Below are 144,179 nucleotides of genomic sequence, written 5' to 3'. Positions count from 1 at the left end.
AGGCCCCTTTTTTTACACCTTTAAAGTCCATATCAAGGTGTTTAAGTTTGTGTTCAAACCACTATTTTATTGTGATCGTGATAACAAGGGAGGGGTGTTTATGACACATGTCTTCTCTTCTCCATGGCAATTTTATGCTTGTCATTCTCTATCTCAATGACCTCAACCAAAAGTAATGCTAGAGGTTCTCATAGAACATCTCAAGACTAGGAGAATCTAGGGCATTTGCAATATTTTTTATATATTGAAAAAGTATTTGAAATGTCATTTGAATGGCAAAAGAAGGTCCTGCAAAAGACAAAAAAAGGGTAGAGGGGCCTCACAGGAGGCTGTGATATTGCGGCCTCGTGTGAAGCTCCTTTGCCCTTTTTTTTATTCTTCCACATATGCCCAAACAATCACCTTATAACCCACTTCTGCAACCTCATAGGACATACCTAAATAAAGCTCGTGTCTAAAAGCATAAAATGTTTATTTCTAATCAAAATTCTTTAGCATGTGTTTGGCCCTTTAAAGGGCAAATTGTGGGTCTCTTGAAGGCCAAAAAAACTGGGTCGAGGAGGCCATAATCATCACGGCCTCTTGGGAGCCCCCTCGGCCCATTTTGTTTAGCCTTCAAGAGACTCAAGAGTTTCCTAGATACAGTTGGGATTTTGCATCATGAGCATATTGTTACGATTAATTTCTCATCACTGAATGGCTGCTCTACTTGGTGTGCATCTTCCTTGGCTGCTCTTGATGGGAATTGTGATGTTATTAATGTTGGAATCGAGCACATCTAGGGTTCAAGGATGGAATCTCTATGAAGCTTTGTCAGGTGGTTCTCATGTAACTTGGAAATAAATCGGTGGAGACCTCAGCACACTAAAGATCACGTACACTCGTCAAGTCATTAGTCACTCAAAACACCAACTATACCGTCTATGCGCTATATGGTTATGAACTCAAATGCCGATCCATTTTAGTTATTTCTTTGCATTTTCGTAACGTAGGTGATGGCAAGGCAAATAATTATGTTTTGTTTTGTTTTGAGAGCCGGCTTTGCTATGTGAGGCACTTACACCCACCAAGCATCTCATGGAGAACTCATTCCCCCCACCTTATTTATTCAGTGCAGAGGATGGTGCCATTGAAAATGATAAAGGCAAGGCAAACATTAAAGGAAAGGCTTTGCACATAGCATCACTAGAGGAGCGCAAGCACACAGCTTCATGAGGTATAAACGTTAAGGCAAGGCAAACATTGTAGACAAGGTTATGCACACAACAACAACAATAGAGTGCATGCACATAGCTTCTACAAGTCCCTTTGCTTATAGTTTCTGCCCTTTTGAGGGATCCCTTCAATTGACACCCATAGCTTATCTATTTGCCCTTATGAGGGCTTTGAGGATGCAATCACCAAAATGTGAGTTTTTTTCATACATAGGGAATTGCAATTCCCCCAGCTCAGCAAAGTCATGCAGTCTGTATAGCTAATAGTAGGAGAATCATACAATGGAGAAAGAGTCATGGTAGTGTAGTGTAGAGTCACACTGTTGCAAACCTAGATTGTTGAGAGTGCTCTCAACGGAAGCAAGAACGGAAGAAGGAGAGAGAGAGACAGAGAGCCACACAAGTTTTGGTGGGTGCAGAACCACCCTAATCTTCTTTTTCATTCATTTATATATGTGTTTGAGTATTGTACATAACCGGGGTTAAGGCACAGTGACCTTTAACCCCCACAACCTCCCACTTAAAGGACAATGTGCCTTTAAGGGAGAACAACTAGTGAGCATACTATCCAATGCCCATCAATACACGACAATACTCAAACCACTGACTAGGTAGACTCTTCGTTAGCATATCTGCAGGGTTATCATCTGTATGAACCTTGACAAGCTCTATGTGCTTGTCCTCAAGTACCTCCTTGATGAAGTGGTACCTGACCTCAATGTGTTTGGTCTTTGCATGAAAGACCGGATTCCGTGCTAGCTGAATAGCACTCATGGAATCACTATGCAATGTCGGTACACCTGTATGAATCCCCAAATCTCCCACTAGCTAATCAAGCCATATAGCCTCCTTGCAACCCTCTGTGGCTGCAACATACTCAGCCTCTGTGGTAGACAAAGAAATGCACTTCTGTGTGCGAGACATCCACGACACTGCACCACCTGCAAAGGTGAACACATAACCAGAAGTGGATCTCCTACTATGCACATGCCCTGCATAGTCTGAATCTGTGTACCCAAGTACACGCATGTCTCCTTTACCAAAGCAAATGCACATCTCCTTGGTACCCTTCATGTACCTCATGATGCACTTAACTGCCTCCCAATGCCTCTTTCCTGGATTAGCCATATACCGGCTAACAACTCCCACTGCAAATGCAATGTCTGGTCTAGTAGCTATCATAGCATACATAAGACTCCCAACTGCTGATGCATAAGGAACCTTGGCCATCATGGCCCTATCCTCATCTGATTTGGGACTATCTGTATGACTCAGTTTCACATATGGAGGCAATGGAGTACTCACTGCCTTCCCCCCCTCCATATTGAAATGTTGCAATACTTTTGTAACATACTCTTTTTGTGAAAGCCAAAGGAGTTTCCTACTCCGATCACGTGTGATGCGCATACCAAGAATATGACTTGCAAGTCCCAAATCCTTCATATCAAAGGCCTCATGCAACTTGGCCTTTAAAGCATCTAGCTCATAAGTATTCTTGCTAGCCAATAGCATATCATCCACATATAGTGCCAAGATTATCAGGCTATTATCCTTAGCCAAGTTTAGTGTAGAGGCAGTGATCAATTTGACTCCTTCTAAAACCCTGGGACCGAATGAAAGCATCAAACTTCTGATACCATTCTCTAGGTGCTTGCTTAAGACCACAGAGACTCTTCTTCAACTTGCAAACTAAATGCTCTTTGCCCTTTTCTTCAAAGCCTTCCGGCTAAACCATGTAAATTTCCTCATGCAAATCCCCATGCAAGAAAGCTGTCTTGACATCCATCTGCATAAGCTCCATATCCTCTATTGCCACTAGTCCAAGCATGCATCTAAGTGTGGTCATCTTCACAACCGGAGAGAATATCTCATCAAAGTCCACACCCTTCTCTTGCTTGAACCCTTTAGCAACCAAACGGGCCTTGTACCTAGGCACATCATCACCTGTGACCTTCATTTTATAGACCCATTTACATGGCAATGCTTTCTTTCCATGTGGCAAAGAAACCAAGTCCCAAGTCTTATTCTTCATAAGTGAACTCATCTCTGATTGCATATAGCATACTCCCACTTGCGTTGATCCTCACGCATCATAGCCTCTCTGTAGTAAGAAGGCTCCCCGCAATCAGTAAGCATCACATAGTCTACCCCTGGAACAAACCTATCAGGCGGTCTAGACACTCTAGATGATCTTCTCAAGGGCATTTTAGCTTGCTGTCCCATTTGCATATCAACCACATTTGGCTCATCATTTCCACCAATAGATGATCCATCATCTACCCTTGATTGTATACCTAATTAAATCATGTGCTATCTACCAACCGATCAATTAGCAATGCCTCTGAACACTCTGAAGTCTGCTCATTGAACTGATGAACGTCAGGTTTCACGTAATGTGATGATGTGAAACCATATGTGAGCATAGGGACTGACTCTGAGTAGGAACTAGTTGGGAATTTTGGGCATGGCTTAGATTTTGGCAACTTGGAGAAATTCAAAGCATCTCCTCTATGGCGATCTAGTCTACTTTGATCTAGATCTATACCAACTATCAATTGATGAAAGAACAGTAAATAATTTCTTTTCTTTGGTTCTTTTTATGTGCTAGGTTAGATGCGTCAATGTAGAGGTTGATGTGTGTGTAGGAAGTGGATTTATCCATGAGGCTCAAAAGTGAGTGATAATTGCACCAAAATGTGCACGTGATGTGATGAGCACGTAGAGCACAAAAAATCAAGCGATTATTCTTTTTGGAGTGCCCTCAAATTCTTCCTAAATCAAGAGATAGATGCTGCTTTAGGTGGAGGGGCAAAAAAGGGTGCAAAGTGCTCAATGATGATGTGGTAGTCAAGGGTCACATGCAGAGGTGTGCCTACCAAGGGATTGTGCCAATGGAGCAATGATGATTAGGTGTAGATGCAGTAACTATGTGTGCCTTGTAAGAGGTAACTGTGCCTAATAGGGGACTATGCATAGACAGCTGAGGTGGATAGTCCACATTATAGATCCCGCTACTGGTGCTATGACAATAGGTGGAGTAGAGCTACTACTGGCTAAACTGGCCAATGGTCTCTATTCGATATTTCCATGTGCCGTAATTGGAGTTGTCTAGCTTAGTAGATGCCTCTAGATTGAGTTTGCTAGATGTAGACATGGTGCAAGAAATGTACTCAAACTGTCGTGAAAATCACTGTCTGAATCAACTGCAAAACACTCAGTGTGGCAAGTGAAATTTGAAATGTTGACTATGAAGGTAGAACTACAATACATAATCGGATCTGAATTATAGGGCTTGTGGCAAATGATGTCGGGAATAGCCAAGAGGCTTTACAAGGCTCGAATAAAGTGCGCATGCCGTGAAATAGCCAAATAGGCTTTACAATGATGGCATGTGTGTGTGGGATCTCCAGCTACACAAACAATTTTCACACCTATAGCAGATCTTGCAATTGCCTAAGCACAGGTAGAATGGGATAAGAAAGACAAGTATGCATATCATCTGATCAAGCAGAATGTGCAAGATGTCATGCTAGGATAGCTCAACATCGTCAAGACATCCAAAGAAGCATGGGATATGTTTGCAGCTCTCCTATACGAGTCCAAGAACACTTTCAAAATTCTCACATTGAGAAACCAAATCAACCAGAGTTTTGACAACAGCAGTGCAACTGGTCATGCTTACATACTCAGGATCAAAGACTACAACAATCAACTCGCAACAGCAAGAGAGACCATGAATCCAGCAAAAGTAGTTCAAGTCATCCTAAATGGACTAGGAGAGGAATACAAGAATCTAGTCCAGAGTATTGCCATCCAATGGCAAATTTTGACATTGGAAGAACTTCAGTCAGTCTTACTTGGTGAAGAACTCAGGACTCAGGCCATTCATGCCTAATGATCAAGCATTCACAACTTCAGATAGAGGCAGAGGCAAAGGCAGAGGTAGATCATTCTAGAGAAGTGGTCATCATCGGCAACAACAAAGTCATCAAAAAATTTAGCATTAGCATCAGCATCATCCTTAGCAACATTAGAATCAGCAAAGAGGACATCATTCCAATCGAGGAAGATTCCAAGGATGAGGAAATGCATCCACCAATGTGTCAAACATCCAGTGCAACTATTATCATAAGTTTGGACACTATGAAAGAGATTGCCACAAGAAGCAGTATGACCAAGGCAATTAATCAAGTAGCAATCGATAGAATTTCTGCAGTAAATGAATTCATTGTGGTGGACATTCTAGTCACAGTCATTATGCAAATGAACATGGGAATATGTTTCTTGCAAATGAGGAAATGCAGAAGACTGATACAGTGTATCTAGACACTAATTCCAATTCAAGTCAACCAAGCAAATCAAGATCCTTAATACATCGATAGCGGTGGATCATCTCATATGACAAATCATCAGGAATGGTTCATAGAGATGAAACCATTAGAAGGTCAAAAGAATGTCATCTACACAGCAGAATAATACACCGAATCCAATTCAAGGGATAGGCATTATCCCTATGAACAATTGCACTGGTACAAAAAGATTGTCGAAAGATGTACTCTATGTTCCAAAGCTCAACAAGAACCTCTTGTCAATATGTCAAATAACGGAACACAACTACTGAGTCATCTTCGATGGAGATAGTGAACTATTAAAGACAAATCCAGAAGATTTTAGCCAGTAGGAAAAGGAGTTAAGGAAGGATGGTTATACATAATGCTAGCTATAGTACCAAGTTTGCATGCCATCTCATCTCAACAGCAACAAATGCCACTATCCGCAAAATGGCACAAGAGATATGGTCATGTCAATTTCAAGAGCTTGATAGATCTCAGGAATTAGAATATGGCAATCGGGATTCCAAAGCTACAGTTTCTTGGAAAAGTTTGTGAAGCATGCTGCTTTGGCAAACAAAAGCAAACCAACTTTAGCAGAAGCATCTCTCAAGCAAGAGGTATTCTTGATTTGATACATACAAATGTATGGGGCTATGCCCAGACCCACAGCATCAATGGTTCACTTTACTACTTGACTTTCATCGAAGACTACAACAAATATTATTGAATCTACTTTCTGCTGAAAGAGAAATCTGAAGTGTTTTTCAAATTTTAAGAATTCCAAGCCATGGTAGAAAACCAGACAGACAGAAAGATCAAAGTCATGAGATTAGACAGAGAAGGTGAATACATGTCTTCAGTATTCATGAACCTTTGCAGAAGTCAAGACATTCGAAGACAATTCACTTGTGCAAATACTCCTCAATAGAATGCAAGAGCTAAAAGGAAGAATGGTACTTTAGCAGATAGCAATGCTTAGTGAGAAGCATCTTTCGAATCAGTATTGGGCAGAAGCGATCTGCTTAATCGGCTTCCCACCACCAAACCGATTCAGGGTATGACACCTTATGAAGCATTCACAAGCCATGCATTGGGCATCTCCGCATATTTGGTTGCATAGCATATGCCCATATATATGACAACCATCACAGAAAATTGGATGCAAAGTCATGCAAATGCATCATGGTTGGCTACAGTGAAGAAAGCAAATCATACAATTTGTATGATCCCATCAATCGCAAGGTCATTATCTCCAGAGATGTAATCTTTAATGAGGAATTAGAATGAAAAAGCTCAAACACACAAGAGATAGATGCACCAACTTTATAGTCACCTACAGAAAAGTTTGATGAAGAAGAGCAAGAATTGCCAGAAACACCCAAGCAGAGCCATAGCAGCTCAGATAGTCTACTAGGGAAAGTAGACCTCTAGCTAGATTGACATATGCTCCGAAAGGCAAAGCAATTCAGGTTGAAACCACCAACTATGCTCTAAAGACTACCAGCATGGCTACAGAAGAGCCAGTGTACTTCGAAGATGTAGTAGACAAGCCAGAATGGCAAACTGCTATGAATGAAGAAATGGATGCTTTGTACAAAAATAATACTTGGGAATTATGCGACGTTCCATAGCAAACAAATGGGTATACAAAGTGAAGTACAATCCAGATGTCAGTATTCGAAGATACAAAGCCAGACTATACATATTAATTAAAGGGACAAAAAGAAAGTCATAAGAAAAATAGAAATAAGAAAAACAAAAAGTTAGAAGAGGAACAAAGAGAAAGACCTATGTATATAAATATATATACATATATATATAACAAATGGGTATACAAAGTGAAGTACAATCCAGATGTCAATATTCAAAGATAAAAGCCAGACTATATATATTAATTAAAGGGACAAAAAGGAAGTCATAAGAAAAATAGAAATAAAAAAAACAAAAAGTTAGAAGAAGAACAAAGAGAAAGACCTATGTATATAAATATATACACACACACACACACATATATATATATATCCTAAAGAAATAACCAAAGCTTTGTGACATGTAACACGTGAAGCCACATGTGTTATTGAAGCAACCAAGAGTAAAGAATCTAGTGAGAGCTAACTAAGGTGTGAGTGTGTGTGTGTCTCACACGAGAATGGACCGTAGCAACGAAGTCGTCCAAAAGAGCACGTAGCTTAAAGTACCATGCAATTTGTTGTAAAGGTACAATGACTCTACCAAGGGCTAGCGCACATAAACAAACAACTCAAACATAGCAATCCAGAGCTTGGGTGCCAATAAGAGCAAAAGAAAGAATCCAAGCAAGGGCAGCCCCAACAGCAACACAGCAGGAAAAGGAGGGATCTTAGTAGGAAAAGGGTTGTTAAAGAGTGCAAGTCACCAAAATGGATGAGGGCTACGAGGATGCGCATGAGCTGCTACTACAAGGATGCGCAAGAGCCATGAGCTACGTAGTTTCTTGTCTAACTCTTCAATACACTGATTTGCAAGGGGAGCTAATTTGCAAAGAGTGAAAGGGGAGCCACAAACCACAACCAATCCGTAGTAGTAGGAGAAGAAGTCTTTAGTAGTTGGAGAAGAAGTCGTTAAAAAGAAGCACAAAGTGCATGATGAACGCTTCTACTAGAATAGTGGCCCGAGTCGCTATGAGAGAGAAAAGCATCTTGAACAATGTCTTCTACAATGGATGCAGCTTAACCAATGACAGAGATCACACAAGAGCTAAAAGAACCTTGCGTAGAGCCAAAGGTGACTAAGGGGCCATGAATCGTGAAGTGCAAGTGTGGAGGTCAAACAATAATTGGGGGTGCGTAACGGCTTGTGTTCATTGATGAGGAGGCATAAGAGTCTTTACAAGCTCATGAGACAATCACAAACAAGTACCTAAGCACATAACGCTACTCTCCAATGCAGCCAAAGTGTAGAAACTAGGTCGGGAAGCGAGGAATTAGTGAGCAAAAAGAGACAGAAGAGAAGCTAAAAAGTAAAAGAGGAGTTGTTATGACAAAAAGCTTCAATGAAAAGCTAAAAAGTAAAAGAGGAGTTGTTATGACAAAAAGCTCCAATGAAAAGCTGCAACTGCTATATCAACGCATAGAAAAGAGACAGCAGTACCGAGCTACAAGTGGAGAGCCCAGCTGCCTCTGCAATGAGAGCCATAATGCTGGCAGTTGCAAGAGAGGGAGGAAGGAGACGTTGCGAGTTGAGAAGACTATGGAGCGGGATGCCGAGATCTACTGGTCCAAGGGCCTTTGGAAGAGAGGTGGTTGCACACAATTCGTGACTTTGTGTAAAGAAGGTTGTTGAAGACGATTGGACGCAGAGAAAAGGGGAGACCACTCAGTCGCTCCCACACGGGCGGGACGTGAGCAGAGAGTCAGAGGTACGCGAGCCAAGGAAGGGCTGGCAGTTGTAAGAACAACATCGCCACTGGATAGTTGAGGAGCTGTTGTGGGTGCAACAGTCGAGGAGCGCAGTCCGTAGAGGCGCAGGGCTACAGAAGAAAGGCGCAGTGGTAGGGAGGAGTAGAAGCTCAAGTACAGGGGATTTAGCTATAGAAAGGTAGGGGTGTCATCTATGTTATATAGGCAGGGCTACAGTCGGTTAGTTGGGTAGTTGGAGACTATAGTCGGGTGACCTTTATAGTCCGTAGATTAAATTTTGGGGTTGAGTGTTTTTTTGGGGGAAGGCGAGTAGGCTCATCTAAAAACAAGGCCCGGTATAGAGTGCGGGTAGGGGTCCTTTTATTATAGGTAGGATTAGTCAACACTAATAGGCTTAGATAACCACAATTATTGGGTTTATTATAGATACGATTAGTCAACACTACTATAGGGTGGGTGTTTATTTGGGTTTTACTAAAAATCACAAAACAAAAAAATTAAATTAGGACAAAGTAAATGGGACTAAATTTAATACAGGAAATTTTTGAAAATCTCATTATCCTTTATGAAATATGGTTAATAAGGTTAGGGAACAAGGACTTTATTATAATATTATAGTTGATTAGTTAGAAAAGAGCATAAGAATTAGGAGTAAATATATAGAGAGAGAGTAGAATAGGACATAACCAAAATTTTAAAAAAATAGAAACAAAAAAAGGGGGGGAGAAAAAGAAGAAGGGAATGGAATAATAAATTTTTTTAAGAAAAATTAAGAGGAAAAAGTAAAAAATTAAAAGTGAATTAAAATAAAAAATACATAGAATTTAAGGAATAATAAAGAATATTGAAACTAAGAGACAAAGACAAAGAGAGAGAGAGAGAGAGAATGTGTGTGTGGGGGGGGGGGGGGGGAGTATGTGTGTCTGGAAGATTTTACAACACCCCTTTGCATAGTGAAAAGACAAAAGAGCGAAGCTAGACAAAGAAATAGGACTAATTGCATTAACAAAAAAGTTTGTACAAGTTGGTAAATCCCTGTTTATAAAGGAAACTAGCAGTGGGCCCTTTTGTGGTGGAAATGAGTTTATGGAAACTGTATAGAAATTGAGCTTTGATAAGTCCTGGTAAGCATCACTTTTATTGAAGAGGGGAGTTTGCCTACCTGCCACCATCCAACAAGAAAAACATGGTGTGAACTAGTTAACCTTAGTTGGGAAGACAGGTGTCATAAACACCCCTCCCTTGTTATCGGAGTCATAATAAAAGTAAACACTTAACCACTAACTAATAAAGCTAGTTGAAAATTTTATGAATGCAAAATTGTATGGAGTGATGGTATGATCATAGGGGCGTGTAGAATTATGTTAAGAGAATTATGGGGGTGATAAAGTGGAGGTACAGTGAAGAAATAGACATAAGCATAACCAAATAATGAAAGAGAAATTAAGTTAAATGGAAAAAAAGACAGTTATGAATATATAGAAAATAGGGAGAGAAAAGAAAAGAAATTTTTGGAGAGACCATTTAGAAGAGATTAGGCTAAAAAGAAGGCTGGTAAGGCATATGACAAATAAAAAATTTTGCAATATTGATAAAATAAAAACATGATAAGGTTTAGAAGTAATCTTTACAAATAATTAGACAAAGTTATGTTAAAGAAAAAGAAAAATTTAGTGTAAAAAATTAGAAGTATTGAAAAGAACTAATGGCCAAAAAGACTATGGGGAGGGAAAAGAAACAAAAAGAAAAAAAACAAAGCTAAACTAATTGTAGCGAGAATTAAAAGAGAAGGGAGGAAATGGAATTTAATAGTCACGGGAGGAGCTTCGGTTAGGGACTTGGTTAGGGAGTAGTTAGTGAGTAGAGGTAGGTAGAAGTGTAAAAAGGTGAGTAGAGGTATGGTTAGGGAGAGAGGTAGAAGTGTAGTTAGAGAGAGAGAGAGAGAGAGAGAGAGGGAGAGAGGGAGGGGGGGAAGAATAGAGAGAGAGGGGGGTTAAAAAGTAGAGAGAGGGGATCAGTAGAGAGGGAGCAAGAGGTGAAGACGGAGAGGTTAGGTAGAGAAAGAGGGAAATTTTGGAGAGAGATGGGAAGAAAATTTAGGACGTGTAAAAGGAAAGGGAGTCTATGTGTGAGTGTGTAGAAGTAATGAGCAATTGACCACACTAATGGAGGAAGGGATAGTAAGTGTGTGTGTGTGTGTGTGTGTGTGTGTGTGTGTGTGTGTGTGTGTGTGTGTGTGTGTGTGTGTTTCCTAACTATTACTACACTCAAAAGTTTAGGGTTTCTACTTCCCATCCATTTTACAAGAAAAAAAATGTATATCAAAGATTTGATAAAGGATAGCCAAGTTGTAAGAGTGCATAATTTCAACTAGTTTTCAGTGAAAGCCACCCCTATTTCCATTTTTCTCTTAATCACTTTTCAGCAAGGGGAACTTAATTTTTGTAGTTTCCACCTAATCCACTTTTCCTATGTCATATAACCGCAGATTTTTGCCTATAAATCCATTGTAGAATTGAATGTCATACAAGATTTCTTTTGTTAGCATCAAAATCCATAATAGCTAGGAATCTCATGGTTCATAAGTCTTGCAAATCATTTTTCTTCTACTCTATTACTCCAAAGTTTGACTTTTTGCTAGTAAAACTGTTTTTTTCAAAAAGGTACCAAAAGGTTCCCATTCTGGGATTTCCACCAAGATCAAGGTAGTATAAAATTTCTCCTCTTATCTAGATGTAAAACTAGTCCATGCTAGTGTTACGTCTCCAGAGGTGCTTTAGAGTTCTTCAAAAAATCTTGCAGAAAAGTGCAGGGACTCACCTACCACCATCCAAAAAAGAAACCGTAGTTAGTCTCAAATCTTGGGAAGGTAGGCCTCAATGCCCCTACATAGTTATTATCCACGTCCATCTATAGCATTCCTCGAAAAATTGCTAATGCACTCTTATTTCAATAAGCATGGGTTATTGATCGAGCAAAATAAAGAAATGTGGAATGTGTAACATCCCAGCATTAATCTTCAATCTAACTGTTGAGAAAGTTACTAGTGTCCCATCCTGCAAACTGTATTTTCTAGTTTAGTCATCAGAAAAGGACAAGAATGTCAATCTACTATGTTTTTACCCCTTACTCCTTCTCGTTTATGTCCATTAATCCCGAATCCCTATTAAGAGGAAGGTTGTTGTGTTATGATTTTTTCCTAGTATACATTTCTACAAGCGTAGTAAAGCTGTATTTTTTATCCCAAAACCAATCACCCATAAAATTTTGGAGTGCAGAGTAAATAATGTTACTAAACAAAATAGTAGCTCCTTTTTTGAGGTCAGAAATCAAAACAATGAGCCATCACTTTTCTTCAGAAATTTGGAATAAAACACATTGCCATTCATCATAGAACGCATTGCCATTCATTTCATCATAGAACCAAACTTCTATTCCACTATTTTCTTACTTCAACATATATCAAGCAAGTAAGACTAATCTAGGGTCATGCTAAGCATGTTCTATTGTCTATCCTTAAGCCTATGAAGGTGATACACCAGTACGACATGATTACTAGTGTTCTCTCTATCTTTTGGTGCAAACATGGTTGTGATCCTTTCAAGTATCAATTTGCATAACTATCCAACTGTATGATCACAACCCACCACTTAAACTTGATTGATCCAGTCCGTACCCGACCCTTCTTCCATAGAGCGCTATGGATGCTACTTAGCAAGGCTCATGTTTTCTCATCATGGTGCTAGAGTATGTCTATGCTACCTCTTGTTCTATAGCTTTTCCAAGCGATACTGTTGAACTGATTACCATGGTCTATCTATATCGTGCTGTGATGCAATCGAGACTATCGGTTTGTCTCACTGTTTCACGTAGAAGCGAAGCAGTTGGATGTCAACTCTTCGTATCTAAACACAATCGTCCCCTACTTTTTGGTCACTGTCATCGGCTCGGTGTTCCTTACTAGTGGTGAATGAACTACTCAGCACCTAAGGGCCAGCAAGCTCACCAGAGATTTCTGGCCATGTAGAATGTAGTGGTAGTGGAGGGATCTTGAGGTGCTCGTGCTTATAAGGGGGATGAACAAATTTGATATTTTGTGAGTGGTGATCCTCCTTTCATTGTGCGTGTACCACAAGCACTACATTCAAGGCTATATAGGCCTCCATTGTAGTGTGCTAACCATGTACACAGTAACTTGCATATACAAGGCACTTCCTCATCCCATGACCTAGGGTGTTAGTCATGGACATTCGGCTCTGAGCTACTTCAAACATATATGACCCGAGCCTCCCGTGGCTTATGCAGGAGCTACTACATGCAGCACAGGGCTGGGGCTTTCGTGTATTTTGCTCCCATGCATGGAGCTCTTTCTATTTGATGGTTTTATACAACAACGTTAACAGAGCATGAACGAAGGTGCTATAGTATTTCTATGCATACAATCAACTACACTTCTACGATTACACAAAATGCTTAAACTGATTGGCCACTAGAGAGTGAAGCTGAAACCTACGCTAAATGTGGCTCCCTTTTCACAAAGCCAAACGACGGCACAGACTCCGTCCTCTCGTCACTATGCTAAGCTCTATTTTCCTTCTCTCAACCTCAACCTATGTGTTCACTAGTCAGAACACCCAGGGCATGGAGTGTGAAAGCACTTTATTGAATTGGAATAGTAGGGCCCTTGGTTGCCTTTTTTGTTATTATGTAATTACATGCATAGGTTGTGATAATATGCTTGCGGTCCCTAGACAATGATCATATATCCCAATAATGCCAATTGGGATGTCAGGCTTAGCCTCATTTTGTTGTGGGACCTTAGCTTTTATGGGACAATCCATACAAAGCATGGCCAATGCCACGATCTTTGCAAAGTGGTTGGAAAGTAGCAGGGCTACCACAATGAGGGCATTCTGCAATCCGATGATTCTCTCCACAATTGTAGCACTTTATTGGCACTCGATATGTGTTGGTCCAAACTTGATTCTCATAGATAGGGATCAAACCTTCTACACCTTCCACATAGTACACTGAGTACTCAACTTCATAATCGAATTGTGAATCCACTTCCTCGGCTTGAAGTTGTTGTATTGGAACTGCCAGAGGAGTTGGATTTGGCCCTCTTGGATATTGTTGTGGATTTGGATTTTTTAGTAATTGTGGGACTTGGGTCCGATTGGGAACAAGATTTAGCCTCAAAGTTGATGGTGCTTGTGTAAGTGCTGGTTGCATGTACACTGGAATGGTGGTATTGTTGAGGTCGAGGTAGATTGTTGCACATGTTGAAGATGCAACTATTTTTGTCATGCCCACTGTCAATGCAGAGGTGCACCACAACCTTGGTGGTGGATTGGCTTGTACATTGATCTTGGCTCTTTGGACGGGGCATTCATTTTCTATATGCTTGGCCATGGAATGTGGACACCATACATTTTCTCACCTTCGATAAGTTAGAGGTGGTGGCTGAGACATGTGAAGCTTTTGCTCCATGGCGTGCATCATTTCTTCTCTTAGCTTCATGGTCATGGCCTCCAAGTGATCTTCATAAGACATTTCTACAGTGGACTTGGCTTTTCCCTTTTTAGAGCAATTATCTCGTGCACTTGCTCTTCCATCATCACTGCTAGTGTCAGAGTCTATCATTCTATCCTCTATGTCAATTGTTGCCGCATGAGCAGCACTGAATGTTTCATAACTACTAATCTTTTTCATGTCTTTATGGATCTTCTTCCTTAGGTCTGCAACAACGAACCAGAATGTTAGATACTTGTCATCGGGATGTGGGTCACATTTTGCAATTAGGCATTTCATTTTGCCCAGGTACGTGCGTACATCTTCCCTTCGACCTTCTTCAAGCTTGCTTAGTTGGAGAGCGCGATCATCTTAAAGTCCTTGCATTTGGAACCGCCTCTTGAATTCGGTTTACAACACGTCCCATGTGGCTTATTCTTCCACTAGGAGGTCGAGGTACCATTCGGAGGCTTCATCAGTTAAGGCCATGGGGAACCATGCAACCTTGGTTTCATTTGATTTATGATGTGAGGGATTGGCTAGCTATATAATCCTCCTCCCTGGCTATTAGCCCCTATTCTACAAATCCCTTAGGAGTAGTGAGCAGGGTCCTCTAAAAGTAGGCTGGTCTTCTTAACAGTGTATGGTGATTTTCTCAAGCATTGATAGAACTCTCCTTTCTATATTTGAAAAAAATAAAGAATTTGTTGAGACCCCTTGAAGGATCGATTGATGTCATTAACTCAAAGGAGTCGTTACACATCAAATCAAGATTCACAAGTTGATCATGCAAAATCATGATTAAGGGGGGTGCAGAACTTGGGCATATACTCTAAAGGAAAATATAGCCTTGGGAGGGACCTATCGTAGGATGGAGAGTAAGGAGGGAAATGAAAAATGACAATTAACAAGCTATTGGGAGGTCAACAAGCCCTAGAATCATGCATATATAAACCCCTCCAAGGAAAGAGAGCTCACTCTCTAGCAAGACAAGTGAGAGCTCAAAATCTTTTGTGTCCTCAGCCTCTAATCCCCACGTCCACTCTCTACCCTCTAGCCAACCATCATGACCATCAACTAGACAATGAAGCAAAAGGGTGCAAATGTTGAAGGACCTACACACTAAAGAAAGTGAAGCCCTAGGGCTCCAAGCTCAACCCACCAATAGTTTGCAAATGGCCCATTATCTCTCTAAATTGGCTACACTTCACCTTCTTAAACGAGTTCCACAGATCACCCTCGAGTGTGCCCTATGATTGAAGCCTCACCATAAAGGCCATCGATTTGTACAATAGTCAAAGAAAGAAATTCCGGACCAAGGGGCATGTAGAGACCATCGCTCAAGCTCTGAAGACAAGGGATGGCACTTTCGGCCCAATGCTAGCCGATTGTTATGCATTATTCAATGAAGATGCATGGTTGTAGGGCTAAGGGTACATCATAAGCAAAAACAAGGACATGAACAAACACTTTCTTTTGATTCTTATTGGAGAGAGCACAATTGAACCCAGTGTACCCCAAACTCTTGTGCAAAAAGCTCTAAAAGCCACAAACGGAGTATAGGTCAACTGGGAAAACCTAGTTGCTTTGCATATAAATGATCAAGTGACATGAATCCACTTGAAGAAATAAAAGGACAAGTGAGTTGGAGCCCACCTTTGCCTGCTAGCACACCCATGAACATCACATTTGTTAAATGAATTATTCAGAGTTTTGCCCAAGACTGTCAAAGAGTGACCAATGAACACGACCACCAAATCAGGATAGAGTAGCAACAAGTCCCACCAACATAGTTGCAGTAGTAGCAACAAGAGCAACCTATGCAATAGCTAGCGCAAGAACCTACCTAGATGACATGAGAAGACAAGGAGGACTGCATTTTTTTGAACCCCAAGATGAGTGACAAAATAAAGCAACAAGAGGCCAAATCTGCCATGTGCAGAGCACAAACCCCAACCAATGACACCAATGATTGAGCAGGATTGGTTCTTATATAAATTGTCCTCGACATCTCCCCCTTGACTTGACATCCCTACCTGTACACTCTACCATGTGCAAAGCACAAACCCCAACCAATGACACCAATGATTGAGTAGGATTGGTTCTTATATGAATTGTCCTTGATACCTCCCCCTTGACTTGACATCCCTACCTGAACACCAAGAAGACCTCAACCACTACTCTACAATGACTATGCATTAAAGGTTTGGTAAGCCTGCAATGTTATGTGCTACATCATGGGTAACATGGAGGTAGTCCTCCCAAGAGAGTAAACATATCATGGTGACCCCATCACCATGTGTCCAAAATGCTAGTTCAGATGCCAGTGCAACCATCTAGCTTGGTTTCTCTTCTTACTGAAGCCTAGCTATTAGTTGTCATTTGTAAATTTGTCTCAATAAAGGCATAAAGATGTGATTGGAGAAGGAATAGAGGTAGTTGCTTGAGTCTTCAATTTTGTTGTTTCTTGTGTATCTATCAACCATTTTATTTCTTGCATAGTTTGCATAGTTGATTCTCCATTACTACGTTTGTTACATAGTTTGATGGGAGACATCGACCATAATGGAGTCCAAAAACCAACAACAATAGTCCCCTTCAAGGCACATCATGATGGAATTTTTGGCTACATTGCTATCTAAGTTAGTGCAATCTAATGTTCATGTGACAAATTTAATAGTGCATTTAACTTCTTGTCAAGCCTATAATTCAAGTTATGATCCTAAGGTTTGACCAAAGCTATACATGAGAGTTGTGGAAGATAATATATACTTATGGCTTGACTATTTCTCAAATTTGACTAAACATCATTCTTGGAGTGATGCTCCAAAGTCAAATACATTAAAGCCATCTTTCCAAGGCATGGTAATTGCATGGTACCACCAATTGGATGATACATCAAGCAATCATGGCCATATTTGTAGCATGCAATGACTACAACATTCGGCAATACTGACATGGTCAAGGATCCATTGACATAGATCTCGAATCTCAAACAAGAATCAGAGATAGTGACGCAAGTCCAAGCAAACCTCACAAACTTGTTGCTATGCATAGACCCAAATATGATCAAGGATCTCAAGCTCTTGTTTCTATGGTCACATCTTTGTCTAGAGATTTCAAGATGAATAGAAGATCAAGGGCGAAAATCATTGAATGAATTTGTGCTGATTGTGCAAAGAATCGAGTTCAACTTGAGTAGATGTGGTGCAAAAGTCCCCTCTACCTCCTTTGTTGCTTCTTCCTATGTATATTGCTTGCCAATCCCAATGGAAGTAGATCATAATAAAAGTGCACAAAATTTCTAGAAGAATTTGTTTCATCCAAGGTAATGTAATACTAACAATAAGAAACTCCCAGACCGTAATTCTAGTGGAAGGCCTAGATGTTTTAATTGCAACAAGTTTGGGCATGTTTGCAAATATTGCACACTTTTCCAACCAATACAAAGCTCACACCAAGTAGATTTGTCTAGTTTCATGCTGCTAGGATATGTTTAGCCTAGAAATCACCATCGGGTATCCGCATAATGATGGAAGTCATGTAGGAGGCCAAGACTGAAACTAAAAACCAAAAACCCAAAACAAGCAAGCTAATCTAGTAAAAAGGAATCTATCCTACAATGGAAAAGAACCTAAGTTCTATCCTAACCTAAGAAAAACAACAAATAGTAAATAATGGAAATAACTCTCTCAGCTTTCTTGCTCTCATCCTCATCCCCAAACCATGCCCTACATATGAGGTTATGGACCTCTAGATGCCTCACGGTACACAAGCTTTCATGCAAGCGCTACTAACTTGTGGTAGCTTGATTGTGGATCTTACACTGGAGGATGGCTAGGTACCATGCCCATACTTGTGGTAGCTTGATTGTGGATCTTACACTAGAGGATGGCTAGGTATCATGCCCATACTCAAGTTACTCTAGAAAAGAAGAAAGGTATGCTACTCCAATCACATCCTCTAGACTACGAAAGGAGGAACCTCAACCAAACACTACAAGCATGTGCAAATCCTAAGCCTCTCACACAAAAGAAAGAGCCCAATGCTAGCATGTTCCTAGAGAGCACTGAGAAGAATACCCATCTATGTACACACTAATGCAAGTGGACACAAGTGGACTCCAAAGTAGGGCTACTGGAATGAGGACTCATCTCACCATAATCTCAATATATAGATAGAAGAGGGTAGCATCTATGCCATGTGTCATATAATGAGAGGTTGAATGGATTGCAACAACCAATAGTACTTGGAGGTGGACCTAATCCTCCTACCCTATGGTCCCAAACCATATGATATATGCACACCTAAATGTAATACAAATATAGTGCAAAATGTGCAAATATGCCCAGCTAGAAGTTGACATGGATGGCCAAGAAATCAACCTTGGAAATGGGTTACAATGACCCCACCTCTAAAGTACTTTCCATCTTCAAAATGTGAATGTGAAAAGTATATCCATGCAAGTGCAAAATACAGAGAATAGAAAAATATATGGCTCAAGGGGGAAATGCTGGGGCTGATGAGGATATGTCCATGAAGTTCACGATCCATGTCAATGATGAGTGAGGTGAGGGATGCTCCCCCACCTCTAATGTACATACCACTCCACCTGGGTCTCAAATGAAAATAGGGAAGTAAAATGGCTCCCCAAATGAGGATGCATGAAACTGAGAGGTCACTGAAGATGGCATTGATGAAGCACATGTCAATGAAGATGGTGCCAATGAAGCACAAGACAAACCTCTATGGTATATGCCTATAGCATGCATGTAGAAGATAAAAAGTGATACTCTAGTAATGGCTAACCTAGCCATCCTCAAGTGTAAGATATCGCAATCACACTACCACAAGTTAGTAGCGCTTGCATGAAAGCTTGTGTACTGGGAGGCATCTAGAGGCCTATAGCCTCACGCATAGGGCGTGGTGTAGGGATGAGGATGAGAGCAAGAGACTTGAGAGAGTTATTTCCAATATTTGCTATTTATTATTTTTCTTAGGTTAGGATAGACCTTAGACTCTTTTCCAATAGGCTATTTGTTGTTTTTCTTAGGTTAGGACAAACCTTAGCCTCACACATAGGGCGTGGTGTAGGGAGGATTAGAGCAAGAGAGTTGAGAGAGTTATTTCCAATATTTGCTATTTGTTGTTTTTCTTTAGGATAGACCTTAGGCTCTTTTCCATTGTAGGATAGATTCCTATAGTACTCTTTAAGTTATATGCGATTAGAATCATTGTTCAAGTATTATGCTGTTAAAATTGTCGATCAAGCGGGATTCTACACCGACAAAACAAAGAAACATAATAATCAATTACAGATAAGTGAGAAAGATGGACGAGCGAAGTTTTAAAGGTGCTTGGATGAGCGATGAAGAGAGGAGCCTGTTTGTGGGTAGTGCACAAACGTTCATAGCTAATGATAGCCAAAAATAAGAAATCATTGTTAACTGTAGCTGCTACAAGTAACTCATAGATTTTTTTAAATAAATAGCATGACAATCCTCATTGTTCCAAAGATGCATACTTCTTTGAAACTATTGTACATGCACTTTCAACAAATTGCACACCTTCTTTGTACTATTACCTATTGTGAGAAGCTCATGGCAACTAAGGGGAAAAAAAAACTTAATGTAGAAACGTAGAAACAACTTGGTGACCAACGACAGAGATAGATGGCTAACAAAACATGATAGAAATGGATAGCAGCATAGTTTCCATTGCCAATACACATGGAAAAAGCTTGCTACAGCACACAAGGAAGTAGTAATGAAAGTTCACTCATGAAAGAAAAACTTGCAATGTTTAAGCAAAGGCAAGCATGCATACATTGGAGCACTCTTATATAGAAATCCGCTTATGATGGAAGTGTAGAAAAGGTTGGAAAACAAATTTAGTGCAACCAATGAATATGTACTCGTCATGAAAAGAGCAAGGGTTGGCCGCAGCACTGGAGGTAAGGCAGATAGGTAGCCACCAGCCAAAACATAGAAGAACTAGCAAGTAGAGAGTAGACGACAAGCCCTAGTGGAGGATCAAGAGAGGCCAACTAACCGTTGAGAAACAAGGTTGGTGATGAGCGCAAAAAAATCGCATGAGCAACAATTGTGCATAGAGCTTGATGTTCAAGCCTTGAATAAAGGCAACGAAGGCAAAAAGGTCATGGGAGTAGTAGCCATTGATGTGATGATGTTGTGGTGAGCTTAGTCGATGGGGTGGTGTGACGGTGGAGGCTTGGGGAGGAGCAATTTGTCGATTTAGGGTTTCAACCCTTTTCTTCAGCTTACATTCCTTCTCTACCCACCACCTATCCCCCTCCACTCATTCCCTTGCGATCTCACACCATTATCTATCCACCACCTAATCCCTCCACCTCATACTCCTATCCCCTCCACTCGTTCCATCCCACCCCATCTACCCCTTAAATATCTTTTAATCCTCCCCTCTTTTTCCCTTCCCCCTTCTCTTTTAATATTTTCACCCCTTAATTAACCTGCCCATTACACCCCCTTTTCATTTTAATCCCCTTTCCTAGGTATCCCCTGTTGGAACACTGAAAGGAAAGAGTAGAGTGGACACAAACTCAGAATACTTGCATTACTTGCTTGTAGAATGAAGAAGAGTGAGGTCCTTAAGTAGGCACCTCATACATGCTCACTGACATCACTGATGACTTCAGAGCTCCACAATCATCTCCTCAATCTGCTCCTAGATTCTCTCAATCATCCTATGTGGCTCTTCCACCACCTAACTGTGCTTGTGGGCACCTAACTGTGCCTCTAGCACTCACACATAGAAACCAAGGTGTGCCTGAGGCATACACCTTGAGATATCCCAACAAACCCCCCCTCAAGGGAATGCCTCAGGCTATGTCAAGGATACATCTAGTCTCATAGTTTCTCATGCCATCTCATGGTGGTCAAGGATTAATCTATGGCTAGGTTCTCATGCTAGCAAGGGTTCCCTTGGGTGTAAGGTAAAAAAAAGGGATACAAAAAGACCTTCCAATGGTTATCTCCCTTACATGTACATGCACACAATGTCTGCAACAGGTACCATGGAACATACACATGGCCTACATCATAAGGTGACCAGAGGTGTTTACAAAACACACAAAACACAATAGTTTATTTCATTCATTTTGGAGGACTATCCAGGCTGAGTACCTTGACATAAAAAGAGAGATCTGGAGCATACATAGAGATGATTAAAATGCATAATCTTCATGGGATGCCTCATCTTGTGGAGGCTCAACTGAAAGTAGATTTGCATTTTCTTTCTTTGCTTTGGCTCTGCAAAACTTCTCATTATGGTTGTTCTTGCCACAGTGCTTGCATGGATTAATTTTGAAGCAGTCCTTTGAAAGGTGATTTGTCTTTCCACAGTGATTGCAAGGAGTATACTTGCCCTTCTGGACTTTTACAGCATAAGCAGTGTCATTGCTTTTCCTGAGCTCCATATGCCTTTCTTCTTCTTGGAGAGCAGAGATAATACCTTCAAGATTAGGATTAGGAAGATTTTTCAAAGTGGTAACTATGTGATCATAATCTTCAGGCATGCTCTTAAGTAACACTGCCATAGCATCATCTGGAGAAATAGGAGAGTTGATAGAAGCTAATTGAGTCATAAGACTCCGCATATAGTTGACATGAGCTGCTAAAGTAGTACCACTAGTCATCTTCAATATGATCCTTCGTTTCTTCCACCTAGCGAGGCACCCTATGATTTATCCTCATCATGGACGACCCCTCTAAGCCTTCATTCATCTACGAGCACCCCTTCAGTACATGATGTTGTAGAGATCTCCTCTCCTCTCATTGCCACATCATAGGAGCAGTAGTCTCTTCCTTCATCCATGAGCACTTCATTGTTAGATTTGGATGTATTAGCTCCATTTTCCCCACTTCTAGGCATTGTATTCTTTAATTGGACCAAAAAAATCCAATATCATCCATTTTGAAGCCATAAATGGTCAAGTCTGCGTTTCTTTTCGGATTCTGAACTTGGCAACCTTTTTCTCCAAATCTATTATTGATACATGAGCACTTAACAAGCAATGTCAATACTTTGAACTAGTGATTTTATCAAATCACTAGTCAGAATGTGAGCCTTCAGTCACATGCAGAAATGGTCACCTTATCTTTCACAGTTTGCAAATTGCACTATTCCATGTTTGCTATGCCCACAAAATGATTCTCTTGTCCATGTGCCCATTCTTTAGAGGAAACACACATGAAAGAGGGGGGATCAGGGAGAAAGAGAAGAGAAAGAAGGAGGGGAGAAAAACAAAACAAGGGAGGGAAGGAAGGTGGATGGAAAAGAAAGAAATGAAAGACTAAATTCAAACAAAAAAGGCTTACCTCTTATGTTATTTGGAGTATAAGGGTCCACTATTAAGAGCGTACACCTAACTTGAGTGTGCATACCCTAGAAAAGAAGAAAGATATGCCACTCCAATCGCATCTACCTCTAGACTATGAAAGGAGGAACCTCAACCAAACACTACAAGCACGTGCAAATCCCAAGCCTCTCACACACATGAAAGAGCACAATGCTAGCATGTTCCTAAACAACAATGAGAAGGAGACCCATCTATGTACACACTCCTGCAAGCGGACACAAGTGTACTCCAAACTAGCACTAGTTGAATGAGGACTCATCCCACCATGCTCTCAATATACAGATAGAAGAGGGTAACCTATATGCCATGTGTCTTACAATGAGAGGTTGAATGGATTGCAACCAATAGGATTTGGAGGTGGATCCAAGCCATATGGTATATGCACTCCTAAATGTAATACAAATATAGTGTAAAGTGTGCATGTATGCCTAGCTTGAATCTAACATGGATGGCTAAGAAATTAACCCTAGAAATGGGTTAACATGAAAAGACCAATCTAGAGTCTTGTAGATTCTAGTAGTTATCTCATGTCCTCTTATAGCCCTTTCATTCTAAATAACAACAATACCATCTATTCACTTCCTACAAATAGAGTAACCTTTGGAGACAATTTGATGAAGCAGAGTCGTCCTCAAGAATTAAGTTTTTCAGGTCAAATTTACTATCCCTACAACCATATTGCTAAATCAAATCTTTCATGGGACAATTGGTTGTAATGTTTCTTCTGCAATTGTGTAAGAAGATCTCTTCAAGCAATGAAAAAAACAAGAGACTTCTCTCTAAGCTCCCAAATGCTTTTGCTAGAAAGGCCCAAACAACAACAACAAATATTTTTCACAATATACCAAAAGGAGATTCACGATCAGTATCCCTGGCTCAACATCAATGGTCAACTAAAGAAGTCCAAGTGTTACCAGAGTATTCACAGCAATGCTCCATGACAAGATCATCAACCACTCAAAAAGACGGTAGACACATGAACCTCACTCAATTAAAAAGGATAACAACACGTATTAATTTCAAGGTGCTCAACTGAGTATCATCAAGGATGAACACCAGTTGCCGAGGCTAGATCATTTTATTTTTTTTTTCAAAAAAGAGACTTCTATTAAGTATTAAAGAAAACTGTTAGAGCAAGCTCCATACAGGAATACGGGATACACCATGCAATGCATGAAAAGCTCGAGAGCCAAAAAGAAAGGATTGGGGCTGATAGTGCCATCTCAATCCAGTAGCAACCTCCGAGAAGAGGACCCCTCCAAACTCGAAGAAATACAGTCCTCCTAGAAGAGGCTGCCCGTGAAGGGCCCTGCATGCTAGCCCATATGGCTATCAAAATGTGAACTGTGCACTCCAAATACCCGTGAACATATGTGATGGGTGTATCTGGGTGTCATCCAAGGCCTTTGTGCATCTGGCTCTCCAAACGTGCCAAGAGGAAATGCTAGCCAAAATCTTCCAAAAGGTGTCCACTAAAACATGTGAAGCTCTGAATGGAATATGTGGTACATCCTGAAGAGAGCAGGGCTCTATCTCTTGTTGGCAGATCGAGAGTGCCCAAGAAGAAGGCTCACCCTGATAAAACACCTGGGGCCTAGTAAGAGATAACCATGCGACCGAGCCCCAAGTCATGAAGAAAGGGGAAGTATGAAAAATGCTGAGTATCTGAGCAACTCCTTTCCAAACAATTCTCGCTTGATTGTAGTCCCAAAGGCAATGTCGCACTGACTCCTCTGCAAAATGACAACGAGGGCAAGTGGGATCAGCCCCAAATCGTGATCTTCACAGATTCACTGCAATCCCTCCATGAATAGAAAGCCAAAAGAAAAGAGTGATCATTCTATTTCTAAGGGATTTCCAAAGCCTCCTCTAGAAATTCCTACGCAAATCTGCGGTGATGAAGAAGCTATCCCAATGGGGGGATCTGGAGGGAATCCAACCTCTACTGCTCAGCTGAAATCTCCTGGCATTACCAACCGTGAAATGAAAGAAGGGAATTCCCCTCTCTCGGTGCCCATGATCTATCCACTCCCACTCTCTTGGGTCCCACTGCAAGCATCTAATAGTTGCACCTCCATATAACCACAACCTCCAGGATCCCAAGGCCAAGAGCAGAGGGTTAGGGTCTAAGTACCACTACAAGCCCGCTCCATGGTCCACAAAACCAGCAATCCTGACAGGCTGAAAGGCAACCTCTAGAAGAATATCATCCGTGGATCCAGAGAGTATATCTCCATCCCCAACGTCAAAGACCAAAGCATCTTCCCCGAAACCTCGAAGAGCAATCACCTGTAGAGGAACTGCTGTCCTCAAAAAAGCTCCCATCCAAGTGGTGGAAGTAAAAGGCACCTCAATTGTCCATTCCACCGGGATGGTTGCATCTATCTACTGAATCCTGCGTGCTACCCCTCTGAGGTGACTCATGGAATGTAGTCTCTGATCCTCAGGTAGCCTGATAAAAGCCTTCCAAGTGCCTATTGTGTAGGCGGGGCCTCTCTCCCATCCAGACCATTGCATATAATGGGAAGTGCCCAGAGGTCTGCCCTGCTCATCAAGTATACTATCATTCCAAATGATCGGCTGCCTATCAATCTCTTCAAGGGTAGAGGGCAGAACCCTTCGAAGAGTGTTCGTGAAGCTCCTCCAAGCTTTGAGGATGGCAGTCATGAGAGGAGAGGCAGGAGACCTGAGAGAGGCAGAAGAAAAAATCCAGTGAGGGCTGTCCACCCAATCATCTCCTAAGGTAGGTGTGCAAGCCTGAATGTGTCCAAAAAAGAAATCCTTCCAAGGTTCTTGCCCAGGCATGAGTCCCCTCACCACCACCTTACAAAGCAATGCCTTGCATTGCAAGTCCGAGTGAATGATGTTAAGTCCCCCTTCCCATGTAGGGAGAATAATGGTTTCCCAAGCCACCCTCGCTGCAACATCTGCCGTGCCATCAAGTCCACTCCATAGAAAATTCCTAACTGGTCTAATGAGCTGAGTGATGCAATCCCTAGATCAGCACCAACAAGAACACACAAACCAGGCGGTGGCCAAGAGAACCTGGTTCACTACCACAACTCTAGAGGCAAGGTGAAGTTTGGCTGAGCTCCAAAAAAGGAGCTTTTTCCTTATACTTTCTAATACTGGGGCAAACTGATGTGCTGGAGAGATGCCCAATCCTACCTGGCATCCCAAATACCTGACAGGAACACCCTTCTGAATCCAAGAAAATCCAATGTCAACTCCCCAGCCTGGAGTGTCCTTATCACTGATCCAAAAGCCAAAGGATTTATGCCAATTGATGTGTGCCCCTGCAGCTGAGCAAAAAATATCCAAGGCTGTCCGGAAAGAATCAAGTGACTGTGAAGAGGCCTCAATAAAAATAGCAGTGTCATCAGCCAACTCATACTCAAGAAGCTCTTGCTCCTGTCTCAAGGGCAATCTCAACCCATAAAGCTCAGCCTGAGATCTAAGGAAGATACTCATAGTTTCTGCCACAAAGAGAAAGAGGAAGGGGGCTAAAGGGCATCCCTGACAAAGTGATCTGGAAATCTGAAACATGTCACCCCTTACCCCTCCAATCAAAACCTAGCTGTGGGCTGATCTATAAAGAGAGGCCACCCCTCTAATCCATGCATCTGAAAATCCAAACCATAGAAGAGTGCCCTCAAGAAAACTCCAATCTACTCTATCATAGGCTTTCTCAAAGTCCAAGAGTAGAACTGCAAGCCTCTGTTCGCTCTGCATAGCCCACTCTGTGGCTTCCCAAAAGGAAAATATACTATCAAATATGCTCCTGCCATGCACAAAGCCTGTCTGAGTATCATGGATGAGGTCTGGAAGAAGGGGCTACAACCGGATGCTAATCGCCTTGGACAGGATTTTGTACAGAGTGCCAAAAAGAGTGATGGGTCTCCAATGGGATACAAAATTCTTGTTGCCACCTTTCAGGATAAGGTGTATGAGTCCTCGGTCAGTGAGTCAGGAATCTCACCCGAGTCCTAAATGCCCTGCAGGGTTGAAGTAATATGATCACCTATCATATCCCAAAAGGTTGTAAAAAAATGAGTAAGACCATCGGAACTAGGGCATTTGCCCTTATGAAGGGCAAAGAGAGCACTCTTGAATTCTGTGTTGGTAAAGCGTGCATCAAGTGAGTAAATCATCTCTAGTGTGACCAACACAGGTAAACTCTACCAAATCTCATCTCTAGCCACATCTCTAGCCTGTGTGTCAGGATCTACGGAAAGAAGGGAGGCATAGAAAGCTGTTGCATGATGGTATCCGGATGAGACTGCAAAACGCCGTCAGAGTCAATAAGCTGCATGACACTCTCTCTACTATGTCTAGGACCAAGTGTAGAGAAAAAGTGTTTACTGACTCTCCCTCCCATCTGTATCCAAAAGGACTCCCGTGCATGGAAGGCATACTCTACTCTCTAATCAAGCAATGTCTGCAAGTGAGCCCTTGCCATAGCAAGGCGCTCCTGTACCCAAGCATCACATGGTCATTTCTGCTCCTCCCTCTGCAAGGCTGCCAACTGCCGGCGGATACCAATCTCCCGCCTGAGTACCTCACCTCGCCAAGCACTAGCAACAAAGTGATAAAAGTCGCTGATACTGGCAAGTGCTGTGGCCACATGTGAAGGACCGGCCACCCCCCTGCATGTGAGAAACCCAGATCTCCAAGACTGCCTTTGTGAGGGTCTCATCTGTGTATAAGGCATCGGGAATCCTGATACTGTGAGACCGTCTTCTCAGATGGGGCTTTGAGATGGACAAAACTACCGAAAAATGGTCGGAAGTGGAAACACGAGGTGCAATGCAAACTGTCCCCCCTCTATCAAGAGCCCAATCATCCACACAGAATCTGTCAATCCCGTCATGGATAGGCATCTGCACCCTATGGTTCGACCATGAAAACAAAAGTGACTGAGACTGAACATGAAATGCATCATCTGACCAAACATCTTTGCCATTGAACCTGAACAAGAAGGCATCCCAAGATGCTCTCTCGAGGGAATGAATACCACCTTCTCTGCCTCCTTGCTTATTAGAAGGTGCCTCAACCATGTAGAAGTCACCTCCAAGAATCCACGAATTTGCAATGTCAGCCCACGAGAGCAACTCTTTCCAAAACAGAATGCGGCCCCCTCTGTTGTTCGGAGCATAGAGGTTGAGGAAACCAACCTTATGTCCGTCAATCAGAAGTGAAACCTACTGGGCCTTGGAGGGGGTTATGGTACCGGGTCCAATGATCAAAGGGAGAATAGAATCTGAAACTGATATGCATGTACCTACTCTAGTTCCCAAGGTAGGAAGCCAAAAAGTCTAGCCTGAAAGCAGCTTACCTGACTTGGAGCAATCTCTGACATCCAGTTTGTGTTCCTGAAGAAAAAGCATGTCTAGGGAACCACCTGAAACACCTGGATGGAGCTGATTCCTGATCAGCTATCTGCGACGGCAATGAGGGATGTCGCCCAATCCCTGTATACTCCAACTAGCTATCCTCATCGGCGGGAGGAAGCGGGTTGGAATATCTTACCTAACCTAGTGGTGGAAAAAGAACCCTCCACCAGAGCTGACCTCCTACCATACACACGAGGTCCAAGGGGAGGAAAGTCCACAGGTGAGAGAGAGAAAGATCGCTCAAGAGGGATGCCGATAATTGGCTCTCCGAAAGTGGATGGTACAAAATCATCATCTGGGAGGTCAGAGAAGTCCTCCAGAGTGGAAAAGGAGTTTCGCTGAGCCAGGTCCTGGGGAGGGGGTGCGAAGGATTCCTACCGAAGCAGGGATAGAATGTAAGATCCCCTTCCCTCTATCCACAGAAGGAGGCACCTGTATTGAGTCCTGATCAAGAAGTGCTGCGGATGAGGTGCCAACAACCTGGGCTGCTAAGGAAGGTACAGCCTGATCCTGGGGTGGAGTTGAACAAGGCTCCCGAACACTAGTCTCCTCCCAAGGCTCCAAGGGGTAGTCTCTGAAGCGGTGGATGTGTGATCTGAAGTAGAGGGCCTAACCGCAACCAAAACCCACTGTGAGCCAGAGGTGGTATGGGGTGCATGAGGGACTCGAGTAGCCCTAGGAGGGGGGGAGCTGTGTTTGGGGCGGTGCTTGTGGAGCGGTAGGTCCTACTCCTGCTCTCTGTCATAAGCTAGTATGAGCTAGTTGCTTTCTGGGCCTCTTTTTCTTCTTTGGGCAATCTCTGGCGAAGTGCCCCGAGGATCTGCAAATCCTGCACTGGTCGTGCCGACCTACAACCTCAAATATCTGGCGGAAGAAGGACCCATCGGGTCGCTGTAGCATGATGTGGTCATCTAAAATATTAGGGTCCTGGACAATGACCCTAACCCTGGGTACCCCATCCATCTTGACTGCCCCAACAACCAAAGAGGGCTCGCCAGGAAGAGGGGGGATCTCCGCTACCACACCAAACCTCTCTCCAATAACTAAAAGAAGCTGGCGATAAACTGAGGGGAGACCAGGGAACCTGATGAAAACAGAAACTCCCTGCTTGTCTTCTTCAACTGGGTCAAAGCCCACAGTTGAAAGGGAAACAAAAAAATCCTCTTGTAGCCTAGAAATAGAAACCCGGCCTGAGGTCTCTTGTGACGTCCAGGGAATCTAGGCACACCTAAAAGAAACCTTGTCCCAACAAACGAACATCGTTAAGGTGGGGGGCGAGCTCCTGGGGAAGTGCCGCAAGCGTCCAATCTCTAGCTTGTGACTTGGAGGGGTGGGAGCCATGAATGCGTGCGAAGAGAGTCGTGGAACACTCATGCTCCAAATCCTTTTGCAATTGCTGTAGCTTGTCTTTTGAGAAAGTGATGGTTCTCACGGCCGGTGTGGGCGGTAACGGATTGACTGAGTGGGAACCCATTCGTCAATGCTGATTCAAACATAAGGAAGAACTCCGTCCGCTTTCCTGAAGCCCAAGAGACCCCTAACGGAGAATAGGGTACTCCAGATAAGGGGAGAGGGTGAAAGGAAGGAGGGAGAGAGAGGATGAGCAGAGGAGGAATTAGCAAGGGGATAGGGGGGGCAGCAAGGAAAAGGGAGAGGAGAGGAGGGGGGGAAAGAGGAGAGGAGGAGTGGAGGAGAGAGGGGGGGGGAGGGGCGGGGGGAGCAGCAGGTAGGAGGGAGGGGAGGGAGGAGGCAATGCGCGGGGGAGGAAGCAGCGCGTAAGGGGAGGTTGCAGCAGCATGGGGGGGCTGCAGCAGCGAGGGAGGGGAGCCGAGGGGAGGCGGGGGGTAGGGGGGAGTGGAGGGAGGAGAAGCAAGGAGGGGAGGGAGGAGGCGGGGGAGCAGCAGGTAGGAGGGAGGGGAGGGGAAAGGCTACGCGCGGGGGGAGGAGGCAGCACGCAGGGGGGTTGCAACAGTGAGGGAGGGGAGTTGGGGGAGGAGGCGGGGGGGCAGCTCGTAGGAGGGAGGGGAGGGAAGAGGCTGCGCACAGGGGGGAGGAGGCAGCACATGTGAAGGACCGCCGACCACCCCCCTGCATGTGAGAAACCCAGATCTCCAAGACTACCTTTGTGAAGGTCTCATCCGTGTATAAGGCATCGGGAATCCTGATACTGTGAGACCGTCTTCTCAGATGGGGCTCTGAGATGGACAAAACTACTGAAAAATGGTCGGAAGTGGAAACACCAGGTGCAATGCAAACTGTCCCCCCTCTATCAAGAGCCCAGTCATCCACACAGAATCTGTCAATCCCGTCATGGATAGGCATCCCTATGGTTCAACCATGAAAACAAAAGTGACTGAGACTGAACATGAAATGCATCATCTGACCAAACATCTTTGCCACTGAACCTGAACAAGAAGGCATCCCAAGATGCTCTCTCGAGGGAATGAATACCACCTTCTCTGCCTCCTTGCTTATCAGAAGGTGCCTCAACCATGTTGAAGTCACCTCCAAGAATCCACGAATTTGCAATGTCAGCCCACAAGAGCAACTCTTTCCAAAACAGAACGCGGTCCCCTCTATTGTTCGGAGCATAGAGGTTGAGGAAACCAACCTTACGTCCATCAATCAGAAGTGAAACCTACTGGGCCTTGGAGGGGGTTATGGTACCATGTCCAATGATCAAAGGGAGAATAGAATCTGAAACTGATATGCATGTACCTACTCTAGTTCCCAAGGCAGGAAGCCAAAAAGTCTAGCCTGAAAGCAGCTTACCTGACTTGGAGCAATCTCTGACATCCAGTTTGTGTTCCTGAAGAAAAAGCATGTCTAGGGAACCACCTGAAACACCTGGATGGAGCTGATTCCTGATCAGCTGTCCGCGACGGCAATGAGGGATGTCGCCCAATCCCTGTATATTCCAACTAGCTATCCTCATCGGTGGGAGGAAGCGGGTTGGAATATCTTACCTGACCTGGTGGTGGAAAAAGAACCCTCCACCAGAGCTGACCTCCTACCATACACACGAGGTCCAAGGGGAGGAAAGTCCACAGGTGAGAGAGAGAAAGATCGCTCAAGAGGGATGCCGATAATTGGCTCTCCGAAAGTGGATGGTACAAAATCATCATCTGGGAGGTCAGAGAAGTCCTCCAGAGTGGAAAAGGAGTTTCGCTGAGCCAGGTCCTGGGGAGGGGGTGCGAAGGATTCCTACCGAAGCAGGGATAGAATGTAAGATCCCCTTCCCTCTATCCACAGAAGGAGGCACCTGTATTGAGTCCTGATCAAGAAGTGCTGCGGATGAGGTGCCAACAACCAGGGCTGCTAAGGAAGGTACAGCCTGATCCTGGGGTGGAGTTGAACAAGGCTCCCGAACACTAGTCTCCTCCCAAGGCTCCAAGGGGTAGTCTCTGAAGCGGTGGATGTGTGATCTGAAGTAGAGGGCCTAACCGCAACCAAAACCCACTGTGAGCCAGAGGTGGTATGGGGTGCATGAGGGACTCGAGTAGCCCTAGGAGGGGGGGAGCCCGTGTTTGGGGCGGTGCTTGTGGAGCGGTAGGTCCTACTCCTGCTCTCTGTCATAAGCTAGTATGAGCTAGTTGCTTTCTGGGCCTCTTTTTCTTCTTTGGGCAATCTCTGGCGAAGTGCCCCGAGGATCTGCAAATCCTGCACTGGTCGTGCTGACCTACAACCTCAAATATCTGGCGGAAGAAGGACCCATCGGGTCGCTGTAGCATGATGTGGTCATCTAAAATATTAGGGTCCTGGACAATGACCCTAACCCTGGGTACCCCATCCATCTTGACTGCCCCAACAACCGAAGAGGGCTCGCCAGGAAGAGGGGGGATCTCCGCTACCACACCAAACCTCTCTCCAATAACTAAAAGAAGCTGGCGATAAACTGAGGGGAGACCAGGGAACCTGATGAAAACAGAAACTCCCTGCTTGTCTTCTTCAACTGGGTCAAAGCCCACAGTTGAAAGGGAAACAAAAAAATCCTCTTGTAGCCTAGAGATAGAAACCCGGCCTGTAGCAGGTCTCTCGTGATGTCCGGGGAATCTAGGCACACCTAAAAGAAACCTTGTCCCAACAAACGAACATCCTTAAGGTGGGGGGCGAGCTCCTGGGGAAGTGCCGCAAGCATCCAATCTCTAGCTTGTGACCTGGAGGGGTGGGAGCCATGAATGCATGCGAAGAGAGTCGTAGAACACTCATGCTCCAAATCCTTTTGCAATTGCTGTAGCTCATCTTTTGAGAAAGTGATGGTTCTCGCGACCGGTGTGGGCGATAACGGATTGACTGAGTGGGAACCCATTCGTCAATGCTGATTCAAACATAAGGAAGAACTCTGTCCGCTTTCCTGAAGCCCAAGAGACCCCTAACGGAGAATAGGGTACTCTAGATGAGGGGAGAGGGTGAAAGGAAGGAGGGAGAGAGAGAATGAGCAGAGGAGGAATCAGCAGGGGCAGATTTAGAGAAAGGGGGATAGACTAGCAGAAGGGGAGAGAGATAGGGGAAGAAGGGAGGAGAAGGGGTAGGAGAGAGAGAATGAGAGGGAGTTGGGAAGAGAGAGAGAGAGAGAGAGAGAGACAGACAGAGAGAGTGAGTGAGCGTAGGCAAGAAGGAGGAAAGGAGAGTAGATAGGATTAGATGTCACACATCAAAAAGTGACTACAAAGGTGTGGAGGTGGACTTATATAGTCTCCCTCTACTATATCTCCTTTTTGCCCCCCTCTAGGCCTAAAAATCCCCTAAGCCAAATGAGGCCTAACCCTCACTTACTCAGCCTGATCTTGGCCTTCATTACAACCATCCCTGCTCAATATAATTTTGCCCTCAAAATTGCAAGTGGTGGCAGGTGGGGGGTAGGGGGGAGGGGAGGGAGGAGAAGCAAGGAGGGGAGGGAGGAGGCGGGGGAGCAGCAAGTAGGAGGGAGGGGAGGGGAGAGGCTGCGCACGGGGGGAGGAGGCAGCGCGTAGGGGGGTTGCAAGAGCGAGGGAGGGGAGTTGGGGGAGGAGGCAGGGGGCAGCACGTAGGAGGGAGGGGAGGGAAGAGGCTACGCACATGGGGGAGGAGGCAGCACGCCGGGGGGGCTGTAGCAGCGAGGGAGGGGAGTCGGGGGAGGAGGCGAGGGGAGCAGAAGGTAGAGGGGAGGGGAGGGAGGAGAAGCAAGGAGGGGAAGGAGGGGGCAGCAAGGAGGGGAGCAGGAAGGAGGGCAGCAGGAGCAGCAGGGAGCAGCAGCAGAGCCACTAGACCATATTCTGGATTCATAGTCATTCTTAATTCTTTACAACAATGGACCTTAAATCCAGGTATTGGCAAGTTGCGATCAAACTAGAAGATCATGAAAAGAATGCATTATGCATGCCCTTTGGACTCTACCAGTTCAATTCAAGAATAACTTAATGATGTTCTGATTTATACGAAGACTTGAAGAGCATTTTACAATAGGTTTTAAAGTTGCTGCAAGAACATGTGATGAAGATAAGAGTGTAGCTTTTGAAATGGCTTCTTTTATGGCATCGGTCCAATGTTGACATGTTTGTTGAAACGCAAGCACTTGCAAGGCCATGGTAGGATGGGTCCTCCTCATATAGGACTATATGTTCAAAAATTCTTATCGACTTGGCAAATACAATCTTGTCGTCGTAAATGCTCTATCTCACTCCAGCATAGTAGCAACTCAACATCAGACAACTGACTAGTTTTGTCGAGAATGTCTTTGCTCATTCCTCATTCACAAACGCCATCACCATCTTTATAAGAAGTGAAGAATGCTCAAGCAAATGACCGAGGAATCGTACAACTATTCCTCCAAATAAGGTCTTGCAAATTAATGAGCTGCTTTACAATCACAAGTCACCCTTTCAGCCTCACTTGTTTATATTGTCCTAGTTTTGGAACCAATACTTATATGCAATTCATGATGGCATATTCGGTGGCCATCTGGGTCTATCTTTCATGCATAGTTTGCATGTTCATTATGACTTTAGGCAAGAGCATTTAACTCTCCCTTAGAAAGGACTTGCAAGGGAAACAACAAGCTCTTTGTTGACAGAGTCGGTGTTGCCAATGCTTGAACCCAAGGCCTCATTGAGTATACTGATTAAACTGATAGAGCTATACAAATTGAGCATTTTCATGTCTAAGAGAAATATGTGCCCCTCAACACCTATAATCATCACCTTAGGCACATTTCCTTTGGATTGAAGGGAAGTTTCCCTACTAGTTGTGTGTGAGAGAGGAAGGTACCTCCTAGCAACCATCTGCTAGGGATGAGAGATGAAGGTAGTTTTCATAGAAAACCTGTAAACTACAACATTTTTATTTTCATATGTAGAAAATATCTTCTCAATTTTGAAAAAATTTGCAAAATTTTAGGTTATTTTAGCTAACAAATCTTCAAATTCTTGAGAAAACCTTCAAATTTTGGAAACCCCAAGTGATTTGCCGAGAAAAATGTTTTCAGTGAACATTGGACGAGGAGGCCATCATACTTTCCATGCATTCAGTTGCACCTTATATAGGAGACTGGTTATGGAAACATGACAAAAATATATACCAGATACTGACTTAAAAATCGGCTTCCCAATAGGGATTTAGTCTATGGAACATCGAAGAAGAAGCATTCTGTTGACAACAACATGCCGTTTGGGCTTGTACTACTCATCTTGAGTGATGAGAGATTAAAGGAAGAGAAGTCTCATAGAACCCATTGTGTAAATTGCTAGATACATGATACATCTTTAGAGTGCACCTCTAAATAGCATGATATAGTATGACCTGATGGAATGTTGGATGATGTGTGTTATGTGTGTAATGAAAAAATATCTAAGGAGGAGGAAAACAACAACCTAGCCTTTTTTTATTTTTTTGGTTAAAATGACAAAACTAAGCCATTCTTTCTCGCTTGATTTAGCCTTAAAATGATTATTTTTTATTTTTTTGGTTAAAATGAAAAAATTAAGCTTCAATGCGAGGAAAACCTTATCCCCTCCTAAAGCCTCATTTCCTCTGCGATATACACAGAAAGCTTCGACAGCGCTCCCTCTGCGATACACAGATTGTTTCCGTTGCCATTCGTTGCCATCGGAACGAGTTCTCGCACCACCACGAGGTTGCCAATTGCGACGGAGAGGAAAACAGAATAGGCCCCTCGGATTCATCGGAACTGTCGGATTTTAGGTGAGAAGCAAATTCGTTCTTCCATCTTTCAGAGATCATTTGCAGCTGCCCGGCACAGACAGACAGAGAGAGAGAGAGAGAGAAACGGAGGGGAAGAGATCATTTGGAGCTGCCCAGCAGAGAGAGAGAGAGAGAGAGAGAGAGAGAGAGAGAGAGAGGCAAGGGAAGGGGAAGCTCCATAAAGCTCACGAGAGGAAGGGAGAGGGCGAGAGAGGAGTAGCTCCCCGTCAAGCGCACCAAGAAACGAGGGAGAGAGGTGGAGAGGAGGGGGAGAGGAGGGGGAGAGAGCGAGAGACTGAGAGAGGCAGAGTAGCTTCCACCTCGAGCTCGCCAAGGATTCAATTGCAGAGAGAGAGAGAGAGAGAGAGAGAGAGAGGTAGAGGAGCTTCCTATCAAGCGCACGAGCCATTTCGATTGCTTTTGTCACGCAGACAGAGAGTCAGAGTAGCTTCGTGTTGAGCTCACCGCAGATTTGATCGCAGCTGCCAAGCAGAGAGCAGCACTTCCCCAGCAGAAGCTTGCCCAAGCTGGGATCAGCTTCCTCGAGATTGCTTGCAGTAGCTTGGCTTGCAATTTCGACCTGCATTTCTTGCCATGCTCGCAAGGAAGAACGAGGCGGTCATCCTGTCTTTCGACACCATGATCTCTTCCTTCTGAGGTATTTCGCCTAGCGGCGTCGTTGCCTGTCCGATGACGCTTGCTCCAGCTCGCCTTTTGCTTCCTATTCGTGCTGTCGAACCAGGCCATCCTGCTTCTGTTTCGTCGGCTTCTCTGGGCAGCGGTGCCGGTTCCTTTGCTCCGTTCTCGTTTCTCATACATCCGCCGCGTCACAAGCTGCGAAGGAGTTCGGGTTCCGTGATTGCCAGGACTGGCAGGGTCCAGGAGGATTCGCGCAGGGGACAATTGGACGAGCCTCGACAACGTTTTGGTAGAGGAAGACGTCGTCCAGGCGGCGGCGAATTCAGGGACACAAGGACCGTGCCGCCATGGAAATCGTCCGAAACAAAGTATCGCCAGTTTCAGACAGGCAGGGAAGGACAGCGAGGCGACCGTGATGGCGAGGAGAATTCCAATGCCCACGCACTATCTGCAGACGATCGAGATGGCGAGATGGGGGGACGGAGGTATGGGTCGCCAGAAGATGCTGGAACACCGAATTTCGCCAGGAATGGATGGGCGCCGCTGTACCGAAACAATCGATCAGCGCCATGGCAGCAAGAGCGGAGGGAGGGTGGCAAGGGATCGAATGGGAGAGCAACCGAAGAGGAAGAAGGTGGGATAAGGGAGGGCTACACAGAGAAGTCGGCAATGGAGCGAATTGTGGAGAAACTTCGCAGCATTGAGGAAGCAACCGAAGCATCAAAACAGATAGAGCGTGAAGGCCGCCTCCATAACCGCGCACCTGCTTCTTTACAAGCTGATCAGGAGCCTTTCTCTGTAAAGAAAATCTGGAGCAGACCTGATGCTCCATTCCCAGAACCTGGCAATGGGACTTTAGACACCAGATTTCCGTGGGAAAAAGAAGAGGATGGAGGTGAACTGGAGGCCCCCAAGGAGGTCAGGGTCAGACCCCCCACCTTGGCTGAGCTCACCATTCCTGGGCCTGAGTTGAAAAGGCTCCGTGCTCTCTCCCTGCAGCTAAAACGTCGCCTCAAGATTGGCAGGCTTGGCGTTACCAGTAACATTGCCCTCAGCATCAAAGATGCTTGGCGCACATGTGAAGTTGTGAAAGTTAAATGCGAAGGGATACCTGCATTGAATATGAAGAAAACACATGAAGATCTAGAGGTGAGCATTATCCCCCCACATAAGTTTTTACTGCTGCAAAGACCTCAGGAACTTCATAGTAGACATGATTAGGCTAGCTCATGAACTTCAGGAGTTTCGGATTAGGCTCAAGAACTTCAAGGACTTCAGATTAGGCTGGCCTGTAAGACATTTTGAATTGGTAGTATCTTCAAACGGTGTTGCTCCTTGTACTCTCAAAAGTCTAGCAGCTCAATTAAAGGCTGGCTTGTAAGACATTTTGAATTGGTAGTTTCTTCAAACGGTGTTTCTCCTTGTACTCTCAAAAGTTTATGTGCAACTTTTATATTTGTTTTCGTTTTGCAACAGCGGATGACTGGGGGCTTGGTGATCTGGAGGACGGGGAGTTCAGCCGTAGTTTACAGAGGCACCGACTATGGGCAGGCTGTGACAGCAACAGGTCTTGTGAGTAGCCTGGAGGTGAAGCTTGAGGGCATGAGCTCCACAGAACCTACAGATAATATCCAAGATCAGAGCACTCTTGATGCACCAAAGGAAGACGATAATGTTGATTGGGAGGAGAACGATGCTAGTGAGCAAAGCATTTCCGCAGAGATGACTGCACAAGCTGCATCTCACCTTCACGTTAACGACGATTATGAAAGGGAGATTGAGAGCATATTGCAAGAGTTAGGGCCCCGGTATGAGGAATGGACAGGTGTAAAGCCAATTCCTGTGGATGGGGACTTACTCGCTGCAACCATTCCCAACTATCGACCTCCCTTCAGGCTTCTACCTTATGGGGTCAAACCCACTCTAGGCAATATGGAGTTGACAAAACTTCGGAGACTTGCACGACCCTTGGCTCCTCACTTTGTGCTCGGTATTCCCTCTATGTGCAAATTCTAAGATACCTCGTATTGTTTCTGTATCCTATCTACGGACCTTATGATTGGGTGTATCGAGCTTGGATGCTGTAGACTGGTTATTCAACTATGTGTCCGTGCCCGTAGCATCATTATTTTATTGTTTTCCATTGCATCCTTATTTTATGTGGGTAATGTGATGTTTTTCTTTCGTCTGATTCGTTGGTGAAGGAAGGAACAGAGGACAACATGGTCTAGCCGCCGCTATTGTGAAGCTTTGGGAGAGAAGTGAGATTGCCAAAATTGCTGTCAAGAGGGGTGTGCAAAATACCAACAATGAAAGAATGGCCGAGGAGCTCAAGGTTTGGAAGATTGTCAATTAGGTGGTTTTGTAGGTATTTTATGATTTCCTTCTTACTCATGTATGCTCCTTTCTTGGACAGCGACTCACTGGAGGCGTTCTCCTGGCTCGAGACAAGCAGTTTATTACTTTCTATAGGGGGAAGGATTTTCTTCCTAAAAATGTGGCTGCTGCACTTATAGAGCGGGAAACTATGGTGCGGGTCCTTCAGGAAGAAGAGGAGAGAGCACGAGCAGACAGAAACATTGCCGTCCAGCGAGATGTTGGAATCCAACCAAGTGTAGCTGTCATTACAGATGAAGCACCCCAGGCAGAACCTTCATATGTGCAATTATTGGATCATGAAGAACAAATCAGACTAAGAAAAGAGGCTGCCAAGGCTAGGAGGCTTGAAAGGATGCGGTTGATTGAGAGGAAGATTGCTGTGGTAAGCTTTTTCTTGGGAGCCAGAACATATAATCTAGTCATCTCTGTTGTCACAAGCCAATTTTGTGTTTGAAATGGTTGCTGAATCTTGGATCTCTCATGTGCCTGAGCAAAAACAATATTGCCAGAGAGAAAGAGGGTATGTGTGGTTGAAAATTGTCCTTCATTTCTGTTATTCAGGGTAATCTGTGATTAAGGGCCGTAATGACAGGTTGGAGGCAGTGCCCTATATATATCTATTTGTTCTGGCTGCTGTCGCTTCTTAGTCAGAGAACAGCTATTTATTTTCGTAAGCTGACTTTGATTTATCTAACAGTGTCTCTACATATCTTGGGATTGTTCACTTTACAAGAGGTATACGTGCGTTTAGTGAGCTGTTCAGAATTAGGGTGAGGAAGCTATCTGTGTGAGCGCCATCTATTTAGTTGGTATATAATTGGATCCTATTCTCACACTGAACCTAGAGTTGGAAATTCCGTTTTCACAGCTTGGGTCTCCTATTCAGTTTTGACTGAGGTTCACTTCTTTAGTTTGTAGTTTGTACCATTTGAACAATGCGGATGACTATGTCGCACACCTATGTTTTTGTTACGTCTTGCTGTTTGATGCTATTTTATCTGCTGGACAATAACTTTCTTAATTTCAAATTAGAACTTATCTCTATTTAGCCCAACTTGCTTTATCCAACTGCCTTATCAATGCTACCATAATCCATGTGGAGACGATAGAAAATATATATCTAATGAAATTATCAGCTTTATAGCAGGAATTTTGATATTGAATGGGATCCTCATATCATTCTTTTTTCCTGGACTATTGTTGTGATGCGCTACCGGGCTCTGGCATTCCAGTATCATTTGTACCAATTGACTTGTTTATTGATCGTGGAATCTGTTTGCCATTAAGACCTGGCTGTGCTAGGGATTTTCTTTCTCCTTCCTTGGCTTGTTTCACACTTTTTTTTGGCCTTGACATATGCATATGGATATTTGTATCCGTGGTGTGTGTGAGTATCTACACTATAAATTAATACTTTTTTCTGTTCAATACATGTTTATTTTCAAACATGCACAAGGAGAAGCATGCATGCACACATTCTTATATGCACTTATATGCATGTTTTATAAGTGTGTTCATGCCCGGGCACACATGTGTTGGACGTCAATGGTGAAAGCTTATTTGATATTGTGTAGTTGTCTAATGGGTTTTCCACAATCCTGTCATTGATAGGCTCTTAAAAAGAAAGAAAAGGCACAGAGAGACCTTGAAAAGGTAGAGCAATTTTTGAAGCCAGTTGAACGGCCAGCTGATGTGGAAATGATCACAGAGGAAGAAAGGTTCATGTTTCGAAAACTTGGCTTGAAGATGAGAGCATTCCTTCTTGTAGGTGGGTTCACATTCAAAGGTTGGAAATTAATGAGATTTCAAACATGCTTCTGAGCTGTAAAATTGATGCTGATTACTAGTGGTGGTGATTTTTGTTACTTTTCAATCTCGGATGAAGTTTCCAGAAGTAAATTCTATTTACAGCTGCATGGCTTACAATTTATTCGCAATATTTGCAGGTAGACGTGGCGTTTTTGATGGGGTCGTACAGAACATGCATTTGCATTGGAAGCACAGGGAGCTGGTCAAACTTATTATCAAAGAGAAGGACCCAATGCGGCTTCACGAGACTGCTAGAATGCTAGAGTATGAAAGTGGTGGAGTATTGGTTGCAGTAGAGTCTACATCCAAAGGACAGGCAATCGTTGTCTACCGTGGTAAGAACTATCGACGCCCGGCAGATTTGAGACCAAAGAATCTTCTTACCAAGCGCAAGGCATTGCAGAGGTCCCTGGAAATCCAACGGCGTGCGGTATGTACTTATCCCTCCATATACTTTAATCAGGGGTGTGTGTGAGTATACATGTAACATACTTTTTGTGTGTGGTGAAACCACTGATCCAATTAACTAATGCAATTTACAAACGGCACCACCATCCATTGGTGCTTGATCTCTTTTTCCTTATACAGAAATCTCTCTGGACAATAGAAAATTCAACCAATCTATCTTGCATCATTTTCTCTTGTGCCATTGATTGAGGATTAGTATTATTATGCTTTATTATCTTTTTACACGTCTCTTTTTTTGGATTGATTTTCTTTGCTAGCTATTTTGGTTCGATTTTGAAAGTGTGCAGTCTATGTTCCATAATTCCAAAACCCAGGTAGAAATAAGTTATAATACAATAGTGCTCAATAATCTCTCCAGGCCTAGATGAAGTAATATGATAGTGTGCAAATGAGTTTGAAGGTTCCTTCCCTTTTCTCTAGTTTTTGTTTTTTTAGTTTCTTTTTGTGAAATACGTTTTCATACTACTGTGCCCTTTGTATTTTGGGTGTAAATGCTTTGTTGCTTTCAATATGGTCACACTAGCAGCTATGATAGGACCATATTACAAGCCTTTCCATTAACTTGGGGGAAGCTAAAGGCTGAACACATCCTCTGGATCCTCAATGGAGAGGCCTCGACTGCTGAGCTGAAAGCTGAAGACTTGATGTATAGAATGGGGCCATAAGGTGCCTTTAAGCTGGGTCCCATTGGTCCACCGGATGGCCCATGTTTTTGCTGGTGTTGCCAGGGGCTAGTACCACTGTGCTGCACTTGATTTGAAGCTGTCGAAGCTCTCCTGGCTGCTTGCTGCACGGCCGTCCACATTGCCTTGGATGCTGCTGAAACTACCTCTGATGGCGAGGCAGCTTGTATGGCAGCTTTTGTTGCCTTGTTTGATGTTGCAGATCTCTGTGCTGATGATGCGCTTGTGTGGCTGCTTGCGTGGCTTGTTTGGGTTACAAGGCAAACTTGGTGGCCGTATTGTTGTTCGGGTGACCTTACGCCCTTTCTTGACCTTGGCTGAGGGTTTGGGGTCAGGTAGATGTTTATGAATTGGTAAATGCACGTGACATCAAAATGGCAAATTTCCACGAACTGGTAATGCTCTTGATATCAAAATCCACATCAAGGAGCTCTATGAGAGAAGTCCTTCACCTCCGGAGTGCCGACAGAAACTCAGTACGAAGACTTTGTATAAATGGATGCTCAAGTATGTGTGGGTGTGTGGATTTGTATGTGTGAGAGCATACTTTTATACTATGGTCTACACCCACTGTTGGGTGCTGATGACGTCAGTGAGGATGTCATAGTAGCTAGTCCTTGCTATGTGTGATGGAGTTTATGGTTTTCAATCTTATGAGTGACTCTCGTGAGATTGAAACTGCACTATGTTGTGTTTTTAGAGGATGAGTTTGGGAATGTTCCTGGATTCATCTAGGTATATGCTTCTGCCATATTAGCGGACATGCAAATTTCACCTTGTGAAGTTTTCGTCCAAGTTGCGGCCTGCTGGTATTGCGATAATTCTTTCTATCTTAAATGGTGCGTTGCCCTATCAGCTAGATTTAGATTTAGATGCTCGTTTGGGAGAGACTAAAATGAAATCGTTTAGACTTCACAAGCAGTTGTAGCTTGAATGAAGAGATTTGGACTACTTTTTGATTAGCCTTCTCCTTTAGTGCTAGCCTTCGTCGTGGCTGAGTTTGCCCTTCACCTCCGAAGTCCCGACAGAAACTCAGTACGGAGACTTTGTATAAATGGATGCTCAAGTATGTGTGGGTGTGTGGATTTGTATGTGTGAGAGCATACTATGGTCTACACCCACTGTTGGGCGCTGATGATGTCAGTGGGGATGTCATAGTAGCTAGTCCCTGCTATGCGTGATGGAGTTTATGGTTTTCAATCTTATGAGTGACTCTCGTGAGATTGAAACTGCGCTATGTTGTGTTTTTAGAGGATGAGTTTGGGAATGTTCATGGATTCATCTAGGTATATGTTGTTTTACATAGAAGCTAGCCTTGTGTGGCAACGGCATAGTGCCTAATCAGAATGCACTAACACATAGGTATACTTGAGATATTAACACCTGATGGTAAAGTTGTGTGGCACGTGGCAAATTTATCCAAGATTGTGCAATTAGAATGGTGCCATGTGGTAGCCACCCCCATGGATGTATGTGGAGTATGCCACGGCATGTGGGCGGTGGCCCCTTAAGAATCTCTAATCACAACCAATGGCGAGGTCTTACTACCACTCTTACACTTTTAATAATCATGACTTTTAAATCTCGGCTTAGGGTGAAGCAATGAACTAATCCATATTTCCCAACAAAGAGATTTCCAAAAGCACTCATCATGACCCTACCTAGCACCTCATAGTTCCCTTCTTCTATATTAGAGACATTGCCCTATAGGGTGGCGGTGTCGAAATTTGTAGTGCTCTCTCCATCTTTTGTGTGGATGCCTTCTAGGGTAGGGTTTGGTATAGGTAGGCTATAAGATTGGGGTCATTTCCACAAGCACGAGCAAAAGTTTATCGTGATACCACGGTAAGAGAGCCTAGTAATCTAACAACTTTAAAGAGCTTAGACTCGAGAGTAAAAGGAATTGCAATGATACAAGGGAACAAAGATTTGTTATTGAATCAAATTGCTGTGCTTGAATAGGGGTGTATCCCTATGAGGGGGCATACATTACAATGCTATAAATGGAAGTTTTTTGTCCATGGAAGTGTGCATTGTTTTGGAAGAGTTATAGCTCTTGTGAAGGGTGGTGCCTCATGGGAAGTGAGTCGAGAGGGCGTACCATTTTACCCATTTAACCATTTAAAGTAGATCGATATGGATAATTCGTAGGGAAGAGGAACACAATTATATTAAACATGTTCATCAAGTTGATCATGCACAATTGACACTCATGACATAACGGGATAGTTTGTCAGATCTTACTAATCGATTGTGTGGTTTTCCTAGATACATTGTGTGGAATAGACTTCTAGTTTACAAGTATGTATGCCGTGGAGAGCTCTTTTCAACAACTTGGGTAGAGAGATTCGTTTTCTTGTAGCTTCCATCATCAAATAGATGGCTAGATAGTGGCCTACAGCCTACAAGCATTTAATGTTACTGAAGTATTATGTTAGTGGGCCACCAGTCCGGTGAGTATCTTCCATCAGTTATGGGATTCTCAATGACATGCATTCATCCAGCATTAGTAGAGCCTTGTATGAGGCCACATCTGGCAAAGAGTTCAAGTCTCTTCATCAAAGAAAGCATACAATGCCGGATCATGGAGAGGAGTGGTAGAGTTTGGAGTCTATGAAAACAAAGGTTGTTAAGGCATAGGAGGGTTGCCAAACCCATGCGAAAAAGCACCACAAGGATGTCGAATACAAAGAAGGTGATTGGGTTTCTAAAAGAATCATGAAGGAGAGACTCAAGAAGTGTCCGAAGCTTAGCAAATTAAAGTTTGTTCATCTTATCATAAGCTTGAACCATCTACCAGGTGGACCATTTATCCAATGTTCCATATTTCTTGTGGAATCAAGTTTAGCAGCTCTATGTGCAGCAGCATGAGGTTGTCAATGAAGCTGAGGCATTTGAGTCAAAAAAATTTGCATCATACAGGTTTAAGAGAGGGTTTGGCAACTGCTAGCCATTCTATAGTGTCAAGGTTAAGCTTTGGGGCTTACATGAGGCACTAGGGTCTTTCCATAGATTATGTGCATGTACTTGTAGCATGCGAAAGAGGCCTTGTATATGCATTAGTCTGTTTCAACTTCAGCAAAGGGAGGCTTATGAGCATTTGCACAGCCACAAGGCTTGCCTAGTGCCAATAGTACCAGCAGTAGTGGCAGATAGTGGGAGAGGCAGCCACATGGGCTACTGAGGTGACAAGGCCGATTGCAGCCATTGGCTGCAGCTTGATCCAAGTATTGTTCCATGCCGAGTAGCAGGAGGGTAGCATTCGGGCTATTTCAGGAGGTGAGAAGTCTCTAAAAGGTCTCCCACCCTCTCACTGTATTCATCACGTCCAGCTCGAACCTTCAATTTTTCATCAAGTAGTCCCCCCCAGCCTAGAATAGGCTCAGCAGCGAGTGGGCAAGGATGAGGAGTTCGCCCCTCTTCTCTTCACCATCATTGGGAAGTCCCATCCTTTTCCATTTTCTAGAAAGAGCAATCTGCCTTTTGGAGTTGTATTCATTGCCTCAGTTTTACCTAGTATTGAGTCATCACAACTCTTACTCACATCACACACATGTATGCATTCACATATAAGTTCTCTCTTTTTCCAGTTAGCAGGTGTCGCGCCCAGTAGCTCATACTTTATCTGGCAGGATTGCATTGCTGGAGAATGCCTTGCAACAGTTGTTAGCGCAGCAATTACAGGCCAATGCAGGGCAGTCCGAACTTAGGAGAGCGATACATAATATGTCTGCCAGACCTTCTCGAGAGGAGAAGGGAAAGGCTCGAATGGAACCGGAGTCTAGTGTCCATACGGTCGAGCCTAGGAAGGCTAAAGTGCCAAATATTGCCAATTACAGACCGGAAAAGTATTCTGGTCGGATGAACGACCGTAGCTTCGATGTCATTGAGACGTGGTTACACAAATGGGACGAGGCGTTCGCCATTTGTGAAATCAGAAATGACATCAAGAAGATCTGCGAGGCCACCCACATGTTTAGTGAGGCAGCGGATCGGTGGTGGATTAAACAACAAAAAGATAGTGCGTTGCCCTATCAGCTAGATTTAGATTTAGATGCTCGTTGAGGAGAGACTAAAATGAAAATGTTTAGACTTCACAAGCAGTTGTAGCTTGAATGAAGAGATTTTGGACTACCTTTTGATTAGCCTTCTCCTTTAGTGCTAGCCTTCATCATGGCTGAGTCTGCCCTTCACCTCCGGAGTGCCGACAGAAACTCTGTACGAAGACTTTGTATAAATGGATGCTCAAGTATGTGTGGGTGTGTGGATTTGTATGTGTGAGAGCATATTTTTATACTATGGTCTACACCCACTGTTGGGCGCTGATGACGTCAGTGGGGATGTCATAGTAGCTAGTCCCTGCTATGCATGATGGAGTTTATGGTTTTCAACCTTGTGAGTGACTCTCATGAGATTGAAACTGTACTATGTTGTGTTTTTAGAGGATGAGTTTGGGAATGTTCCTGGATTCATCTAGGTATATGGTATAGCATCCACTACCTGGGAGGGGTTTAAAGAGAGTTCAGGAAACACTTCTTACCTCCTGACGAAGCATCCCGAGCTTGGGATCAATATAGAAACCTTCGTCAGAGAAATTTATCAGTGGCAGAATACACTGATAAGTTTCGAGAGAGTGTAATGAAGGTTGACGAACCCTGCCTCAATCAATCCAAGTGAAAGATTTCATATTTGGATTGAATGATCGATGGAAGTTCGGGCTAAGTACGCGAACACGCTAGATGATGCAATAGCTATAGCCCTGAACTATGAAGATGCCAAGGGCAGCAAGCCAAGTGGGTTTACACAGGTCGGAACCCAGTATGGGTATCCGAAGAAATCTGGGTTTAAGAAGAAGTGGACTAGTAGAGGGAGTGGTTCGCAGTCGAGTGGTCAAGCCAAGCAGGCGAAACCGGCTGAAACTCCTAAACCAAGTACCACCATTGGAGTGAAAAGGAAAGTAACCCCAATGGCAGCGCGGGCTTGGTCTAAGTCTCCCTTGAACCCAGAACAAAGGGAAAAAGCGAGGAGAGAGGGCTTATGTTTTGGTTGCCTTCAGCCTCATCAGTGGAAGGATTGTCCACGTAACAAAGATCGTCGGATGGCTGAGATGGTGATCTCAGAGTGCGACGTGGAGATGCAGGGAAGTCCCAGAGCGGAAGAGATGCAGATTCAGCTAGCGGGATCTTCTCAGAGGTTAGTACCTTGTTTGTTATGTGTGTCTGTTGCTAAGCTAGTGACGAGTGTACCTGATAGCATCCTATCTAAGCCCGCAGCAACGGGGTATACAGCCTTTAATGATACGGAGTTAATTAAAATGAAAGGGCAAGTGGCCAATCATGATGTCATTGTGTTGTTTGACTCGGCGTCAACTCACAATGTGATTAACTCCAAGCTCGTGAAGAGGCTGAAATTAAAGACAAGTCCATCTGACTATGCATATACAGTCAGGATGGCAGATGGAAGTTCAACTGAAGTATGGGACCAAAGGGTTAGCCAGTTGGAGCTTCAGATTCAGGATTATGCTGAGAAGCTTGATTTTGAAATGATCAAGCTTGCTCATGCAGATATAGCCCTAGGTATGGCGTGGCATTCCAGGAAGAATCCAGCCATTGATTGGAAAAAGCACGTATATCAATTCAAGATGAATGATGTGCTTTATGTCTTGCGAGGTGAAAAGATATACCTCAGGGACCGTTGGTTTCCGTGATGGAAATCCGAAAAGCTCAAGTAGAGTTTTTGTTGCTTTGCACAACATCGGTAGAGCCGGTTGACGATTCTTCGGCTAGCACTGATGTTACACAAAGTGGTGAGATGGCCAAGCTGGCTAATCTTATAACAGAGGAGTTCTCTGAATGTTTTAGGGACGAACTATCTTATGGGTTACCTCCAGAGCGGAAAGTTCAACATAAGATTGAACTGATCCCGGGGGCAGAACCTGTAAATAGGCCGCCCTATAGAATGAGTTTTACCGAAGAGGCGGAGGTGCGTAGACAACTGGAAGAATACCTCAAGTTGGGGCAGATTCAACCAAGTTTCTCACCTTTTGCTTCGCCAATGATATTAAAGAAGAAAAAGGATGATACGTTTCGCCTCTGTATAGATTACAGAGCATTGAATAATATCACTGTTAAGCACAGGTATCCGATGGCTCAGATTGATGATTTGCTAGATGCATTACATGGAGCCGTGATTTTCAGCAAGATAGATCTTAAGTGTGGCTACCATCAGATCCGGATTAGAGCCGAGGATGTGCATAAAACCGCTTTCAGAATCAGGTTTGGTCATTATGAGTTTTTGGTAATGCCCTTCGGGCTTACCAATGCTCCAGCGACCTTCGTCATGCTTATGAACGATTTACTACGTCCGTATATCAGAAAGTTCGTAGTACATTTTATTGACGATATCCTGATATTCAGTAAAAGTATTACTGAGCATCGTGAACACTTAAGAGTAGTGTTCAGTACTTTGAGGAGTCTTTATGTAAATAAAAAGAAAACTATACTGTGTATGGTTAGGCTTGAATATTTAGGGTTCATAATTACTTCACAGGGGGTAGAAATGGATCCGAAGAAAGTGGCTGCGATACTAACTTGGCCAATCCCTCAGAGTCTGACCGCGTTGTTGCGATCATTCTTGGGATTTGTCCAGTTTTATAGAAGGCATATCAAAGGATATTCCGGAATAGTATCGCCATTGACTGATCTGACCTCAGATAAAGTACCTTTTATTTGGGGACAGAATCAACAGGAAAGTTTTAACACCATAAAACAAGCTGTGGTCACAGGACCGGTGTTAAAAATAGTTGATCCCTAGAAACCGTTGTTCCTAGAAACCGATGCAAGTGGCATTGCGGTAGGAGCAGTCCTCCTTCAAGAGGGAAGGCCAGTAGCCTTTGAAAGCAAGAAGCTTTCTCCCTCTCAAAGGAATTGGCCAACTCATGAATTGGAGTTGTATGCTGTTATCCATGCTTTGAAAACATGGAGGCATTATTTGTATGGCTCAGAGTTTTATGTGGATGTGGATCATGATACTCTGAAACATTTTTGTAAACAGCCTGACTTAAGGGGCCGCCAAGCTAGGTGGGTAGAGCTCATGCAGGAGTTTAATTTAACGATTCGGTACCGAAGAGGAAAAGATAATAAGGTGGCTGATGCGTTGTCTCGCCAGTGCCATGATAGCCCATGTGCGGGACATCCAGGGGTCGAGAAGACATATGATCTCGTGAAGCGAGATTTCTTTTGGCCAAAGATGAAAAAGCATATTCATGAATATGTGACATGGTGTTTCTCGTGTCAGGTAAGTAAGGCCGAGCGGGTGAAGCCACCCGGACTTTTACAGCCCTTGGAAATACCACCAAGTAAGTGGGAGAGCATTTCCATGGACTTTATTATAGGGCTGCCTACGACACAAGGAGGGTATGATTCTATCCTTGTGGTGGTTGATCGTCTAACCAAGATGGCTCACTTCATTCCGACTAGAGAGTCTGTTAGTGCCCTGCAAGTGGCGGATTTGTTCATCAGACATATATTTCATCTGCATGGATTGCCTAGATCCATAGTGTGAGATAGAGATGTCAGATTTACCGGTCACCTTTGGACAGCGGTATTTGAGACACTAAGGACTGAGTTGGGAATGAGTAGTGGGGATCATCCTGAGACGGATGGTCAGACGGAGAGAGTCAGCCAGACTTTAGAGGATATGCTGAGGGCATATGTGTGTATGTGTCATTGAGGCAACATACGTGGGACAAGTGGTTGCCATTGTTGGAGTTTGCCTACAATGATAAAAAACATTCCTCTACCGGGTTCAGTCCGTTTGAGCTGAACTATGGTTATAGATCAGCCAATCCAACTATAGTTGGAGTACCTCAGAAAGTGCCTAGTGCCGCGAACTTTGTAGTTCAGATGCGGGAGATGCTAGCACTTGCGAGAGCTAATATCCGCCAGGCTATGGATAGAGCCAAGGTGTATGTGGATGAAAACCGGTCTATAAGAGTATTAAAGGAAGGAGAAAAAGTTTTTCTCAGAGTTCCTTCGCACTCGAAGTCGCTGACTTCAGGAGAGTGTGCTAAGTTATCACCTCGATACTGTGGGCCGTGGTTAATTCTAAAGAGAATAGGCAGTGTAGCCTATACATTAGAATTGCCACAGGGGTGTAAGGTACACCCGGTTTTTCATGTTTTGCGCTTAAAGGAATTTTTACATACAGGTGACTCACTAATCGAAGGTGTGGTTTTGTTTCAGGAGATAGAGGATATTGCAAGACGCAAACCAACAAGAATCCTGGACCGAGGAACAATGCAAATACGAAATCGGAAGATACCCACGGTGTTGGTTGCATGGCATGGTCAGCCTCTATCCGAAGCTACCTGGGAATCCGTATATCAATTGCGGAGAGTGTTCCCAGACTTTATCATCGAGGACGCTGATGTTTGAAGAGGGAAGGAATGTTACGCTCTAGCCGAGGTAGCATGACCTCGGAAGAAGCAGTCGACATTTCCCTTAAAGGATCTATCTTAGTAATATATTTGTTTGCGCTTCATGTAAATGATCGGGAGGGAATTAATGTCAAGGTCCTAGGTGAGGGCTGATAGCACCAGACTAGGTAGATCTAAGGCCAAGGGCCTAGTGCAAAGATTGTGCCTAGGGGCAAAGGATTTAATGCATCCCAAGAGAGGGGTGAAATGTTGCATTAGGAAGGCCCTATATGGATGACATGTGGCATCTAGATCTATCTAGGGAATTGGGGCTTGTTGAGGCTAGAGTGAGAAGAGAAGAAAATTATTCACGTTGATTTTTGAATGGAATATCTCTATCTGCTCGTTAGCCTCAACGAGATATGGCTGGGAGGTGATGCATGGTGCTGCTCCCGTGATATGAAGAAGAGATTAGATATGAGTGCTTTACATCCACTAATCCGAGGATCACTTCAAGTGTTTACTCTTAAATGAAATTAAATAGGTCTTCTGCAAACTAGCAATTGACTCCCAAGTCTTCTTTAGACCTATCCTTCCATTTAACATTGAACTCCGGAATTAACTTATACCTAAATTTCCTTTCCTTGACATTGATAACTCTTAAAGGCTATGGAATATAGGTCAAATCCTCAACTTCTACAAGTACTTGGTGCGAAACGAGATTATGTCCAGCCTGCAGCACCTCTTTTAGTCTATTGTCATGAAAGACCGGGTAAACTTCCACAAGTCGAAGCAATTGTAGTTTCTATGCAACCTCACTAATCTTTTTCAAGATTAGGAAGGGTCCATAGTGCCTAGAGGCTAGGGGATAATTTCTCTACCAATCCCGTTTGTAACAACTTTTGAGTCCTTAAGGTTTGCAAATATACAAGCATCCCCTCTAGACGAATATTGTCTATCAAGATAAAACTGATTATTTGTGTAATTTTGTATAGTAATGGGAGTTTACATTGCTTGTCAACCCCAAATTTGTTTCCTAGCTGCTATGTCCACGTCATAGACATGATCACTTGGTTGTGTCGGCACTTTTAGTTTCTGCATAAGCTTGGGATCCATGAAATTGTGAATATACCAAAGTCAACTAAGATGTGCAATGTTTTCCATTGGGCTTGAACACTTTCATATTAAAGTTACAATCGTTACTAGTAAGACTTTCATCCAAGGCTGTAGTGTCTATGGAAGAAACAGTATATTTTGGCCTCAGTCAAAGTTGCACCCTTTGACTTAGTCTTTAATTGCAGATACTGTTTTGGCAGGTGTTGTTTTGCCCACCCACTTATGAAGTAGTGACCCTCCTTTGTAGATTGAAGGGTTTTCTCCGGTTTCTGAGTGTGCTTCGCAATTGCTTCACCTGAAGGATGTGATGAACTCGGGGCCCTAGCAAGATGGAATCGTCTCTTTTGTCTTAAATTCTTTTGCTAGGTCCCTATAGTTGGCTGATGTTTATGTGAAGAACTACTTTTGGCCATAGTATACTCATAGATCTTTGCATATTGAACTGCATCCTTGAGGTTCTTGCTACAGTTGTTCTTCACCTGAAGTTTATGTTCTTTCACCAAGACATTCATGGAAAATGCACATAAAGTCATTGGATCCATGCATGTGGCCTTAGATTGCAAGCCTCAAAAGTGTTGTAGGTAGCATCAAATGATTCGTCGTAGTTAGTAAACTTGCAAGATGAGGTCAAACTCATACTGGGGCTGAAGAATTCCTGTTTACTACTTGTTCAAACCAGCCCAAGTCTTAGGTGTCTCTCTCAGCTCATGCCACCAAGCAGAGTCTTTCCTTTCAATGCTCCTTGAGCCATCTGAAATTCGAATGGATTAGGAAAAGGATGGAATGAGAGGCGTACTTGCCACCGGTTCAACAATGTGTCTATACTTTTAGGTCTATGATGTGTCTATACTTTTAGGTCTACGATCTTTCTTCTCATCTGCAAAAGCCTCGGGCATCAAAGATGGTGCCATTGGTACTCCTACTAGCTCCTGCTGCCAAGCCCGTAACTGTGACTTGCAACACCGGAAATATTTGTGAATGTGCTTGTAGACATGTCTCTTGGGTCATGAACATATTCTTCAACTCCTCATGGGGCTCCTCATGTTGAGGAATGCTTGCTGAAATTGCTGCAGCTTCCTCACCAAGCATGTGACTTCCTCAGCCATTAGATATTCAAGTTTGAAGAGTAGTGCTGCGGCAGGCAAGAGAGTAGGTCTGCAAGTAAGTGAGTGGAGATGAGAATGTAGGAGCTAGAATCACGTAGTAACAGGTTGTAGAGGCTAGGTCGCAGTGCCGTGAGAGAGCTAGGCACCTATGGATGCTAAAAGTACGAGTAGGCCCCCCAAAAGCTGGGTGCTTTGTTCTAGAAAAGCCATCTTTGGGAAAGTAATCCCAAAGCAAGAAAAGCAACATCTTTTTTGGGAAGCCATCCCCCCCAAAAAAACCCAGCTTCTTTGCCTTTTTAGAACCATCTAGCTTTGCATAGGGTCTTCCCAAAAGTGAAGCAGCAAAGGACCAACAGAACTGCAGTCCTCCTGCAGCATAGGTAGCCGATCAACAGCAGCATATCTCTTAAAATCTGGTCAAACACCTCGCAGGGGACTGGGGTGCTCTGCGACCACACCTTTGCTGACACACTTCAATCGCATTACATAGGTTACCAAGCGAGTGATCAGCGTGGGAGGGAACCTTCTACACACCTGTGATCTTTGGCGCACTGAACTGAGCTAGTTCTAAATCTTGGGCTTATGACCTATCCAAGCCTCATAAGGTGTCATGGTTTTCAAAGCCTTTGTGGGACATGTGTTCAAAATAGAATTTGCACACATAACGGCATCCAACCACAATTTGCTTGCCTTTTTAACATACACTTGCCCATCTCCATGACTGATCTAATCTTTCTCTTAGCCACGCAATTCTGCTGAGGAGTATAAGGCACAGTGCACCTGGAAAGGAAGGCTTGGCTGGAGGTGGAAGTCTCTCCGTTTCTCCCCCCGCTTGTCGAAGTAGAAAGAAAGAAAAAGAAAGAAAGTTTATTAAAGTCTTCGGAAGACCAATGGGTCTATGAGACTGTGAAAATCCTGATACAACAAGCTGTGGTAGTGGAGCTACTAAACGAGCATCCATACCCATGCAAAATGCAAAATGCAAAAAATGCAAAAATGCAGAATGGCAGTACTAAGTCCTAAGTACAACATAGTCATGTCGATGGTCGACTATATATCAATCTCAGCATCATCAATATCATCATCATCCCCAGCAACAGCAAGATATCAGGATGAATGAGGCAGTGGAGGCATGAAGTCGGCAATAGAGTGCTGTCGGCCACTCAGAGGTGCGGTCCTGGCAGGTCTCCTGGTCGTAGCTCTGTGTCTAACCAGGGCTACTGTGACCCCCGTTGGTCGGGCTCCGACTCTAAACAAGGAGGGGATGTCTCCAAGTGTGATCTGTGTGTCGACCCTCTGTCTGAGTTGTCGGGTCACGGTCATGTCGAGGCCTCGTCTCTTTGGGGTCCATGTGATCTAGCTGAAAGAACTCCGTGATAGAGCTCTGAGAGGGATCAACCGAGAAAGAAGTCTGCTCCTGTCTCCGTGCTCGAAGTATCCTCTCGCAGTGTCTAAGTGCCTCATGAATGAAACTTGCCAAACACCGCTGGTCTGGGTAGGAGAGGAAACGGGCTAAAATCCCATAACTATCCCTGAAGAGGCAGTGGAAACGTCCTCGGATCTCATAGTACACAGGACACCTGAAGATGAAATGCTCCTCTGTCTCAACCTCCTGTATGTCACATAGTGTGCATATGCGCCGCTCCCTGGGTAGTCGCTCTGCTCTGCCGCTCTCGATGCAAAGTCTGTGTGAAGAGACCCGGAACTGCCCAAGAGAGATCCTCATCGAGTGGGTAGGTGAATCTGTGTGTATCCTGGTGGGTCAATGAAACCCTCCGCTGTGATATGTAAGAAGTGATCTCTGTAGAAGCTAAGCTTCACTAGGAGTTCACTCGGTTCCAACCAGGTCCGAAAAGTGTGTAGCTGTAGTAGATCTTCACGGATAACCTGGTTGACCTCGTGTGATAAGAGGGGAGAGAATGGAGCATCCATGCTATACTGGAAGGGAGGTAGTCTATCCATGTGGAGCCCCAGTCGCTCAAACCATCCCTCTGTACGTGCATACGAGCCTCTCTGATCTCCTCCTGCTGCAAGTGCCATAGAAGAGGATAGAGCTATCCATGGTAGCCTGCTATGCCCCGAGGTATAATCCCCATATTCCCTAACTCGGTTCAGATATGTGATGACCTGAAATGCAGCATCTAGCTGTAAAGGGGGTGACCCAAACTCAACCTGAATGATCTGGTGAGAAACGGATGACTTACCACGAATGATCCGTGATAGCATGAGAACCTGTAGCCGCTCCACACGGGCCCACTCTGTATCCGACAAGTCTGGCCCCCAACAAGGGCTGCCGTACATCCTCGCTGGGCGAGCCAAGGAGTCAAAAAGCAACCCCTTGGTGTGTGGATCCTAAAAGTGTGAGCGGAAGCACTGCCTCTCTAGCGTGGCCAATGAGGCATACCCTCTACTCAAGCGTGCATGCATTGCGGGTCTCATAGTGAAGCTCGGTCCGGAGAAGATAACCCCAAGATAAGTGTATGATGAAACTATCTCAACAGATGACCCCGCAAATGTGAACCGCTCCTGACGCATGATGGTTCGAGGAAGATCATGACCTTGGTTTTACCCAGGTTGACCTTCAAATCATGAGACTCACAAAAGGATTGTAGTGCGTCTAGGTGTCTCTGAAGCCCCTCTGCTGAGGAAGACAAGAGAGCCACGTCATCTGCATAGAGTAAAATCTGGATCAACGTGCCCGCAAGAGAGCAACCTACACCCCCTGTGTCTGCATCACTCTCTCAAGCTCGTCAATGTAGAGGCCAAACAAGGTAGGCGACAAAGGACACCCTTGTTTGACCCCGATGGTACTCATGATCTCGTCTGTCCACCCGGATCCTGCCCGAACTCTGCCAGAAACTCTCTCGTAAAGTGCCATGACAGCCCAAATGATCTCCTGGTCATAACCCAAGTCCTGTAGGCGCCGTATGAGGCGGGCTCTCGGGACCGTGTCAAATGCCTTGCCGAAATCCACAAAGCAACAATAAACCCTCTGGTTCCGTGACCTCGCCTCCTCAATGATACATCTGAGTGTGAGAATGTGGTCCATGGTTCCATGATCATGCCGGAATCCGGCCTGTCCTGCTGCTCTAAGTCCTCGACACTCTACAAGTTTGCTAACCTCGGAGTCAAGTACTGATGCATAAATCTTGGACATGACATGTCCAATCATAATGGTCATGTAGTTCTCCGGGCTCATGGGATCCCCTGCCGTGTGGATGGGTGAGATAGTGTCAATGGTCCAAGTGTGTGGAAATCCCAAACAAACCGCTTCATTAAAAAGCTTTGCTGAGATCGGGGCTAGGAGGTTAATCCCATATGCAATGAACTCAGTGCATAGTCCCTCATGATCCTTCGCTCGGCCATTATGAAGTTTCAATACGGCATCCTTTACTCCTCCTCTAGTGAAGAGGGTGCAGGATGTGGGACGAGGCATGTGTGAGAGGCTAGGGAGTGGCTGATTTGGGATGTCATAAAGTGTGCGTGCATAATCAAACCAGATTTGGGTGTCAGTGAGTGGCGGAGGGGACCGTCCTAGAAATCTCTGCCAGAAGTCCTTAGAGTTGTTACTAAACAAAATGTTCAGTAGCTCCTCCTCGTTTCGACGAACGAAGTCTAGTTTCTTCCTCCGTACCAGTCTACAGTATTCACGTAGCATATCTGGTGCGCTCGGAAGACTGTTTTTGGTTTCGAATATGAGTTGACGGCGTAAGGCCTTACACTCATCATCGTACCAACTATTACAGGGTATGGTTCTAGGAGGTGGTGGGCGGGTGGAGCGGGTGGTGTGGGAAAAAGCGTGAATGGCAGCCTCGTGTAGTGAGCGGGTGACAAGGGCAGCACGATCCTCTTAAAGGGGTATGAAGTCAATATAAGCGAGAAGTATGTACAGACTGCCAGAGTAAGAAGGTGAGTGATCGCGATCAAAGCGTATATCGTGGTAGGTGGAGTAAGCACTGAGTGGGGTGGAAGGTGCTGTGTGAAGGGAGGTAGAGATGCGAAAGAAAAGGTATGTATGATCAGCCCCTAGGGGGAGAGGCGCTACAGTGAAGTCAGTAATGCGAGATGTGAAGACAGGGGAACCCATGATGTAATCAACAACACTGGAGCCCCTCCCATGTGGAAAGCATGTGAAACCATATGAAGCGGGCCATCTGTCAAGACCATTATAGATAATGAGATCATGTATCCTGCCTAGGTCTAATAGGGCCTACCCATAAGATGAGAATGGACCTCGCCTGTCAGTTGAAACCCGTAGCATACCTGCCTCCTTAAGGTCAACATCTGTCAGTAGAGTGGAATCATCTCTGAAATCAAGAAGTGGTACCTGACGGGCCCTTGTCCTCGCGTTGAAGTCCCCCACTAGAAGGACTTCTCTGTGGCTAGAAAAGTCAACGATGGACTGATAAAGGGCAGCAAATGGGGATGTCTCATCATCACCTCGAATATCTATGGCAAAGTGGGAGGTCTCCGGGGGGAAGTAGCAAACTGCGACAAACAAATCCTGGCTGTCCACGAGTCGTATCTGGATCCAAAGAAATCTGGAATGTGTATCTCTCTGCTCTACTAAAATGATCCCCCGAAGTGTGGATCTGAAAAGGACTGCAACTCCACCTGAACCTCGAACTCCTCCTGTACCCCTCGTCTCATCTCTGTAGGCAGATTCCCATGTATATCCGCTGACTATTGGAAGAGGGCGCTCTGGACTCTGATGTGTCTCTGTATAGAAGACTATGTCGTGGCGTGTATAGGATTTCGAGAAGTTCCCTGGTTCTGATCATAAGGTACCATTACAGTTCCAAATGGTGCAGGATAGGGTCTCGGATATCTGAGTCTTATAGACCCCGCTTCCCTATGTAGAGGAGGGGGCAGGTGTCCTACGGGGGCTTGTAAGAAGTCGTCCCTCTCGTACCACTGTCCACTTCCCCTCCTTCCGGATCTGATCCCGTTGCTGCAGCAATGAGCGCCTCTCCTCAACCTGTAGAGGTGTGAGGTCCTCATCCATAGAGATCGCTGACTGATCTCAAAGGACTGGACGTGCGTTGTAGAACTGAAAGTCGTGCCTGATCGTATGATCAGGGGTTGCTCTCGGTTGGGATCTCTCCCCACCCGCCATGCCCTCTCTATCCTGTGCTCAGTCACACCCAGGGTATCGGTCACGAACGCAGTCGCATCTACGATCGGTGTAGCTTCAGTGCGTGGGATCCCGCGTACTCTGATGTTGAGAGCCTTACTGGCTCTCTGCTGCTGCTCCATGAGGGTAGCCGAAACGGTGACCCTTGCAGGTTCCCGTTTGGCCACGTCAACCCATCTGGAAGTCTCCTTAATAGCAGATTGCATGCTCGCAATCTGTGCCTCGACCACCGGGGTACTCCTTGGGGCAGTGTGTATGGCTGTGACCTCCTGTCGGAGCTGCATGATATCCTGTTTGAGTCCCTGAATAAGACCCGCGTGCTCTAGAATGGCCCTAGCTTGCTCCTGTATGATGCGGCTCTACTCCTGGTTGAAGCGGACCTGCTCCCGTGCGAAGCGAGCCAGCTCCATCTCACGCACACGGAAACTATGTATCTCCGTGAGCAGGGTCTCACGGGCCTGTGGTGTATCAGTCCATCCATGTCCATGCTGAAACTGTGGTGACTGTGGCATGAAAGAGTGGGACTAAGTCCAGAAACTGGACGGTGACTGAGTGAGGAACGGAGATGATAGTGGAATGGATGAGGCAGTCCCAACGGGGTTTGGGAGGGTGGGCTGACTGAGAGGGAGAGGGGAGAGTGAAGGGTAATGCGGCACAGTGTATGACACCTCCGAAGTAGGGGTCATAAGCTGTCGGTCCCATTCGTCCTTCTCTTCTCGAGCGGTACGTTCTCGGAGCTCCTTGGCCGCCTTAGCCTCGCATCTGCATCATAGCCTACAACATGGCTGCCATGGCAAACATGGAACTGTCTGCAGGATTCTGTGGTGGGCGTTGTGGTGGTGGTTGAGGTAGTGAACCCTCATCCCCTTGTGTTGGACTGTTCATTGGTGCTCATGGTGTCCTTGGCGGATCTTGTCTGGACCATAAAACAATAGAGCTTCCCCTAAACTGACCCTCCTATCTTAGGAAAGAAAACTGAAGCTCTAATACCAATGTAGTGGGAGATAGACTCTATCCTCACTCTCTCTCCTGCTCACTAGCTGCAAACTGCAAGATCATGCTTTCAATACACAAAGTGATTCTGTGGATGTGAGTGAGAGAATCAAAGTGAGAGAATATAACTGAAATGTATGAATGCCCAAAGGGCTGAATACAACTAAACTAGACTACCTAGAGGAGATGAATCCTCACTACATCCCTGAAGAACTTGTGGCTACCCTGCTGGTCTGCTGCGGGGAGGCCATGCTGCTGTTATTCTGAGGGCTAAAGTGCCTAACTGTGGGATGAAGAATGAGGGCTGCCTAACTGTGGGATGAAGAATGAGGGCCAAAGGCTGCCCTTTTATAGCTGTTAAGTCAGCTTTGCTGAACCAGTGTTCCACATCTTACACACATCCCGACTCTCAAGGGTCGATTCTCCCACACTTAAAGCATAAGTTTTCTTTCTTCCTACTTCCCATTATGGCCCTAGTTTATTGCTGAATTGCTGAGTTTTCAGGCTTGGCTTGGCATCTGAGGGCTTGTATGGCTTGGCATAGGGCATCTTACTCCGTGAAATAGCAGGAAATCGTGGAAAGGGTGCAGCTGCAGATTTCCTATCATTCCAGTCACCCAACTTAGCCTTCTTCTCAGCCTCATAAGGAGCACCATGCATGCTGCCCGTTACATTCTTATACTTGCTGCCCAAGAGACTCCGCCGGTCTTTAGAAACCTAGTATAGCTGCTTATGCTTGGGCACTGATTACGACATAAGTGTTGCTTTGCTTGCTAAGTATGTCTTTCTTTAGTTTTTCATAAAAGTTTTTGTTTACCTCTTTTTTCTTCTCTTTCATTTTCTCTTTTATTTTCTGTGTAGATTTTTTATCTTTAGAACAACAAAAAATCTAAATTTGTATGATTTGACTTATTCTAGTCTTACAAAGGTATATTATACTCACTGGAATATTTTGGCTCAAATATTTCTGCAAGCTGGGCTGCCCTCTCAATAGTCTGAGGGTTATGTGCCTTCACATTTGTAGCCAGGGGACTATCCATGGATGAAACGCAGCAGCTTCCCTTTTTATGATACATCTTGTACAAACAAGGAAAGCCTCCAGAAGCACTGCAAGGACTCTTGGACCGTACGGGTATGCGACAATGCATAGAACTCAGCCAAGTACTGATCCAAGATGAGTGGGGATACTAAGGTAGTGACCATGAGTTCTTTAAAACCCCTCCATGTGGTTGGCCTTTGAGGTGAATCCCTCATATACCGCCTCCATGTGTGAGCATAGTCTTGCATATGCATACTTGCAAAGATGATGCACTCCTCATCAGTCTTGGGGTAGAAGCGGAAATAGTCTTTCAGCTTCATGAGCCTTCTCCAACCCATTGGGAGTGCGAGTGTCCCCCTTAAACTTATGGACCGAGAGCTCATCCTTCACGTCCTTGGTTGCATAGTTCTTGTTGTACCCACCAAAATATGGGGCATCCTCACGCTGAAGACTCACATACTGAGAAAAAGGCATCTCATCACGCACATCCTCAGGCAAATCCCAGTAAGAGCGTAAGGCATCTTAAAGCATATAATCGGTGGTCAAATGCTGCCCATTTCCAGCATTTTGCTGCATAGTAACCTCAACCGCCTAATGCATAGGCTGCGTTTGGTTAAAAGTGTTCACTGTCAGAGCCATAGAAGCATGCACCCTTGGCTGAGTCTACCTACCAAAGGCATCCCTTTGAAAAGATGGCACACTAAAAGCTTGAGAAGAGGATATGCCTCTTTCCCAGCTTCCCTGCAACCCAAAACTAGATCTAGGCATACTCTCTGGTGCAGTATTGAACCAACGCATACCTATAGGTCGGCCCAGTACAGATGGCTCAGCTTGCATAGAAGCAGAAAACTGTGAGCTAAAAGGTGGCCTGGCATCTGTCAAGGAAGTGGTCAGCAGCACAGAAAAAGCATCACCCTAATCAGTAGAATCCCCATGCTGGGGTACATGCAATGATCCAAAAAACGGGTGCTCATAGGCACAGCATGCATCAGCCATAAACCCTTTGCATGGGCCCTAAAACTCATCATGGCTATCTGATTGAACCCCAACTGGGGTGCGGGCTACTGACCCTTATCCTACATAGCAATCGTAAGATGTGATTTGCTGACCAATTTGCTGTCCCATCTGGGCAACAACGGTATTGAGCATAGCCATGGCCGTGGTAAGCTGCGGGCTGAAGTCTTGTCCCATTTGGCGGAAAGCACCTTGGAGCATAAAAGAGAGGGCATCCCAAAACTATGCCTGCGCTGCCTACGCTTCTCGAGATGCAAGAGAGAGAGGCTGAGTAGTAGGGATCTCTGCACCACTAGCAGATGCACCCGCTGTGGAAGGAAATTGCTCATGCTGAGCAGCCTCATCACTGTCATGAATTGACTCGCGGCTGACCCAGCCCAAATAGGCCGACCAATCAGTCGTCTGGTTGGCTGGCTGGTAGGGCTCTTTCCAGCAGCCCTATGAGCCGACTGGCTAGGGCCTTGGCTACCTACAAAAGGCGCCTGCACCTGCCCATTTCCTATACCTAGTGCTGCCTCTTGAGGGCCCCTTTGGGGCTCCTACTATGGGCTACATCTCCCTCTTCCATAGGCTATCCTTTGGGGTTCCTACCCTAGGCTAGGACCTAGACTAAAATAAACCCTAAAATGGAAATACTACTCCCATGCTGCCTTCAAGGATATCGCTGCATATCATCCCAAATTATACCTCTAGACCACTGCTGAAAAAGAATGCTGTCCAGCATAAAAGATATCATAACCAGCAAAATGACCATACTGTCCAACGTACATGTGCTGGTTATGCTCTTGTAAAGCCATTGGCAAGCTGCAAATGATTGAGATACACCCATACTATCTTCCATTTGCTACCATCATACAAACCCTGTACATTGAGTGTCAAACATTGTATTTGTGATAACATATTTACCGTTTATGTGCATTGAAAGCAAAGCCAACTCAAGTTTGCATATCCACCTTAGGGTCAAAACCTCTACCCTGAGGTGACAAAGGTGCTTGATGAGAGGACAGCAAACCACACAAATGCCCAAGCGGGTTTTTTTTGCTCCTGCGAGCTCCCTCCCCCTTGCTCCACGAGACCAGACCCAGGAGCAGGTGCAGGACTGGATTGGTAGCAGAGCAGCGGAGCTTCTTCAGCAGCAGTGGCAGGAGGGAGATGTTCGTCTGCGTTGGCGCCAAACGTTTCCGATTCCTGGTCATTATTAGACCACCACTGGAGTGGGCCTACGCGGAAGGGCTTCGCCCCTGGAGGACTTCAGAGGTTGCAGGCTTCTACAGCATTTCCTTGGCAGAGGCGTCGAGCTGGTTAGAGAGAGCTTACCACCACGGGACGAAGGGCCTTTCCCCTCTGCTGAAGGTTTTAGAGGATGGGTCCGATGATCCGGCCTCTCCTTCGAAACCTTTACAGAAGCGCCTTCGTCTCCACACAGGACATCCTCCGACCACTTCGACTTCGACCGCAAGCAGACAGTTGTTTGTGGCCCACCTTCCCTCCTCATGAGTTTACGCATTATCTCTTGGAACGTCAACGGGTTCCACTCATCAGGCACCCGTGGCCCCAGGAAGCAAGCTTTCGGCTTCACAGACTAGTATTTGTGGGAAGGTCCTCACAGGACGCTCCCACACCTACTGGGAACCTTCGATTGGCGAGCAGGGGAGAAGCGGGGCTGTCTGTACCTCCATCGACGCTTCTCTAGTTCAGCATGTGTTTGGTTCTTGCACTTTGATCCCAGGACGTGCGCTTTGGGTGGGCTTGCATATTGAGGGATCCCGCATCGGCATCCTCAATATCTACGCCCCGACTGATCTCAGACGTAGATTCGTTTTTTGGAGATCCTTGACAGACCTATTGCCAAAGATGGACTCTTGGATTGTAGGAGGGGACTTCAACAACCTTGAGACCTTAGAGGATCAGCAGGGAAGGAGCCCAGAGTTCCTCGGTATAGCTCAGGCAGAGCAGGCAGATTGGGACTCCTTCCTCTTTGCAGTGGGAGGTCGGGACAGTTGGAGGGAGCCTTCCTTTCGCAGATGGCTTGGGAGTCTGGACTTTTCTTGGGGTTACAGGAGGGAGGGAGGCAGACTCCTGGAGCGACTGGACCGTTTCTATGTGAGTGATTGGGCGCTTGGCAGAGGAGGAGAGTCAGGAGTGGTTCCAGGGACGACACTTTCAGACCATGCCCCAGTCATCCTAGTCCTGGACTCGGCCTCTCAGTCCTCACCTCCACGTTCATGCCGGATCCCAGATTCCATCTACACCAGAGCAACGGTTCACAGCAGGATAGTGGACCTATGGGAGCAGGAGTGGGACCCTACCAGGGATATGGCAGCACAGGTAGCTCAGGCACTTGCTCATTTGCCAGCAGGAGGCGATTCAGGTCAGACAGCGGTGTTGGGCGCGGGAGAGGGGTCTCAGACGTGACCTCGCCTTGATTCAGAGGATGCAACAGTCTTCTCCAGGCTCTGAGGAGCTGAGACAACAGGAGATTCGGGCCCGGGCCATGCTAGAGGAGATCACCCAGCGTCGCTCAGAGTTTTCATTTCATGCTTCCAAGTCCTTCTGGGCTAGGAAAGGCGACAGGATGTGCAGGGAGTTCTTCAGGACGCATGGACAGAGGTCAGCAGGGGAACAGCTCCGTTCTCTTAGGGCGCAGGATGGTAGTGTCAGGACAGATCCAGATGAGGTTCGGGACTTGGCGACAGACTTCTACAGATCTTTATTCCAGCAGGAGCCCGCAGACCCTCGTGGTCGCATTTGCAGGGAGGAGGTGTGAAGATCTACACCGAGACTCGTGCAGCCCAGCATGAGCGATACCCTTCTCGCACCTTTCACTGTTGCGGAGATGCAGGATGCGGTGAGTGCTATTGATGGGCAGAAATGCCCAGGTGAGGATGGCCTCTCTAGAGCTTTCTTCACCACCTTTTGGGAGCAGATCCACCGACCCTTGCTCGCAGCCTTCCAGCACATCTTCTCCAGCGGGCAGATGCCAGAGAGCCTTGCGACAGGCCTGATTTGCCTCATCCCCAAAGGGGGGGACCGCCAGGAGATCAGACAGTGGCGCCCAATCACCCTCCTCCCGACCGCCTACAAAATCCTCGCCAAGATGATCAACAGTCGCATCCGCCCCCTGCTACACGACCTGATTCATGACACCCAGACTGGTTTTGTCCAAGATCGCAGCATCTTGGACAACATCCTCACTTTCTCAGAGGCGACAGAATGGGCCCAGCACAGTGGCCAGCAAGTACACTAAGTACACCGTACTTAGTGTTGTAACCTTATCCTTTCATATAAAAGCTTCACTGTGTGCTAGGGGAGGTACACACATACCTTTTATCCCCACACTTCTTGTTGCTTATTCTGCTTGTGTGTGTGTGTGTGCTCTCACACTCTCCCTTCCACATAGCCTAACAATAAATGCAAGGGGGAGAAGTCAGCAAAGAGGCAAATCTCAGGAAAGGGGAAAAGGGAGGAGCAAGTCCCGCTCCAACAAAGATGTTGAGTGCTACTACTGTGGTAAAAAGGGACATACTAAAAAGCAGTGCTTTAAACTGAAAAATGATAAGAGAGACAAAGCCAAAAATACTGATGCGTCAGATGCAAAAGCAATTGTACCAGTAAGCAATGGCAAGAGCAGTGTGAAGATTGAAGAGCTTCATTCTACACACGGTTATGACAGTGAGGGAGAGGTTCTATTTCTCTCTACTTTGGATGCTCATTCTCTCCATGCAGGAGATCTTGCAGACATGCACTCTTGGATCATTGACTCAGGTGCCTCATTCCATGTTACACCTTACAAAGAATTGTTTGTAAGATATGCAGCAGGCAGTAATGGAGTCGTTTTTCTAGGGGATAATCATGCATGCAGTATTGTTGGTATTGGAGATGTCAGGCTTGTATTTGCTGATGGTACTCAGCTTATGCTTCACAATGGTAGGCATGTACCCGAAGTCGAGAAAAATCTGATTTCTACTGGCATGTTGGATGATGAAGGTTTCGTGACCAGCTTTGGTCATGGTTTCTGGAAGGTCACCAAAGGTGCCCTGGTTGTTGCCAGAGGCTCTAAGGTTGACACAATGTATACTCTTCATGCTAAAGTATGTAATCATGCTGATATTCATGCCACTGAGCTGCCGAATATTTCTATGTGGCATAGCCGGATGGGACATATGAGCATAAGTGGAATGGAGCAATTGGCTCGCCTTGGCTACTTACCGTCTCTTAAATTTTCTGATTTAAAGTTTTGTGAGCACTGCATATATGGTAGACAGTTACAGTGTCCTCAGAAAAGGAGATTAGGACATAAAGATGCTCAACTTGAGCTTGTGCATACAGATGTGTGTGAGATGCCTAGTCCTTCACTTGGAGGTGCACGGTACTTTGTCACATTTATAGATGATTCCACAAGGAAGGTGTGGTTGTATCCTCTTCGATTGAAGAGTGATGTCTTTCCAGTGTTCCAGAAATGGCTTGCTATGGTTGAGAACCAAACAGGCAGAACACTAAAGGCTTTGCGGTCAGATAACGGTGGGGAGTATATGTCTAATGCATTCAATGAATTTTGTGATGCTAGAGGTATTAAAAGAGAACTCACTGCTCCCTACAGTCCAGCGCAAAATGGCACTGCAGAGCGTATGAATAGAACCATACAGGAAAAGTCTCGCTCTATGATGTCACATGCTGCTTTACCTCATGGATTTTGGGCTGAAGCTGTAAAAACAGCAGTACACCTCATCAATAGGTCACCAAATAAAAGACTAGATGGCAGAGTGCCAGAGGAGCTTTGGACAGGAAAACCTCCTTCCTACAAGCACTTGAGGGTCTTTGGCTGCACTGCGTACGTGCATATACGTAGAGAAAATCGCAGCAAGCTTGATCCTAAGTCTCTTAAATGCATTTTTCTTGGATATGGTGACAGTGGTGAGATGGGTTACCGCCTATGGGATCCTGTGAATAAGAAGCTAATACGCAGTAATGATGTCTTATTTGATGAGTCATGTATGTTTAAGGCAGCAGATAAGCCTTCTGATGCTTCAGAGGTTGACATTGATGACTCGGGACATCCTGTACAGTTCAGGCAGGCTGCAAATCAGCCACAACAGCAGCGTAATCAGCCAATGCATGATGCTGCAGCAGGTCCAAATGGACAGCCCGCAGTGGCGGAAGATGTACTACGGGACATGCCACCTTTGGAAGACCTCCCAGGCCTAATTCTGCAGCCTGATCTACTAGAACAGCAACCTGTTTTAGGTGAGCAGCAAGTTGGACAGCAAGACCAATGGGTCAGAAGGTCCACTAGACAAATGAAACCGCCAGACAGATTTGTACCAGGAGCAGATTTTATTATGCTTACAGATTGTGGAGAACCTTCCTGTTACAAGGAAGCAGTGCAAATGCATGATAAAAGGCTATGGGAACTAGCCATGAAGTTTGAAATGGACAGTCTCCATAAAAATGGTACTTGGGAATTGGTGCAGTTGCCTAAAGGCATGAACGTACTGCCATGCAAGTGGGTGTATAGATTGAAAGTCACACTTGGAGCTAAGCCAAGGTATAAAGCCAGGTTGGTTGCCAAGGGCTTTAAGCAGGAGTATGGTGTTGATTTTGATGAGATCTTTTCTCCAGTGGTTAAGATGACCACACTCAGGATTGTACTTGCTTTGGTTGCATGTGAGAATTTGGAATTATGCCAAATGGATGTGAAGACAGCCTTTCTTCACGGTGATCTTCATGAGGAGATCTACATGCAGCAGCCAGAAGGATTTGCAGTCAAGGGCAAGGAGTCACTTGTATGCAAGCTTAAAAAGAGCCTTTACGGGCTGAAAGAGGCACCAAGGGAATGGTATAAGAAATTTGATACTTTCATGAAGTCCCAAGGTTTCAAGAGAAGTGATGACGATCACTGCTTATATACCAAAAGGGCTGCAAATGGCAGCTTAATCATTCTCATTTTATATGTGGATGACATGCTTATCGCTGGTACAGCTCGTAAGGAGCTTGATGACCTTAAGAAAAGACTGCATGAGGCCTTTGATATGAAGGACCTTGGTGATGCAAATCACATACTGGGAATGCGGATATGGAGAGACAGGGGACAGCGTTTGTTGTATCTGTCTCAGACCGAATATATTGGCAAAGTATTGCACAGGTTTCATATGGAAAGGGGGAAAACCCTTAGTTCTCCATTGCCTCCGTATGTGAAACTCAATGCAATGGACAGCCCACACTCAGATGCTGATAAAGCTGAAATGGCCAAGATTCCGTATGCTTCAGCTTGTGGCAGTCTCATGTATGCCATGGTTGCTACCAGACCTGATATTGCGTTTGCAGTGGGAGTGGTTAGCAGGTATATGGCAAATCCAGGCAAGAAGCATTGGAATGCAGTGAAAGGTATCATGAGATACCTGAAGGGCACACAGGAGTTGTGCATATGCTTTGGTAAGCGAGATGCAAAGGTGCATGGTTATGTGGATTCAGATTTTGCTGGTCATCCCGATAACCGGAAATCTACTACCGGTTATGTTTATACATTCACTGGAGGTGCAGTGTCATGGATGTCAAGGATGCAACAGTGCATAGCCTTGTCTACTACGGAAGCTGAATATATTGCAGCCACAGAGGCATGCAAAGAAGCCTTATGGTTATCTCGGCTAGTGGGAGATTTGGGCATTACAGGTGATATTCCATTGTTGCATTGTGACAGTCAGAGTGCTATTCAGTTGGCACACAATCCTGTCTTTCATGCAAAGACAAAGCACATTGATGTGAAGTATCACTTCATCAGGGAAGTGATAGATGATAAGCTGATTCAGCTTGTCAAGATTCACACAGATGATAATCCAGCAGATCTGTTGACAAAAGGCTTGCCTGTAGAACGGTTTGCACATTGCCGACAGTTGATGGGTATAGGTTGAGCCTCATTTATTTTTACTTGAGGGCATATTGCCTTTAAGTGGGAGGTTGTTGGGGTAAAGGCTCTATGGCCACCCAAGTACAGTTAAGTACACTTAGTACTTTATTTGTTAAGTACACTAAGTACACCGTACTTAGTGTTGTAACCTTATCCTTTCATATAAAAGCTTCACTGTGTGCTAGGGGAGGTACACACATATCTTTTATCCCCACACTTCTTGTTGCTTATTCTGCTTGTGTGTGTGTGTGTGCTCTCACACTCTCCCTTCCACATCTTGCTGGTGTTTCTCGAGGTCTTGTGTAGCCCAGCTGAGGAGACTGGTGCGGAACTTCCTATGGTCTGGTTCAGACGGTTCCGGCACCACCAAGGCTAGGGTCGCCTGGCAGACGGTCATTCTCCCCCAAGCAGAGGGCGGCCTCGGCATCATAGATCCAGAGCTTCAGAGTCAGGCACTTCTTGGCAAGCTAGTCATCCGCGGCTTGACCCCAGGAGGACAGACATGGAAGCTCTTGCTACAGCATGGTCTCAGTGGGTGTACCCCCCAGTTAGGGGGTGTTTGGCAGCCTTCTATCCGATAGATCTTCACTTCAGCACCTTTGACTCAGCCCCGTTCCCCCTTCCTCCGTAGCCTTATTTCAGTTTGGAGGAAGTTGCGACACAGCCTCTCCCAGGTCCCCCCTAGCTGCCGAGAGGAGACAGACAGACAGCCCCTGATCTGGAGCAGCCAAGTGACAGATGATATAGGTCGTCAGCTTGGAGAGAGATCCCATATCCCTTGGGTGCTCTGGGTGCGTGGACCTGCGCGCTCGTTCCGGGTTTGGAGGGACGTCTACAGTCAACTGAGCCCAGGCGAGTTGGCAGCAGCAGTAGGTACGGCACGTGGGATCCAGGCTCGGCGAGCGGAGATTGATGCTGCCATCCCTACAGGTTGGAGGATCCCCGTAGACACCAGACAGCTCTTCCCGGGAGATGAGAGGTGGCTTGGACAGTTCACTCCACGAGGCATTCCTTGGTGGTGGTAGGCCTCTTCTCGGACTCTTCGGTACACTTCTTCTCTATCACTGATGACAGTCGCCTACAAAGCAGAGAGGCCGTGATCGACCCCCAGCTTCCCTAGCAGCGCCTTCGCATTGTAGGGCTGCAAGGGAAGACGTGGCATATAGACCCCCTGATTATGCAGGACCAGGATTGGAGACTCTGGATATGGGAGGGCCGCTCCTTGTCAGAGGTGGAGTGGGACCCAGGGGAGTGGCGTTGGTAACCATCGGAGACCTCAGAGTACCCTACCCCCTTCTTTTCTTACAGTGCATGCACGGGTCGGCGTGCTCTTGGGGCTCTCCAGCGTGGGCTACCCACACAGGCACATAGATGGTATGCCCAGGGGATATCCTTGGTCTTTCTTCGCACTTTCTGGAAGACTCTTTGGGCTAGCTGGCGTCCGAGGAAGATCTCCTACTTCCTTTGGATGGTGGCACACAAGGGGCTTCCAGTTGGCTGCTGGCTTAGACAGATGGGGCAGGAGGGGCATTGCCAGATGTGTTTTCAGGAGGAGTCGTCCTTGAAGCATTGCCTTTGGAGCTGCTCGCATGCGCAGACGGTTTGGAAGGGAATCATGGGGATCTTAGCTAGGGCTACACCCGAGCTAGGACCGATCACTTGGGGAGCCGTTTGTTGGTGCAGCACTGAGCCGGGGCATCACTTGGCCTATGAGTTCTCTAGACAGGATCCCGTCTTTTTCATCACGCAGGCCACGTGGGCTTACATGGACAGCTTCCCATGGCATCTGACAGAGACAGATACAGGAGCGATGCCTCGACACCCAGTTTGGGAGATCATAGGGAGCATCGCAGGCTGGCATATCTGGACTTCTAGATGCACGCAGAGTGTAGGAGCTCAGACTACTACTACTACCCAGACCCTAGCAGATATCTGGAGCACGATCATTCACACGCTCAAGGGTCAGTGGGATCAGATCCAGGGAGAGTCCCGGGCAGGGAAGGAAAAGAGACGACGTTTCCTTCGCGACTGGGATCACCAGGAGTTATTCTTCCAGCACTCCAGTCAGAGTCTTCAGTGGCATTACGCCCCTCCACCGTGGCTGTTTGTCCACTCTCCGATGATTATGCCCTAAGAGGCTTGCATTTAGCATTTTGACTTCTCGGGCTGAATCCGTTTTGTGATTACAGCCCGCTAGCCTTAAGGCCCTCTTGTACTCTCGCTTTCAAGTAATATAACTAGCACTACTTTTCGCGCAAAAAAAAAAAGAGGACAGCAAACCCACCACATCCTCTTTAGGAAAAAGAGTGCGATTGGCTGTCAAAGCAGCCCAAGTAATGCCAACACCTGAATTTTCTTCAGGAGTATGGCCATTAGATGCAGTACCATTCCATGTGCGTGGAGGTAATGGCCTTTCGGCTGTGACAATCTTGTGCGGAGTCTACCAGACTTCTTGTTAAGTCTTTTCTTTGCCTTTAGATTGAGAGGTGGAAGGCAAAGAAGTAGGAGCATCCCCATTAGAAACAAGCGGCGCTTTGCTTTTATCCTGTGCAACATAAGCCTGTTTATTGCCTTTGTTTTTAATTACAAAAAAGCCACCCATATCCTTGTTTTGCATTTGTGCGGGCATAGCATCTTGTGGCATCTTTTGCACTCGCAAAGGACATTACAAAGCCATATGCCCAAATTTTTTGCATTCAAAACAAGCGCTTGCAAACAAACCCCACTTAAGCTTGTATAATGCACTTCCCATAGCCACATTGTTGACAGTGATAGAATAAGATTCAGGTGTGGGATTGTCAGTATTTCACAATATGCAAAATCGATTTGAATTTCCATTTGGTCTCGGAGGACAGACCACTTTGCCCAAAGAAGCTGCAATCTTGGAGAAGAGGGAAGCCAAACGCTGCGGAAAATCAACCACTTCCACCCAAACTGGACAGTGATGCTTGATAAGGGCTTGATAGTCCCTGGTCATTGACCATGGAAGGACATGGACCATTTGTTGTCCAACAAAAAGAGGAGAGTGCTCCAGTAGCATTTGCTTATGCTCCTCATATGTCATAATAACTTCAAAAAGCCTTGGGTTGCATAATGGACCTTGCGAACAAAAGAACCACCAAGTGTCCTTGTCAGCCAATTTCTGACTTCTGTAGCAGCAGGCATACGACCTGGAAAGAAAATAATAATAACATGCTTTGCATAGTGCCTCACAGGATCAACAATGTCATCCACCTCAACCACAAGTTCAATTGTGGGGGTTGACTCTTTCCAAGCTTTACACGGGTATCCGCAAAGCCTTCATGCATAACATCATAAACCAACTTGGCTTCAAAGGAATCATGAAGAGGGTCATCCTGACCCTTAGTCTGCTTCTGCTTCTGCTTTTTATGCGAATAAATTTTCAAATTAGCCATTAGCTTTTGTAGAAGCGTGACAGTACGCTGTACCAAAACTCGAACAACAGCCTTGCAAAATTGTACGGAAACCCTGATAGCAAACTGTACAGAAACCCTGACAGAAGCCATGCAAAGCTGTACGAAAACCCTGACAGCAGCCCTACAAAGCTGTACAGAATCCCTGACAGCAAACTGTAGGGAAAGAGCAGCCACGGAAACAGTAGCTTGTACGGAAGACAGTGAACTGTACGAAAATAGCAATCGTACAGAAACCCAGGTCACCTCCTGTACGGCAGATGTACAAAGACCTGTGCAGGAGGCCTAAAGTAGACCTATGCGAACACCTTGTACAAACCTATACGGGACTGTATAGCAAGTACAGAGCAGGGCAAAACAAGCGCAGGCTTGTGCAGAACATACAGCTTGTACGGACCTGTATGGGACAACCGTACTGTACGTACAGGAGTCGTAGTTGCTTGTGAAGAGCGCTGGAGGACACGGGATGCAAGGCAGAGCTAGCAGAGATGGCACGGAATCTAAAACGGCCTTCGAACAAGGCACATAAATCCTAGACTGGGCAGCAGCAGCAAGGAAGCGCCATACACACCGGACACCCTCTCTCTCAACCCCCCTCCACACACACACACACGGCGCACCTCTCTAGGATCTAACCCTAAACATAGATCAGATTGCAATTGCAAAGACAACAAGACAAATAGCAGGCGACTCATCTCTTGGCCACCTTCGAGCATGTGGGCTATCGAACTCACACAAGCCCATGCCTATAGCCTTGGTGTCCCATACCAATAGAACCGATTCCCAATGAACCTTCGGCACAGAATCTCATGATCTATCATGTAGATGATAGGAGCCTTAAGGGGCTGTCGATCCAAAACAGACCAACCAATGTTGTTATGCACATTGAATGTGTTCACAATAGCCTTGGTCACTCTCATATAGAAGAGCATCTCGCTTTAAACAACGTCGGTAGCCAAATATAGCCAACTGGCTCCTTTGCTACTGCCTAAGTCCTCTGCCTAAGTCCTCTAGACCCATGTTAGCCTACTTCTCTTAGTTTTAGGGCCCTCGATTAAATCTACTAATTTGAGGATTAGCATCCATGTACATAACTGCTTGTGAGAGAAGATCTGTGCTTAATAGTTACTCTTGACTCAATGAGCATACAAACTTATAAGTAATATTATTCCCCATGGTGCAAGGGTATAAACTCGATGATTTAGGAGATCTATTAGCAAGGAAGTAATTGAGGCCGTTGAGACTTGTGGATAGCAAAATACAGGACTACTGATGGATGAGGTTCTTTAAGATGCAATGAAATATAGCTAGGCAGACCCTGCATGGACGAGGTTCATTAGCTTGGATAGAGATGGAAGGAGAAAAAGAAAAGTGTGATTAATCATCTTCGCCATGGTTTGTATTCTTCATACGGTTTTCAAGTTAGATGGCACCATTAGCCTTGTAGGACCAAGCTTGGAGTGAAATACGTGCAAATCGCCAAGTACAATGGAGATGAGTATTTTTCTCCAAAAGCACTTTGAAGATCTCGGTAGGGCACTTAGTACTTATAGTTTTGGGCAATGTGCATGGCCCGTCACGTTGGTGTCTTGATATTGTGCTTGCATATTGATCTCCTTGTACTTTGGTGGTGGTTTGTTTTTAGGGCAATTTGAGATGTTTAAGACGACTACATGCATCCTCTTGAGTGTGGAAAACTTAACAGAATTTGTTTTGTGATTTGAGTTTTTGTGGGGCATCCATAAAGATATGCTTGGAGTTTTCTTAGCAAGGCTACTTTGTTGGTTGCAGGGATTATCTGCACACATTCGAGCTTTGGAGGAGGAGATAGAGACTTTAAAAGTTGGTTTGGTAAGCTTCATAATTCCCTTCGCTGTTTTTCTATGCATGTTTTTTTTTTCATATTGAGATTATGAACCAAACATCGATTAAATTTTGTCTTTTATGGCTTTGATAATGATTAATTATTGTTTTATTCCAGAGCAAAGTTGGTGGAGAGAAGCATGGTGATTCCAATGAGGATGTTGGTGACGATTATGGTGGCTCATCGTCGGAAGACCAAGAGGTACATTTATCAAACGTAAACAAGAGAAGTATAGTTTTATGCTTGCTTCCATCTAAGATATCAGATCTGATAACTTTTGCATTTTGACGAATCTTAATTTGTCTAGCCTTTTCTCTGGAATAAAGAAAAACTCGTATGGTGCTTGAAAAATTCCATACAAGAATCAGCCCAAAGAGGATGCTATGAAGGAAAAGACTGGTTATTTGTGGTGTCTTGGGGTTCACCTAAGGGAACCTTGGAGCAAGTGCCAACCTCCAACGTGGGGGAGTACATAGTTAATTGGCTCCGATGCATGAAATCTCAAAAGGTGCTTGTGATGCCTAGCCTTGCCGGATTGCGTGTGACTTTGAGGTTCCACTGAAAGCTTGCTGACAATGCTGCCAAATCTAGCACAAGGTTAAAGCTAGACGTTCACAAGGGTGGTTGCAAGGTGGGTATGCTGTGTCCACCTATTGTCAAGTCACGATGCATAACCTAGATATGTTTAACACAAGCCACAATCTCCATAGCATCACCTTCAAGTAGACAAGAGAGATGCTGTGCAGGATTGATGTAACTTAAGTTAGTTCTTGACATAGCAGTGTGTTTCACTCATCATATATTCTAGGAAACCTCCCTTTTCCTCGAATTGCAAGGCTTGAATTGTAAAAAAGTGGTATGAGCGAGCAGAGAGAGAGAGAGAGAGAGAGAGAGAGAGAGAGAGAGAGAGGGGGGGGGTGGGGGAGAGGAAGGAGGAAAACTGAAGGAATGAGGTGTGTCATGCCTTGAGTACTTGTTGGTGTAGGCTCACGAAAGCAAAAGGATGCAAAAGAGTGGAGCAAGGAGTGGATAATTCTTTCTATCTTAAATGGTGCGTTGCCCTATCAGCTAGATTTAGATCTAGATGCTCGTTTGGGAGAGACTAAAATGAAATCGTTTAGACTTCACAAGCAGTTGTAGCTTGAATGAAGAGATTTGGACTACTTTTTGATTAGCCTTCTCCTTTAGTGCTAGCCTTCGTCATGGCTGAGTTTGCCCTTCACCTCCGGAGTGCTGACAAAAACTCAATACGAAGACTTTGTATAAATGGATGCTCAAGTATGTGTGGGTGTGTGGATTTGTATGTGTGAGAGCATACTTTTATACTATGGTCTACATCCACTGTTGGGTGCTGATGACGTCAATGGGGATGTCATAGTAGCTAGTCCCTACTATGCGTAATGGAGTTTATGGTTATCAATTTTATGAGTGACTCTCGTGAGATTGAAGCTACACTATGTTGTGTTTTTAGAGGATGAGTTTGGGAATGTTCATGGATTCATCTAGGTATATGGAGCAAGGAGTGGAAGCCATCACATCAACTAGAAAGAAAATGAAAGTACAAAGTACAATAATAGAGAACCCTAGGACCTAGTGGTACCACTAGTACTAGGTGTCATAAGACACTAAAAGTACTAGGTGACCTAAGTGCCAATAACTAAAGCTACATGGCACATACCAGGGCCCAGAGGGCATCAATACGATCGGGAGAAGATGGCATATAAACCCCCCCTCCATGGTATGGGCTGAAGTATTCTAAAAACATCTCAGAATACTTGGTATATTTTGGTCATGGTGGCACATGTTCATCCAAAGGGATATAGCCACCTATGAATGTACAAGGTATGCCAAATCATGTAACAAAGGGAACCAAGTGTAAAGCCTATTGAAAGACTTTGAACTTGGGACGAGGAAGTGCCTTTGTAAACATATCTGCTATTTTGTCCTCTGTGGGAAGGTAGGACAACTCTTTGTCTCCTGCTGACAACCGTTCTCGAACATAATGATAGTGAACTTCAATGTGCTTGGTACGCGCATGAAACACTGGATTATGTGCAATGGCCAAAGCACTCTGGCTGTTAGTGTATACCATAGTGGAGGATGTCTGGTGAATACCAAGATCTGTAAGTAACTGTCGAAGCCAAACACACTCTACCATAGTAGTGAAGGCTGCCCTATATTCAGCCTCACAGCTGGATGTGGCAACTGTTGGTTGCTTCTTGCTGAGCCAAGAGATACATGAACTGCCAAGCAAAAAACAGCTACCGATATGTGACACTTTGGTGTCGGAACAACCTGCCCAGTCACTATTGTAGTGCGGGATATAGGACGTGAGTTACATCGTATAAAATGGCTGATATAGTGCAAGATATAATTAGTTATAGACTTCGGGTGGAAAATTCAAGTAAACAATAGAAGATACGTAAGCTGTAAGAGACGGCGGATCTCTATTCAAAATTCAAATTGATAGATGTAGCATCCGGTACATAGGATCGGGCATTGACCAGTAGTAGGTACGCAGGCCTCTTATAAGGCGAGGCGCTACGTCTGAACTTCCAACATTCAAAACCACCATGGCAGTCTTCAACACTTTCCATCCCTCCCTCCTTGTGCTCCTTACTCTCGTCCTTGCTGCTTTCGCAAATTGTGGCCCTCCGCAAATTGTGGCCCTCCTGCCCCTCCCCATTACAAGAAACCCACCCACCCTCATGTACTATGCCCAGGTCTATCAGGTGTCTCCTCAAAGTCAATGCCTTGTTGTTGGGCATACCCTTTTGCAACAAGACGGGCTTTGTGTCGATCTATGCTGCCATCAGATTTCCTTTTTAATTTGTAGACCCACTGGGTACCAATGGCATGCTTGCCAGGAGGTAGATCTACTAATTCCCATGTGTCATTTTAGGCATTAGATTGTAGCTCAGCTCTCATTGCATCCGTCCACTCTTTGCTGTCAAAAGCATCTTTATGGCACAAAGGCTCTTCATTGCAAGCTGTAGCAAGGAGTGCAAACTCAAGAAAGTGACCATGCATCTGTCTATTCCCTGATCTTGTCTGGGCAGCAAGAGGTTGATCTTGTTTGCTGTCCCTCAATGTGTCAAGAAGCCATCTGGGAACTTGCCTTTGCTGTCTTTTGACAGCTCTTTCTTCAATCGCTGCATCATGAATATTGGATCATTTTGTGCTGGAAGAGGAACCTGCAAATCAGCATGGGTTGCTGGCTGATGTCATAGTAGCTAGTCCCTGCTATGCATGATGGAGTTTATGGTTTTCAACCTTGTGAGTGACTATCATGAGATTGAAACTGCATTACGTTGTGTTTTTAGAGGATGAGTTTGGGAATGTTCTAGGTATATGCTTCTGCCGTATTAGCGGACATGCAAATTTCACCTTTTGAAGTTTTCGTCCAAGTTGCGGCCTGCTGGTATTGTGATAATTCTTTCTATCTTAAATGGTGCGTTGCCCTATCAGCTAGATTTAGATTTAGTGCTCATTGGGGAGAGACTAAAATGAAAATGTTTAGACTTCACAAGCAGTTGTAGCTTGAATGAAGAGATTTTGGACTACCTTTTGATTAGCCTTCTCCTTTAGTGCTAGCCTTCATCATGGCTGAGTCTGCCCTTCACCTCCGGAGTGCCGACAGACATTTACTATCAATCCTACTTTCTTGTGCTTCCTACATTCTGAAATTTCGTGCCCTGGCTTGCGTTAATAGTTGCATCTTTTCTTCTTGGACTTATCTGCTGTATTTTGAGATACATTGGAGGAAATGCCACTGTTAGGCGCATTTAGACTTGCCCATAGGCTTGGAAGCCTTGCCTTTTCCTTTCTGCTGTGAAGCAAATGCATGATCAGGAGTAGTAGCTTGCCTATTAGCACGACTTTACTCTTTCTGCAAAAGCAAAGTGACTAACTAATCAAAGGAGTACTAGTCTGGATAACCCATGGCTACTAGTCAAAGGATTGTAGCAAACCCTTGATATGTATTTGGTAGCCCATTCAATGTGGTACTGACAAGCTGAGAATTGGACACCACCTCATCAATATTGGCAAGTTGTTCCATGAGGTCCTTGACCTTTGTCAAGTATGCATCCATAGAGTCACCTTCATTCATGTTGACTTCCTGCAATTGCCTTCTTAAATATGCAACATGTGCCTCATTGTGAATCTGATAAAGAGAAGCCAATGTGTCCCAAGCATCCTTTGCTGTCCTGCACGACTGGATGTGTGGAATAATGATTCTCTTGCATGATAAAGCAATACAGGAATGTGCATTTGCATCTCTTGCATCCCATCTTGTTTGTTTTTGAGTTGGAGGAGTAGCAACAGGGGTGCTAGAGGATAAAGCATCAGGAGGAATCCCCCTTGTAGAGGGACCAACATTAGGGGCAGCCACTGCAGCATTGGCTGGCCTTAGATCAATCCCAGAAACAATGTTACAAAAATTTCTTGCAACAAGAATATGTTTCATGAGATAAGACCACATCGAATAGTTGGTGCCATCTAACTTATCGTCTTCATGAAGAATGCCAAATAAATCATGATTGTTGCTAGGCATTGCAAATAGGACAAGTTAAAATGCACTGACCAAGTGATCCAAAAAATAGCCTCAAGGCTTGCAACTGCAAAAAATTGGACTTGCTGTCCACAAAATGACTGCATAAGTGCAAGTGTCAGTTTTGGCAAAAGCCTCAATTCTTGAAGAGGGCAAATATGCCAAAGAGAGGGCAAATGTAGAAAAGCCCCAAATTAAGCTGCAACTTTGCAAATGTGACCAAATGTCCTATAAATTCTTGCCAATTTCAATGCTCCTGCATGCAAGGTCCGTCAAATTCCCAAAATTGACTGTACCAAGTCAATGTCACTGCAAATCTACCAAATACCTTTTCTCCTGCAAAATCGTAGCCCAAATGCAAGACGAAGGTAGTACGACGCTCCAAGCTTCTGCTACACGTACATACGGCGGTATGGTTGACAGGCGTAGGGTGTACGGCACAAATAAAGGTGGCTGGCGAGAGCTATACGGCAGGAATAGAGATGACTAGTGAGAGCTGTACGGAGGGGTTCTCCCAAGCTTGGAATGGAAAGGGTCAAGCTCACAAGCAGGGTAACCTACTCTGATACCACTGAAGGCTCACGAAAGCAAAAGGATGCAAAAGAGTGGAGCAAGGAGTGGAAGCCATCACATCAACTAGAATGAAAATGAAAGTACAAAGTACAATAATAGAGAACCCTAGGACCTAGTGTCCTAGTGGTACCACTAGTACTAGGTGCCATAAGACACTAAAAGTACTAGGTGACCTAAGTGCCAATAACTAAAGCTACATGGCACATACCAGGGCCCAGAGGGCATCAATACGACCGGGAGAAGATGGCCTACAGTTGGGCTAGCTTATGTGCTGGACCAAGTACCTTATTGCGATCTTCCAATATCTCTTTCAAGTTGCTTCCCAGCTTTTTGGCTGGCTGCTTGAGTAGATGTGTGGGGATCGATGTTGTGCAGGGATTGATGCAACTTTAGTTAGTTCTTGACACAGCAGTGGTTTTCACTCACCATATAGTTCTCACATATGAGACAACATAGGGCTTCAATACTTGGATGCTAGCATACATGTCTTTCAGATGTCTTCCGAAGATGATGTCTTTGCCGAAACATGATGTATCTAGCCTCCAAACAGCCAAATAGAGACAAATCAGGCCTGCTAGGATTTTGGTCCGACAATTATTCCTTGTCACTAGATACACCAAAGTCCAACCCCCCGACAACAAAATAACCGAACACATTGTTTGAACCTGTTTCGGTAGAACAGGGAGGTGGAATTGGATGAAAAAGGCAAATGCCAGATCTTGTTTGACCTCCCTTTTCTTCGCTGAAAACGGTCAATTGTCCATATTACAGTTGTAGTAAGAAGACAGCACAAACATGCATGTCTCCCAAAAGCTATTAGCCATGTAACCTAAAGTGCATGTGCTGACCCATAGTATTGAGTACGTATGCCATATTGGCTGCAGCTGAGCACCCTTGAGCAAGTCATCTCTGCCATAATCCTCAAATACAACTAACCAAGGTCCAATCAAACACTCTAACGAGAGTACCCCTTCTTTCTTGAAGGTGAGGAATGAACTTGTGTATGTTGATATTCAAGATATGCTGTGACCAAATCTGTAACAAAATTACCATTCATTGGCTGCACGCTTTCGGCCCTTTTCCCACACAACACCAGCAGGTTGCATCGAACATGAATAATGAATTATAATTAGTGGTCCAAACGTCACTCTCATAGTTTTTTTTAGCCTTTATGTGCACATGGATTTGCTTTTGAAAGCGCCAATGCATGGCAGCAATATTTATCAGTTGCCGTACGTAGCATGCGGACATGCTTCCATGAGATGCCATTGTTCTCATTATGGCTACTAATTATAGAAGGAAAAACTCCCATGTATACTCACTTAGTGAGCTGTAGTGAAGGGCATTAGTTTTGTTTAAGTTGTGGCTCTATTCCCTACTGCTATGATCCTGAGCATGGTGTGATGCAGCCTCAAGATTAAAATATCATGCATGTCTTGTTCTTGCTGCACAAGCTGCTCCTCATCATAGTGTGAAAGTTTACTTTGGCATCCTTTGCTATCATTTGTGTGGTCTTCTATATTTTCTTCCTTCATGGAGACCATACAATGCTCGATACTCACCTTGTCCTCAACAAAAGTGTAAGCGTATCCAAATACTTACCCTGCTGGTCAATATCTCCATCTCGATTTCTATCATATATTTGCTCATCATTGCTTGGCTCATCATTTATCTTTTCACCCTTCAGGCCGTTTCATTGTCACTGTTATGTAGGCTTGTCCCCTCACCCTGCATATAGGTATTTTTCTATTAGTGTGTTGAAGTACTAGGGCATCATCCGGAGCAATGTATTGTTCCTAAAAACTGACATAACAGCCCTCTTTCCTTGTGGGCTGCTGTTTTTATTTGAGCAGCCATCTCCACAAAACCCTCTTGTATTTGCAGCTTCAATCGCCTGAAAATAACCAGATTTCTGTTGCATACGGAGGCATCTTCATAATGTTGCTAGAGACCCTTAGTTGAGGGGGACAATAGGACCACGTCATATGCGTATAGTAGAATCGGAATGAAGGAGCCAGCTAATGAAGAGCTAGTGCCCTCTAGAGTTGTGAAGGACTTGAGCTCCTTGATGTACATGCGAAACAATGTCGGTGGTAACAGATAACCTTGTTTGTTGACTCCGACCATGCTCATGATCTCCTCTGTCCACCCTATCAAAGTCCTGACTCTATCTGATACCCGCTCTTATAGGGCCTGGACTGCTCAGACAATTTGCCTATTGTACCCAAGATCAAGTAAGCGTCTGAAAATTCAGGCTCGTGGTACGGTATTGAAGCTTTGTAGAAATCCACAAAGCAACAATAAACCTCTGCTTGCGTGCTCAGGACTCCTCAATGATAGCCCTCAACGTAAAGATGTGGTCTAGTGTAGCATAATCTAGTGGGAAACTTGCTTGCCCCATCACTCTGTATCTAGCACACTTTGCCTCTCGATTAACATGAGTGTCAAGTGCTACTTCATAAATCTTGGACATGACATGTCCAATCTTGATGGTCCTGTAGTTTTCTGGACTCATGGGATCCCCTGCCTTGTGAAACAGAGAGAAAGAAAGATATATTAACGTTTGCGAAGGCCTCGCGGGCCTTCATTACAATGCCAAGTTAGTGAGGGTTAGGGCTAATTTGGCCTGCATTACATGAATGCCCTTTGTGAGTGAAGCTTGATATCATGCCACATGCAAACACCCAAGGTGCTTGCCGAAGTTTAGCAATGTTACATTCAGATATCTTGAGTAGACGAGTTCATAAGCGGTGGTGTATAGACTTCGGTCCCTCTTGTGCAGCATGTCATGTGCCATCCCTCCCCATTTGCTCTAGCCATCGGACTAGTGGAGAGTCCTTGCGCAATGAGCTAGAAGAAGTAGGAGATCTTTTATTGTTGGTGATTGAAGCAACACAGGGTCAAGAATTTGGAAAGGAGGTCAGTCAGGGTGTGCTTTTTGAGCCTAGTCCTCCAATACATGGGTTTATGTAGGAAAAAAGTAGTATTGGCTCTAGTGCAAGCTCTACTCTAGCAAGAAACCAATGTTCGAGATCCACAGAAGATCTTTGAGGGAGAAGCCCTCCTATAACCCTCCCATATCTAGAGTTTTCAATGTGAATAGCTAAGTAAGGGTCCCATTGGTGCCCTTGATGACTAACCACCCCAACCCTATCTCCTCATAGAAGGAGTCTTGGCTGTTATCTTGATGAAGGAAGGCAATGGTGATGGTGGTTACCCCTTACTTTGAAGGAAACCCTCATCTGTAAAAATTATCCTGCTAGTGTGCAGGGTAGTCATTCAAGTGTGGTCTAGTATCTGTCAGAAAATAGAGGTAGAGGTTGCTTGCTACAGCCAGCCCATGGAAGATTAAGGAAACGCTTGCTGAGAAATCACACAGTGCTATTTCAAATCTCACTCCTTTTATTAATGTGTACACAAGCGCATAGAGAGAGATGGACACAGACTTATATCTTTGAGCAGTGCAACATTAGAGTAGAACAGTAGATCATGTATTATAGATTGCTCCAAACAAATGGAAAAACCCTAATAGAAAAGGGTGTGCTTGGTGTGCCACCATCGAGCAGCCAAGGTGCTACCAAGTATGGACCCATGACCACTCAAAATTGTTATGTAGCTCCTCTTGGCACCTTTCAATCCCCGTGAGCCTGTGTGCTCACCTAGAGCTTCAGTGGGATGCGTAGTCATGCGCTTCTTGATACTCCTTGCTTCTGCTCTTCCTGATGAAGACCTGCATGCTGAGTGCCAACGTTGATTTTGTAAATTCTAAGTGTGCAGTGTACTGCTTTTCACTCTATTGCAAACATTACGTTCAGCTCTCTTGCTTCCTGCTCTCTCACTCTCTTGATTTCTAACATTTGGTATCAAAGCAGCAAGATCCTGCTCTTTGCTTCCTAGCCTGCAAGCTCCCTGCTCCTAGCTTCCTTGCCCCCGCAAGCTTACTGCCCAACTACCCTGCTCCCTACTCTTCCAGCTCGTCGTCCGTACAGTCCATCCGTACAATCTGTACGGACTGATTCCGTACAGCCCGTACACTCGTCGTACACCCCGTACAGCTCCTACACCGCCGTACCAGTGCCAATCTGCTCTCAGCTCCGGTCCGTACAAGCGCAGTTGTTCGTACTGCAGAGTAGTGCTGTCGCCATCTTGTACACTGCTCCCACGAGCAGTCTGTACACTGCAGTACAGCGCCGTACATGCACTGTCTTCTAAACAGCTACCACCGGACGTTGTACCCCCGACAACCAAGTACCTGCGCCGTACCTTTGCTATACGACTATCGTACAGCTGATAGCAGACCGTCGTACTGAACCGTACAGTCATGCGTCAGCCAGCCGTACGTCTGTACAACACAACCAGCCTGTGCCTATGTACAACAGCAGCAACAACCGTACACCCGTACAGTAAGAGCCGTACCTCCGTACAACAACAGCCGTACAATTGTACGGACTGTCAGTAGTGTCGTTGCTGTCCGTACAGGATACATCTGTTTTTGTTGATTCCTACAGTTCTGTTCTAGCAGTTTTTGTTTCAGAGCAGATTTTCTTTGTGAGGCATTTGTGCAGTGAGCCATTGTTTGGCTGTGGATTCAAGCAGGTGCATTTTGGGATTGAGGGTGTGCTCATTTGCGCACATTGGCAGTGGAATTTGGTTCTTTTTGCAGATAAATTGCAAATTGGGGCTTTCAGCCTTTTTTGAGTTGCAATTTTGCAGTGAAATTTGGGGCTTTTGCGGGCAGAGTGCAATTTGTGCAACATTTGGGGCTTTCAGACCATTTGCCCTCTTTTGTATGCAATTTCCCACAAGAAATTGGGGCTTTTGCATTTGGGTTGCAATTTTGCAAGTATAAGGGCAATTTGGAAGTTTGCAGACAGTTTTGGACTCAGTATGAGTCAAATTGCAGACTTTTGCCACCTTTTGCAGATTCTATTTGCAGATTTTTGGGCATTGAGCAGAGCATTGTAGTGCATTTTGAGCCTTTGACAGGCTGTGACAGTATTTGTCACTGTGGGCATATTTTTCTTTGCAGATTTTACTTGTGCTTCTTACATCTGCTGTATTTCTGAGTTTATCTGGCAAAAATGGCATTGAACAACTCAAATGAGGTGTTCGGGGTTCTCACATAGGAGGATAAGTTGGATGGCACCAACTACTCCTTGTGGAGTTTCATGGTTCGCAATATCTTAGTTGGCAGAAATCTTTGGGATTATGTCAATGGAGATGAAGAAAGACTAGATACAATGCCTATACCTGTCACTCCTACAGCTGGAGGCAGGGGTAGAGGTACAAATACAGCACAGGTAATTGGAGCAGCCGCTCCAGGAGCTCCCACAGCAGAGCAGAAAAGATGGGACTCTAGAGATGCACAAGCTCTTTCAGTAATTTCTCTTTCTGTCAAGAGGTTCATTATACCTCATATTCGGTCATGCAAGACATCTATGGCAGCTTGGGTAATACTGAAGAGTATGTTTGCAGCAAGAAACGATGCCAGAGTTTCTTTTCTGAAGCGAGAACTTTCCCATACACATATGGAGGAGGGAGGTTCCATGAATTCTCACCTCACGAAGCTTCAGGATCTCAGGGAACAATTGCTGAACATTGATGAAGTCATTCCGGATTCAGAGATGATCTCCACCACTCTGAACTCTCTTCCTGAGTCCTATCTTGGTTTCCACACTCGCTGAATTTGTCATTGAGGGGGGGCAGCAATCCTCTCTCCTTTCACGAGTTGGTAGGACTTCTGTTGCAGGAGGAACAAACACGCAAAAATATGGCAACCCGGGCTGGCGAGCATGCTATGCTCTCTAAGTTCAAGCCCAAGGGTAAAGGGCAGCAGAAGCCACATGCCCATCAGCCCACACATCAGCATAAAGCTGATTCTGGACAGCCTTCTTATAAGGCACAGGGTGATACAAACAAGCAGAAAAAGAAGGGCATCTGTCATTACTGCAAAAAGCCAGGTCATTATATTGGAGAGTGCAAGAAGCGCATAGCCAAAGAAAAGAAAAGGGATTCTGGTATGGCTGTATCAGATGCATCAGGTCCACATTGCCATGATGGAGGAGATGTTGCAGCCAACTTGGTTGAAGAGCACTATGCCTTTTTGACTTGCACTTCAGTTTTTTCAGTGGGTAGTTCAGACACTACAGCCACTAATGATGATGGCCCATATGCTTTTTTGACTTGCAGTTACGATCCTTCAAAGGATGAATGCTCTTTCAGTGTTGATGAGACACTAAATACATGGTATTTTGATAGTGGTGCTTCAAAGCACATCACTTCCAAGAAAAATCTCTATTTGCATTCTTCACCCACCAAGAAGAAGGTAACTTGTGCAAATAATTCTTCTCATTCAGTGTGTGGAGTGGGAGACATTATTCTCACATCCATTGATGGCACATATTTCAGAATATCAGATGTACTCTATGTGCTAGGTATAAAGAAGAATTTGCTTTAAGTGTCCTCACTCAATCGAGGAGGATTTCAGGTTGTTTTTTATGATGACAAGTGTGCAGTGAGAGACAAAGAAAATGAATATGCTTTGGGATTGTATGGCACTTTGTATTGGGGTCTTTTTCAGCTTGATTTATATGAAAAAAGATCCCATCTTGCATTATCAGTTAGCACTCCCACTGCTGCAATGCACAATGCGGAGTTGTGGCATGCCAAGTATGGGCACATGAGCTATGGCAGCTTAATGACACTTCAGAGGCATGATATGGTTGATGCATTACCTCCTTTGGAGTCCCCTCCTCCTCATGCATGTGAAGGTTGCATTCTTGGCAAAATGCATAGGCTTCCCTTCAAGAAGGATGGTGCAGTGAAAGCTACAAGAAAATTGCAGCTTATTCACAGTGATGTCTGCGGTCCCATGAGGACACCTGCTTTTGGGGGTTACCTCTATTTTGTTACATTCATAGATGACTTTACCAACTACACTTGGGTTTATGGTCTCAAGGCAAAATCAGAAGTGTTTATGCATTTCAAACACTTTGTAGCTATGGTTGAAAATGAGACAGGACTCAAGGTGCAGACACTTCGCACAGATCGAGGGGGGGAGTACATGTCTCATGAATTTGAGACATTTCTGAAAGAAAAATGTATTATGCATCAGCTTACAGTGAGGCTTACACCTCAGCAGAATGGCAAAGCTGAGCGGAAGAATCGCACCACCATGGAAATGGATAGATGCATGCTCACAAGTAAGAAGTTGCCTCACAGGTTTTGGCTGGAAGGCCTCATGTGTGCCAACTATATTTTAAATCGGGCTCGTACAAAGGCTTTGAAGACAATCACTCCCTATGAGGCATGGCATGGGAGAAAGCCTTCAGTGGACCACTTCAGAGTTTTTGGTTGTGTTGCATATGCCCACGTGCCTGTGGAGTTCAGACACAAGTTGTCAGATAAGGCACTAAAATGCATTTTTGTGGGATATAGTTCACAAAGCAAAGGCTGTCATCTCTACAATCCTGCTACACGCAAGATTTTTGTCAGTAAAGATGTCATATTCTTCTGCACATACAAATGCTGAATTTCAGATTCCGGCCTCTTCAGATGATGTGTTTGAGGGGATGCTTCCATTTGGTTCCGCTGAAAATCAGAATTTACAGCAACCTCCGCCAGCTCCACAAGTATAGATTCAGCCCCCAGCTGAATTGGTACAACCTCAGGGTGTGGATGAAGTTGTTAGGCAAGAAATTCAAGAGATACACGCAGCCAAAACAGTCCCGCATTGGTTTCTTCAGACTCTCAGGAAGAGTAGGCTTGAAGCTCCATTGCCTGGTAGAACTCGTAGTGCAGTAAGGCACATGGAGGGAGCTCATTCAGTTGAATCAGCTTATGCAGGTACTCTTCTTGATGAGGAGGAGCCTGAGACATTTGAAGAAGCAAAAGATAATGTGCATTGGATAAATGCCATGCACGATGAGTTGCAGTCCATTCATAAAAATCAGACTTGGGATGTTGTGGATTTGCCACCAGGTAAGAATGCCATAGGTACACGGTGGGTTTTCAAAGTCAAAAGAAAACCAGATGGGTCCGTTGATCAGTACAAGGCAAGGCTGGTTGCAAAAGGATATGCTGAGAAAAAGGGCATAGATTATGAGGAGACTTTTGCTCCTACATCCAGGATGACAACCATCAGGTCAGTTATAGCCATGGCTGCAAATTTTGAATGAAATGTTCATCAGTTGGACATTAAAACAGCTTTCCTTAATGGAGACTTGTTGGAAGAGGTTTATGTCAAACAACCTCCGGGCTTTCAAATTTCAGAAAATGCACTTCAGGTATGCAAGCTGAATAAAGCTTTGTATGGGCTGAAACAAGCCCCACGTGGATGGTATGCCAAAATTGATGCCTTTCTGACCAGCAAGGGGCTGCACAATAGTCCAACTGAGAGCACCCTCTACATAAAGAAGGATGGGGGGGATATTCTGGTCATCATTCTTTATGTAGATGACATGCTGCTCACCAGATCAAATGAGGAAGTAATTGCAGATTTCAAGACCCAATTGAAAGCTACATTTGATATGTCAGACTTAGGCTTGTTACATTTCTTTTTGGGGATCCAGTTTATTCAAGAGAAAGGTGGCATTGTTATGTCTCAGTCCAAGTATGTTCAAAAGCTCTTGGACAGATTCAACATGCATGATTGCAAGCCTATGTCCACTCCCATGGAGCCGAGGCTGAAGCTTACAATGCATGATGCGGGTGAATCAATTGATGTCACACTCTATAGTCAAGTTGTTGGATGCCTCATTTATCTCTGCAATACACGACGTGATATTCAGTTTTCAGTTTCTCAGGTGAGCAGGGCACAGCCCAAAGATTATGCATTGGTAGGCTGTAAAACGCATCTTCCGTTACTTGCAAGGTACAAAGTCTTTTGGCTTGATGTTTCCCAGGGGGGGTGACTTGCAGATGCATGCTTACAATGACTCAGATTGGGCTGGAGACTATGATACCAGGCAGTCCACCAGTGGGAATTGTTTCTTTCTAGGACATGCTTGCATTGCTTGGTTGAGCAAGAAACAGTCTACAGTGGCTACCTCCTCATGTGAAGCTGAGTACAGGGCAGCTTTCACAGCGACAGTTGAATGTGTTTGGCTGCGTCGTTTATTTGCTGATCTTCATCTTTCATTGGAGGGTCCTTCTCCGATTTTCACTGATAGTCAGAGTGCTATAGTAGTGGCAAAGAATCCTGTGTTTCATGCTCGCACGAAGCACATTGAGGTTCACTATCACTATGTCAGAGAGAAGTTGCATGCAGGAGAGATCAGTATGATCTATGAACACATGACAATGTTGCAGACATCTTCACCAAACCACTTCCACGTGAAAAGTTTGAGGCATTTCGTAGTGCCCTGAACTTATATCCTTTTGGTGATTGATCATTTCCTTGGACATGACATTGGCACTGTAGGGGGGTGTTAGAATTATTATTATAATTCAGCAGTGACCTTTGTAATGTAATAAGTAGGTTAGGGGCACTTTTCCCTCATTTAGAGGTTTTTTCCCCTAGCCACAGTTAGCTCGCTAACTACGGTTAGTGAAGGATAAGATTTTGTCACTTAGACAAAACCCATCCCACTTCTTGTAGTCATCACTTCTTCTATTGCAAACATTATGTTCAGCTCTCTTGCTTCCTGCTCTCTCACTCTCTTGATTTCTAACAACAAGGAACAATGGGAAATTGCATCACAGTGGAATGTTTTGGAATGAGAAACTTAGCAAATGGATAAAAACACATGGCAAGAGAACACAGGATATGCAAGATTTTGAGAAGCTGCACATCACAATGTATCATTTAAAAAAAGCAAGGGTATTCATGGAGGAACTGTATTTTTAGAAAGCTATAGTATGGTTTCAATTATAAGAAGATGTGAGAGGAGAGAAGGCTTGCATTGCTGTCAATAAAGACAAATGGTGCTTGACGAATATCTGAACCTGCCAGAGGAGTATACTCATATTCAATGGATCAGGAGGACAATTGCACATCTTATGAGTATGAGAAACTCCCAAAGGTTGCAGGGACTCAAACAGAGTCTTTTATATGAAAAAAAATAGATTTGGGATGCCATGCTATGCCAATGCTTGGTTGGCAAGATTAGTACATGCATTTCTTGGGTTCTGTGTTCGCTTCTATGAAGGGTGTTGGAAAAAACTGTGTACATCTTAGACAAGTTTTGCAAAATATCTTGTTTACAGGGCCAAACCAAAGCCCTTATTGGAAGTCATTGAATTCAAACAACAAAATGAGTGCAACAAAGTGAATATAGAAATGAAGTTTGGAGAGCAAGTAATACTTTTGGGGGTAGGGAATGATGAAGTTTGGAGCAACTAATACTTTTGGGAGTAGGAGATGATGAGAAATGAAGTTTGGAGGAAGTAACAGTTTTGGGGGGAGGGGATGTCAAGGGTGTTGGAAAGAAATTAGGTTAATATCATATGACCTGATGGGCTGCGTATCAGGTATTAAACTGATAAGAACAGATACTACACTTGATCTTAGCCAAAAGGCCGAGAAAGGTGTGAAGCCTTCTAAGAAGAGGGGAGCGCCAGGCCTTTGAGGTAGGGCAAGACAGAGGCGACGCACACGGTCCCGGGCAGCAAGCTGCCGGAAGGGCCCGCCCACATCTTAGACAAGTTTTGCAAAATATATTGTTTACAAGGCCAAACCAAAGCCCTTATTGGAAGACATCGAATTCAAACAACAATCCAAGTGCAACAAAGTGAATATGAGAAATGAAGTTTGGAGCAAGTAATACCTTTCTTTTGGGGGGGGGGGGATGATGAAATTTAAAAACTATAGCTTTTTAGCTTTATATAAGTGATAGTGTCAGTTCACTCCGTATGCTCTTACAAATGCACTGCACACCACTTTGACTAAATTTGGTAATGCCATCACTATCTTTCACATGTTGATCTTGGACTTTCTGGTATTATTGTAATAATTTTTTATTAAAAGGGAGAAGAGAGAGCGGTGGACATGGAAAGCATGGCAAGCATTATATTGCGCAGTTAGTGCAGATTCTGAGTTTTCTACATTTAAAGACTGCTAATTTTTGGGTGTCCTAGTTGATTTTAGTACCACCGGAAAATAAAATAAAAAATTTAAAGCATTCTATGTTGTATTTCACATTCTAGTGTGTTCCAACTCTACATCATTCTTGTCTTGACTGGATTTTTTGGTATGTTTTAAGAGTGATGGTCAGCTTGAAATTGAACAAGGAGAGGTACAGTCAATGGCTGGAGATAAGGTTTCTGGAAGCAACCTTTCAAAAGATGAAGCAACAATGGCAAGCCCTCACTTCGACAAAGAAAAACTCAGAAGAATTTGTAGGTTGGGCCCCATCTTTAGAGCAGAGCCACTGACAAAGAGTGAAAGGCATGAACTCAGACAAGAGGCACTCAGCCTGAGCAAAGCATGTCAGTTTCATGTGGGTATGTAATGATTTCATCAAACTACTAGATTTGCATTGTTTAGATTATGCATTGAATTGTTGAACAGTAGATCTCTTTCTGTTTTTCAGTACCAAGCATGCCCTCCTCTTCCTACATCTGCAATGCTTTATCACTGAAGGATAAGGTGGGCACCACAAATTCCTCTAACCATTAATGCAAAAAGCAAGACAGGGTTGAGTCTCCAAGAGAATATAAAAGTGTATTTTTCCCTTGGTGATGATAGGCGAAGAATGTCCTTACTGATTTGGTGAAGGACTCTCTGTGGTGGGTATGATAATATGGGCATCCAAGATGTAGACACTTTTATAGTCTGCACACTTGCTTTACTTGAGTTTGCTTTACTTAAGAGTCCTTTGTTGAAGGTTGCAATATGCTGTAGATCCAGCTCCTGTGGTGGTAGGACAATGTGGCCATCCAAGATCTAGATACTTTCCTCTATCGGGTAGGATGTTATCACATTTGTATACAAGTAGAATGCAATTGCATCCATAATTTTAATGGTTGGGAAGTAAAGATGCCAATCTAAGGTACTTTCCAAATAACTTACCAAGGGTTGGTGAATTCCAATATGAGATTGGGTAGGAAAGATGCCAATTTAAGGCATAAATGTGCTTCAGGCTTGTACTTGTTATCATAAGGGGGAGATTGTAGAACCCAATATGCTTCTCTACCTGTTGTGACCTGATGTGAGATTTCACCTCAGTAATTTGCATTGTATAATCTCAAATGTGTTTGAGACTTTCTTTCTTTTCAGCTTGCGCACCTCCACGACCAAATTATGCATTAAATCTGTCATCGATCTGTAAGTGGATGGATAATTTCTTCGCTTCCGATTCCCCATTTGGTTCTAGTACCAAAGTGGTTTGCTTGCCACTTGTTGTGCATATATGCACTCTTCTTTTGATGCCTTATAGATAATTCATATTAAAATTCCATTGCCATTCTTGCCTCTAGGCACGTGACTATCTCTATGCTTCTCTCTCAAATCTCATATCGAAGACCCTGCTTAGGTCTCTCTAAGGATCTCGTGTCCATTGGTCTGTCCAAGGTCATGCTACATTCCTTCCTATCTAGGCATCATCGTCCTCGATGATAAAGTCTGGGAATGCCCTCCGTATTGGGTAAACAAATTCCTAGGTAGGTTATGATAAAGGAAGTCCATGCCATGCAAGGAGCATCGCAAGTATCTTTTGGTTTTGTACTAGGATTCTTGTGCGTTTGTGTTCAACATTCTCTATCATCTCTTGTAAGAAAACACTATCATCAATCAATGAATAGTTGTTGTAAAGATTTGTTTAACAAAGAAACATGAAACATAGATGCACCTTGCAACGATGTCGTAATTCGAGTCTATGGGCTGCCTTCCCTGTTCTCTTCAAAATTAAACACGGCCCACAATATTGGGATAACTTAATGCATTGTCCTTAGTCAAGGATTTTAGCATAAGAAGGAATTTCAAGAAAAACTCTTTCCTTCAACAAGTTTTCTAAAAATCCTACTATCATATGTATAAGTCTTTGCCCTATCCATAGCTTGACAGACTTTAACTTTAGGAGTGCTAGCATCTCCTGCACCTGGATTACATAATGTACGACATTAGGCACTCTTGAGGATTCTCAACCATAGCTGTCTAAACCTATAAGTTAGCTTGAAGGGAGTGTGGTTGAATGCTTTTGGCAAATCCTAGTAATGGTAAGCACTTATTCCATGTACTTTGCCTTAATGAAACATATGTTCTCAGCATTTCGTTGAAAGTCTAGTTGACTCTGTGTCTGATTATCCGTCTTAGGATGATCCTTACTACTCAGTTCAAGATTAATCCTACGTGCATCAAATTTGCGGTTTTTTATTTGTAAATCTTGTATGAGATTATGGATTTCGGGAATCCATCTAGACGAAATACGTTACTTATAAACAAATCCACTACTTGTGGAGACTATGAAGTGAGCCATCTTGGTAAAACGGTCAACCACAAGAATTGAATCATATCCTCCTTGTGTTTGTGGCATATCAACTATAAAATCAACTGAAATACTCTCTCATCTACTTGATGATATTTGCAATGGTTGTAAAAGGCGAAGTGGCTTTATTTGCTCTGTCAGATTTACTTCACAAGAGAAATATCTTCAAACATATTCATGAATATGCTCTCTCATCTTTGGCCAAAAGAAATGCAAGCTCATATATCTTCTCGATGTTTGGATGTCCACATACATGGGCTATCAAGGCACTGATGAAAATCTTTTTCCTAAGATCATTCCTGTCAGGTATTACAACCTTGTTATTTTCTTAATCGGATTATCTTTGGTTTATCTTGCATATGTATGGACTTCTCTAGATGTCAGGCCTTCAATAACCCAAGTTTAATCACAATAGCCTTAGGCCAAAGGCTCTGGATGTACTCTTCTATATTTTGAGTTTTGTGAGAATGCTATGAAACTCATATTATTTAGAATGCATGACAACGCATCAACAACTTTATTATCCTTCCCAAATTTTTATATGAAATTCTTGCATGAGTTCTACCTTCCTAGGTTGGGGGCTACCAAAATATTTGAGTGTATCATGATTGACATTGATGTAAAACTTAGAACCATATAAGTAATGTCTTGATGCTTTCAAAGCATGAATACCGGCACTCTTGCTTATGACTTGGTCAACGCCGTTGAGAAAAAAGAGCTTCTTGCTTTCAAAGTTAACTGGCCTTCCCTCTTGCCATCAAACTGCTTCTATTGCATGACTATTTGCATCTGATTCTAGGAAAAACAGTTTATGAGGATTAAAAATCTTTAACGCAAGCCCTTGGGCAACTGCTTTTTTTATCATTTCAAAACTCTCTTGTTGATTATTTAAATAAACACAAGGCACTTTATCTTAGGTTTACTCAGTTAGTGGTGAGTACGATGTAATATGTCTTCTATAGAACTACATAAAGCCTAAGAATGAGCGGAAAGTTGTCACAATCTTAGGTAGCAAAGTTTAATGTCTTAGATGTTGGCCACACTAAAATGGCAGCCACCTTATTTGGATTCATTTCCACCCCATCAAGCTTTATAATGAACCCAAGATATTCAAACTCCATCATATTTACACTACGGTCTTCTTTACATTAATAAAGAGGCTAGCTTGTCTCAAAGTATTGAGGTCTTTTTATAGATTTTGCCCAAGGAAAATGTAACCGACCTTTGACTGACAAAGGGCAGTAGATCTTACTCTATTCTCTCACAACACCAAAATACAACCACCATGTTCCGTTGCCATTGCCCAAACACAATACTTAGAGCATACAATTTCATAGCATAGCATCACTGAGCCAAACAAAACAAGGGAGGCTAGAATGCCCCTACTCAATAGCATACCACAGTGACACCTGTTGGCCCCAACACTTGGCGCCCCTTGCGGTATTTATCTATTAACTGGCTAGTTCAAATACAAGGGCCTCCCTTCTTGAACTCACCCGCAGGTGCAACCTAGTACAATGCCAACCCGTGGCTGTGCAAGTGACCAACTCCCAGTGCTATCCTCTTGGTTCCCTTCAGTAGCCAAGCATATCACAAGTAGAGTAACTCAGCATCATGCCAAGCAATGCATCTACACAAATCAAAGCCATTACTGAGCCCAAGGCTTGCCACTGCTTCCCCAGAAAGAGAGTATCACAACCAGTGTTCCAATCCTCTCCCAAGCCAACGGCAGGGCATCCAAACTTCCAAAAACTCAGCAAGAATGACAGTGGCACAAAGCAGAAGGAGAAGACCAGAATTTGGCCATTAAAAGGAGCTTGTTTCAGCTCGAAACAGCCTCAGAAGATGGTTGAACAGCAGATAGCAGACTCTTGTAGGAGGGAGCTGTCCTTGACTGCCTTCCAGGTCATAAGAGAGAACATCCCTTATCTGCTGCTCTGGCTCATACTCTGAGTCTGCTTCATAACCAAGCCTTATATGCTCCATATAACAGGAAATGGGTGGCTGTATCAAGAAAAATCAGCAGATACTTTCTCTGCCCAAGCTGCCCAGGGACTCCTCTGGATGATTTGATGATGGTCCCGGCAACGGAACCACTGTAACCGACCTTTGACTGACAAAGGGCAGTGTAGATCTTACTCTATTCTCTCACAACACCAAAATACAACCACCATGTTCCATTGCCATTGCCCAAACACAATACTAGCATACAATTCAGCATAGCATCACTGAGCCAAACAAAACAAGGGAGGCTAGAATGCCCCTACTCAATAGCATACACAGTGACATCTATTTGCCCCAACAGTTGGCGCCCCTTGCGGTATTTATTTATTCACTGGTCAGTTCAAATACAAGGGACTCCCTTCTTGAACTCACCTGCAGGTGCAACCCGGTACAATGCCAACCCATGGCTGTGCAAGTGACCAACTTCCAGTGCTATCCTCTTGGTTCCCTTTAGTAGCCAAGCATATCACAAGTAGAGTAACCCAACATTATGCCAAGCAATACATCTACACAAATCAAAGCCATTAGTGAGCCCAAGGCTTGCCACTGCTTCTCCAGGAAGAGAGTATCACAACTAGTGTCCCAATCCTCTTCCGGGCCAACGGCAGGGCATCCAACCTTCCAAAAACTCAGCAAGAATGACAGTAGCACAAAGCAGAAGGAGAAGACAAGAATTTGGCCAACAAAAGGAGCTTGTTTCAGCTTTAGCTCGAAACAGCCTCAGAAGATGGTCGAACAGCAAATAGCAGACTCTGCTACGAGGGAGCTGTCCTTGACTGCCTTCCAACACCACAAAAGGTCATAAGAGAGAGCTTTTAGCAAGCTGCAACAAATCCGCCATGAATTCGTCCACCAGAATGAAGATTTCAGCCCACAGGAACCTCAGAAATCAGTGCGTCAGGAGCTAGGAGTGAGGCGTCCAAGAATATGGCTTCAAATGAAGAAAAGAAGAATTGTACGCTCAAGGAAGTGGAAGGAGTTACAAACGTGGAGCAGAACGCTGAAAGTCGTCACATCAAATTGAGAGGGAGGAGAGAGCCATTGTGATCTTAAAAATGCTAGTTCTTGATGCTATAGATTAAGAATGTCTTTCAACTAGGCTACTAACTAGACTCTTCTTGGTGTAAATGTTTGGATGGTGATATTCTAATCATAATAGTTTCTCTTTACTTTTTGGGTGAAAATCTCCCATGGATCACCACATCATAGAAGTTGTGTGCCATTCATATGGATTACAAGATTTAGAATTAGTCCAATCAAGGTTAGAAATGGGAAATTCTACAAGTATATGCTTTTATAGCTTGGATTTCTTCTTTCCCTCTTGAAGCTAGGACAAGTTTGATTGCATACTACCTGTTTCAAGAACAACTGCTTGAAGGAGCTTGTAACTTGACACGTTCCACCCCAAGTTCCCCTCTCTTGCCAAAAATCAACCACATCAGGAATAGTAGCTTGCCTATTAGCACGACTTTGCTCTTCCTGCAAAAGCAAAGTGACTAACTGATCAAATGAGTAGTGATCAGGATTTCCATTGGCTACAAGTCTAAGGGTTGTAGAAAACCCTTGATATGTGTCTGGCAGTCCATTCAATGTGGTGCTAACAAGCTAAGAATTAGCCACCACTTCATCAATATTTGCAAGTTGCTCCATGAGGTCCTTGACCTTTGTTAAATATGTATCCATTGAGTCACTTTCTTGCATGCTGAGTTCCTGCAATTGTCATCTCAAATACGCAACCCGTGCCTCATTGCGAACGTGATAAAGAGAAGCTAGCTTATCCCAAGCATCCTTTGCTGTCCTGCATGACCGGATGTGTGGAATAATGATTCTCTTGCATGATAAGGCAATACATGAGTGTGCATTTGCATCTTTGGAGTCCCATCCGATTTGATCTTGAGTAGGAGTGACAGGAGTACTAGAGGAAAAAGAGTCACGAAGATTTCCCCCTCAAGGAGCGCTTGCAATAGGGGCAGCCACTTGAGCATTGGTTGGCCTCAAATCAATATCTGAAACAATATTCCAGAAGTTTCTCGCAACTAGAAGATGCTTCATAAGGTAGGACCACATAGGATAGTTGGTGCCATCCAACTTATCATCCTCACGGAGAATGCCAAACAAATCATTGTTGTTACCAGCCATTGCAAATAGCACAAGTAAAAGTGCACTAACCAAGTGATTCAAAAATAGCCTCAAGGCTTTCAACCGCAAATGTGACCAAATGCAAATAGAAGCTAAGGCAAAAGCCCCACAATCTTAAAGGGCAAAATGGCAAAAAAGAGGGCAAATGTGGAAAAGCCCCAAATTAAGCTGCAACTTTGCAAATGTGACCAAATGTCCTGCAATGTCCTGCAATTTCCTGTCAATTTCTCTAAAAACTGCCAATTTTAGATCAAAGTAGGTAAATGTCACTACAATTTGAGCAAATGTGACAAAATAACCTGCAAATCTGAGAATATCCTGCAATTTGACTGCAATGTCTTGCAAAAATGCCAAAATAGACCAATCCGACTACTAGAGAGAGCAAATGTCAGATTCTTTCACTTAAATTGAGAGAAAAGGTACCTGCAAATTTGCGAAAGGCCTTGTCCTTTGCAAAATTGAAGCTCAATGTAAAAAGCCCCAATTTCTAAAGTGCAAATTGCAGCAAAAGAAGCCAAATTAAGGAAAAGGCCCCAAAAATTGCTGCAAATTGGCAATCTGACGTCAAAGCACTCAAAAGCCCCAATTTTGGAGATGAAATTGAGCCAACAAATGGCAAATACTGCAAAAGCCCAAAAAATGTGACCGAAGGAGCAAATGTCCCTGCAAAACCTGCAAACGTGACACAAGAGCCCCAAATTTCAACTGTCCTTGACAATATAACTGCAAACCTGCAAATCTAAGCCAATGGGGTGCAAAGGTGAACGAAGAATTTTGCAAGTTGTACGGCGCCATGCAAGCTGTGCGGATGAACGCCCAAATCTGACGCAAGTTGAACGAAAATTGGCGCAGGGCTGTACGGAAGCTTAGCGCAGGGTTGTACGGAAGATTGATGCAGGGTTGTATGGAAGATTTGCAAGAATCGTACAAATGTTCTCACAGTTGGCGATGCAAAACGTAGATGACTTACGACGCCTCCATGGAGCTGTGCAAGGGTGGGCAAGCAGAGGAGGGGAATAAGCACCAGGAGCAAGAAGCTGTTCTGTACCACTGTAGGCTCAAGGAAGTGGAAGAAGGTACAAACGTGAAGCAGAACGTTGAAAGTTGTCACATCAATAACTATGAAATGAAAGTACAAAGTACAAAATAAAGGGGAACCCTAGGACAGGGTCCTAGTGGTACCACTAGTGCTAGGTGTCATAAGACACTAAAAGTATTAGGTGACCTAAGTGCCAATAACTAAAGCTACATGGCACATACCAGGGCCCAGATACGACCGGGAGATGATGGCCTACAAGAATGAAGACGCCAAGGTCCAAGGAGCATGCCAGGAACCATCAAGGGGAGAAGAACTGTCGCAGAGAAAACTTCAAAAACGACCTCAGCCAGCCAAGAGAGAGCTGCAAAAATCCGCCATCTTCTTCTGAAGACTCCTTTGGTAGGGGAGAAGACTCAAAATAGCAGGGAAGACTAGGGAAGGGCTCCAAGGCCTTCCAAGTGCTTCCAGATGTGACACACAGGTGCCATAAGTCAAGCAGAGAGGGCCACACATTCACACATAGACACATGGCAAAAAGAGTGTGGGATTTCAATGCCCCTAGGGGGTCACTTTGTAAATCATAACCCTAATGCTTGGAACCAATAATCCTAGTATATAGGACCTCTAGTGGGTCAATATTTAAAGCATGACCCCAGTGAACTAAACCAGTGACCCTATATAATAGGACCAAGCTAATAGCACTAGGAGTTGCACTTGTTGCACATAAAATCATAGGTACCCTCTGGACATTAACTAATGCCCCTAGCCTGGCACCCCTAGGCCAAATTCAGTGACAGTTAGTTTAATCACTTCACCATCACGTCCCCGTGACATACCCCCCTCTTGAAACAACAAACTATCCTATTTGCTGTCCCAAAATTACAGCAAATAGAAAGGGGTATCATAGTAGGTACAAACAGCCCATAATCCATAGTACAATATCACATGAAGTACAAAAATACAATGCACATACGGTAGGACTGCAGATCCATCCATATGGTAGTGTATCAAATCATGACCACTCATCATAGAAGTCTCATGGCAGAATCACTGTCAACATCAGTGCCTCAGGTGGAACCGCGGTGTCACCAAGCGACCTCTAGATATCCTGTGAGCCTGTTTGCACTGTGGGAGCGGAGGTGCTATCCCCTCATGAGCATCTGGTAATGCTCCAGACCTGTGCTCTGCCGAACCGGAATGAGCCGCTACCGCAGTAGGATCGAGACCAAATGCCTCAAGGCAGAGCTGCGAAACATGTGGTGAATCTGCCAATTCATTCTCTTCCATCCAGATTGCATCGTTTGTAGGATAATTCTTGCACTTCACTCGATAGTGTTTGGCAACTCTACCGTTAACCTTCCGATCCTTATGTGCCACAATCCACTCAGGAATCAAGACCTCATCTTGCTCATCAACTTCAGATTGCTCTTCAACTAGCATATCCTGTGGCACTTCTCCATGAAAAGGCTAAGCCACATGAACAATCTGAAAATGAAAAATGGAAAGGGAGTTTGCCCATCCCTGACAACTTTCTCTGAGTGAGAAAGTACTGCAGCGGTTGGTGATGAGTTTGCACATAAAAATCAGCACCTAAAAGATAGTGCTTCCACACAGTAAGAGGTTGTATTACAGCTACCAATTCTTTCTCATATACATTCATGTTGTGTTTAGCATCTCAGAGCAGCCTGCTCTCATATGCAACCACTCTGTGTTCCTGCATAAGAACTCCACCAACACTGTTGCCGCTTGCATCGCATTGAAGAACAAAAGGTTTTCGCAAGTTTGGCAAAATGATAACAGGATCAGAGCATAACTTTTCCTTCAGCTCATTGAATGCTGCAATTTCTTTCTTCCCCCAACGGAAAGGCATTGCCTTCTCCTGCAAAGCATGTAAAGGTGAAGCTATCTCAGCAAAATGGCGTATGAAGCGCCTGTAATATGAATGCAAGCCAAGAAAACTACAGACTTCATGTAGGTTCTTCAATGGAGGCCAATTCTTGATTGCCTCTATCTTGGCAGGGTCCATCCTTACTCCATCTTGTGAGATGATGTGTCGCAAGAAATGGATCTCTGGCATGAAGAACTCACTTTTTTTAGTATTGACCAGCAGCTTGTCTTTCCTTAGCTCTGCAAATATAATTGCCAAGTGTTGCCAATGCTCCTCTTCATCTTTCGAGTGCACAATAATGTCATCAAAGAATGTTCCCACAAACTTTCTATGCTCTTTGAAAATCCAATCCATCATGCGATTGAAGGTAGCAGGAGCATTAGTCAGACCAAATGGCATGACAAGAAACTCATAAAGCCCAAAAGTAGTCCTGAAGGCAGTCTTATGTACATCTTCGTGCCTCATTCGTATCTGATGGTAACCACTCTTCAAGTCAATGCGGTTGAAGATGGCTGATCCCTCTAATCGATCCAAGATGTCATCAATGCGTGGGATAGGGAATCGATTCTTGATAGAGATCTTATTCAAAGCCCTATAGTCAATACACATTCTCCAAGATCCATCCTTCTTCTGCACTAGTAGGACAGGAGAACAATATGGAGAAGAGCTTGGCTGAATCAGCCCCTTCTGTAGCAATTCATTCACCTGGCACATGATCTCCTCCTGTTGTGCCACACTCACTCTGTACGGTGGTCTGTTCGGTGGAGAGCTGCTAGGAATGATGTCAATGGTATGATGTTGTGGCCTTTCAGGAGGTAACTCCTCTGTAGGTTCAACAATCTTGAAACTGAAATAAAAACTCAGTTTGCTCTTTTTCCAACTTGGAGAAATTAGATTCATCCTCGATTCCCTAGCATTTAGGTTATGCCACTGAGTCATGACATCCACTTCAAATGTAGTGGTGAGCCATGTGGCTGAGAATACCTGCTTGAAATCAACCCATGTAGCAGGTGTTTGCCCCTGAAGAAGAAGGCTAGACCACCACGGCACCGCATTACCTTTGAGGAATGTGGCTGCCTTCCTGATTTTCGAAGACTCTCGGAAATAGCCTCCAGCATAGGCCAAGTCAAATTGCTGCAAAAAGGTAAGAGCTTTCATCCTATCTGCATGTCCCCATTGAAGGTCTCAAATTTCACTGCTGCCGCTCCCTCCTTGTAATCCTTCATCTTCAGTCTGGGTTCTAGATGATCATAGCGAGGGGATGCAAATAAGGAGGCTGCTATCCTTGGGGTCTTTCTGGAGCTTGTATAGCACTCCCCACAACTAGGTTTGGTGGCACAGGTGGTACTGCTTGAGTGTGAGACACCATGGGAGTGCCTCCCTGCATTCTAGGCTGTATCCCCACATTAGCATACAAAGGATTTAGGGCTGGCTGTGTGGTCATGGCCTGAAATATAGATCCTCCTCCAAAGTGAGTTAGCTGAACCACATGGTGTGGTTGGGCTTGCTGCCCTTGCTGCAAGTTTTGAGCATTGCTACCATGCTCATCCCATTTGGTCCTTGCCTCGATGGCACTACAAGTGGCTGTACCACTGGTGTCTGTGGCTCTGGTAGTGGCTGTCCCACATGCATTTGTGGATCTTGTATGGGCTGGGCCTCTACCCTCAGCAATAGAGATGGATTAGGTACAATCTCAGCAAAGCTCTGAGTAAGCTGAGTTAAAATTTGCAACACAGTAGCCATTTGAGTTTGCATCACGGCCATAGCATTTGGCTGTACACTTGGGTCTGCACCCAATGCAATTGTACTAGCAGGGTTACGTACTTGTGGAGCTGGCTGCCTCAATGCATCAACCTCATGGGCTGCATCTTGCACTCTTATTCCAGGGTGTGCTTCCCTTATCTGCTGCTCTAGCTCAGACTCTGAGTCTGCTTCATAACCAAGCCTTATATGCTCCATATAACAGGAAATGGGTGGCTGTACCAAGAAAAATCAGCAGATACTTTCTCTGCCCAAGCTGCCCATGGACTCCCCTGGATGATTTGATGACGGCGGTCCCAGCAACGGAACCACTGTAACCGACCTTTGACTGACAAAGGGCAGTGTAGATCTTACTCTATTCTCTCACAACACCAAAATACAACCACCATGTTCCATTGCCATTTCCCAAACACAACACTAGCATACAATTCCACAGCATAGCATCACTGAGCCAAACAAAACAAGGGAGGCTAGAATGCCCCTACTCAATAGCATACACAGTGACACCTATTTGCCCCAACACTTGGCGCCCCTTGCGGTATTTATTTATTCACTGGTTAGTTCAAATACAAGGGACTCCCTTCTTGAACTCACCCGCAGGTGCAACCCGGTACAATGCCAACCCGTGGCTGTGCAAGTGACCAACTTCCAGTGCTATCCTCTTGGTTCCCTTCATTAGCCAAGCATTCACAAGTAGAGTAACCCAACATCATGCCAAGCAATACATCTACACAAATCAAAGCCATTACTGAGCCCAAGGCTTGCCACTGCTTCTCCAGGAAGAGAGTATCACAACTAGTGTCCCAATCCTCTTCCGGGCCAACGGCAGGGCATCCAACCTTCCAAAAACTCAGCAAGAATGACAGTAGCACAAAGCAGAAGGAGAAGACAAGAATTTGGCCAACAAAAGGAGCTTGTTTCAGCTAAGGCCTTGTTTTAGCTCGAAACAGCCTCAGAAGATGGTCGAATAGCAGATAGCAGACTCTGCTAGGAGGGAGGGAGCTGTCCTTGACTGCCTTCCAGCACCAGAAAAGGTCATAAGGGAGAGCGTTCAGCAAGCTGCAGCAAATCCACCATGAATTCGTCCACCAAAATGAAGATTTCAGCCCACAGGAACCTCAGAAATCAGTGCGTCTTGCACCAGACAGGAGGTAGAAGTGAGGCATCCAAGAATATGGTTTCAGATGAAGAAAAGGAGAACTTCTGTCGTGAAGAAAATCGAGAAAAGGTTCAGAAAAGACCCAGAATGAAGATGCCCAGGTCCAGGGAGCATGCCAGCAGCTGAAAACACCAAGGGGAGAAGAAGTGTTGTCACGGAGAAAGCTTCAAAAAAGACCTCAGTCAGCCAAGAGAGAGCTGCAAAAATCTGCCATCTTCTTCTGAAGACTCCTCTAGTAGGGGAGAAGACTCAGAACAACAGGAAAGATTAGGAAGGGCTCCAAGGCCTGCCAGGTGCTTCCAGATGTGACAAATAGGTGCCACAAGTCCACACATGCTCACACACAAACACATGGCAAAAAGGGCGCGTGATTTTAATGCCCGTAGGGGGTCACTTTGTAAATCATGACCCTAATGCTTGGAACCAATAACCCTAGTATATAGAACCTCTAGTGGGCCAATACTTAAAGCATGACCCCAGTGAACTAAACCAATGACCCTATATAATAAGACCAAGCTAATAGTACTAGGAGTTGCACTTGTTGCTCATAAAATCGTTGGTGCGCTTTGGACATTAGCATGGCACCCCTAGGCCAAGTTCAGTGACCGTTGGTTTAATCACTTCGCCACCATCACGTCCTCGTTATAGAAAAAGTTCAATTTTATGTTGAACACTTCTTTTGGGAGGTAACCTAGAAGGTACTTCATTGGTAAAACAATTAGAAAACGTAGTCAGAATCTGATTGGTTAATCAAACCATTTTTCCATTTTGAGTAGCCGAAGAATCTTTTGGTGAATCCTCGTACGACGAAATAAATACACTACGAATAAATAAAAACACACCTAGAGTTTCTTTACTCCATACTGGAGATTACAGTACCTCGAGGAAGATTCTTTTGACCTTGTAACACAATTAAATATAGATTATATACGTGTTTCTTTCAATCAATGATTGGATTCTTATTAGCTATATCTGCATGAGCTAGCTTGGTCATTTTGGAATCTAGCTTCTCCGCATAGTCGTAGATACAAAGTTGTAATTGTGTGATCTTTTTATCCTACGCTTTTGTTGGACTGCTAGATGCCATCTTAGCCATATAGGCATTAATCAAATGAACAAGTTTTCAACTTCAATCTTTTAGCCATCTTGGAAACAAGATAATTGTACTATGATTAACCGCTTGGCCTTTCATCTTTCAAAGATTGAATATCCGTACTTGTGGGTTTTGAAACAATATTATCATGTATTTTCTATTTTCTTAGCAACAGACATACATTTTAAAATAGAATCTAACATATGAGAAGGTCCCGCTAATTGAATTTAGCTCCTCATCCTTAGGATTGTTCTCCATCTTTGCATTGCATGGTAAAACCGTTGGTTTTGATTCTTACATCTTCATAGTTTAATATAATTGCTATTGCATAATCGTATATTTTCCTCTCACCTCAATTTTAATGTGATCATTCAAGCAAATAATCTTTAACTTTGGTTTACCACTGCAATGAATCATGAACCTTGATCATAATAAGCATCCTCTAGATAACCAATCCTAGTGCTCAATGACTAATCTTCGTGTGCTATGGGACACAATACCCTTTGTATCCTTTGGACCATCAATCCTACGAGGTCTTGTGGGAAGCTTCTCCTTCAGCTTCTATTTTTTGCTCAAAGTCCCTTTCATGTTTATGGGGTTTTCATTATAAAAAGCTGCCACTATGTATAAATGTCTAAACACACTTTCCAATCTTGGAAACAATTGCAAAATAAAACCATTGCAAAGATGCCTTCAATCAAAACTTTAAGCTGTAGTTTCATTTAAGAACTAACAACCAATTTAGTACAAATAGACCAACAGCCATAGAGAGAACACCTAGCATAAGAGAGGAAAGAGAGCACATACACCTAGCATAAGAAGGAAGGAAAGAGGGCTCCTTGGTCACTTTTTTTTCTCCTTTAAACTGCCTCAATCCCACCACATCGTGATTTTTGAATGCTTATTTGAAGCCTTTCTTTGTGATCTAGATGCTATAAATAGAAGCAACTTCCGTTCTACGTTATTCTACCTTTGCGTCAACACACAATGTTATTAGTTATGACGACACACACAATCTTATGCAGTCCACCTATTCACGCAACCATGTCACACTTGTTGTCAACTTTACCATTTGCATAGGTTTGGCTGTGCCTTTTCATTCACTTTCTTAATGGTTCCCAATTTGTTGTCACACAATACCATAACTTGAACGTGGGATGTCTCACTACAAGATGTCAGCACATCACGCGTTCATATCCACCCAATTCCTCTTTGTACGAGCCTCCAAACCCAATATACTTCTCTAGCTGCTGCGACCTTAAGCGTACATGCTATATAAAAATGTGCCACGGCTACTTAATGAACGCTAGTCAAAACATGAATGCCGAACTGCAACTTTGTCACAGTAAGTGGAGCTGAGCAATCCTTTTTTACAACCATTTGCTTGTTAGAAAACAGAGATGGAGGTTGCTTGCTGTAGCGTACACTCGCGTAGTGGAAGAAAATTGCCTGGGAATCAAGCATTAAACCAAATCTCACTTCATTCAGTTGTGCACACAAGTGCATAAAGAGTTAGACCCTGACATAGATCTTGAACATTGCATAGTTGAGTAGAACAGCACATCATGTATTGTAGATTGCTCCAAAGATGGATAAAACATGATACTAAAGTGTGCTCAGTGTGCCACCATCTAGCAGCTAATGTACTACCTAGATGTGGACGCATGGCAGCTACAAAGCTGTCTTCTACATCCTCTTGGTCTATTCAAACTTCTGTCAACCTGCGTGCTCACCAAGAGCTCCAGCGGGCTGGCTGTTGTGATGCCTTTCTGGGCACTCCTTGCTACTCCGCTTCTTGACGAAGCCTGCAGGATGAGTGCTCCACTCCCTAGATTCGTTGGCCTCCTTGCTACTTTTCTGTGCAGCCAATGGCTAGGCACAAGATAATTTAAATTTGACCTCCTTGTTGCTCTAGATGCAGCCCAAACTTGAGGCACAAGATAATACTTGGACCCCCAGCTATGGGGTCTTTTTATAGGGTAAATGTCATGTTGATCTGGCCAACTAGATCCGAGGGACTGATTGACCAGTCTATCAAATACCCAACCAATCAGCCCTATTGTTATGATTGGTTTGATGACCCTGCCACATGGCAGGTGCTTAATGGCTTGCAGCCTTCTACCGCCGATTGGCCCGCCATAGGCTTCCGAAAGCAGTGCATAGTGAGCAACACTTATTGTCTCTACAATCCTCAGACAAGTAGGATTTTTGTGAGTAGATATTTGATTTTCGCAGAAAACTTAGATTAGTCCATGATTGAGTTTGATAGACAGCTGCATCTGGGCACCTAGGATGTGATTGAAGGGTTGCTTCCCCTGGCAATCGAAGACTGTTGGAGTTTAGGTTGTCACCTCCCGATCTGTGAGCCCCCAAATGAGGAGAGCATGGGGGAGGGGCAAAAAAGGATATCTCAGGAAGGTCACGTGGATCTCCACGGGGCCAGAGTTGAGAAGGAATGCAAGGCTGCCACATGGGCAGCACATAGCCTGCCATATGGGCAGCAAGTACAGCATGTACATCATGAAATCAGGGCAGCCATGTCTAGAAGTACATGGATGCCTTTGGGACCTACAGGCAAGATAGAAGCCTGCAACAAAGATCTGTGCAGCAGCAAGATTTTGTACGGACCTGATTGAAGAAGATTTGGTGGACAGCACCATATGGAATAGTAGGGAGCCTGTATGGATGCATAACAGCAGCTGAGGGCAGAAGAGGTGCAGGCTGGAGGCAAGAGAGCACCAATAGATAGGCACAGTTTCAGGAGTACTCTTCTGAGGGTTCCCCCTTCCTCTTGCGAAGAGATTGATAGGCAGCCACTGATGTGGAACAACAGCATTTTGGATAAGCATGGTAGACCACTGGGTGCCTCTCATTACATGCAGCGGTCCAATTGGGAGAGGGGATTCCCCACTGTGGGTGCTTGGAAAGCTTTCAGAAGCTTCCAGAGGATAGGAAAACTCAGCTGATTAGTTATCTCAGAGGGAGTGCAAGCAGAATTCAGCAAATTGATGCGGCTAGTGGATTGGATGGAGACATATGACATGCCTATCACTTGCTCCACTTGGATGGGCATTCCACTTCATGTTATTGCAATTCGAGATGCACGTGAGGATGCCCTAGATTTTAATGTGCTTTCGAGAGGCAGGCTATCCAGATCTTCAGATCACATTTTTCTAAAGAGAGCATTTCAGCCGGTCAGGACTGTAGGCTATGTGGAGATTGGTTCCGACTTTCAATGGTACATGGATCCTAATTCTCTTCTCATTTTCTTGGGATCTTGGAAACCATGGTTTTATGGATGTGTACCCATAAAGTTCCTACAATGGGACCCAGGAGAGTGGGAGTGGGTTGACAAAGGGCACTGAGAGAGGAGCCCCCCCTTCTTTCGTTACACATGCCATGAGATTTCACCTCAATATAGAAATTGGAGGCCCTCCAGAGCTCTTCATTGGGATGCTTTTAATATTTCTGCTGATCTGCAGAAAAGTTTTTGGAGGAGACTCTGGATATCCCATAAGAAAAGAAAAAATCACTCTCTTTTTATGGCTTTCTATTCATGGTGGGATTGCAGTGAACATGTGGAGATCCAGGTTCGGGGCTGTCCTACTTGCTCCCGTTGCCATGCTGCTTTGGAGACTATTCAACATTGTTTATGGGATTGCAGACAGGCAAGGGCTAGATGGAAAGGGGTTGCGAGGATTTTCAGTCTTTTGCACAGGCTCTGTTGCTTGGCTTTCCCTTTCGGGGCCTCAGGTCTTCTTTGAGAGGCAAATGGAAAGAATCCAAGCATGAAGCAAACACTTGGTGCAATTTAGGGAAGGAAATTTTTCAAATTACCAATGAGAATAATTTGTATTTTGATGTAAAAGAAGCAATGTTCAAAGAGCACAGCCTTGGCAGTGCGAGGAGCCTATCTTAAGCAATTCATCTAGGGTTGCTATCATGCCACTTAGCTTTAGAAAGAGAGTGACAAGGTTTGGATCCTCTTCAGAAGGATGATCTTTGTAGTAGCCATCTTTAGCTGCATGAGTACATCCCCCAACCATGGCTGCTACATTGATCGTCTGTTTGTAAGAGGATCCAAACCTACTCACTGTCTTTTTAAAGCTATGTTACATGATAACAACAAGAGATGCATTGCTCTTGCTGCTCCTTTTGCTTCCTAATCTGCTGATCTGCTGGATGTATAGAATGCCCCCAAGGGGCTCCAAAATGGCCGACTGCTGGCCCCTTCAAGAGAGAGTTCATGTGAGAAATAGGTATAAAAGCCGATTGTTTTGTTGCAATTTGACCATCAGATGATGAATATGAGAATGCGAAGTTCTAGGTTGTCAAAGTTGTGGATGTAAATAGGGATGGTCATGGGAGAGCTATGGCATTTTGATGTGCGGGTATATTCACATACATATCCGGATATATTTTACTTTATTATCAGACTAGGGCGAGGATATTGATAGACACTATACATACATTGATGGCCATCTTAAGGGGTCCTTTCAAGCAGCTTATGCTAGGAGGGCTGGTTCCTTAGGGAATGGAGGGACTTCCCCTTCTTCTCTGAGTCTTCCACCGGGTTGAGATGGCATTTTCAGCCTCACCTGAAGGTTCATGCACGCCATGATGTATCAATGCATTGAGCTTGCTATGTGGGTTTTATTCATACTTAATGGAAGTCTATTTTTGCACCTGAAAAAAAAAAGATAGGCGTAGAAGAGGTGTGGTGACGTGTGGACAGACTGCATAGATTGAAGCAGGCTAGAAAGGGCTGGAGCACTCTGGAGAAGATTCAAAGGTGTACAACAGGATGCCAATGCGGGATCCCTCAATATTTAGGCCCACCCAAAGCGCTCGTCCTGGGATCAAGGTGCCAAAACCGCACACATGCTGTACAAGAGGAGCGTCAATGGAGGTACAGACACCTCCACTCCTCCCCTGCTCGCCAATCGAAGGTTCCCAGTAGGTGTGGGAGCGCCCTGTGAGGACCTTCCCACACTTACTGGTCTGAGAAGCCGAAAGCTTGTGTTCCTGTAATAGGAGCACATCTACCCTTCCCACCAAAGCTGGCTGGAGCTCCTGTTTGAGCATCATCTTCCTAGGACCACGGGTTCCAGATGAGTGGAACCCGTTGACGTTCCAAGAGATAATGCGTATACTCATGAAGAGGAGAGATGGGCCACAAACAGCTGTCTGCTTGCGGTCGATGTCGAGGTGGTCGGATTTTTTCCGGTGTGCAGACGAAGGCGCTTCTGTGAGGGTTTCGAGGGTGAGGCCGGATCATCCGACCCATCCTCTAAAACCTTCAGCAGAGGGGAAAGGCCCTTCGTCCCATGGTGGTAATCTCTCTCTAACCAACTCGAAGCCTCAGCCAGAGAGAGACTGTAGAAGCCCGCTACCTCTGAGGTCCTCCAAGGGCGGAGCCCTTCCGCGTATATCCACTCCAAAGGCAGACGAATGATGACCAAAAGACGAAAGAGTTTGGCGCTGCGGCGCCATCTCAGACGTGTTGGAGATAAGTGCACACTAAGTGTACTATTTCCTAGTCTACATTTGTCTAAGTCTAAGTCTAGTCTTTATGTCTTTATGTCTTGAGTGTGTGCCATGTGGCACTTCTACAATTATCCCATAAGCACTCTTGCTTTATGTCTTGTACTTTGGCCCATATATTCATGGGTCACATCATTGTAATCTATCAGTCTAGCTTGTGTCTTGTCTACACTCTTCTCAAGGTATTTCTTGTCTTTCAGTCTTGTTATTTCATTTCCAGTTTCTAGTTCTAGTTCTTGCTTCCATATTCCAACAAGACGAATGTGTCCCTCCCTCCATTGCTGCTGAAGAAGCTCCGCTGCTCTACTACCAATCCAGTCCTGTACCTGCTCCTGGGACTGAGAGGAGAGAAGGGACGAGGTGAAGAGGAGGTCGAAAAGGGGGGGGGGTGTGCAGGATAAGGGCGGGGGGAAGAGAAGCGACAGAGGGGAGAGAGAAACGAAGGCGGAGGAGGGGAAGGAAAGGAGGAGGGAGGGTGGCGCAGGAGGAGGCGAGGGGAGGAGAAACGACAGCGGGGAGGGAGAAACGTAGGCGGAGGAGGGGAAGGAAGGGAGGAGGGAGGGTGGCAGCATGGCGCGAAGGCGGAGGAGGGGAAGGAATGGAGGAGGGAGGGTGGCAGTGCGGCACGAGGCGAAGGAGGGGAAGGAAGGAAGGGAGGAGGGAGGGTGGCAGCGCGGCGCGAGGCGGAGGAGGGGAAGGAAGGGAGGAGGGTGGGTGGTAGCGTGGTGCGAGGGAGGTAGACGGGAGGGGAGCTGGGAGCATTCACAGGAGCGTATAGTACAGTAGCTATAATGAGAATAATTTTCAGCTCCTATCATATGGGCAATTGAAAAATGCAATGCAACAACTCCTCCTTGTAGATGCTAAACGAAGAGAGAGAGAGAGAGTGTGCAGTACAGGACGAGTCGAAGAAGAAAACACGTCAACTTAGATAGATAAGGTTCCCAAACACAAGTACAAAGTACTTGTATCTAGGCCTAGGACTAAGTGTCCTAGGTGTCATATAGGACTAAGTGTCCTACATGGCATAGTAAGCACTAACACAATAAGTACCTACACTTATGCCTACAAGGCACATACCATGGCCTATAGGGCATCACTAGAACCATCAAAAGATGGCCTACAAACCCCCCTCCATGGGATGGGCTGAAGTACTCTGGAAACGTCTCAGAATACCTGGTAGTTTCTGGTCATGGTGGCACATGTTCATCCAAAAGGATATAGCCACCTATGAATGTACAAGGAATGTTAGATCATGTAACAAAGGGAACCAAGTTTAAAGCCTGTCGGAAGACTTCGAACTTGGGACGAGGAAGTGCCTTTGTAAACATATCTGCGATGTCCTCTGTGGGAAGATAGGACAACTCTATGTCGCCTGCTGACAACCGCTCCCGAACATAATGATAGTGAACTTCAATATGCTTGGTACGCGCATGAAACATTGGGTTACGCGCAATGGCCAAAGCACTCTGGCTGTTAGTGTAGACAATAGTGGAGGATGTCTGGCAAATACCAAGATCTGTAAGTAACTGTCGAAGCCAAACACACTCTACTGTAGCGGTGAAGGCTGCCCTGTACTCAGCCTCACAACTAGACGTGGCAACTGTCGGTTGCTTCTTGCTGAGCCAAGAAATACATGAATTGCCAAGCAAAAAACAATTGCCAGTATGTGACACTCTGGTGTCAGAACATCCTGCCCAGTCACTATCTGTGTAAGCATGCATGGCCATCTGCTGTGAATGTAGCTTTGCAAGAGCTCTATAATTGAGATGGCCCATTCTCTCATGCCACAGGTGAGTTTCAGCAAGCTGTGAATCTGAAATAGCCAATGCTTCGGTATAAAGTGCAGCTACATGATGATCAAGGTGATAAAGTCCTTTTCGCAAAGTGCCAGTGAGAACTATGGCATTGTCATCACGAAGATCATATACTAGGCATCTGTAGCCATCAAAAATTACTCTGAAACCTGAAGTAGCAATTGCTGAAATTGAAATCAAGTTGACTTCAATTCCAGGCACAAAAAGAACATTTGTCAGAGTGACAGGATGGCTGGTAATGGATGTGAGCTGCACATCTCCAACTCCTTTTACAGCATATGAAGCATTATTGGCACATGTAACAGTCCCCCCTCGAGGTGCATCAGCTAAAGAGTGAAACAACTGTCTGCAAGATGTGACATGCTTGGAAGCACCACTATCAAAGTACCAGGACTGAGCATCATTAGAAATAAAAAGTGCATCAGCTTTGGAGGGATCAAATGAGTAATGGACAGCCCATGCCCAATCATCCTGAAGAGCATGTGCATGTGAAGCATCTGATGGCTCATGGGATTCAATGGCATGTGAGGCATCAGGTTTCAATCCTGCTTTCTTTTTCTCCGAAGCAATGCGCTTCCTGCATTCTGAAATGTCATGTCCAGGCTTGCGACAATAGTTGCATCTTTTCTTCTTTCCTTTATCTGCTGTATTTTTAGATGCAGGGGAGGAATTACAGCTGCTATGTGTAGAGGAATTGCAGCTGCTATGCGCAGATTTTGGCTTGTTCATATGCTTGGAAGCCTTGCCTCTTCCTGTTTGCTGTGAAGCAAATGCATGATCAGGAATAATGGCTTGTGTGTTAGCTCTACTTTGCTCTTCCTGCAAAAGCAAAGTAACAAGCTGATCAAAAGAATAGTGGTTTGGATTACCCATGGCCACTAATCGAAGGGTTGTAGCAAACCCTTGATATGTATTTGGTAGTCCATTCAATGTAGTACTGACAAGCTGTGAATTTGGCACCACTTCATCAATGTTGGCAAGCTGTTCCATGAGGTCCTTGACCTTTGTCAAATATGCATCCATTGACTCACCATATTCACTTCCTGTAATTGCCTTCTCAAATATGCAACACGAGCTTCATTGCGAATCTGATATAGAGAAGCCAATTTATCCCAAGCATCCTTTGCTGTCCTGCAAGAACAGATGTGTGGAATAATGATTCTCTTGCATGATAAAGCAATGCATGAATGTGCATTTGCATCTCTTGCATCCCATCTAGACTGTTCTTGAGTTGGAAGAGCAACAGCAGGAGTGCTAGAGGAAGAGGCATCAGGAGAAGTACCACTTGCAGAAGGTGCAGCAGTAGAAACAACCACTGAAGGATTGGCTGGCCTCAGATCAGCCCCAGAAACAATATTCCACAAATGCTTTGCAACAAGAATATGTTTCATGAGATAAGACCACATCGGATAGTTGGTGCCATCCAACTTATCATCTTCACGAAGAACTCCAAATAAATCTTGATTATTCCCAGCCATAGCAACTGTGATAACTTGTAAAAGACCTGAAAACCCAAAAGCCTCAAGGCTATCACTGCAAAAAAGCTGGCTGTCCAAAAATGATAGCAAATATCTTCAAATTTCTGATCCAAATCAAAGGGCAAATGCAAATCTGACCCAAATGTGACTGTGACAGGCAATGTTCACTGCAAAAACAGAAAATTTGGCAAAAGCCCCAAATTTATTTAGGGCAAATAAGCCAAAAAGAGGGCAAATTCAGAAAAGCCCCAAATCTTGCTGAAATTTCGCAAATGTGACCCAATGTATGCAAATCTGACTCAATGTCCTGCAAAGGTAACTGAATGTCCTGCAATCTAATTTAATGTACCGCAATCTGATGCAAAAACAGCAAATTTGGCAAAAGCCCCAAATTTATTTAGGGCAAATAGGCCAAAAAGAGGGCAAATGTGTGAAAGCCCCAAATTTTGCAATGTCCTGCAAAAGCCCCAAATTGCAAATGTAGATACCACTGAAAGTAAATTCGCACTTTGAAATTGTACAAAACACTCGGAGCAGGTACAAGCTGTACGGTCAGCTGTTCTCAAAGTACACGTGTACGGAATGCAGGTACAAGTTGTACGACGGCTGATCCGCAGGTGCACGTACGGAGCAGATGATCGTACGGAGCAGATGAACCTGTACAAAGCAGGTACAGTGCGAGTACACTTGTACGGAGAAGAGCGTACGGCTGTCGCAGATACTTATTCCGTACGGCGGGAGTATTAAATACAGGTACGGAAGGTAGTACGGCAAAGTACAGCAAAGTACTTAATGCTTGTATGGAAGTACGATGGCGCACTGCAGGTACGGCGTACGGCGAACTGCTCACCGTACGTACGGCGAACTACCACTGAAGGTAAGTGATGACGCAGAGTACGGAATACGTACGGAAGGTACAGCGAAGCAGGAATGCAGTACAGCGATGCAGCGTGCAGGTACAGCGCGCAGGTACCACTGAAGGTACGACGGAGCAGGTGCGACGGGTACTGAAGGAATCTGTACGAACGTCCGTACAATCGTACGGATTGTACGGATGGAGCACAAACTCTTGAAATCTGTGCGTGATGCGGATCCGGAGGCAGGGGAACAGGTCTAGTAGCGCTCTGATACCACTGTAGATGCTAATCGAAGAGAGAGAGAGAGTGTGTGCAGTACAGGACGAGTCGAAGAAGAAGTCACGTCAACTTAGATAGATAAGGTTCCTAAACACAAGTACAAAGTACTTGTATCTAGGCCTAGGACTAAGTGTCCTAGGTGTCATATAGGACTAAGTGTCCTACATGGCATAGTAAGCACTAACACAATAAGTGCCTACACTTATGCCTACAAGGCACATACCATGGCCTATAGGGCATCACTAGAACCATCAAAAGATGGCCTACACTCCTCAAAGCTGCCTTACAAGGTATATGGCAAAACAATGAATGCTTCCAACGTGGGGAAAAGTGGGCAGCAAGGCACGGAGAGGTTCCCAAAATAGGGCTCTTGGGGAGAGCCAATATGTATGTGCTTTTGAAGCTTCTTCATGACAAGTATGCTAGGTGGGATCAAGACATACATGACCCCGGTGGTGCCTTAACTTATGGGGACAAGGACTATCTTATTTTTCCTTCTGATCCGGGTGGAATACGTTTCACCGTTTTGTAGCAGCAAGGAGCCTTTGTTTCCAGCCACCACTTGCAATTTTGAGGGCAAAATTATATTGAGCGGGGATGGTTGTAATGAAGGCCAAGATCAGGCTGAGTAAGGGAGGGTTAGGCCTCATTTGGCTTAGGGGATTTTTAGGCCTAGAGGGGGGCAAAAAGGAGATATAGTAGAGGGAGACTATATAAGTCCACCTCCACACCTTTGTAGTCACTTTTTGATGTGACATCTAATCCTATCTACTCTCCTTTCCTCCTTCCTGCCTACGCTCACTCTCTCTCTCTCTCTCTCTCTCTCTCTCTTTCTCTCTTCCCAACTCCCTTCTCTCTCTCCTACCCCTTCTCCTCCCTTCTTCCCCTATCTCTCTCCCCTTCTGCTAGTCTATCCCCCTTTCTCTAAATCTGCCCCTACCCCCTTTTCTACATGAGTCCTACACATTGCACAAACAAATTCCAACACTTTAACCTATTAGAGGTTAGTGAAATGTATGCATTCCTAGTTCTTGGACTAATTCTAGTCCCTTGTGGGCGTTCCCACAGTTCTCTTTTTAACAATGCAGGGCAAAAGTAAAACAATAAAACTTATTCCTGGTTAACCAACTTCACCATTTTTTGACCGAAGTCAATTCTAATAAAGATTACTCTTTATTTTCTTGGGAGAAGTCCCAAATGGTGACATCCCTTCGACTTCTAAACAATTGTCCACAACTGAAAAGCTTCTTGATACAACTGTAAAACTTGAGGATACTCTGAGAAGAATTCCTTATCTACCCACTTGGCATCAAGTGCCGAATAATTCTTAAACTTGACAAGGTATTTACAGATAACCTTGCCTCTGGGTCCTTTCTTCTCTATATGATATACAAATTTGTTTTGGTTGGAGAATCGCCTCCATCCCTACCACCTCAGGTGGCTCTTCTTGAACTGGTTTTGTGGGTTTTGGTTCATCTCCCTTCGGTGCTTGTCTGCTGCCGTCTTTTTCTTTTGTTGAGATCTTTCAATTGCTGTCCGTACTTGAGAGAAAGCTGTATCTAAGTCTTGGACATACTGGTCGGCTGCAAATAACTCGTCCTTTGTTCTGAGCTATGAATAACTGGTAGAATCACCTTTCCATAAATAACTTCGAATGGGGCTTTTCTTGTGGAGCTATGAAAAGTGTTATTGTATGCAAATTCCACAAGAGGAAGATACTTTTTCCATTGGACCTTCTGCTCGGATGCATAACACTTAAGAAGATCCAATACCGTGGATTTGGCATTCTCACCTTGCCCGTCTGACTGAGGATGAAAAGTCCAACTTCGTCCCCATATTATCAAATAATGCTCTCCAAAATAAACTAGTCATCCTGGGAAATTGGACCTTCTACTCGGATGCATAACACTTGAGAAGATCCAATACCGTGGAATTGACATTCTCACCTTGTTCGTCTGACTGAGGATGAAAAGAAGATGAAAAGTCCAGCTTTGTCCCCATATTATTAAATAATGCTCTCCAAAATAAACTAGTCATCCTGGGGTCTCGATCACTAACAATCGACTTAGGCATCCCATGGTGCTTGAAGATCTGTGCCAAAAACAATCGAGCCATGTGATCTGCCTTAATAGTTTTTCTTACTGGAATGTAATGGGCTTGCTCGCTGAACTTGTCAATGATGGTCCATATCCCATCATTCCCGTCTCTGGATCTGATGCTTTCCCATGGTTCCTATGGTATGGGCAGCAGCATGGGAAATCCTAGGGTCTTGTGCCTATCATACTTGGCACGTAAGACATTCAGTTACAAACTTGTGAATGTCTTTCCGCATCCCTGGCCAAAAGAAATATCTCTCAATGGCCTGTGTAGTAGACAGAATACCTCGATGCACTGCATAAGGAGGAGCATGACATTCTTCCAAAACTTTGGCTCGCATGTCTCTAGTCACACAAAGATGATCATCTTTCATGATAAATCCATCTTTCAGTCTATACTGGCTGGATGATACTCCCTGCTGAATATTTCTCATGGTCTCTTTTTTTTTTTTTTGCAAAAAGAGACTTCTATTAAGTATTAAAGAAAAACCGTTAGAGCAAGCTCCATACGGGATACATCATGCAATGCACGAAAAGCTCAAGAGCCAAAAAGAAAGGATTGAGGCTGATAGTGCCATCTCAATCCGGTAGAAACCTCTGAGAAAAAGGGAGAACCCCTCCAAACTCGAAGAAATATAGTCCTTCTAGAATAGGCTGCCCGTGAAGGGCCCTGCATGCTAGCCCATATGGCTATCAAAGTGTGAACCGTGTCAGTCCAAATACCCGTGAACACCTGTAATGGGTGTATCTGGGTACCATCCAAGGCCTCAGTACATCTGGCTCTCCAAATGTGCCAATTCTCATGGTCTCTTCAAAATTTGGATCCTGTAAATAAAGCTCTTTCATGGCCTCCAAGTCCCGGTGATATGCTATGGTGACGTTTTTTCCTTTAGGCCTTCTAGATAAAGCCTTCATCATGGCTGAGTCTGCCCTTCACCTCCGGAGTACCGACAGAAACTCAGTACGAAGACTTTGTATAAATGGATGCTCAAGTATGTGTGGGTGTATGGATTTGTATGTGTGAGAGGATATTTTTATACTATGGTCTACACCCACTGTTGGGCGCTGATGACGTCAGTGTGGATGTCATAGTAGCTAGTCCCTGCTATGCATGATGGAGTTTATGGTTTTCAACCTTGTGAGTGACTATCATGAGATTGAAACTGCACTATGTTGTGTTTTTAGAGGATGAGTTTGGGAATGTTCCTGGATTCATCTAGGTATATGCTTCTGCCGTATTAGCGGACATGCAAATTTCACCTCGTGAAGTTTTTGTCCAAGTTGCGTATCACAAACCTATGCTTTCCTCTTCAAGCAGATCACGGGAATAGCACCATACTTTTCCTCCCAGCCAACTCTGCCAAGACTCACAAGCAAGAGAGAGATAGCTGTCGTCGAAATCACGTAAAAATCCACATCCTTATCTTCTCTCACTAGCCTTGACAGACCCCAAATCCCTAGATAGATCTAGATGCCACATGTCATCCATATAGGGCCTTCCTAATGCAACATTTCACCCCTCTCTTGGGATGCATTTAATTCCTTGCCCCTAGGCACAATCTTTGCACTAGGCCCTTGGTCTCAGATCTATCTAGTCTGGTGCTATCAGCCCTCACCTAGGACCTTGACATTAAATCCCTCCCGATCATTTACATGAAGCGCAAACACATATATTACAGAGATAGATCCAATAAGGGAAATGTCGACTGATTCTTCCAAGGTCATGCTACCTCGGCTAGAGCGTAACATTCCTTCCCTCTTCAGACATCAGCGTCCTCGATGATAAAGTCTGGGAACACTCTCCGCAACTGATATACGGATTCCCAGGTAGCTTCGGATAGAGGCTGACCATGCCATGCAACCAACACCGTGGGTATCTTCCGATTTCGTATTTGCATTGTTCCTCGGTCCAGGATTCTTGTTGGTTTGCGCCTTGCAATATCCTCTATCTCCTGAAACAAAACCACACCTTCGATTAGTGAGTCACCAGTATGTAGAAATTTCTTTAAACGCGAAACATGAAAAACCGGGTGCACCTTACACCCCTGTGGCAATTCTAATTTATAGGCTACACTGCCTATTCTCTTTAGAATTAACCACGGCCCACAGTATCGAGGTGATAACTTAGCACACTCTCCTGAAGTCAACGACTTCGAGTGCGACGGAATTCTGAGAAAAACTTTTTCTCCTTCTTCAAATACTCTTATAGACCGATTTTCATCCGCATACACCTTGGCTCTATCCATAGCCTGGCGGATATTAGCTCTCGCAAGTGCTAGCATCTCCCGCATCTGAACTACAAAGTTCGCGGCACTAGGCACTTTCTGAGGTACTCCAACTATAGTCGGATTGGCTGGTCTATAACCATAGTTCAGCTCAAATGGACTGAACCCGGTAGATGAATGTTTTCGATCATTGTAGGCAAACTCCAACAATGGCAACCACTTGTCCCATGTATGTTGCCTCAATGACACATATGCTCTCAGCATATCCTCTAAAGTCTGGTTGACTCTCTCCGTCTGACCATCCGTCTCAGGATGATCCCCACTACTCATTCCCAACTCAGTCCTTAGTGTCTCAAATACCGCTGTCCAAAAGTGACCGGTAAACCTGACATCTCTGTCTGACACTATGGATCTAGGTAATCCATGCAGACGGAATATATGTCTAATAAACAAATCCGCTACTTGCGGGGCACTAATAGACTCTCTAGTCGGAATGAAGTGAGCCATCTTGGTTAGACGATCAACCACCACAAGGATAGAATTATACCCTCCTTGCGTTGCAGGTAGTCCTACAATAAAATCCATGGAAATGCTCTCCCACTTACTTAGTGGTATTTCCAAGGGCTGTAAAAGTCCGGGTGGCTTCACCCACTCGGCCTTACTTACCTGACACGAGAAACACCGTGTCACATATTCATGAATATGCTTTTTCATCTTTGGCCAAAAGAAATCTCGCTTCACGAGATCATATGTCTTCTCGACACCTGGATGTCCCGCACACGGGCTATCATGGCATTGTCGAATGACTCTCTGCCTGAGATCATTCTGACCAGGTACTACAACCTTGCCATTTCTAACTAGCATACCATCCCTTATGGTATATCTTGCATAAGTTTGGCCTTTTCTGGATGCCAGGTCATCCTTTTCACTTTCCCCGGGTTTTAACACATGAGCTTTAGGCCATAAGCTCTGGACAAACTCGTCCACCTTCTGAGTTTCTCTGATCTCGGTCATTAGAGCACTCTCTAATACCGTGAAACTCAGGTTGTGCATAATGCGAGACAACGCATCAGCTACCTTATTGTCTTTTCCTCTTCGGTACCGAATCGTTAAATTAAACTCCTGCATGAGCTCTGCCCACCTAGCTTGGCGGCCCCTCAAGTCAGGCTGTTTACAAAAATGTTTCAGAGTATCATGATCTACATCCACATAAAACTCTGAACCATACAGATAATGCCTCCATGTTTTCAAAGCATGGATAACTGCATACAACTCCAATTCATGAGTTGGCCAATTCCTTTGAGAGGGAGAAAGCTTCTTGCTTTCAAAGGCTACTGGCCTTCCCTCTTGAAGGAGGACTGCTCCTACCGCAATGCCACTTGCATCGGTTTCTAGGAACAACGGTTTCTGGGGATCAACTATTTTTAACACCGGTCCTGAGACCACAGCTTGTTTTATGGTGTTAAAACTTTCCTGTTGATTCTGTTCCCAAATAAAAGGTACTTTATCTGAGGTCAGATCAGTCAATGGCGATACTATTTCGGAATATCCTTTGATATGCCTTCTATAAAACTGGACAAATCCCAAGAATGATCGCAACGCGGTCAGACTCTGAGGGATTGGCCAAGTTAGTATTGCAGCCACTTTCTTCGGATCCATTTCTACCCCCTGTGGAGTAATTATGAACCCTAGATACTCAAGCCTAACCATACACAGTATAGTTTTCTTTTTATTCACATAAAGACTGGCTTTCCTCAAAGTACTGAACACTATCCTTAAGTGTTCATGATGCTCAGTAATACTTTTACTGAATATCAAGATATCGTCAATAAAATGTACTACGAACTTTCCGATATACGGACGTAGTAAATCGTTCATAAGCATGACGAAGGTCGCTGGAGCATTGGTAAGTCCGAAGGGCATCACCAAAAACTCATAATGACCAAACCTGCTTCTAAAAGCGGTTTTATGCACATCCTCGGCTCTAATCCGGATCTGATGATAGCCGCACTTAAGATCTATCTTGCTGAAAATCACGGCTCCATGTAATGCATCTAGCAAATCATCAATCCGAGCCATCGGATACCTGTGCTTAACAGTGATATTATTCAATGCTCTGTAATCTATACAGAGGCGAAACGTATCATCCTTTTTCCTCTTTAATATCATTGGTGAAGCAAAAGGTGAGAAACTTGGTTGAATCTGCCCCAACTTGAGGTATTCTTCCAGTTGCCTACGCACCTCCGCTTCTTCAGTAAAACTCATTCTATAGGGAGGTCTATTTACAGGTTCTGCCCCCGGGATCAGTTCAATCTTATGCTGAACTTTCCGCTCTGGAGGTAACCCATAAGGTAGTTCATCCCTAAAGCATTCAGAGAACTCCTCTGTTATAAGATTAGCCAACTTGGCCATCTCATCACTTTGCGTAACATCAGTGCTAGTCGAAGAATCATTCACCGACTCTACCGATGCGGTGCAAAGGTATAAAAACTCTACTTGAGCCTTTCTGATTTCCATTACGGAAACCAACGGTCCCTGAGGTATATCTTTTCCACCTCGCAAGACATAAAGCACATCATTCATCTTGAATTGATATACGTGCTTTTTCCAATCAATGGCTGGATTCCTCCTAGAATGCCACGCCATTCCCAGGGCTATATCCGCATGAGCAAGCTTGGTTATTTCAAAATCAAGCTTCTCAGTATAGTCCTGAATCTGAAGCTCCAACTGGGTAACCCTTTGGTCCCATACTTCAGTTGAACTTCCATCAGCCATCCTGACTGTATACGCATAGTCAGATGGACTTGTCTTTAATTTCAGCCTCTTCACGAGCTTGGAGTTAATCACATTGTGAGTTGACGCTGAGTCAAACAACACAATGACATCATGACTGGCCACTTGCCCTTTCATTTTGATTAACTCCGTATCATTGAAGGCTGTATACCCCGTTGCTGCGGGCTTAGATAGGATGTTATCAGGTGCACTCGTCACTAACTTAGTAACAGACACACAGAACAAACAAGGTACTAACCTCTGAGAAGATCCCGCTAGCTGAATCTGCATCTCTTCCGCTCTGGGACTTCCCTGCATCTCCACGTCGCACTCTGAGATCACCATCTCAGCCATCCGACGGTCTTTATTACGTGGACAATCTCTCCACTGATGAGGTTGAAGGCAACCAAAGCATAAGCCTTCTCTCCTCGCTTTTTCCCTTTGTTCCGGGTTCAAGGGAGACTTAGACCAAGCCCGGGCTGCCATTGGAGTTACTTTTCTCTTCACTCCAATGGTGGTACTTGGTTTAGGAGTTTCAGCCGGTCTCGCCTGCTTGGCTTGACCACTCGGCTGCGAACCACTCCCTTTACTAGTCCACTTCTTCTTAAACCCAGATTTCTTCGGATACCCATACTGGGTTCCGACCTGTGCAAACCCACTTGGCTTGCTGCCCTTGGCATCCTCGTAGTTCAAGGCTATAGCTATTGCATCATCTAGCGTGTTCGCGTACTTAGCCCGAACTTCCATTTTTATTCGGTCATTCAATCCAAATATGAAATCTTTCACTTGGATTGATTGAGGCAGGGGTTCGTCAACCTTCATTACACTCTCTCGAAACTTATCAGTGTATTCTGCCACTGATAAATTTCTCTGACGCAGGTTCCTATATTGATCCCAAGCTCGGGATGCCTCGTCAGGAGGTAAGAAGTGTTTCCTGAACTCTCTTTTAAACCCCTCCCAGGTAGTGGATGCTATACCGTCTTTTTGTTGTTTAATCCACCACCGATCCGCCGCCTCACTAAACATATGGGTGGCCTCGCGGATCTTTTTGATGTCATTTCTGATCTCACAAATGGCGAACGCCTCGTCCCATTTGTGTAGCCAGGTCTCAATGACATCGGAGCTACGGTCGTTCATCCGACCAGAATACTTTTCCGGTCTATAATTAGCAATGTTTGGCACCTTAGCCTTCCTAGGCTCGACCGTATGGACACTAGACTCCGGTTCCATTGGAGCCTTTCCCTTCTCTTCTCGAGAAGGTCTGGCAGACATACTCTGGAGTGCTCTCCTAAGTTCGGACTGCCCTGCATTGGCTTGTAACTGCTGTGCTAACAACTGTTGCAAGGCATCTTCCAGCAATGCAATCCTGCCAGATAACGTATGAGCTACTGGGCGCGATCCCTGCTGGGTCGGCCGGACTCCTGATTCACCAGGGTCCCTCCTGGAAGCTCCTTCTTCTGCTTCCATTTGTTCAGTAGGTGTTTTGTTTTGGGGCTTTTTTTTTTTTTTTTTTTAAACACCCCTAGAACACTGTATTTACAAACTGATGCAATTCAGTGTACTGACACTCTGAACACAATTCCCTATACTAGGGAATTCCTGCAATCCCACATTCACACTGATCAAACATTTAATACAAGCATATCTCACAGATGGCGCTTTTCCCTATACTAGGGAAATTCCTGCAATCTGAGTCCGACTGAAACACACAGGCATAATCTGTTCAAGCATAATTTATTCTTGCCATAGCATCATCAACTGCGACCTCTGATGACCAAGAAAATCTAATTGCTTCCGACAAAACAGGAATAACGAAAACCAAAGGAAAATAGATGGAGTGCTCCCTGGAATTCGAATCCGGCTGTTTGCAGCCTGCACGTACGGCCTGCTGGCAGTTCTAACAAATCATCCGTACGCTGACTGTATGCGCGCCAGAGAAACAGTCGACTGCTGTTACCAACTGTTCTCCACGGGTTTCCCTCCGTCAGGTCCGATCAAACTATGCCAAGTGCGGGAGGGCTACACTCAGACCCCTCGTCGTCACGTCATCATAGTCCATCGCATGGAGGTCAGAATCAACGGAACCCTCCTGCGCTCTTCCTCCATCGTTTCGTCGAGTCACCTGCGTATCCCATTCCAGGTCTTCCGTTGATCCGCCGTCAATCACCGACTGCCCACATCGAAGGATCTTCCTGTCATTTAATCCTTGCTTACGTAGGTTCGTTCATAGCTCAGCGCCCTTACGATGGATACCAACTATTACGCATCGCCTAGCCTGTCCAAGGTCTTACGCTCCACACCTGTCCCCTTTGGACTCTCCGCTGATCAACGTCGACGGGCCTTACTAAATAACATCAACAGTCTCACTTGAAAAGCCTCCGTTTGCTAATTCGTCGATCGGCGCTCCGCAGATTCTTTTTTTACGTCCTCTAACCTAGGCTCTGATACCAATTATCACAAACCTATGCTTTCCTCTTCAAGCAGATCACGGGAATAGCACCATACTTTTCCTCCCAGCCAACTCTGCCAAGACTCACAAGCAAGAGAGAGATAGCTGTCGTCGAAATCACGTAAAAATCCACATCCTTATCTTCTCTCACTAGCCTTGACAGACCCCAAATCCCTAGATAGATCTAGATGCCACATGTCATCCATATAGGGCCTTCCTAATGCAACATTTCACCCCTCTCTTGGGATGCATTTAATTCCTTGCCCCTAGGCACAATCTTTGCACTAGGCCCTTGGTCTCAGATCTATCTAGTCTGGTGCTATCAGCCCTCACCTAGGACCTTGACATTAAATCCCTCCCGATCATTTACATGAAGCGCAAACACATATATTACAGAGATAGATCCAATAAGGGAAATGTCGACTGATTCTTCCAAGGTCATGCTACCTCGGCTAGAGCGTAACATTGCGGCCTGCTAGTATTGTGATAATTCTTTCTATCTTAAATGGTGCGTTGTCCTATCAGCTAGATTTAGATTTAGATGCTCGTTGGGAAGAGACTAAAATGAAAATGTTTAGACTTCACAAGCAGTTGTAGCTTGAATGAAGAGATTTTGGACTACCTTTTGATTAGCCTTCTCCTTTAGTGCTAGCCTTCATCATGGCTGAGTTTGCCCTTCACCTTTGGAGTGCCGACAGAAACTGAGTACGAAGACTTTGTATAAATGGATGCTCAAGTATGTGTGGGTGTGTGGATTTGTATGTGTGAGAGCATATTTTTATACTATGGTCTACACCCACTATTGGGCGCTGATGACGTCAGTGGGGATGTCATAGTAGCTAGTCCCTGCTATGCATGATGGAGTTTATGGTTTTCAACCTTGTGAGTGACTATCATGAGATTGAAATTGCACTATGTTGTGTTTTTAGAGGATGAGTTTGGGAATGTTCCTGGATTCATCTAGGTATATAAAAGCATCCACAATCCTGTTTTGAGCTCCTGGAGTATAAACAATCTGAAAATGAAAATGGACAGAAAACTTTCCCACTTCATTTGCTTTTTCGGAGATCTTGGTGGGAGTCAAGAAATATTTGAGACTGTGGTGGTCGTTCTTGACTGTAAAGTCAGCTCCAAGAAGATAATGCTTCCAAATATTTAAAGCATGAATAACTGCTAGCATCTCTTTCTCATAAACACCCAAAAGCATCTTGGCATCACGCAGCCTCCTACTTTCATAAGCTATAATCTGACCTTCTTGATGGAGGGCAGCGCTCACACACTCTCCACATGCATCGCAGTCCACAAACGGTTTCTGTAAATCTGGAACAATGAGAATAGGCTCGGTCGTTAGCTTTTCTTTGAGAGCATTAAAAGCTGTCCTTAGTCTTTCTCCCCACCTGAAAACGACAATTTCTTGGTCAAGCCATGTAAGGGGGCTGCTATATCAGCAAAGTGTCGGATGAAGTGTGTGTAATAGGAACAAAGACCAAGAAAGCTGCGTACTTCATGTACCAAGGTGGCCATTCTTGTATAGCTTTAATCTTGGCTGGATCCATCCTAATCCCTTCCTTGGAAATAATGTGTCCAAGATAATGAATCTCGTCAAGAAAGAATTCACTCTTTTTAATAAAAAGTTTATGATTTCCGAGTTCTTGAAACACAGTAGCCAAGTGCTCTTTGTGCTCTTCTTCTGTTTTAGAAAAGACCAAAATGTCATCAAAGAAAGTGCCTGTAGGATTTGAAAATTATGTCCATCATACGATTGAAAGTGGTTGGTACATTGGTAAGCCCAAAAGGCATCACCAAAAACTCGTGAAGTCCAAAAGTGGTCCGAAAAGCTGTCTTATGGACATCTTGTGGGTGGATCCTTATCTGATGATATCCACTTTTTAAATCAATACGGCTGAAAATCGTGGCCCCTTTCAGTCTGTCCAAAATATCATCTATGCGAGGGATTGGAAACCTGTTCTTGATTGTCATTTGATTAAGAGCTCTATAATCCACACAAATACAATAAGATCCATTCTTCTTTTGAACTAAGAGCACTAGTGAACAAAAGGGTGAGGAAATGGGCCTGATAAGTCCTTTGGAGAGGAAATCCTATACGTGTGCAATAATTTCTTTAGTGTGGGCTGCGCTCATCAGGGGCTCACTTCTTGGAAGGAGCTCTATAGCATGATCTTCAAGTCGTTCTGGAGGAAGCTCTCCTGGTAGAGAATCCCAAAAAAAATCTTTGAAAGATTCTAGAAACTGAATCTTTTCTTTCTCTAAAGAATTTATTCCCACTTGTTGAGGGTCATCCTCTTTCTCTTTACCAATGACCATATACACAGAAATTGCAGACTTTATTGATTTAGCAATGGAAATATTTGATACAACTGGAATGGTCTCGCCTTTTCTCTTGGCCAAAATCTTGTGTTGCTTATTGCGATGCACAAAACTAAGGGTTCTTGCTTTAGAATCAAGAACTATGTCCTTTTTATGGAACGACGGCATACCCAAAATAGCATCATAATGCTTAAGTTGTGAAACATAAAACTCTTCATGGTCTACATAGTCGTGTACATGAATTCTGAGTTTTCCAGTCAAAGGTGTGACTTTCATTGGATCCCCTTCAAAAACATGCTCTGCATCCAAAGATAATCCCAATTCTTCCGTCTTAATTCTACCTTGAATAGTTTCTATTTTGAAATATGCTGCAAAACCTTGCATGTGATACATCGCTTGTACGCTGGTCTTGGTGTCTCCTTAGCTTAATAAACCAAATTGTCAACATATGCTCTAGGCAACACAACGAGATAAGTGTATCGAATTGTTTGCATCTTTTAATTGACTTGACAAAGATAGATGCAAACTGCTAAAAGTTGAGAAAATAGCTTTTTGGCTAAATAATAAAGATCATGACATTGATTCTAAAAAGAAAAGATACACAAAGGTCGTAAGTGTTGAAGATGTTTGCTCTTGGATAGATTTTCTTTTAGATAATATTTATATCATGAATTTGAGTCTATGCAAAGTCTTATTTCTATCAATACTTGCCTTATCATTTTACATAAGCTTACCCAAGTTAGGTGTTTTATAGATGATTTATTTTTCCCAGATGTTCTTGACTTTCAAGACTTTATGTACAAAGACGCTTGTGCTTTTAAAGAAGGAATCTATCCTCATGACTCTTGTGAACTGAACTGCAATTCAATAGGGGATTCTTGTGTTTTCTTAGATCTTAGAATTTTTCAATCTACCATAGGATTAGAGGTTGATATATATGATAAACGTGAACAACCTTAATGCAGTGGTTGACACATTATAAAAATGCCTCACATTGACTCAAAAATTTATGATTTGACAAAATATTGAGTCATTTCTTCTCGATTCCATAGATTTTCCCGCCTTTGTACAACCAAGGTGTTGGGGTAAAGGCACATTGCCACCCCTTTATTAAAGATATGACACCTATGACTGTCTTAAGACAGTCATAGGGGGAAAACCTAATCCTAATAAAACTTAAGAGTTTGTGGTGTGGCTCATCACTACACACCCGCACATTTGGAGTCTTCTCTCTCTCTCACTCTCTCCCTCTTGTACTTCTCCCACATTCCTTCCCCCTTCAACTAGTATCAGAGCCTACCCCTCCCTCTCCACTCCGTCTACCCACTCCCCCTACCTCTTTGCCCTAGTGGCCAGCAAGGCAGCAGCGCAGGGCAGCGCAGGCTGCAGCGGGGCAGTGCGGGCTGCAGCGGGCAGCGCAGGCAGCTGCAGCAGGGCGGCGCATCGCGAGCTGCAGCAAGGCGCATCGAGGGCTGAAGCAAGGCGGCGCATCGTGGGCTACAGCAGGGCGGCGCCGAGCAGCGCACGCGTGGGCAGATCTGGGCATCGCGCGGTCGCGCCGTACAGTTGTACGGACGTACGGCCATCCGTACATCCGTACGGACTCCGTACCTTCACAAGGAGTCTTTTATCACTCATTGTATTAATTTGGTCACTTTACTAATACACAAGGGATATAATCCAAGAAAAATAATGAAAAAAGTACGCACAATCTTAGATATGAAGTCTTTTATCTATGGTGTCTTGGTCTTAGGCATGTTTAGAATGATTGAACATAAGCTGAAAATAAAAAGCAGGGAGCTAAACATCCCACTTCTCTTTTAGTTTCAAAAGAGAGTTTGATTGAGTATGCATGTGCTTTCTAAGTTAGGAGTGTAATTTTGCTTCTTTGTAGGAAGCAGTAAGTTTCAAAAGAGAGTTTGATTGAGTATGCATGTGCTTTCTAAGTTAGGAGTAATTTTGCATCTTTGTAGGAAGCAGTACGCAAGTGTAAGAGGTTCATTTAGCTCTTTGTGTTGTAACTAATTCATTCATTTGTAAATTATTTCTTTCATTCCTACATGAGATAGAGAGAGAGAGAGAGAGAGAGAGAGAGAGGAGAGATTTTATTCCTGTCTTTTGATCGAATTTGTTTCTTGATTTCTTTGTTTGTTTTTGCTTAGTCACTTTCTTCCTTTCTTCTTTCTTTCTTGCTTTTCTTTCTCTTTTGTTTATTATTTGACGTATTTGAGTATAGACTCCACGGGCCTTTAGAAGCCCAGTATAGTTGCTTATGCTTGGGCACTGATGACGACATACTGTTGCTTGCTTGCTAAGTATGCCTAACTTTTGTTTTTCAAAAAACTTTGTTACCTCATTTTTCTTCTCTTTCGTTTTCTCTTTCTTGACTTTAGAACAACAAAAATATATATTTGTAGGATTGGATATATTCTAGTCTTACAAAGATATATATTTTAATTGACTTGGGCGAATTTTTTTGTTAGTAGCTCAAAAAACTATAATTTTATGTGCATCAATTCTCAACTGAAACTGTTTAGGTATGGAATACTGAAGTGAAAAAATTCAAAAGGTATAAGAGCTTAGGGGTGTCTTCGTTGTTTTTTATTTTCCTTTTGGGGTACACAGTATGTGTTCGTGGGTGGTCACGTGTGTCATGTGTATGTACAGGTTCGCCCTTGTGTGCAACTCGTGTCTATGTGCTGATATTGGGTGCATGCATTTGCATGTGAGCGTGTGTGCATGAATGCCTTGGTGTGTTCATTGATCTGCTTATTTCACATAATTTTTGCAGCGAAATGTAACTGAATTTTTAATTAATGAATTTTGCAGGGAGTGACAATGTTTTGACAGGACTGGCAAAAGCTATCCGTTTATACTTCTTGGATCATGCACTCGTGAAGATTGGAGTTAAGGGTAGAGGTCTTGGGAAATCCGTCCAAGATGTGGCTTTTGAACTAGAGGTGAACATTGGAATGCATTAATTATCTGCAGTGTACTATTCTGAAGATGTTAATTGAAATTGCAAGTGGAGTTGCCTTACTCATGCAGTCATCTTTTTGCAGGACTTGACTGGTGGAGCTGTAGTCTCTCAAGATGCCTTCAAAGTTCTTATGTATCGGGGTTGGCCAAGTGGTCAAGAGATGCCCATGTCTGATATATATGATGTATTGTCTCCAGAATTACGTGATGCTTTGGAAGAAGAAGAAGATTTGGAGAATGGTTATGTTGATGATGACCATACTGTTCAAGATGAAAGTGATGCTCTTACTGAAAATGATGAAGAGGAAGAAGACGAAGACTACATTGTGGGAATGCTTTCAGATGTGGATAACTCTTCAGATTACGAGGAAGAGGGGAATGATGAACTTGAGGACATTTTGGGATCAGATTCAGATTTGGATGAGGTTTCAGAGGAGGGGGCACATGAAGGATTCCCTCAATCAGGTGATGCATAAGGTATGAATCTGATGTTGATACTTGCTAAGCAGCTCTCCTGGATATTGCTGGCTTGGAAACATCTGTCCAAAGGGAACTCGCTTTTTTTTTGTGAGAGTTGGTTCAAAGAACTGGACTCATTAAAGGGAGCTGAACAGAGTAAAGACAGTTTGTAGAGGTCCCGCTTGACTGATGGTGATTTCAAGGAGCAGGGGGATGTCAACCTTGTGCTCGATCTATCTGTAGGTTTTTCTGTGAGACACAGCTGAGGTTGCATGGAGAATGATCGACTCAAACCAAGGGATGGCAACGAGGGCGTGTCTGTCTCCAGGTGATTGAAGTGTTGTCAAGCATAAGTGCGTGCTTTCTTTGGGTTTGCAAATACAGGAGTGGAGTGCTGGGTTTCATGAGAAAGTTTGCCTAGCTTTGAGCAACGCACTAGTGAACCAATTTAACGATGCCCTCCATATTCGGACAGTCTTCTCAAAACAATTCTGCAAATACATACTTTGTTTCCCCAAAAGGAAACAGGTAAGATTTGTTATGAGGAAGCTTTGGTACAAATTGTTTGATTCATACCTGAATCAAGAAACATTATCATGAAATGCTAACCTTGGTATTTTTGCAAACTCTTTAAGAGATCGAGGGTGCTAAGATTTTCATGCTCAAGTATATCACGGTGAACGCTCATTGAAAATGATGGGAGAAAGTAGCTTTGAATGTTTGTGGTGATCAAGATGTTTAGGAACATACATATATTGCTACATGTGGATGCCAAGTGCTTATTTGCATTTGCGAGAGAGAGAGAGAGAGAGAGGGAGAGAGAGAGAGAGAGTGTGTGTTTATCAAAAGTCTTCGAAAGACCAAACAGTCTATGAGACTGAAAGAATCTGATACAAAGAGTTGAAAAAGTAGAGCCTCTAAGTGGGCATTAAGAAGAGGATGTGATGTGGCATCAATGCGATGGTCATCCAAAAGCTGGGGGAGAGGGCAAGCCTAAGAGGGAGCACGGTATGTACGAGGCTGCAGTGGCATGAAGCCTTTGATAGAGCGTTGAAGAGGGTCGGCATGTGTGGTCTGGTGCGGTATCCTCGCTATGGCCGTGTGTTGGACAAGTGCTACTGTTATGTGCCTCTGAAAACAGTAAGCATGGAGGGAAGTTTCCTCAATCTAATATGTGCCTCAACCTGTTCGCAGTCCGTTGTTACTAACCCACATGGTTAACTCTAACCCAATGTGGTCAAAGCTAACTAGCGTGCCAATTAATGCAGCATGCATTGGGTTATTAATGCAACATGGTCAATGTTACTGTAGTGTGGTCGACGTTTAATGCGGTGGATTTTTAACCCCTCGAAGACTACAGTATATTGCAGTGTACGCTCTGTTAAGGTTAATGCAACGTGTCTCTCCCAGACTCTGTCGTTGAAATGGAAAATTTTGAGATTTCTGAGCTTGTGTTTGGTGTGCTTGGGGACTACTTTTCTACGTACTCTACCTACTTATAGACTCGAAGCAACAAAAAACAACAAGAAAGAACAATTTTTGAAGGAAAAATTGGATGTTTTGCAAAAAGTGAGTTTTCTCCATTCAAACTACTTTGAAAATCACCCCTAGCATCATTTCTTAGTGTTTTTTTTAGGATTTGCTATCACACACACCTTAGCAATCACCTATTTTTACAAACTCTGAATACTATAAAATACAAAACTACTTCAAAATCACTCCAAATGATTCCAACGTCTCTCTTTCATTCACACCTTATATACAAAAAACCAAAAGCTTTTCACTAAGCTTACTCAGTGTTGGGCAATGGGTGTGTGATAAGAGAAGCAAATGCCATGCAAAAGTGCACCTAGAACTCCCTGACAATAGCGCTAAAAATGTGTAGTCCACTAGTGACTCACATTGTCATGGGGATCTTGTAGGAATGTCGATGGAGTACTCCTCCAAGCTACTCTGGGTTGAGAGCAATGCATGCAAATGCCTTCCACTAGTGTTACTCTAGTGACTCTCGGCTTGTTGTAATCATGAATTCATAAGGAGAAGAAGAGAGCAGGGAAATGTAAGTGGAGAAGGGAGATGAGGAGAAGAAGAAGGGAAGAGGAGAAGCAAACATGGCGTTCACGAAAGGCACTTTGACAAAATAAGAGGCTACTCCCATAGAGAAGAAAGAGAGCTTGTATGTCAATGTGTGCAACGAACAAGTGAAGACCGAAGTCAACCATTTGGCCTTTTATGCATGCCACCTTTTGAAGGGAGGGCCAAACTATTCCCTTTATACCACTCTCCTTTTCTCATTCTTTACAATCAACTTGGGCCTATTTGTCTCCAAGGCACAACTCTAGCTATACGGTCTTGCTACTATCCATCAAATGACATTACCACCAACTAATGTAGTTAACATCCTTTCAGTATGGAGCAATCCTTGGTAATTCAATCACTATGAGGCTGATCTTCATATTGCCTTAGCCATATTTGGGCTTTGATCTTCATTAGAACCAAACACTATTGCGTATGAAGTGGGTAGCATTGCGCACAAACTAGAAACAAATGGAATATTTCCTTCTCTTTAGAAAAAATTGAGAGTTTTTTATTCACTTTTCAAATAATTACCACATAGTATCACGATGAAAAAAATAATATATTAAAAAAAGGTTCAAATTTTGAACAAATTATTATTGTGAATTTGTTAGAAATGCATAACTTTCATCATTCTTCAAAGCACAAAAAAAAAATAGATGGCTTTTCTGATAATCACAACATTTGAATCCTTTAGCAATTTTCTAGCATATTATAACTTAAAATATTATGTAATTTTGTTATTTTTGCAGAACCACAAGCATTTAATATAAATGACAGATATCCTCTAAAAATTTATAAAGTTGTTATAAAGCTGGAATAGGAGAAAATGAATTGTCATAGTGTAAGAATGTAACCATTTTGACTCAACATTCATGAGGTAGATAAGACTCAACTATTTTATCAAATTAGATAAGACAAGTTTCAATCTAATAAATTATATATATATATATAGTGGTTTTATAGAGTCAAACCAATCTTAAAATGCAACATTGTGTCTTTCATAACAATATATGCAAAGAATGGGAAAATGCTTCTTGCAGTTTTATATAAGATCTTAAAATTTCTAACACCATCCTACTCCCACCACTAATGGCTTTCCAAACCCATGCCTGTAAATAAAACAAGCTCCAATCCAAAGAAGTAAGTAGAATAAAAAGATTCCATTTTGATGCCTTTTCAATTTCAAGCAAATTCTTTTAAAAGCATTCTTCATTTCTTTAGTTTTAAATTATGTTAGTAAAAAAGAAAAGAGAAACTTATTTATTTTATTGATTATGATCAATTCTCACGCAAATCTCGAGAGTCTTCATGCAAATCTCATGAGGCTTCACGCTAATCGATCCTACAGATCAAGTTAGCGTGAATGCCTATGCTAATTCGATCCAATGGATCTGATTCGTGTGTGGGCCTATGCTAATCCGATCCTTGGGATCAGATTAGTGTGAACTACATGCTAATCCGACCCTTTAGATCATATTAGCCCACATGCTCATGCTAATATGGTCCTAGGATTTGGATTAGCCTACAAGCTGATACAAATCTAGTCCCCAAGATTGGATTTGCATGAGCCTACAGGCTAATCCGATATCCGGGAACGGATTAGCATCGATTTGCATGCTACTCCTATCCCTGGGAATGGATTAGCAATCCATTCCTAGATTTGGATTTGGATTTGCATGAGCTTGCAAACTCCAATCCCCAGATTTGGATTTGCATGAGCTTGTAAACTCTTCTGATCCTGGGGATCAGATTAGCATGAGCTTGTAGGCTAATCTGATCTCCAGGAATTGTATTAACCTGGAAGCTCATGCAAATTCTATAACTGCATGCTAATCCGATCCCAAAGGATCAGATTAGAGTGAGCCTTAAAATATGAGCCCTTAAATTATTATTTTTTTAAAGGGAAAAATATAATTATTAATTAAAACCTTAATATTTTAATATAGAAGAGTCATTTGTGATCAAAGTACGGTAAATTTACTCTTACCTATCTACATGCAAAAATAATATATGGTTAAAAACCACACCTAAGTGCTTAAACTTGACCAATAATTGTATCAAATACAAGAAAAGTGCTTTTACACTTAAAAAGTCTAAATCAATCATTTCTTATCTTTCAAAATAGCAAAATCGATAAGCCAATAGCATGAGTAGATGCCTCGTGACTTGCGTCTTGATTTGATATGCTACTTGACCTACTTTCAATTTATAAAACGAAAGTTATGGTTGTTTGAATTTCAGTAGTTTCTCAAGAGCTTCATGCAGTTTCGATCCCACATATCGCTTCTATGCCCATTTGGGCAAAATTTCAATTCTGGAAACGAAATTGCATGCAGGTAGCATTCCATTCTGATCCCATGTATCACTTCAATGCCCATTTGGGAACAATTTTGATCCCCAGGATCAGAATGGAATGCATCCTGCATGCAATTTCAATCCTGCATGAAGCCCTTGAAAAACTATCAAATTTCAAACAACCATAACTTTTACTTTATGAATCGAAAGTAGGTCGTGTAGCATAACAAATCAATCCGCAAATCACTCACGAGGCATCTACTCATCTTATTGACTGACCCATTCGCTATTTTGATATACTAGAATGATTGATTAAAATTTTTTTAGCCGTAGAAGCACTTTTCTTGTATTTCATATAATCACTAGTCAAGTCGACGCATCTAGGTGTGGTTTTTGACCCTACTTCATTTTTGTATGCAGATAGATAAGAGATTTATTATAATGTGCTAAATTTAAGTTTTCTTCATTGACATTATCTCAATGATACTAGTCTCCTTTTTGTAAAAGAATCACTTTTCAATCAAGATTTTCTTATCACTGTAATTATATTGAAAAATAAAGTAAAATAATAAAATCTCAACATTAAATTTTAATGGAATAATAAATTCACAACTTTATTCTACTTTGGTAAGTGTCGAATATCCTCCTAGCAAATAGCTCAAGTGAAGAAAGTAATCCTCACACTTTAGCCAATTGCAAGGATGGCTAACTAGGAAAAATAAAAAACTTACGCTCTTGTACCACAAGTACCACAAGCTAACATAGGCTACCGTGGTTCACCCTATCTTTATTCAAGAGTTTGGCAACCACTGGGAGAGATCAGAGGTGTTGGTATGCACACAAATGCAAATGGTTTGAGAGTATGGGGCTCGACATGGACAAATTACCCCCCTTTCAGTACATTGATGCCCCCTCTGTCCTGCTCACCCATCACAAGATGAACTAGGTTATTTGGGAGGATCTCTTAAAACTACACACTTTCAAGACTTGGTTGGCACCCAAGAATCTTCTGATGAAGCTGAACTTTTATATGAACCACTGCTTCCAAATTCCAGAGGGCTTCATTGACCCACCATCATACACATAGATCCACCCCATTCTTTGAAGATGAGATATCGATCAGGCAGTTTCGTGCCTTGTGACACCGCCTTCGCATTGAGAGTAGAGAGGCTAAGGGCATACCTAGAGAGGGTCGCATCTGTACTATATGTGACCAACACGAGATCAAATCGGAGGAGCACTTCGCTTTCAAATGCCCTATGTATTGGTCACTATCACTGCCTCTTCAAGGACGATTTTGGAATCTAGTTTCTTGTCCTACCCAAATCGGAGGTACCTTGCGACTTTGATTCATGAGGCCACTTGGACACAAGGAGCACTTGCTCAAGACACATAGCGAGACTCCACTCAGAGCATGATCACTGAGTTTTTCCCATTCTTGAAATATTCATATGATGTTGTGGAGAATGGCACTAGTGCCATTCTCCAAACTTCCACCCATATAGGATGCAAATTATTCATGTATGTCAACGTTGTCATAGATGTTGGTAAGAGAATGGCACTGGTGCCATTGTCCACAACATCATATGATTATATTGAGACTGGCACCTATGCCATCAATCACATGGATTGAGAAGAATGGCACCTGTTCCATTCTCCATTTCTTCAATTGATGAATGGCATTGGTGCCATTCTATAAATATTGATATGATGTGGAGAATGGCATTCTCCAAAAAACTTCAACCCATCTGGTGAAAAAATTCTGCACCAGAGCCATTTTGAGGGGATTATCCATATAAAAAAAACCTTAGCTATATTGGTTATGGTGCCACTCTTGAGATGTCAAGGCTGTCACGGATCATGGTTGGAGATTGACACTCATGTCATTGTCTTGAAGACCATATGATTATATTGAGAATGGCACGAGTGCCATTAATCATGCGGATTGAGCGGAATGGTACCAATGCCATTCTCCATTCTCTAGGTGATGAATGGCATTGGTGACATTCTCCAAATATTCATATAATGTTGTGTTCCAACACTTCAACTAATCTGGTGAAGGCCTTAAGACCATAGACCCAAGTGTAGTTGGTGAAGTCATCTATGAATGTAACATAATAGAGATAACCCCCAAAAGCAGGTGTCCTCATGGGACTGCAGACATCATTGTGAATGACCTGTAATTTATGTGTAGCTCTCACTGCACCATCCTTCTTAAAAGGAAATCTTTGCATCTTGCCAAGGATGCAACCCTCACATGCATGAGGAGGAGGTGACTCCAAAGGAGGCAATGCATCAACCATAGCATGCTTCTGAAGTGTCATTAAGTTGCCATAGCTCATGTGCCCATACCTGGCATGCCATAACTCTGCATTCTGCATCGCAGCAGTTGGAGTGCTCATTGAAAGTGCAAGATCGGATCTTTTCTCATATATATCAAGTTGAAAAAGACCTCGATACAAAGTGCTAGACAACATCAAAGCATAGTCATTCTCTTTGTCTCTGACTGCACACTTAGCATCATCGAATACAACCTGAAATCCTCCTTTATTGAGAGAGGACACTGAAAGCAAATTCTTCTTGATACCTGGCACATAGGGAACATCTAAAATTTTGAAATCTATGCCATCAATGGATGTAAGGATGATGTCCCCCACTCCACACACCAAATAAGAAGAATAATTTGCACAAGTCACCTTCTTTTTAGTAGGTGAAGGATGCAAAAATGCAAAAAGGCTCTTCTTAGAAGTGATGTGCTTAGAAGCACCACTATTAAAATACCAAGTATTCAATGTCTCATTGACACTGAGAGAGCATGCATCCTTTGAAGGATCATAACTGCAAGTCAAGAAAGCATAAGGATCATCCTTAATAGAGGTTGTAGCATCTGAACTACCCACTGAAGAATCTGAAATGCAAGACAAAAAGGCATAGTGCTCTTCCACAAAATTGGCTATAACATCTCCCCCATCATGTGCATGAGGAGTTGATGCATTTGACACAGCCATACCTAAATCCTTTTCTTTTATTTAGCTATGCACTTCTTGCATTCACCTATATAATGACCTAGCTTCTTGCAATAGTGACAAATGCCCTTCTTTTTAGGCTTATCTGCATCACCCTTAGCCTTATAAGAGGGTTGTCCTGAATTAGCTTTATGCTGATGTGCAGGCTGATTGGCATGTTGCTTTTGCTGCGCTTTACCTTTGGGCTTAGACTTAGAAAGCATGGCATGCTCGCTAGCTTGTGTTGCCATATTTCTTCGTGTCTGTTCTTCCTGCAACAGAAGTCCTACCAACTCGTGAAAAGAGAGAGGATTGCTGCCCCACCTCAATGACAAATTCAGCGAGGTGTGGAAACCAAGATAGGACTAAGGAAGAGAATTCAGATCACTCTAAATCTAGAGTAACTTCATCAATATTTAGCAACTACTCCCTCAAATCCTAAGCTTTGTGAGGTGAGTATTCATGGAATCTCCCTCATCCATATGCATATGAGACAGGAAGGAAACTCTGGCATCATTTCTTGCTGCAAACATACTCTCTAATATCTCCCAAGCTGCCTTTGAGGTCTTTCACGACCGAATGTGAGGTATAATGAACCTCTTGACAGAAAGAGAAATCACTAATAGAGCTTGTGCATCCCTAGAATCCCATATTTTCTGCTGTGCTGTGGGAGCCACTGGAGTAGCACCTCCAATTACTTGTGTTGTATTTTGACCTCTACCCCTACCTCTAGTTGTAGGAGTGACAGGTGTAGCCATAGAATTTGGCCTTGCTTCATGTCCATTTACATAATCCCAAAGATGTTTGCCAACCAAGATGTTGCAAACGATAAAACTCCACAAGGAGTAGTTGGTGCTATCCAACTTATCCTCCTGTGTGAGGACTCTAAACACCTCATTGGGGTTATTCTGAGCCATTTTTGCTAGGTAAACTAAAAAACACAGCAAACTGAACAAGTAAAATCCCTTCCTAGGATACAAAATGCACAACCAAAATCTGCCAAAGAAAATCTGCCCACAGTGAAAAATACTGTCACAGCCTATCAAAGGCTTGAAATGCACCACAATGCTCTACAAATGCCCAAAAAGTGGCAAAAGTCTGCAATTGGACTCACACTGAGTCCAGAACTACTTGCAAGCCTCCCAAATGGCCTTTCAACTGCCAAATTGCATCCGAATGCCAAAAGCCCCAAATTTCTACAAGAAATTGCACTTCAAAGAGACAAATGAACTAAAAGCCCCAAATTTTGCAATTACCTGCAAAAATTACAAAAGCCCCAAATTTTGCCTGCAAGATTACAAGCAGAACGAAAAAGCCCCAAATTTATAGAGCAGGTTCTGCAACCTAACTGCAATGCCTGCAACAACAAAACCACATACCCCAAATGCGCTCTCAGAATGCAAGCCAAACAATGGCTATCTGCAAGAATGCCTACCAAAGAACACCTACAAGAATGCTAGCAGAGAAAAGAACCTGCACAGAAGACCTTTTTTTTTAAACCACTCCTGCAAATGCACAGAGATGAGTACAGACTCTTGCAAATGTACGGAATGTAGGACTGTGTACGAAATCCATAGAATGTATGGAAGAGCTGATTGTATAGAATGGCAGTGGCTCTGCTATACGAAAATGCCACGAGAGCCTGTACGGATGACCACAGGAGCTTGCAGTATGGATGATCGTACTATTGTATGACAGTACGGTAGATGGCGAACTCTAGGCATACAGGCCTATACAGACAGACCGTACGTCATACAGATAGAGGCGACGGTGCTTGTACGGACGGGAGCAGAAGATTGGCGTGCAAGTTTCGGACTGCTCCTGGGAGCAGTGTACGACGCTACTGTAGATTCTTACATGTGTATAGTAGATGGAGCTAGTATGGACATCGAGACTTGGGAACTGTGAGCTGTGAGCTGTGGGCTTGCACTCTAGATGAGAGAGCTTGGAGCTAGAGAAGGGAGTAGCAGGAGCACGGGCAGGAAGGACCTGCTCTAATGCCAAATGTGAACAAAATGAGAGCAAGAGTGAGTAAGAGAGTGAGCTGAACATAAGTGTACTAAATAGTGGACTGAAATGAAGTGAGTACATTAGGGGAAATTTGGACTCAAAAAAGGGCCTCATAAGGAGTGGATTAGCAAAATGGATTAAGAACTAATAAGGCCTACAAAGGGTCCCATCACCCCATATGGGAACAAAAAAGTACGTCTCCCTAGGCCCTTGGTGGTCCAGCCAAAAGTGCACCTCCCTCTCCTAGCTGGAGGGGCCCCCCACTCTCAAAAAGTTAACTCTCTTTACAACCTTTAGGTGGTCCACATTCCCAAAAAGTATCTCGCGGGTACACCCTAGCTTCTCATCATTTTGTCCCAAACTTGCTTCCATTGATCCTATTATATATTTCCATTGTCCCAAACTTGTTTCCATTGATTCTATTCTATTCTTTGAACTGATCCAAGGCCTTATTTCTAAATCCCTCTCATGGCTCCATTGAAAGATCGCACCAACAAGCCACGAAAAAGCACCTTGCACATTGAAGTTGCACCAAAGTATGCCACAACTCGTCAATGTTATGGCCATAAGGTTGCCAAAAAAGATACACTAGATCAATTACGAGACAACAAGGAACAAAGCATGTCGACTTATGGAGTGTTGGCGGACTCTGTCCAGTGGATCCTTTGACAGGTGCTCCACCTTTGTTTGAAAATGTGACGAGTTTGATTCAATACATAGGCGATGGTCTTCAAGGCTTACTAGGATATTGTAAACGCATCGGCCATTCCAACGCTGAAGCACACTTTGCGAAGATTCACTTGTTGAGAATGGAAGGAGAGACAAAGATATTTAGAGATACCGTGCATAACCTCCAAGAACAACTAACCCAAGAACAAAAAAAACTTCCCAGACTCAGAAATTGCAAAAGAGAGGTCACAAGAGACAATCACAACATTAATAGATGAGAAGAACAAACTGTTGAAAAAGTCTTGGTGTATCCAACGAGATCTTGCTACATTGACTAGGAGATTATAAAGGATAAAAAGAACCCCTCTAGGTTACAAGCATAGGATCAAGCCCGTGCAACCAATGGAGGGCTTGGCATATGGTGGTGGAGCAAACAAGACAAATGACCCTTGACATGTATAACATTGGATCGGGGGCCTCTGTGCTAACAAATTCATGTCTCTTGCCCTCTATAGTATGGGGGTGGTCTGATATACTCGAACATGTTGATCCTCATGTAAAAGGTAGTGCTTATGATGCCACCTCTTTCCTCATAAGGGTGATAGTCGAGGTGGCTGTGATCATGCTTAGGCTCCTCCCAATCACTAGCTAATTCTTGCACCAATACTTGATTAACTAGCATTATGCAAGGTGGGGGTGGTTGAGGGCCTAGTACGAGTGGTGGTAATAATAGAGCATGTTGTGCCCTATATTGTCCTTGATTGGCAAGAGGGTCTCCCTGCACATTCATTGAATTGGGTGGGGCTGTTAAGTCTAATTCGGGCCTTTCATGGTAGATTGGTTGGGGCAGGACCTTCGAAAACTAGCACTAGGAGGTTTCATGGTTCCCCGATCTAATACAATGCGTACAATAGAGTGCTAGCCTTGCCTTGAGGTGAGGGCATTCATTTGAAAGATGGTTGCTATTGCATACCGTAATGGTTGAGAAAGAAACATGGAGGAAGGTGAAGAAGTTGAAATCAGACAGAGGTGGCAAGGGCACTCATTTGAGAGATGGTTGGAGTTGCATGCCCCACACTAAACATTATCCCTTCTAGGGAATAGGTGGGGGTTGCTTGGTGGTTCCTTGGATGTTCCTGCCCTCGACTACTGGCCTAGATGGGTCAGTAAATGAAAGGCCGAATCTCCAATATCTAAGCCCTTAGGCCCCTTATTCTCATCCTTGGTAGGTTGCTACTAGAAGACCTTACTGCGTGTGATACTTTTGATGGGATTGTAGCTTTTTCCTTGGTGTTCTTATCCATCATGTTGTCACTTATGAGGATGGCTATGACAAAACATATGTGCCTCAGGATCGATGGAGTGCTCTAAGGTGGATGGAACCTATGTGGAGACATGATGAAGAGAGTGCTCATGACATGTACCTCAAGTCAATTGGGTTCCAAGATAGATTAGCTTGGACTCATAAAAAGAATCTTGAGTGAATGTGCATTTCTTCTTCTCAACAATACATGATCGGCCTCTTATATAGAGAGTGCCCTTAGAATAGTCAACACTTGTGGGATCCTCTAATCCACATTTCTCCATGTGGTTCGGGTGTCTAATTGAGATTATCAGCCGACGACAAGGGGACTCATTTTGTCAACAAAGTCATTAAGTGGATGAATGCATTTTATATGGTGATTCATAAGAAGTCTTCTCCATATCATCCACAAGCAAATGGACTGGTTGAGTCTACCCATCATACATTCAAGAGGATCATGTTGCTACTGGTGAATGAGCACCGCACGGATTGGGAAGAAAAGTTGCTGCTGACAGCACTATGGGCGTACCGCACATCATTCAAGGTGGCCAGGATTGAATTGGCATTTGGGTTGGAAGCAATCACGTCAATCGAGCATATTGTTCCGAGACTGAGGATTGCGGTAGAGGATAGGCTCCTTCTGCAGTACCCTATGGTATTCCGGTTGGATGTTCTCGACCAATTGGATGATTTGCGGCTAGAGAGCTATTATCTTACCTTGGAGGTTCAAGCTAGTAGGCGCAAGCGAAGGGAATTTGGCATCTAAGAAGAAATATTTTGAGCACGGGCAACTAGTTCTTCTGTTCAACACTCGCCTTGAGAAAATGCCAGGAAGGTCGGGTCCAGTTCTAGGTTTTTCATAATTGCGGATCAACATCGTTTATTCTTGCGGATTTGCAAGGGCACGTTCTTCCACATCCAGTTAATGGGTTTTAGGTTGCAAATTTTTTTTGTCGCATCTCTTTCGTCATTGCATACATTGTATAGAAATGGTTGAATTTGTGGTAGTATGACCTTATATGAATATGAGCTAGGTCAATTTGATTGTTTCCATATGAATTTTGTTATTTTGAACAGTAACTTGTCTTATTTGTCATACTTTGTAATATAATATGTTCTAAGCTAATAGAAATGACATATAATTCCATATTTAGGAATGTTGTTTGAGTCCCAAATATTTGTCATTTCTCATTCCAGGCAAAGTTTTTTATTTCTAGTTTTATGTCCACAAAGTTTGTTGGATATATCTAGAAAGGGTTATCCTTGGATAGATTTGCTTACTTGTTTATGAATACTAGTGCATTTGGTACATTGATCAAACATATATCGTCAATTAATCTAAATGAATGCTAGAAAAGATTTATGAGATCCCATCTACCAAACCTCATTAGTCTTTTAAAAGAATGTGAATTCAAAGTAAAGGAGGTAGAGGTTACACCATACAGGAGGTAGAGGTTACACCATAAAGGAGCATGAGAATCCCATAGGTATTCCTCTTACTTACTTCCATACATTTTTTCCCAAACGTATGAACACATTTTTAGTGAGCCAATTTGTTATATTTGTGGTGTCCTAGTTTTTAAACTTCAAACCCGCTTTATCAACTTTGTATGTCTCAATTCTTGGTTTATTTTGTGTCACTTGGCAAAAGTATGTACTTCTTCTTTTTGTTTTGAATGCAATTGTAATTACATTCTCCAATACTTCCTAAATTATAGTATCTTGCAGAAATGCAATTGTATCTTGCAAGCCATTTTCTCCGATTGATGGAATCGCCTCGTAGCATTTTATTATATCCGCAGATATGACACTATAAATATGCTTGGGCAAATTTAGAGCAAATTCACAAGAATTCGTCATCTAATAACTACAACATCTTGATCCACTCTATAGGAATATTTCAACTTATAGTACTTTACAAGCTTCCTGTAGTGGATTTAGGCATTTTTTTAGAAAAGCTGTTATAAGGACGGCCGTTTGAGAGAAATAGCAATTATGGGCATTCGTTATCCATCTGAATGATTTTTTTTTGTGCCTAATATGAAGCAGTTATGTAGGGTAGGAATTTTGATACCACCTGGAAATGTGGATATCTTGATTCTTATATCTCATACAAGTTGGTGGATATTTCCTCGATTGATTTTGTGCTACAACTCGATTCTTCTTCTTCTAATGTTTTGAGAGCTAATTGTCGTATTACTTTTTTGCATACACATGCTACATTGTTTTTGCCTTCTCCATGTAGCAAAGATATAGATCTTTGGTCAACTCTTCTATTTGTACTTTCTTTTCCATCAATATGTCTAGTGAATCATCTTGAATTTTTTGAGAAATCATTTTTTTGTATATCTGATCAAGGTCATCATTGAGGACTTTGATAATATCATCATAAGGCTTGGACATATGAATTCTGCAAATTGATTCCATGTGGATATAGACTCATTTTTTACTTCTTGTAATTTATTTGGTCTTAAAGGGATATGGTTCACTCCTTTTTTAATCATTCCTCGAAGTCTTTTGTCTTTGAATTAGTTTTAAGTCACATGTTGCTATGTGACCGACCTCATTCTCTATGTAAGGCCTTAGCCATTCAGATTCACATGCACATTTTGTTTTTTCATTGGTATTAAATTCACAAAATGTTTTTTTTGGTTTATATATCTTTTTTTGTACACATTGTGTAAATTTCCATCCAAAGCCAACACTATCCCATATGTTCATGTCAAATTTCACATTGGATTTATGTACCACATTTTTAAACAACTTCTTTATAGAGACGTTTTCTAACATTCCATTCACAAATAGTACTTGAAAATATAGTAATTGACATTTTTCACTTTTTTCAAATCCAATATGACCATGTGGTAGATGAATAATACCTCTAACTCAAGTCTCACAATCCACTTGAGTCTCCAGTCACTTCCACAATTGTCGCACTGGTAAGTCATCATCAGATAAAGCATATTTCTTTGATGTATTAGAGTGAGATAATACTATCTTTCCATGGCCCCTTCCCATCCTTGAGCTAGAGGAATGGAACTAAGAAACCTATATTCGTAATATATGGTCTAGCTACAAAAGATGCAGTGGTTTACTTGGTTTGTATTTCCCTCCTATGGCTCCCCAAGCTCTCCCATATCCCATTCTGAACTCGAGCACTTGCCCTTATGAAGGGCAGAGAGTGCAATTCTTTACTAGTGAAGGGTGCATCAATTGAGACTCGCATATCTAGTTTCACTAACATGGGAATGCATTGCCATATAGCATATCTTTGGCATCATCTCTAGCCATTGTTCCAATCTCGGGGCTGTGTAATGTATCCAACTCAACACTTAAAATTTCATGGGAATAATTAGAAAGTATCCCAACTGCCACGCCACCCTTTCCCTCCTCATCTAAGTGAAGAACCAGTTTCTTCTCTTATCAATAGTTTTAAGTCTGTTTTCAAGAGAGGCTCTAGAGACTTTGACCTCTTGTAAGGTAAGAAATGTAGGAGAGGGATTATTGGCTCTCAACCAAGAAGCTACCTCTTCTCCTCTACCAGAGTCAGTGAGACCTCTGACATTGAGGGAGAGAATGGTTATTGATTTATTTTAACATTCTTTTTAGTCCCCTTTCGGGACCTGGATTGGGGCTATTGACTTGGGGGGAAGCACCTTTACCTTGGGAGAGATTTCTCTTGCTTTGCACTTGAGTAAAGGTCTTTCCTTGTACTTGAATATCCTTTTCAACAGCAGTGACAATGTCTTGGTCATCTTCTAAGTCCTCCTCGTTGAGTCTGGAAGAGGTCATCTCATCATCTCTATTAATGTCCTCTTCAAAGTCTTTTGACTAGCCTGGAGCATCTAAATCCATATTTTGATTTTTTTTAATCCATTCTTCTATCTCACAATTAGCAAGGGCATCAAAGGTATTGTTCAGCACTAGAGAGTCATCTATTTTCCCTTTACCTTTGTCTAGAGAGGGTTTGGGCTTGGCAAAACCTTCATTGTCTAGAGAGGGTTTGGGCTTGGCAACACCTTCACTCAGAGGAAGGGACTTTTGAAAAGTGGCAGGGACCTTGGGGATCCATTTCTCAGTCTGTTTGGGGTTATTAGGTGCAAGAGGATCCTTGTGTTTGGCTTTAGCTCTCCTCTGTGTGCAGTTTTTAATTGCATGACTTGCCAATCCACAAAGGAAGCAAGAATTTGGCAGATTCTTGTACAAGAGGGGCTGCTCTTTGTATATACTACCATTTCTATTCACCATGACTAGATGGCTGGGAAGGTCCTCAGCAATATCCATTTTGATGCACACCTGTGGGTTAGCTCTAGGATTTATAAAATTTTCTTTCTCAACACCCACTATCTCACCCAAACCACTACATAGGGAGGCAAGTTGGTTGTAGAGGGACAGAGGCACAGATCTAGCAATTCTACCCAAATAGGGGTAATAGTGGACCTACGTAGGTCAAGGTTAAAGTTCTTCTTCCACCTCTCTAAGTAGAGAGGTTGGTGTCTAATGGTCCAAAGAGTACAGCTAAGGGCCTTAGAAGCCATACTAGGGGACTCAAAGAGGAAGACAAAAAAGCCCTTTCTCAGAAACCTCACATTAGTAACATTAATGACTTGTCTCACCCAATTGGTTCTCACCCAGCTCTCAATAAAAGCTAAGGGGGGTCTGAACTAGGAAGGAAGCCTATAAGTGCATGGGTGCTAAGCCAATCTATAGAATCAGAGAGAAGGTCCTCATTTACAAAGGCTGCAACTTGCTTACCTCTCGTGGGTTTTTGGCTCTCACCAGGAGAAGTCTCTTTCTCTTTAGGGCACTTTCATTCATCAGATGGGATGTTGGTGGGTGGGGGCCTAGTCTTCCTTTTTAGTCTCGCTATGAAGATTCCTTGTGCTTCTTTCATCCACTTCACCAAGTCTGCTTTCTTCAACGATTCTAGGTTCTCTTTGCTTTTCTGAGGACGGACCTACGCTTGCCCCATCTTTTCTTTACTTCCATCAATGTCACATGTTCTTCCTTTACTTTTTTTACTTCGCACATATTGTTGAACTCGAAGTTAGAGCTCTCTGGCTCCCTACTAGCTTGCTTTACTGGAAGGGACTAAAAACTTAATTGAAAGATCTTCACCCAAAGAAAAACTATAAATTTTGCAATACTATAAATTAATTTTAAACTTTATATATTCGTATATAAAGTATAGAAAGGTTTAAAGAAATTGCTAAAGAGAAGACAAAAGGTAATCTAGTAACCCCTAAAATTAAAAAAATTAAGACCTAAACCAAACACCTGTAGCTAACATAAGAAGATCAAAATTAAGACCTAAACCAAACACTCGTAGCTAACATAAGAAGATCAAAATTTAAACAAGAATGCTTAAGCAAAGACGAGCAACTAATTCTAAAACATCTTTTCCACTGGCTACATAAATATTAGAAAATTAACAACATGTACTAGAAACACTTTACCTTACTCCTTAGAAATCTAGGA

General features: G+C 43.8%; 1 protein-coding gene and 1 pseudogene across 1 annotated transcript; one reads left to right on the top strand and one right to left on the bottom strand.

The window, feature by feature from the left end:
• Window positions 1–35,262: 35,262 nt before the first annotated feature.
• LOC147880595 (CRM-domain containing factor CFM3, chloroplastic/mitochondrial-like) lies at window positions 35,263–128,667 on the top strand. Its single transcript, XM_087371281.1, has 11 exons — window positions 35,263–37,215; window positions 37,543–38,056; window positions 38,271–38,401; window positions 38,483–38,827; window positions 40,057–40,213; window positions 40,392–40,684; window positions 72,353–72,412; window positions 72,543–72,626; window positions 88,752–88,992; window positions 126,732–126,862; window positions 126,965–128,667. Exons 1-11 carry the CDS (start codon window positions 36,118–36,120, stop codon window positions 127,355–127,357), a joined length of 3,447 nt encoding a protein of 1,148 aa, XP_087227407.1. The 5' UTR covers window positions 35,263–36,117; the 3' UTR covers window positions 127,358–128,667.
• Window positions 87,963–88,081, bottom strand: LOC147880596 (U2 spliceosomal RNA; annotated as a pseudogene).
• Window positions 128,668–144,179: the final 15,512 nt, after the last annotated feature.

Source organism: Dipteris shenzhenensis, chromosome 32, assembly GCF_047967505.1.
Source record: "Dipteris shenzhenensis isolate YYH24624 ecotype China chromosome 32, Dip_SZ_1.0, whole genome shotgun sequence".
Taxonomy (NCBI): Eukaryota; Viridiplantae; Streptophyta; class Polypodiopsida; order Gleicheniales; family Dipteridaceae; genus Dipteris; species Dipteris shenzhenensis.
The sequence above is the reverse complement of the archived record's forward strand: the minus strand, read 5'-3'. Positions and strand labels throughout refer to the sequence as shown.

What these genes read in the sequence shown, in the direction of transcription:
- LOC147880595 (XM_087371281.1), top strand. Translation starts at nt 36,118, where the DNA reads ATGACGCTTGCTCCAGCTCGCCTTTTGCTTCCTATTCGTGCTGTCGAA. An exon ending in GGCTCCTCACTTTGTGCTCG is followed by an intron (nt 38,057 to 38,270) that starts GTATTCCCTCTA and finishes TCGTTGGTGAAG; the next exon opens with GAAGGAACAGAGGACAACAT. An exon ending in ATGTGGCTTTTGAACTAGAG is followed by an intron (nt 126,863 to 126,964) that starts GTGAACATTGGA and finishes ATCTTTTTGCAG; the next exon opens with GACTTGACTGGTGGAGCTGT.